This window comes from Crinia signifera, chromosome 2, assembly GCF_055691185.1.
Source record: "Crinia signifera chromosome 2, ASM5569118v1, whole genome shotgun sequence".
Classification (NCBI taxonomy): Eukaryota; Metazoa; Chordata; class Amphibia; order Anura; family Myobatrachidae; genus Crinia; species Crinia signifera.
This window is the reverse complement of record NC_139218.1, coordinates 246879262-247008428: the sequence shown is the minus strand read 5'-3', so window position 1 is coordinate 247008428 and position 129167 is coordinate 246879262. Positions and strand designations below refer to the sequence as shown.

The window sequence follows — 129167 nt, the reverse complement described above, 5'->3', positions numbered from 1 at the left end:
AAATGGAAGGAGCCAAAATTCACATAATGCCACATGGATTGAGACAAAATTCAAATAATGCCACATGGATTGTGTCAAAATTCACATAATGCCTCACGGATTGAGCCAAAATTTACATAATGCCAAATGGAATGAGCAAAAATTCACATAATGCCACACGGATTGAGACAGAATTCACATAATGCCACACAGATTAAGCCAAAATTCACAATACACTTCATAAACAGGGACATTGTCCACCAAAGGCGCGCATTAAACATTTACACCATAATGTCCATTACATGTTAAGTTACACGCCATTATGTCCATTATGTATTATGCCAAACACCATAATGCCTATTAAAAATTATGCTACATAAGTGCTGCTTATCTACATGCTCATTGCCAAGGGTTCCATGCTCATTGCCAGAGGTTCCATGCTCGGTGCCATGTGGGATTACATGCTCATTGCCAAGGGGGATACATGCTCGCGGTAAATGGGGGACAGCCGCCGCCATGCAGAAGTGATAGCCACTGACAGTGGCAGAGCCTTGCTGTATTCAGAGCACTGCAGGTCCCAGTAATACCACTTTTACACCAGAATACCGGATAGGACCCGGGAAATCGAACACGGGATATTGCCAGGGCATGCCCTGCCTCAGACCCCATTTACACTGCACTTCAATCCGGGTTATTCCCGGGTAAGGCCCTTTCACACTGAAAACGGATCAGCCCTGTCTTTCCTTGCTGGTGTCATTAAAAATGGACCTTTGGGCTGTTTGAGATGAGGTCACAAGAAAGGGAAAAGGGAGGGGGTGGGTTCTGCTCCCAGCATTGCAGCAAAGATGGCAGACGGAGTAGCTGTGTTGCAGTTGCAGACATGATGGTGCAGATCAGGTTTGGGGTCAGCCAAAGTGGAACACACTGCGTGACAGCCAGTGTGTGCTGCAGCAGATGAGGCTGTAAACACAGTGTGAAATGTGCTTGCAGCACAGAGCATGGTAACGCTGCTGCTGCGCTGCTACATGCGCCCTGTGCGGGTCTCCAGCAGATTACATCATCTGCCAGAGCTGCAGAAGCACCAATCAGCTCTTCGCGCCCCTCTACCCTCCAAATAACCCGGATAATGACCATTTACACCACCCTGAGCCCCGGATAAGCCCCGTGTCCGACCCTGAACATTTGCCGGGTCAGATTCCCGGGGAACAGTACCCGTGTTATTTTTTTTCAGCCCATTTACACCATGCCCTGCCCCGGACTGGAGAGGCAATATCCCGGGTCCAACCTCTGGTGTAAAAGGGGTATAAATTGAAATAATACCCCTTTCACACCAGAAAATGCATTCCCAGGTTGGCCCCTTTTACACCAGCCTAGTCCCTGCATTTTCTGGTGTGAGGGGGAGAGAAAACCACCCCTCCCCTTTAACCAGTTATCTCATTTAACCGGCTATATCTTCAGAACCAACTGACCCATTTACATGAGACAAGTATCATATTGAAGAACTTTTGAGTGGGCTTTGAATGATTTTGGTCCAGTGAAACTGGAACGTTTGGTTCCAGAGTAATCTGCCCTCAAAGAACATGAACAGCCATGAAATTACATTCCAAAAATAAAAATATAGGTTTACATGCAATATCTCTGGAACCTATTGACCGATATGGACCAGTCTGGTATCATATTGAAGGCCCAGCGATTTGGAATTAGATTTGGATCAACCACAAACTTCTATGATGTCAGGGGGGGGGACTGGCAGCCATCGGAACTGGGTGGGGGTCGGAATTGACGGGTCCCATATTATCCTATGGGGAAAAAACGTTACAGATTTGCAAGGCGATATCTCCGGTTCCCGGGGGCTAGAGATGCGGGGCTAGGCTCGTTGGAAAGCCCTGGCCCTCAGCTACAAAATAAAATGACAGGGGGGGCACGTGCCCGGGTGCCCCCCCCCCTTAAATCCGCCACTGATGAGGACACACGCACACACACACACACACACACACACTCTTAAAAAAGAGTATTACCAAATAAATACCATTTGTAATATGATTATATTATTCATTTTTCATCATCATTATTATTATTATATGAGAGTATGTTATTAAATAAATACAGTATATTTAACTTAGGAATTTCCCTACATATTTTGTTTCTTCAAATAAAAGTTTGCTGAAAATTGGAGGTCAGACTAGATGCAAAACATGAAATGCAGGTTACCAGATTTGTTTAGCCTACCATTAAAATAATAAAAATGCTGCTTAATCTAGGCTAATTATTGCAAATAATGAATGTATGTATATACAGTATATATGTAAATGGAATAATGTGGAACAAACAGTAGTGTTCTTTTGAAAAGTTGTGTGTGCTTTAGCTTTGTTCCAGATTTAACCCCTTGCAAGTATTTCCTGTTTTGATGCTTCCCGGATGCTTGCGGTTGAGTCTAAATTTAAAGCTGCTTGTGGTGAAGTGATCTTTATTTAACCACATTTCCTTGCCTCATGAGAAATAATGTTATGTTATATTTAAGCTTACAGAAGCATACTTGTTATCTTGTTCAAATGGCGTGGCAATATGGAATTGCAAGTGCATACCTCCCAACTTTAGGAGCTCAGCAGCCGGGACATGCTCCTGCGCGCCGGAGGCGCGCCGAAATTTTCGGGGGGCGTGGGCTAATTTGGGGGCGTGGCCTATACTCGCGACTCTTCCGCTAGGCCACGCCCCCATTTTGCCGCTATGGGGGCATGACCCAGAGGCTCTGTGAGCCTCTAGCCATGCCCCCAACCCCCTGGCTACGGGAATAGACGCTGTGCGCATGCGCACAGCGTTTATTCCCCGCTGCTTAGCAGCTGACAGGGGGGACTCCCAACAGCCCCCCCCCCACACCGCGGGACACTGCCGCCCACGGGTGGGACATCGGGACAGGCCCTGACAATCGGGACTGTCCCGATAAAATCGGGACTGTTGGGAGGTATGCAAGTGTGTGGACCAGACAATGGGCCAGATGCATACCTCCCAACAGTCCCGATTTCAGCGGGACAGTCCCGATTATCAGGGCCTGTCCCGCTGTCCCTCCCGCGGCCGGCAGTGTCCCGCGGTGAGGGGGGCTGTTGGGAGTCCCCCCTGTCGGCTGATAAGCAGCGGGGAATAAACGCTGGGCACATGCGCACAGCACCTCTGGGTCATGCCCCCATTGCGGCAAAATGGGGGGGGGTGGCCTCGCGGGAAGCCGCGAGTATGGGCCACGCCACGCCCCGAAATTTCCGGCGCAGCTGCGTCCCGCATCCGACTCCTCCAAAGTTGGGAGGTATGCAGATGCATTCAACTTTAAAAGTGATAAAATGGAGAGTGATGTACAACCAACCAATCAGATCCTGCTTGACATTTTTCAAACACAGTCTGTGACATGACAGGTAGGAGCTGATTGCCTGGCTGTTTATCACTATCCAAATTCTACTATTGTAAAACGCAACGGAATCTGCTGCGCTATATAAGAAACTGTAAGTAAATAAATACATTTTATGACTTGTTTAAAGCTTAATGCATCCTGCCCAATGTGGGAGTGTCTGCAGAGTTTGGGGATGCAACCCAAAACATGTCTATCTGTAACATGCTATATATAGCAAAATGCTCAAATAATGCTGATGCAGTTGCAATATTTTGTGATTGCATCGCATGGTGGGACCCGGCATGCTGCTGATAACAGTTGTAGTTTTGGTAAATTACAACTGATGCTGAATCAAGCCTAATTCACTGTACACAACAGAACAGAAAAACAAGATAGCAGGAATGTAAAATAAGTTGTGTTTGGATTCGGTATGTAATCCCGGCGGTCGGAATACCGGTCGTTCAAAATCCCGACGCTAGAATCCCGACCGCCGAAATCCCGACAAGGGGGGGACGTGGCTCGCTGCGTTCTCCACGCAGCGGGCCCGGCAGGGACGGTGCTAGGGTGTTCGGCGCCCTCCTGCAAACTATAAATTTGCGCCCTCCGATACTTTACAAAGGGAAAGTGCACACCAGGGGCGCACGCTGAAAAAAGGGTGTAGTCTCACAAGACATAAATGTAGACACACAATAGTATCCCCATTACAAGTTACGCCACACGGTAGCACAATCTTATTCACATTACACAACACGTAGTGCCCCTGATTCTGATGACACCGCAGTGCAGCATGGTTTTGCAAATTAACCAGAATCAGGCCCAATGTCCGCAGGAGCAGCACTGCTTACAAACCATGCCCCTAGTAGCATCGGTGTCACTAACACAAATTGTCTGCAGTAGCAGCACCGTTTAAACGCATAATGCCCATAGTAGCAGTACCGTTTACATGCTTAATATCCCAAGTAGCAGCGCCATTTACACACTTAATGCCCTCAGTAGCAGTGCCATTTACACACATATTGGTCCTTGTATCAGTGCCGTTTGCATGCATAATTTCCTCAGTAGCAGCGAAGTTTACATACATAATGCTCATAAAAGCAGCACCATTTGCACGCATAATTCCCTCAGTATCAGCGCCATATACAAGCACAATGCCCATATCAGCCGCTCCATTTACACCCATTATGTCAATAGTAGCAGCACTGTTTACACGCATAATGAGGGTAATTCTAGTTGAATCGCTCCACTGCGTGTTCGCACTGGGGTGCGATTTTTAGAGACTGCGTACGCATATAAGTATTTATGTGCATGTGCAGCCTCTGTGAGCGAGCGGGCACGGCAAATTGATTATTCTCTGGCCACTCACACACATAGGGGGGGGGGGGGGTGGCAGGCCATCGTCGTGCCCATGGGAACGCCCTGCGTTTCATGGGCGTTCCCATGGAAATTCACCTGTGACGCGGGTGCGGGGAGTGGGCAGCTGATGTCAGCCGCCCACCCACTTCCCGAACAGGGCGCTCGCAGACGTAAGACACCAGAGAGGTGTCTTACATCTGCAAGCACCTGCAAAATCATTCGATGGTCAGCGACCATCGAAAGATTTTGCTCCCACACACACAAGGTTGCGAATGGATGTTTATGCAAAGCATCCATTCGCATGCCGGCAAGGAAATTTGGCGTGCGAGGGCGGTCAGACGTTCGTGCGGGTTCCGGGCAGGGCTTAGAGTATCCACAAAGCCCAGAATCAGGCCCAATGTTCCCAATAGCTGCACCACTTCTACAAATAATGCCCCCCACCCCACAAACACACACACACACACAACACACACAACACACACTCATTCTCTCACTGATTGTCCCCACTTACTGGCTGCCAGTTTGACACAGGAAACGCTCTCCAGCGTAGCTCCTCCCATTTCCCTGATTAGCCACGCCCCTATGTCCCGTGAAGCTCCGCCCCTTTTCGGGACCAGCTGCGCTGACTTTAATGCTTTTAAACGGGAGTGGGACTGGTGGTGGTGGGAGGTTTTTCTAGCTGCCGGCGCTGCTACCTGCCTGTCCTGCGCTTTCACAGGCAGCAGCAGCACAACTGAGCAGAGCAGTGATCAGCGGGGATGCAGCGGGGGAGGGGGAGCGCCTCTTTAGCCTGGCGCCTCCCTGCTTTGCATCCCTCGCTGAGTGGGTAGCGCTGGCCCTGGGGCCCGGTGCCTTGCTACGCTTGGCATGATAATTTATTCTCCCTCTATGGGTGTCGTGGGCACCCACGGAGGCAGAACGTTTTGGGATTTGGGCGGTCGGGATTCCAGCGTCGGGATTCTGAACGCCGGTAATCCGACCGCCGGGAAATTGACTGCATACCTTGTGTTCAATTATATAGTAGATTGTATTCTTAAATGTGTCCTTTTTGATCCGGCCATTAAATGCATATGAGCCCTGGTGAATGTACAGTCCATAGACTAATTGCAGCTTTGCCACTGCTCACATATATTCATTAGACAGGTTTAGGAAAGTTGCTCTTCTGAGACCAGATTCTGAACCTAAGCAAGCAATTGCCAAAAAAGAACAGGTGTTTATTGCTCAATAAACAGGCACTGGTTCGGTCAATGTAGGGTGAGGCGATATGAGAGAACAGGATCCTAGTGTAGGTAGCTAGGTAACTTACATTGCAGAAAAACCACCACTTTCCTGGACTTGTGGGCAGGTGTATTATTGTGATGGAAAAGGGTTCCATGACCACAAGTTCTTGGATGGCTCATGGAAGTGGCCTCTGACACTTCCTCTGGCACAGTGATGGTGTGCTGCTTTACAAGTGGTACAGTAGCTAGATGACCAGTCTTGGCCACAGAAATACCCACACTGTGCATTCATCAGAACTTCTGTACTGCCACAACTCCAACTGGGGTTCACAGGGTCCACTGTTGTTTGGCCATGAGGTCAAAACTGTAGATCAAAGATTTATCACCAGCATTCTGCACAGAAACAAAACTCTGCAAACCACTTAAATACAGTGGTTTGCAATGCTACTTGCTCTTCAAAAGCAGCCTGGAGCAGGACAAAACTCTTCTGCTGCCTAAACAACTTTTGTAGTTATAGAAGTTCATGGCTCTCCAGTGACCTCTGTTGAGCTTCATAACAAGTACAGTATGTGAAGGAAATTGCACATCTAGAGACTTATGTAGGGTACACACCAGGACGACCCGCTCACGATGCACATCGTGAGCGGGTCGTCAGTGTCTCGTCCGACCCGCTCACGGTGACGCGGGGGGGCACGACCCGCTCACGATGTGCACCGTGAGCGGGCCCGATCCAATGGCGACCCGCACCCGGCTGTATGGTCGTCATTGAGATCCTACCTGCAGCAGGTAGGATCTCAATAACGACCGACCGACCCGCGGGACCGCGCATCGGATCGGTATCGGTCCACACCAGGACAGAAAAGGGCCCAATCACCACACAATCTACATCCAATTGGTCGGAATTGGATCTAGATTGAGGGGATCGGGCCCTAGTCGTCCTGGTGTGTACCCAGCATTAGGACTTTATTCTAAATGATTCGCAAGTCTGTGAATTTCGCAGCCATGCAAATCCATCCATCATCCATGCCCCCCGCACCTGCATCACTTAGCCCGAGAATGCCCAGAGTTTTCATGGGAACGCCCATGAAACGCTGGGCATTACCATATGCTAATGGGGCTGCCTGGCGCCCCCTGCTCTTCTCCACCTTCCGCCCACAGTGTAGGGTGCGTGGCACCACCAGTTACACTGCTTTCACATCGCAAAACCTGATTAGACCCAGTATTTGAAACATTTTTTTTAAACGGGTCAGAGCAAGTTAAACCCCTTTCACATCGCATGTTGTAAACAGTATATTATCGTTTAATTACTGTTTTTGTACCTTTCACATTGAACCTGTTTCACCCATAGAAAACAGTTGTGGTTGCGGGCAGTGACATCATGCAGGGATCCAGTCTATCACCTTCTGTGGCTTCAGTGGCGTAAGCTCTCCCAAGCCGGCCAGAGGCAAGAAATATTTTGGTGCACCCCCGCCCCCCCAAAAAATTACATATATGTTTTGTAAATATATAGGGCAAGGGGGTCCCGGCACTCGACCTTTGGGGTGCAAATACTTGTGGTGCCTCTCAATTTCAAGAGAAAAATGTAACCAGAAAGTCGCAGATGGCACTCACAAGATTGAACAATGACTGCGCGGCGGCAGCAATACCAGAACAAAATGAATCAACACAGGCTTGTGTGTCTATATATATATATATATATATATATATATATATACACGGAAGGGGGGGTGTCCAGAGTGCGCTCAAGTGATACCACTTAGCCACAAAACTAAACTAAAAGTCCCAATTCGATGTGATCCTGGAGTCACTTATATTCAAACGGAGTATTCAAGAACTTCATAAATGAAACCGAAGACCTCGAGTATAAAAACCAATTCTTTATTGGAAGCCCAACGCGTTTCGTCTACACGACTTCATCAGGGGCATGGCATGGCCTAGTACGGGCCAGAAATCCAGAGAGTAATGGCAGTAATGGACAGTTTTCCTTTTACACGTATAGTCAATTAAAATCAGAATAGGTAGGAACGAAAAATGATAACCAAGGATGAAAGTCCAAGACCAGGTATCCAAAAGACACTTCCTTCAAAGGTCAATACAAGAAAAGCTGTATGTAGCCCAGAGCATGAGATCCAGAGATATGGAAAAGACCTACAAGTTTGGAGGTAGGGACTTCCGTTCTCACAATCAATTAAAAATAATGGTAAAATCCGCAGTAGAGGAGTGTAGATGCTTACTCCACTGCAGCTAGGAGTAAGCATCTACACTCCTCTACTGCGGATTTTACCATTATTTTTAATTGATTGTGAGAACGGAAGTCCCTACCTCCAAACTTGTAGGTCTTTTCCATATCTCTGGATCTCATGCTCTGGGCTACATACAGCTTTTCTTGTATTAACCTTTGAAGGAAGTGTCTTTTGGATACCTGGTCTTGGACTTTCATCCTTGGTTATCATTTTTTGTTCCTACCTATTCTGATTTTAATTGACTATACGTGTAAAAGGAAAACTGTCCATTACTGCCATTACTCTCTGGATTTCTGGCCCGTACTAGGCCATGCCATGCCCCTGATGAAGTCGTGTAGACGAAACGCGTTGGGCTTCCAATAACGAATTGTTTTTTATACTCGAGGTCTTCGGTTTCATTTATGAAGTTCTTGAATACTCCGTTTGAATATAAGTGACTCCAGGATCACATCGAATTGGGACTTTTAGTTTAGTTTTGTGGCTAAGTGGTATCACTTGAGCGCACTCTGGACACCCCCCCTTCCGTGCATTCTACTTTTGTCTCTCACTAACAGGAGAGTCGCTCCAGAGGTGCAGCTGGTTGAAAGACCGTATCTAGCGCAATTCCTGACCATTTTGTGTGTTATATATATATATATATATATATATATATATATATATATATATATACACATAAGTCCGTGGTGAGCAGCACATCCTCATCCAAAGTTAAAGGTTGCGGTGCCATCCAAGTCCCCTCAGGGTTACAAACAATTCTCCAGAGGGCGGCACTCGTCCAATAATACGTGGAACATCAGGATGTAATTCAACGTTTCAAACTCTTTATTAGTTCATCATCAGGATATAACAAACATTACATACAGTCAAATATTTATACATACCACCCTGTTAAGTGCACCAAATCATGTCCCTTGCTCCAAACGCCGCCGCGGGTGGAGTAACGTCAGCACGTCCGGTGCACACTAGGCGCGTCAGCACGCAGACTCACGTGATACCGGCGCTCGTCAGGAGGGACGAGTATATCCATGGAGACACACAATAACAACAGTTCTGACAGTTTGCCGTGGGCATATTGCTGCCCATCGGCAACAATCACACTGCATGTGTGTGTCCCGGCTGCACAATACATCAATATCAAAAATGAATATGTAAAAAACAGAAACAGAAAAAAATAAAAACATACCCACACCAAAAGAGAATATTAATGCTAAAAACAGTAATTGGACAATGCTGAGGACATAATTTGCATCACATTTAAGGCGTTTCAGAGAACGGGGTAATCCTTCTCTGAAACTCTTTAAATGTGAGGCAAATTGGATACAACACCTAAATACTGTGGCCCCTAAAGGCCTTAACGAGTTTAGGGGGTTTCACTTTGTTTTTTGTAATTGCTTGTTTATGCCATTAGTATAATTTTTGCTTTGGCAGGCGTCTAGTAGTTTTGACCCTTAGTGGTTTTTCTTTTTTCTTATGCTTTAGTACTCTGTACTCTGCAAGAAATGCTTTACGCAAAAATGCTCTATGCAATAGTTCTATTATAGCCAGTCCCGTAGTATCTTTATGTCCTCAGCATTGTCCGATTGCTGATTTTAGTATTAATATTCTTTTTTGGCATGGGTATGTTTGAACTAATAAAGAGTTTGAAACATTGATTTACATCCTGCTGTTCCGCGTATTATTGGATGAGTGCTGCCGTCTGGAGAATTATATATATATATACATATATATCCATGCAGGTAGGACAGCACACTCCTTACATACAGCCAGCTGCCAGGGTGCCACAAAACCAGAAAGTCCCAAATTATTCAGGCACTTCCACAGAATATCCACAAAAAAAAATGGGTGCACTCACCGGTCTCTTTCCAAATGCAGGTGTTTATTTACATACCACAGCAGATGATTTCAGGTGACAGTGGGCATGGTCAACGTTTCGGTCTAAACATAGACCTTTGTCAAGACCCCCTTACTCCTGCCTCCACCAGTGCACAACCAACAATACCATAGTAGACCTTTTATGCTAACACACAGGTGCTAAGGCAACTCCCCTTTTCCTCCTTCCGGAAGTGCCAACTATTCCAATAGCCTAATACAATTAGATGTTTACAGTGTCAAACCACATATGTATTTACCCATAATATTAAAACATATAATGCTGCTCACCCATACACATTAAGGGAACATGAAGCGGGCTAGTGTCTACCTTTACATCGCTGTATTCAGCGCTGGCCGCGGCGTGCGTTCCAACGCCCGGCATGCGTTCCACCCGCCGGAAGCTGTCATTCCCACGTCATATCCGCCTATTCTGTTAGGGCTGTATTCAGCGCTAGCCGTGGCGTGCGTTCCAACGCCCGGCATGCGCTCCAACAACCGGAAGGCATCACTGCCACATCGCTTCCTCCTCTTGGTTATGGGGCATTACTCATGTCAATCAAAATTTCGGTGGAACGCAGATCTAACTGCGTTCCATATATACTAATAAATAGTACCCTGTGCCAGCATCAAAAGTCCACATAAGTAACCCATATGATTTAAAACAGTTCCATTTTTATATATTTTTATGTTTTACTAAAAAACAAATTTTGCAAAAAAATGTTATCTTATTTTTTTAAAAAGATTTATCACCAGGCGCACAAATACACTATTTGTGAACTACAGACTGTTATGATGACGAAAATTGAAAAAATGAAAAAAGTGAAAAAAGTTGGGGCACTTTTATAGGAATACACTCAATGAATTGTACTCGTTAAGCCCTCTAGGGGAGATGGTGTCCAATCTTTGTATCCATCTGGCCTCTTTGCGCAATAATAGAAGACCACGGTCCCCTCCTCTCTCCAACGGTGGGACACAGTCAATAATCATATATGACATTGAAGCTATTTGATGGTTCGATTTGAGGAAATGCGCTGCCACTGGTTTGTCGGTTGTCTTTGTGGCATAGGCTAACCGTATTGAGGAGCGTTGCTGGTTCATCCTCTCACGGAAAGTCCTAATAGTCTTGCCCACGTAAATGAGCCCACATGGGCATTTTAGAATGTATACAACGTGATCAGTTGTGCAGACCAAATGATGCTGAATTTTGATCTTTTGCCCAGAATGTGGGTGACAAAACGTTGTTCCAGTTATGAGGGCTCTGCAGGTGGTGCATTTTAGACATTTAAAGCATCCCATTTTTCTTTGTAACCATCCTCCTCCACCAGTGGAGGGTCGCATGTCTGGGCAAAACAGTACGTCTTTCAAGTTTCTGCCTCGCTTAGCTCCAATCATAGGGGGGGCATTTGCAATGCTGGAGAATGCAGGGTCTGTGTTCAATAGTGGCCAATTTTTGTTAATGGCTTTGTTAACCTGTTTAAACCCACTGTCACACTTCATGACCAATGTCATCCTTCTGCTGTCGATCTTTTTCTTACTCTCAGTGCCAGAATTGGCATGGATTCTTCTTGCTTTCAACATGCAATTCTGTATGTCACCGATGGAATATCCCCGTGCTCTGAATCTATCGGCACATTCCTCCAATTGTACCTCAGCCTGTGGAACCTCAGAATTGTTCCGGAGCACTCGCAGGAATTGCGACACTGGCAGGTTTGATTTTAACTTATCAGGATGATGACTAGTGGCCCAAAGCAGTGCATTCCTGTCGGTCGACTTTCTGAAGAAGGTATACTCCAGATGCGAATCTTTTAACATCACCGAAACATCCAGGAAGTCAATTGTGGTGTTATCCACTTTGGCAGTGAATCTAGTAGGGCTATCCAATGAATTTAGCTCCTGCACCATCAACAAAAAAGAGTCCTCGGTGCCTCTCCACACTAGAAACAGGTCATCTATAAACCTTCTATAGTGGACAATGTTGGTGGCATACCTTTCTAGAATGTGAATCTGCTCATACTCAGCCATGAATAGATTGGCAAACCCCGGCGCCAGGTTCGAGCCCATGGCTGTCCCGGAGATCTGCATAAAGTACCCACCCTGATACTGGAAATGGTTAAGTTTTAGTACCATACTAATCAAATCGCAGATGAACTCAATAGGAGGTCCATCATATGGCCCACGTGTCAATGCTGTGCGGACCGCTTGGATCCCCTCCATATGTGGAATCACCGTATATAACGATGAGACATCAAGCGTGGCTAAAACACAGTTTTCAGATAGACCCACAATATCTCAAAGGCCCCCCAGGAAGTCCCCAGTGTCCCTCAAGTAACTTGGGCCAGCTTGAACACATGGCTGTAGATAAAAATCTACATATTGAGCCAATGGCTGCAATATGGACCCACAGGCCGAGATGATGGGCCTTCCTGGGGGGTTAATCAGAGTCTTGTGGATCTTTGGCAATGTGTACATCAAAGGGCACCTTGGATGCTCAACCACAAGGAACCCAAATTTTTTTTCATCAATCCACCCCATATTGAGGGCTATTTTTAGAAGCTGATCAACCTCTCTTTTTACCCTGGGCATAGGGTTGTAATCAATCTTTTCATATGTACCAACATCGCTTAATTGTCTTTTGATCTCTTTATCGTAACTATCAAAATCTTGCAGGACAATTGCTCCCCCCTTGTCCGCGCTTCTTATCACCACGGATGTGTCATTTTTTAGGTCATTCAGAGCTCGTCGCTCAGCTACATAAATATAAATATGGTGGGCGCTGCTGACAGGCGTCAGTGGGTGCTGAGCTGGTCCCGTTCCGTGCATATTTAATACCTGGGGACCCAGCGCAGTGCATATTTAATGAGGAGGTCTGCGCCCCGTGCATATGTAATGAGCGGGTCCTGCTCATTACATATGCACTGCGCTTGGTCCCGCTCATTACTTATGCACGGGGTGGGGCCCGCTCATTAAATATGCACTGCGCTGGGTCCCCGCTCATTAGATATGCACAGAGAGGGACCAGCTCAGCGCTCACTACTGCCTTCATACTAAATACCGGTTCTGAGCTATTCACATAAACGGCATGTATGATCCTTCTTTCTAACCATTTTGAAGTCGATTTAGAACAAACAGAGGGCTTGATGAAAAAGTCAACATTTTTGTGGAAAAAATGTATCCAACATTTCGGGATTCACAAACCCTGAGATGACTAGATGGTTATACTTACCATTAATGATCTAAGGTCGACTGGTCTTAGGTTGACACATGAAAATATTGGAAAGGTCAACAGTCATAAGGTTAACATGGGTTTTTCAGATTCTTTTTGGAGCCGACATGTGACGACAGGCAGTATTTCATGCCTTACCATCCACTAGGGCAGGGATGGGGAACCTTTGGCCTTCCAGATGTTGCTGAACTACACATCTCAGCATACACTGCTACAGTTTTGCTATGTGGCCATGCTAAAATTGTAGCAAAGCATTCTGGGATGTGTAGTTCAACAGCTGGAGGGCCGAAGGTTCCCCATCCCTGCACTAAAGCATGGAGGGAGAATATAATAGTGTGCCAAGCGTAGCAAGGCACTGTGCCCGAACCATGTTGACCTTATGACTGTCAACCTTCCTAATGTTTTCATGTGTTGACCGAAGGCCAGTTGACCTTCAGTTGTCGACCAAATGTATGGCGACCTTAATAGTGTGAACCTAATGACTGTATATGTATAATGTATATACTGTATAATGGCGGGAAGGTCCCGCAAATCGGGTCCCCCTCCCGGCCCTCCGGGAAGGTGGGTAAGTCCCCGTGGTATAAAATGGCAAATTTCGGCTGGGCTAAAATGACAAAAATGACATAATTTAACATTATTTTAGCCCCTCCCCCCATCTACAGACTCGCAAATTAATGCAGATGTCTGTCGTGGGGGCAGGGCTTGGTGACATCAGCCTTGCCCCGCCTCCAAAACTTAGCCTTGTCCCGCCCCCCTCTCACTTGAGAGGAGTTTTTAAAAGTTGGCAGGTATATCCTGTAGAAGACTAGTTGTTAGCTTCCTGCTGTGTCGGGTATTCCCTTAATGTCGGTGTATGGCTATGTAGAGATTCCCTGTATCATTGCTGTCCGTAGCCCTTTAATGTTATCTGCGAAAACTAACAATTTATTTATTTTTATTTATTTACAGTGTCTTATATAGCGCAGCAGATTCCGTTGCGCTTTACAATAGATGCAAATGTTCTAAATATAATACAAATGCCCATACAAAACCTCTAAAGAAAATCAATTACAAATAAGCTGTAATTGTGAATAGGGTATGAGATGAAATGGCACACTGTAACACACACATACGTCCTAAGAAACATAACAACTATAGGGAATGATTCTGAATTTTTTACGCAGGTGCATTTTGAATTTTATATATCCAACTGAGTTGTCTGATAAACCTTAATCAGAACAGACCACGAATCAATAGCAATATCCGAGGGCTGTATCTGAGACACAACAAGTGAAAAATGGCTGTATGGGCAGATAACTGCCAGACTTATTAAGGATTCCAATTGACAGTGATTAGGTTGACACCTAAAATGGTAGACATACACTAGGTCAACATAGGCAGAAGGTCAACATAAGCAAAAGGTCATGTTATAGACACTTTAACAAGATGATCATATCAATACTATGGGCACGAGCAGTATTCAATGCTCCTGATTCACTGTTGTTTTTTTTTGGAGAATCGGGCTGTTTTCACTCCTTGCGGCGAATCTTTTTCACTGAAAGTCTGATTCACCCTATTCAGTGTTCACTGTTCGCTAAAAGCAAACAGTGAATGCCGGCCAGTTCTCCGTTTCCTGCTCGCTGCAATTTGCTGGGGGGGGGGGGGGAGATTCTGGGATTCGCCGTGTATTCAATGCTAGGATGGAGAACTGCTTTCAGCACGATTTTCGCCATGATTCACCGTTTTGAATTCAACATCTTTTTAAGGTGAACTGGAATGTGATCTGTTACAATAAAGGTTTTTTTTTTCTGTGAAGGTACATGCTATTATTATTCATGTGTTTGCAGCACATGAATATATATTATTTTTTTTTTTTTACACATTTGCCAGCCGGGGGCGGGGAGCCGCTCATTAAATATTCACTGCACACTCATTACATATGCACGAGCGGGACCAGTGCAGTGCCTCCCTCCACCGTGTCCCCTGCCAACTCTACTTTCTGCATTCTCCATCACTGTGTTGGTTCAGATGCTATTCAATTAGATCCGGCCTGATCCGGACTGGCTCGCTGCCCTCCTCCTGTGCGCTATGACAACTGACCTGCTTGTCATAGCGCTACAGCACCCTCCTACTCCCGGGCACTGCCCCTCTGACGGGCTCTCTCTCCATAATGGGCTTATTGCCCTGCTGTCTGTCCCTGTAACTTGCTTGCTGCAGCTTCTCACCCCAGCCATGCCGCACGGGGTGTCCTCTATAACAGTGGTTCCCAACTCTGGTCCTCAAGTACCCCCAACAGTGCACGTTTTCCAGGTCTCCAAACAGAATCACAGGTGACATAATTAGCTCCATTTTAAAATGTGTCTGAATAATGAGTGCACCTACTGGATGACCTGGAAAACATGCACTGTTAGGGGTACTTGAGGACCAGGGTTGGGAACCACTGCTCTATAACATTCAACCAGAGACACATAGCATGTGAGAGCTATCTCCTGCATTGCTTATGCCCATACTTTGCGTATCACTAAGGCAGGTACAATAATGGGATCCTAGGATACCACAGGGGCAAGTATAAAGGGACTACTATTGTGTTGCATGATGTGTAAAAGGGGTATATGGTGTTTGACAATACTTCAAAGACACACCCCCTTTTGAGTGACCACACCCCCTATTTCTGGAGTACGGCCCTCGAATATCTGCTGGAAGTAGTAAGTGGCCCCCAGCTGAAATAATTGCCCACCCCTGAATTAGATGAAACATTATTTGGATGGGTTTTTGCTTAAAAATGAAAAGAAAATTCTCTATTTTATTTTTCAATTTCTTGATTTGTGATGTAACTGAGTGTTTATGGAAATCTGAGTGTTACAGTAATCTGTTCTCACATTGCTGCTGCAGTAAGGTCCCTGCGATGAAAATAGTAATGATGCAAAAACAAGAGTGTTTTTTGCCCAATATGGATGAAATATAATAATAATACTTTACTTTTCCATGTCTCTGTTTCACCTGCAGTATCCTTGCCTTACTGGTTATAGTTGGGTCTTTATCATGTCAAATCTTCTTGACAATTAAAATCAGATATGGTATTGGCAAACCATGCTTATGATGCCTCTTGACCTGTTTTGTGTCACTATCTCAAGCTTTGATAAAACTGAAAAGATTTTTCTGTATAAACAATATACAAAAAAGAGTTCACGTGTTATTTTTGTGCACCTCATTTCCTGTATGAGAACTGTACACAAGGGAGATGCACCAAATAAGCATGCAGAGACTGGTTGGCTGGAGAAAGCAAAACATCACAGACTAATGTGTTCTTCCACACAGCAGACAGCATCATAAACAATGCCAGGTATGTATTATTTCTAGATCCTCTATACTGTATGTCCCAGTTTTCCCAGGACAGACCCCGTTTCCACTTTTTTAACGGGCTTATATTGCAATAAAGACCATAATACAATGTAAACTGTATTCATTCTTTTGAGAACACTAATGTTAAGGCCCCCATACACTAGTCTGATTTGGGGCGATTTCACGCAATCCGTCGGACTGAACTGAGAAATTGGCACAAATCGGATGTGTGGCCCCATGCACATCGGACCAGAGACAGAAAACAGTCCTGCATTCAGGTCTGACCTTCGACTTGGACCCCCTCCCGGAGGCAGGGAACGGGGTCCCATGGGATACATCACTGCATATGATATATTGCATGCGATCCTGCCACCCGGGAAGGGGGATCGGATGGCCAATACACTTCTGCGAGACATCGCGTTAGTGTGTGGCCACCTTAAGTCTGTGGTGGACAACATGGAATATGTAAGCTATCTTCATTTAAAAACAATGGGAGCCTTAATAATTAAATGTATTTTTGTGTATTATCCTTGTTTGCTACTAAATAACTATTTCCAACTATAGTGTTCTTCATAAGTTATTGCAGCGGTTCCCAAACTTTTTTGAATCACGGTGCAACTGAGTAAAAGAATTTGTTTGTGGGCCAAATGTTTCTCATTGAAAAAATCTGAAAAAATCCTGAAATTAAGTAAATGGTGTTTATAGCTCATCCTTAGGGTCAGTTATGTGGTAATGGACCGGCTTCCCTTCTGTTTGTCCACAATTTTCCTATTACATTGGTCATAAATTATTTTAATTGGTCAGGAATCACCAATCCAGGGAACCCCTGCAAGTTCCCCAAGGCACCCCAGGGTGCCACGGCACACAGTTTGGGAACACCTGAGGTATAGCATTTTACATGAATTCATTTATACTTTCCTTTGTCCCTTATATGTTTTGTAACTGTGCTCTGTAGAAAGAGAACATAGAATATGAGGGAAGTACTGTATTTTAGTTCAATCACCATAGCCTCTTTCAAATTGCTTTCACATTGCTTTTGGGTAAGTTAGTGGGACAATTCAATTTCAATTTCCCCACAAAAAAACATGAACGATCACTTACTATAGTATTTACCAATATTTCTATTTTAAAAAACTGACAATTTCATTGTTCAAATTTTTGGTTTGATGTATCTCACTGCAGTAATAACACTGTTACATATTTAGTTAATGTTATAATTATACTAGAGTATTTTGAAATTAAATGACAAAATGTAAGCTTTATAGCATAAGCATAGCATAAACTATTTTGTTTGCTTCCAAATGTATCTGAAAATCATTTCTACATTTTGCAATCTATTTAAAGCACAATGCTATTTAAACCTATCTGTACTCTTTTTTTCATATTCTTTATTGATTTTTTTTATAGCAAAGACAAAATACAACATATATCCAAGCAGGGGCATCAAATTGATAGAAAGAAATCCAGATTATAATGGACTTCCACTACCTGCATTTATATATACACAGTACCACATAAACCACTATTAGACTAACATACATTACAAAAGGAAAAAATACAAAAAACATTGCTGCCCATTCTACCTCTTAGCAGTTGTGGCTTCAGATATTTTGCTACTTATTCTAACTTGTAGAAACAAAAACAGTAGTCCAGCCCCTCGATCTCACCACCCAGTCGACCCCAAAAGACACATGTGATAATTTAAACACACGGCATTGGGACAAACAGGGAAGGAAAGAAGAGAGGGCTGGAGAATCGGGCGCACAGAAAAATAACAACATATATACCTGCAATTCAGAATAAGTGACTCTTGATGCTCTCAATAAGGCTCTCTGTGGTCCTTAAATAGCTACAACTGTACACAAAACTTAAGAATTAGAGAGCGCAAGACTCTAAACACTAAAGCTTTAAAAGTATTGTATTTAATTATAATATATTGCACGCAATAGCACATGAAAAATATACACAAAAATAAGTATACACAAATACAAACATGTAATAATCCTAAAACATCCAATTTAATAGCAATGAATATCAGAAGGCCAGTGACACTTAACCAATTCCTGCCAGTTGGTAAATTGCAATATACTCTAAGATGATGAGCTCCAATAAACAGCTGCTTTATGATGGAAATTCAAAAAGTCTCCAGTCCACATATATAAGATGTTTCCAATTTTTAGTAGTAGAATGCGAACTGTCCAATCAGCCGTTTTTTAATGGAGGGAGACAGTATTGGCTGCCACCTTAGGGCTACACATGAGGAGATAATTGCGGGCAATCTTAGAGGGCACAAATTGGAAAGGCACATGTGATACTTTTAAAGTTTTAGTGTTTCTTGCACTCTCTAATTCTTACGTTTTGTGTACAGTTATTGTAACTTGTACCCTGTCCTGTATTTACCTAACCGAGCATAAGGAGTGGTTTCCCCAAGGCTCTTTGATTATTTACTAATAATTATGACTAATTCAGTCTTTGTTATCTTCAACATGTAATATAAATTTTTAATTCAGTGCTTCCATATTGGTGCGCTTAAAAATTTCCTTCCTTGTGCCAAGGTTATTCATTCTCCTGTGCTATTATATCACAATTTCAATTCTATCCACCGTGAGAAGGAAAAAAAAAAAAAAAAAAGGAAAGAAAAAAGTGACAACTTTTACCCCAATCTATCCAAATCTATCCATTTCTTCCAAATTCTGGATTTTTAATGTAGAAAAACCGTGTAGTCCACCAATGCCTTCCACTGCTTGAAATCTGGCCCAGTCTTAGCCATCCATGTCCTGGCTATCACGACCTTGGCTAAGGTACAGAGGTTTATGATCAATGCGCTATCTGCTATTTTTCCCAGGTTGCCCTTGAGTATATTTAAAAGACAACATTTTAGAGAAAGTATTCAGCCATTTATCCCCATGTTAATCAATGTTTGTTTAACTGTCTCCCAAAACCCTTGTACTGTACCTACTTGCTCTTCCATACAAGGTGGTAAAAAGTTCCTGGTGCGCTGTTGCATTTAACACATTTATCTGAAGTTTTCTTGCCAAATCTCACCAGATTACTCATGGTGATAAATGATCCATGTAATATAAATAGCTGTATTTGCTGTACTACCATAGAGTTAGTTGCTGTTGGTATTGGTGTTAATGCCTTATCCCAATCCTCTACCTCGATCTGTCCAATATCTTTTTCCCAATTCTCCATCAGAGAGTATGGACCCACTTTGTTATTCGCTGATAATAATTTATTATAAAATTTGGAGACCTTTTTGATCTTATTATCCTCCTTTAAAAAGTGTCTTATCGGGGTAACTCCAAATTTAGGGATTTCCTATTTGAATTGCGTGGACAGTGTATTTCTTAATTGCAGGTATCTAAAGAAATATGATGTACTGTAGGTATTGAAAATTCCCCTTGCAACTGGGCAAAGGATTTCAATACCTCATCTCTATATAACTGCCTTAACAGCTTTACCCCATACAGGCCCCAGACATTATTTAGTTGAAGATTGTTCAGTTCTTTCAAGCATTTTGGGTCATTTAGTGGGTGTTCCGAATTCCAGTCCTGAAATGTCCTTAATTTATTTATTTCCTTCCGAATTCTGACTGCTTGAATTGCTAAAGGGGGATCATTTTTAGACATCTGTCCCCTCAGCAACTTTTGTAATGTGCCTATATTTACATCCTTCTGTTCTAGGAGCTCCTTTATCCCATCGTTACCCACTGTATCCTCCATCCACTCCCCCATTTAAAAATTTTGGCTGGCCATATAATACACCTTAAAGTTCGGTAGGGACATTCCACCTTCTCCCCTCCCTCTTGTTGTAGCACATAAAGAAATTTTCGGAGGATCATCATTTTCAACAGATTGACTCTTCCCATTGCAGTTACGGGAAGTCTACTCCATATTTTTATTTTAGAATTTAAAAAGACTAATAATGGTTCCAGATTCAACTTTATAAAGTAATTTGGGGTCCGTAATATCCATATTCCCAGATATTTAAATGTTTCTACACACTCAAGAGGGGAATCTATTTGCGAAGACAACAGAGCCTGGGGCCTGACTGAAAGTATACTCAATTTCTTTCAGTTGACCCTAAATCCGGAGTAGTCTCCAAATTTCTCTATTTCTTTTAATACAATTGGAACAGCTTTGGCACCATCCGCCAAATAGATCAAAAGACCTTGACCCCTCTTAAAACCAGTAATTTCTAGATGATTTAGAAGGATACAGGCCAATGGCTCAATTGCTAATGCAAACAGACTAGGTGACAGGGGGCACCTATGTCTGGTTCCCCTAAAAATGGGGAAGGGCTGGGATATACCTGCATTTATGGCTATCCTGGCACTAGGGGCTGTATACAATAATTTCACCGATTTTATAAATTTAGCACTGATTCCAAATAATCTCATTACTTCCCAGAGAAAATGCCACTCCGCGGTGACAAACGCTTTCACTGTATCCAGCGTCATTATCACTGGACATTGGTCATTCTCTCTGTGACTCTGTAAATGAGTATGTAATTTACGCAGATCTATTGATGTAGCTTTACCAGGCATAAAGCCGGACTGATCTGTGTGGATTATCCTACCTGTATGTCTGTTTAGTCTCTTGGCCAAAATTGTTGCTAATATCTTCACTTCAGTTGATATTAAAGAATTTGGCCTGTATGATGCTAATAGCAGGGTTTTTTTTCTGTTTTTAACAGGGCAATTATTTTTGCCTCTAATATGGATCTAGGTACAGTACTTTCTTCAAAACTGGATCTAAATGTTTCTAGTAACATAGGTGCTAATTCCTCACTATATATTTTATACATTTCACTTGGTAACCCATCTAACTACGGTGTTTTCCCATAGGGAAGGGAGTTTATTGCCACCTTTATTTCTTGTAACTAAAACGGTGCATCCAAATCTTCCCTACTTTCTTCCGGAAGTGAGGGGAGTCTTATCTCTTTGAGAAAGTCCAGATTCTCCACTTGTTTATATACCGATCTAGACTCATACATTTTAGAAATATATGTTCTAAATGTATTTGAATTTTCCCTATTTGTACAGATTATTTTCCCCGACATATCTGTTATTTTAGTGATAACATTAGATGGTTTGTCAGCCTGAGCATGTGAGCCAGAAAACTTGCATAGCTTGTAAAGGAGTTATGTCGCATCATTTAAGAGTTCTCTCGACCCACATGGTCCAGCCAACATTTTTGCGCCTCTACCCATTCTATCCTAATGGCTTCGGACTTGTCCTCCAAATATTTTTGCTCGCACCTTTTACATTTGTTTTCCAACTCCAGTATTTTACTTTTACTCCTGTTTTTATAATCGCTAACTCCTTTTTTTTAGTACACCCCTCATAAATGCCTTGAATGCATTCCATACCACGGTGTGTGATGCAGTCCCTCTATTTGTACCTCAAAATTCCTCCCATTGCTTCTTTAGCTTCTCTGTTTCTTCCATTTTATCTAACCATCTGTTATCAAATTTCAAAAGGCGGGCTTTTTATCCTCGGAATCCATAATTTCCATAACAACTGGAGAGTGGTCCTATATTCCTCTCATTTTATACTTTATATTTACTACTCTTGGCAAAATTCCCCTGGATACCAACATTAGGTCAATCCCTGAAAATGAGTGATATGAAGAGGAGAAACACGAAAACTGTTTTATCTTTGTTTGTTTTTTTCCCCTCCACGGATCTACCATCCCAGTTCCTGTATGAAGTCATCAAACCCCTTATTCCCCCTTTTAATATCAGGGGTGATGTTACTCCATCTATCCAAATGACAATCTAATACATTATTTAAGTCACTGATGCATATCATCAGGGAACATACCGATAAATTCTAACGCCCTTGTTAACACTTCAAAGGAGGTGGGATATAGACTGCTAAAATAAGCATTTATTCAGAGTTAATGGTGCAATTTATAAACACTTAGCATCCTGCTATATCTATTTTCACCTTATAACATACAAAAGGAAGAGACCTCCTACCCAAAATTGAGACCGTCTCAATTTTGTCTGGCCTACCCATGATTTCTTAAGGGCCTTTAATCTATTCCCCACTAAATGTGTCTCGACCAGGCAAGTAATATCAGTATTGTGATTTTTCAGCTGTTTCATAAGCAAGGACCTCTTAACTATAATATTTATGCCCCTGACATTCCATTACATGATTCTTAACATCTTACATGGTGCTATAATATAACAAATATGACCTTCGCGCTATATCTGACCACATTCTGCTATCGCCGTCTGTTTGTACTTCCTGGGCAGCAATGGACATATACAGACATACAACAAACCTAGACTTACATACAAACAATTCCCTTCCCCCATCCCTAACCCCAGCCCCGCCTGTACCCCATCCCATTTATCCCATGACCTTTTGAGGCTTTAACACTAAGGGACGACCAAAGTGCAGTGAGCTCCCTGGAATTAAACAATTAAATGCCGTTTTCTATGTCTCGCCGTTCGCCAGCTGGGACCTTCCTGAGGCCTACTTCTCAATACATCTGACATTCATTTGATGACTCTATAGTTGTGAAATTAACTGGTACCTAAGGCAACAGTAAATTCACAGTACCTGGCACTTTAATACTAAATTTTTAAATTAATAAACAGTTTGACCATCTAAATTCACCAGCTGCTGCTTGCGTTCAGTGAGCTAGCCTTTGCTCACACAAAAAGAAGAAACACAGAAAGAATTTGGTAACACTAGGCATTGCTTGGTGAATGTTGATCTCTGAGTAACTTTATGATGACCAAAATAATACTGGACACGCTTAATAAAAATAAATATTTTATAGAAAATAAAAGAAAAAACTACAAACTTTATATAAAACAAGGATAATGACAAAGCTAAAAGCACCTTCTAGCACATACATACAGAAATGAGCTAGAAAATTGTAAATATCTCGGTCTCCAGGCAATAGTTGTACTCTCCAGTAATAATTAATTGCCCTCTCCAGTAAGAATCAATTGTACTTGTATGGTCAGCAGCCACAAGATATAGCAGATGGGTTAATATCAGTGGGTTAAATCAAAAGTTAGATAATGATCCTCCAGAAAAATACAGTTCAGACACATATGCAACACCTATATTTTGTAAGCCGATGATAGTTAATTAAGCCAATTTAGCATGTAAGTGAAACATGCACTGAAACAGTAAGGCTAAAAGTTCATCAAGGGCGACAATAGTAGCGAATAACGTGGTGGTTCAAAGAAATAGTGATCTCTCACCCACAAATGTTCCAGGTGAAGGGGAGCCTGTTTATTGCGGCTCAACCCCTTATTCCGTGATGGCTGCAATGCTGTCCAGTTTCTGCTCCGGCGGGAGAGGCGTTAGATCTTAGCCACCGCAATTAGTCGAAGGGCTAGTGACTGGCAGGCGGTGGTTGTATTTGCGGCTGGGAGAGAGTGGACAAGTTGATCTGGAGACAACAGGTGAAGACCTTGGAGAAACAATGAAAGGCTATGGGTGTGATGTCGATGCGTTTCGTTCCCGCAGTGTTTGGGAACTTTTTCAAGACAGATTCTCACTACCTCCATATCTCCCCTCAATATCTGTCATTTTTTATTTAATCTCACGGATTTGCTCAGACAGGGAATCAACTTTTGTACCTAGGAGGTTACCCTTATCCTCTAAATTTGAGACCCAGATTTCTGCTTCTTTTTGCTTTATTTATATCCTGTCTCATAGAGGCCACCTAAGCCTGTACCTCAATGATTTCTTTCTGTAAGCCATTGTTCACTGCCCTTTTTTGCTTCTAGTTGTAGTGTGATCTCTGGCGGATTTGACGTATTACTGTATTTCCCTTAACAGGAGTGGTAGCAGGGGTGGTAGATGGCGTTTGATTATTACTGCCAGTCTGTGAGCGGGCACATCTCTCCAGGTACCTTCTTCTTAGCTAACACAGGGGTGTCTGGGTCCTATGCACAACTATGGTAGTAGCAGTGGGGGCTGGGTAGGGCCTGTGTCACAGTCACTGAAGCAATTTTACCAATAATTATTAGTAATTACTGTCATTTATGCTATTAACTCATGGGACCTCCATTGCACCAATCTCATTTTATTCCTTATCGGCTGTCAGAAGTTTTTACCATTGCTGGGAATACTGATCCAAGCTCCCACATTCACTTTTAGACGGCCACTGCTTTCAATGCCCTGATGGACCCGGCTGGGTTCTCACATGGGGTTCATTGTCTTAGGTCTGCTTCTGCCGCCTCAGCCTCCCTGCCGACTTCCTCCCTGGCAGCATAGGTCTCAGGGAATGCCACTCACTTTCAGTCGCATGTCACTGTGCTGCGACTCTTCCAACTCTTTGACGTTGCTCTCAGCCCATCCAGAGAAGCCGCCTCCTCTCCCACACCATACACGGCCCCAGCTCGGTACCGATATCAAACAGAGCTTCCTGCCTTCCGGACACAGCTCCAAGTGGGACCCCACTGCTATGGCTCCAGGTATTCTATGATTTGATTCGGCATACCTTGCATCAGTATATGTTGTTGCACGCCGCCGTACGGGTATCCCTGCACCCGGACGGCGAGTGCAGCGTCATCTGACACTGCGGATGCAGCGTCATCTGACGCGGCGGGGGACGTTGCCGGGCAGCGTCCCAAGCTTCACTCTGAGGCTAAGCGTCGGGGCGTTGCTAGGCAACGTCCCCGAGCTTCCGCCCGGCGGCCAGGAACGCGAGCGCCTGACGTTAGTCAGGCGGCGCAAAATTTGAATAAATAGCCGGCGTCTGCTGGGCACAGACGCCGGTTATAGCTTTATTGCTTTTAAGCATTCTGCTCTGCTCCCCGGTCCCCTGGGTCCTTGGTCCCAGTATCCCTCGCTGTGGTTCTTCTCTGCAGCCCTCCTGGTCTCCCAGCCTGTCAGCTGGTGTCTGCCTGTGGATCCCAGTGTTCCTGCATTTCCCAGGACTCCTCTGCTTAATTCCATCCTCAGCCTGTGAGCCTGCAGCGGACCCACTGTCTCCATCTTCCGTGGGTTACGTAAGTGCTCCAGTGGAGCCCTGGTCTTTACCTTCTTTGGTTCCCCGGCCCTCCGTGGCTAAACCCCTCCGTGGGATTATCCTTGGTTATCCTCTTTTGCCTCATTGTCCCCGTCTTTCTGTATTTGTTCCCTTGCCCCGTCTGCCATTAGTGTTCTGTTTAGGCAGGAGTGTCGTCTTTCGATCCAGATCCCTGCTTTGGGAGTCACGGTCCCTCTGGTATGTTTTTGGGGACTCCCGTCTAGCCGCTGGTGTCGGCGACTTGGTCGCACTCCCCGTCTTGGCCTGGTGCCAGCAGTTAGGGGCCTATTACCAGTTAGGTCCATTAGTCAGCTTATCCCCTTGAGATTCCCCATGGCGATCGCTTACCCCTTGTCATCACATAAGACCTGGCTGCATCGGGGTCGGAGCGGGCTTAACTCGCTCCTTCGAACGCGGCGGCCACAGGTGAAGCCTAGCTCCGCAGGGGTTTGCCATCTGCCTCGGGGACTCAACGGAGAGAGTGTAGGACCCGCTGTGGCCGTCCTAACTGGCGGTCCCGGCTGTGGGCTCACGCCTGATTACCTCACCGTCTGGAACCCGTATAGTCCCTGGTGCCCAGGCCAGGGCATCGTAACATATGTTGTGCAACTTGCAGGATAAAGTCCAGGGAGCTCACACATGAGCTACCTTACTCCCACCATGCCGTGGCTCCGCCTCCTCCCAACCTATCTGTACTCTTGATTTATTCATTCCAATATTATTGTGGTAACTGGTGAAGGAATAAAGAGGTCAGACATGGAGAACTTAGCATATGTACACTTTTCTAGTGCCAGACTGTTATGCAGTGTCCACTTGTAAATACTGTACAATTATAAGGGCTTACCCAACCTTTTATGTATTAATTCTGATTTCTAACCATTTGAAAACAGGTATATTGAAAAATAATATAAATAATAGCAGGAACAAGTACATGAATATACTTTTGGATATCATGTAGGTTTTTATTATGTCCATTCCAGGTAAAGTTCCTATAGAGTTATACGTTCCTGCTAGATAGTTAAACCTATATCTTCCGATTGCATTATGAGAGGGCTATTACTGAGCAGAGATCATGTTGTGACCACCGATCACATGACCTGCAATGCATACAAGTCACTACAAGACATTGTTATCTGTACATGTTTTTTTCATAAAAGACAGTTAACTGTTATAAAGCTTAGTTTACAAAGATATATACCGGTTACTGAAGTTTGACATCAAAAGTTGTATGGGGCGGTCTATGACTTGTAACCACCTGCATTGTGACCCAGTTTTATGCTGTGCTTTATCTAGATCAGAGTTCAGTATCAGTATGGAAAAAAATACATATTTAGCAACATTGTATATAATAAACCTCCTAAATGCTAGCTGGCCAATCTACACCCCTGTTTGTGGTTTGTTTTACTATTAGAAAAATGCACTTGTGGCAAAGTGTGAGCATAGCTATGAGCATTGTTGATTTATAAACACTGATAATAATAACAACATTGTTTTCATACATGGCTTTGTACACTTTTGAAGGGTGTACACATGGTGCAATTGCCCTGCTATTCGATTCAATCGGGATCGAAATGCAGGGGCATCACAGATGGTGTAATGGTTAGCATTATGGCCTCACAGCACTGAGATCATGGGTTCGATACCCACCATGGCCCTAACTGTGCGGAGTTTGTATATTCTCCGTGTGCTTGTGTGGGATTTCCTCTGGGTGCTCCGGTTTCCTCACACAATCCAAAAATATACTGGTAGGTCAATCGGCTTCCAACAAAATTAACCCTAGAATGTCTGTGTGTGCGTGTACATGTGGTAGGGAATATAGATTGTAAGCTCCACTGGGGCAGGGACTGATGTGAATGTTCAACTATACTTTGTAAAGCGCTGCGCAATGTGTGCACTATATAAGAAACTGTTAATAAATAAATAAATAAAACCTATCCATTATCTAAACCCCCAGACCAGTCATCCGTAAGTGCGGCAGCTAGCCCTGAGATTCAGTGCGCAGGTACAACCCCCTTACAAATAAATAAATAAGGCAAGGCAAATGCATTCGATTTTGACTATATAGTACAGATCCGTACTATATAGTATTGCCTGCACAGTTTATTTTTATATTCGATTTTGATGCCAGGGATGCAAATGGCAAAATTGAATGTGTTCGATTTTGGTTTGATTTCTAAACAATTCTGCTTATATAAGGTAGACCACATCAAATGGTGTGTACGGTTCATTAGAAAGATAATAAATAAGTATTGATTGCAAAGAAACAGATATAATTATAGATATTGAATATACAGAACCCCATCATTACATCATATATGCTACTAGTGTTTGCTTGTGGCTTCTCTCCAGTGGATGTCTGTTATTACTCAGCGGAAATAACATACGCATCTTTTTTTCCTTTATTGAGCCTCTCCTTGATGTGAAATCAAGATAATACATACCTCAGTTTCTTTCTTGGTTACTAAGCTATACAGCAGTGAAAACACCATCCAAATGTATCTAGTTGTTTTTGCATGATGCCAGGACAGACAGACAAATATCCAGAAACAAAAAATTGTGTGGTCAAATTTAATAGGATGAGAGATTCAGAAGGTGAGAGATTTGGTAAGAAATGCCAATCATTTACACTGCAAAAACCAGTTTGATTTTGCAGTGTAAATGATTGCCACTTTAAAATAACTGCAGATTTCTTACCAAATCTCTCACTTTCTGAATCTCTCATCCTATTACATTTCACCCTTTGGGGGGTATTCAATGTCAGGGGCCGTGCCCCTGTCCCGTTCTCGTTTTGCTCCCCTGGAGCTCGGCAGTCGGTATTCAATGTCCCGGCCGCTGAGCGGCGAGAAGGGGGCGTGGCCGCGAGTTGATGACGAAAATAGACGAGCTCCGGCCGGGAGCTCGCCTATTTCCGGCTTTTCTTGGCAGAACGAGCCCGACAGCTTGTGCTGTCGGGCTCGTTCTGCGCAAAACCCCTGTTCAATGCTGTTGGGGAAGACAGCATTGAATAGGGCCCCGCAGCCATCTCCCCCGTCGGGAGATGGCTGCGGGTGCACGACAAAGATTGAATACCCCCCTTTGTCTCCATAGTTCATAAGCAGTTCCTAAAAGTATACTGTAATTCTCAAAGAAAATTCTGTGTACAGCCACAACCTTTACAGTTGTATTAGATAATAAGCAATACCACTTGGAAATAGAAGTTAATCAATATACATTATTCTATTTCTACTGGTATCAGCTTGGAATACTAGTCTCCAATAATTAAAGAAAATATAAGCTTTTATTATTATGGACAATTTCAAATGCAGCATGGCCCCCACCATTGATCTGTTGCTGCCGGCATAGGCAAGTGTGAATTGTCTAATGTGTACCCCACTTTAGTCAAGTTTCAATGAAAAGTCTACTATATAAATATAGAATCATTTACATAAGCTTAAGTAACAAGTTGGTAAATACATTGTATTATTTCTGCAAACTTAAAAGGTGTCCATACACTATACAATTATTGTATACAATATCGCATCTCATCGCATCTGGGTTTTCTGATGAGATGAGATCTAATACAAAAAGTATGTGCTCAGCAGCAGGTCAGTTATGCCTGTATTTACCGCAGCCGCCAAGTAAGTCCTGGGCTACACAATGGCTGTGATGAGTTGTGGCCAGTGTAAATCATGAAATGGTGATCCATTTTTACTCGGGTGCGAACGTATGTGTAGCCGTACACATTCATTTGCACAGCGTATGCATTTATTTGCAAGGTGGGTTTCCACTGGAGTGGATCACTAAACTGATCACTAGCCTTGCAAATTTGCACCCGTGTGATCAGGTCTGAATCAGGGCCATAGACCACTCATGCAAGTCTGGAGCTTGTTCACAGAAATGACTGGGAAACAGGAAAAATAAATGAAATCTACTGTGTTTTAGATGTGTTTTAGTGATTATTTATTGTGTTTTATTTTGTTTGTTTTTTTTTATTGTGTTTTTATTGTGTTTTCTAGTCACTTTTACCAATACAATCTAATGTACTAGTAATATATATTAGTGCATTAAATTATGTTTCTTATCCAAGCTTTTAGAGAGATAAAATTTTAAGAGATAAAATGCTTCCAATTTAAAGTTACAGACTATGGGCCAGATGCACTAAGCTTCAAAAGTGATAAAATGGAGGGTGATAAACAGCCAGCCAATCAGCTCCTGTCTGACATTTTTTCAAATACAGTCTGTGACATGGCAGGTAGGAGCTGATTGGCTAGCTGTTTATCACTCTCTATTTTATCACGTTTGAAGCCTAGAGCATCTGGCCAACTGATGAAAAATTACAGCTGTTTATCTTTTGCCAAGCTTTGATAATATCCCCCTTAAGTTTTAAATGTAGCACTACTATTTAGAATGCAATGGGACCTACACATGGGGCAATTTCAGCCCATTTTCTAAGCGATCGCTCAGAAAATGACCCTACATTGTTCTGTGCATAGGGGTCACAGAAATAGCGATGCATGGCCCCACGCGTCGCTATCACCGGGTGATTAATATCCAGCATGCTCAATAAATCTAATCAGATCAACCTTCAGGGCCAGTGTTCTCCTTGGAGAACACTGGTCCTGACAGATCACTCAGCACACATCACTGACACATGGCTGTGCATCACTCAGATCTCTCAGCACAGTCGCCCCCTCTGTAGACCCTATTACAGTTGACCCAGAAAATACTCATCCTATTTGTAAGGTGCTTTAATAGCCATAGCAGCTTAACTCCTAATTGGCAAGGAAGAACCATGAAGATCAAAACTGTGAGTGTGAGAGCACCAATAAATTGAAGTCTCTGGCAGGGATGTGTTTCTGCCACCGATGCTACAAGTTCTGTTCATGTGAAATGACAGATATAGTACATGGGCAGATAGAGGTTACTTTGGGTAAAAGCTGGATACATTTTTCAAAAAACACTTTTCTATTGCAAACTACTAATGAAATTCCTTATTTAGCTCTACCGTTTCTTTAAATTACATTTCTACCCTCAGAACAAATAATTGATATATATCACATATTTATCAGCCCAAAAATAATCATTTCCTTTTTATTCATTCCTATAGAAAAATGCTTGGATTTATTGGTGCCGTTAGTGATTATTTCACTGGCTTTCCTAATATCGCTGACTATTAACATTGTACACTGTGTCATGAAACATAGAAAAGGTAAGTGCTACAATAAATACATTCATTGACAATTTTATTTTACATATACAATGATTTCTTCTGTAAAATTTAGTATGACAATATGATATTTATTGTGGTCAGTAAATATGGCTTGATGATAATACTCTACTTACGGTGTAATGGTTAGCATTACTGCCTCACAGCACTGAGGTCATGGGTTCAATTCCCACCATGGCTCTACCTGTGCGCAGTTTGTATATTCTCCCCGTACTTGCACGTGGGTTTCCTCCGGATACTCTGGTTTCCTCCCACAATCCAAAAATATACTGGTAGGTTAATTGGCTGCCAACAAAATTAACCCTAGAATGTCTGTGTGTGCATGTACATGTGGTAGGGAACATAGATTGTAAGCTCCACTGGGGCAGGGACTGATGTGAATGTTCAAATATTCTCTGCGCTATATAAGAAAAAGGGATTTTTGTAAAATGCACCTTGACAAAGGGGGACCACCCCCGAAACGTTGGTCGTTTTTGCTGTGAATATAGCACTTTATTTCAAGTCCCCAGAGTGCCTGCCTTTCATTTACTCTCTCTCTCTCTCTCTCTCTCTATATATATATAATGTATTTTGGCAGGGGAGGCACAAAATTTCTAGTTATGCAGCTGGTGGGAGTGGTCATGCTCTCAAATATATATATATATGATATGTAACAATAACAAGCTGCAAAAGGGACATGTGCTGGTGCCGCAAAAGCCAGGATCCGGGTGAGCTGGGCCCCCCTGACATGCCCGGGCTGGGTAAACTGTACCCGCCCCCCCCCCCACCACCTCTCGGCAGCACACGGCATAGGAAGCTGCCGCCCCTAGGCATAGGCTGATGCCCTAGGCAATTGCCTAGTATGCCTATGCCTAGGGCCGGCTCTGACGGTGCTACTTGGGATACAGTCTTTTACATTCACTATGACAAACATGAGAACGCCTGCACCTTGATCCTAACATGGTTAAAAAGCATTCTGACTAGCGGGCAGAAGACCAGGGTGCCAGTATCCTGACATCAGCATAATGATGCTGGAATCCCTATCGTAAGCATGTAGAGTGAGTAAACATTAGGCAAGTTTCTCAATTTCAGAGCGGTTTTGGTTGTTTACCAGCAGGATTGTATCTCTCTGATAATCTAAAGTCCAAACTACTGGAAATACCCCTGATAATCTAGAGACTTTAGAATACAATACCACACCATAAATGTTGTTTTTCCTATTTGGAGCATAGAAACCCTAAAGTCCGTACACAAGGGTCAGATGGAGCAGTGCTGAGTGATGTGCTTAAGCCATACTTGCCTACTTTAAAAACTACTTTCAGGGAGATTATAGTTGGTAATAGAAATTACCACAGTGCCTCATTGAGGGGGCGTGTCATGCTCCTCCCAAAGGGCGTGTCTAGTTCCATATATGGAGAGATTGTGAAAAGAGATTGTGAACGTGGCACCTAGAAGCGTGGGTGTGTACTGCTACATCTGAGAGGAATCTTTTAAAGTGACTTAAGCTGGACATACATCCGAAAGATCGATCTTAAGATCGATTGCGCTCATGATTGTGTACAATTTCCCTTGAAATCCCGGCAGTCCTTGGTGGTTTTTGGACACACAATCTGCATACAATCCATCATACAATCAGTCATACAATCATAGGCGTGCGCACGGGGAATGCCGGGGGTGCACAGGCACCTCCTAATGACCGTCCGCCGCCAAACTCTGACTCTGATTGACAGCCCCGCACCGCTGCCGCCGCCCAAATCACGCTGACGCAGCGGCGCGGGACTGTCACTCAGAGTTGGTAGGAGAGCGGCTGAATGGTCGAGGTCCATGTCGGGTGGGTGCCTTCCTCCTCCAGGAGCCGAGGAGGAGAGCGGGCGCACCACCGGCTCCATCTTCTCCCCCCTCCACTGCGCCTCATTGCCACTGTGTCTGCATCAATGTCCCCCGACTAAGCATTCCCCAAGCAGAGGTGGAAGAGCGATCAGCTCGGCACTCCCCTCTGTGACCTACATCAGCTCTGCGCTCTTCTCAGCAGGCTGTGCTCTAACTGACTGAGGAGCTGGTCTGGGAAATGCAGGGAGGAGGCAGATGCGCTGTCACACTCAGCGCACACAAAGGAGGGAGTCCAGAGAGCAGCCAGCAGAACAGTGGGCACTGGCAGTCCCTGCTAAACGGTATGTGACATCCAACCATAATCACTCACACAGCAGAAGGTCAGGGCTGACACAAGGGGAAAGGGACATGGTAGTGTCTAGATCCCCTTCATTTTTGACAATTGGAGGGGGACATGGCTGACACAGGGGGGGGAGGGGACAGGGCTGACACAGGGGGGGAAGGGGACAGGGCTGACACAGGGGGGGAAGGGGACAGGGCTGACACAGGGGGGGAAGGGGACAGGGCTGACACAGGGGGGGGAAGGGGACAGGGCTGACACAGGGGGGGGGGGAAGGGGACAGGGCTGACACAGGGGGGGGGAAGGGGACAGGGCTGACACAGGGGGGGGGAAGGGGACAGGGCTGACACAGGGGGGGGGAAGGGGACAGGGCTGACACGGGGGGGAAGGGGACAGGGCTGACACGGGGGACGGGCATTATAGTGTATGGCATAAAATGTATTGAGCATTATGGCATGTGGTATACTATGTAATTGGTGTGTGACGTGTAATAGGCTTTACGTGTAATAGGCATTTTGGCGTGCGCTTTCGGCATGCACTGTCCCTGTTCTCCATATTTTACAAAAATTTGTCAAGCCCTGGCATAATATGTAATGGACATGCATTATGTGTGTGGCATTATGTGTAATGGGCATTGCAGTATGTGGCATTATACGGCACGCACTGTTCCTATTTCTGATATGTGTGTGTGGGGGAGAATGGTTCATTTTGAAGTGTATATATAAATAAGTCACCTTCTATTTAGTTTGCATTGATGCCCAATAGGCATTGATGGACACGCCCAGTAGGCGGTGCAGGATACACCCCTCCAATCGTGCACCCCCTAACAAAATGGGCTGCGCACGCCTATGCATACAATCCATCTGCAGCATGATTGTGTATACAAGATGTGCATACAATCCATCATACAATCAGTCATACAATCCATCTGCTGATAGATTGTATGATTGTGTACATAAGATGTGCACACAATCCGCATACAATCCATCTTACAATCAGTTGAGATTGTATGATTGGGTACAATATCTTTCTGATGTATGGCCACCTTTAGATCCAAATGTAGATGAGCCTCAAAGCAGTTAGTAAGAGCTACTGTACTTGGTAAAGTGCTGGGAAATGGTGCTGATGATTCAATATAAATGTATCTGTCTCTCATTCCTCCCCAAAGTGTAAGAGTGTAATGTGGGTTAGGTGAAATGAGGGAGATTGCTAGACTAATGAGGGAGAGAGGGAGATTGCTGCTATTTCAGGGAGTCTCCTGCAGAATGCAGGAGGGGAGGTAACTATGGCTTAAGCACAGACTGCTCAGCACACATCGCTGGCACACATGTGGTTCACCAGTGATGTATGCTGAGCAATCTGTGAGTGTCAGTGTTCTCTATTGAGAGAACACTGGCAGGGCCGGTACAATGGTGCCCAGCGCCCTCCTGCAAACTGAAAAATTAGCGCCCTCTTACAAATACAGATGTTGTCAGTCTGATTCTGCATCATGCTTGTGCCTAGCCATGGCCCGTTCATGGGAGTACCATGCAATCTTATGAATTGTGTGAATATGGCACAGCAGCAGTCCAGAATGTTGGGGGGGGGCACAGATTTTTTTGGCTGGGGGACGCAAAATTTCATGTTACGCCACTGACAGGAGAGAGGTGATGGGAAGAGGGAGAGAGTCACTGGGAGACAGGAGAAAGATGTAACAGGGAGAGAGAGTCAGTGGGAGACAGGAGAGAGAAGTGACAGCCAGGGAGAGTCACTGGGTGACAGACAGTGCATTGAACCCCCCCCCCCAAATAAATAAATAAATAAATAAAGCAATGTAACATTGTTAACACAGCACACATTGTTGATTTGACATTACATGGTACATGTCATAGTGACATGTCACTAACACTTCAACCCATTGTTAGAGGCATTACCCTCCTTCTTCCCACCTTTTTTTATCTGCAACAGAACTTACCTGAGGCATTGTTGAGTAGCTGCTCCTCTGTGTGAAGGTGGTGGGTGGCTTGAGTGCTGCTGCAGGCTTCTAGTACACAAGCTGAAGAGAAAAAGACTCGCATAAGGCGAGTTAAGCAGCGCTTGTATCAATGAATGAAACTCAATGGTTTGGAAAAGGTAACAAATTTTACTGATATAAAATGGTATACACAGTACAGCATTACATAAATGAAGCAATAAAAACAATGAAATATAGTAACTCAATATAATAGATAGGTGGGTAATAAAAGTAAATTGGAATTAACAAAATAAAATTAAAAATGTCCCCGCCTCAATGGACATATCTGGAGGTATTATTTGTGATCACTTATTTAGGGGGGCAGGTAAGTGCACGTTACCAATGGAAGACTCTGGATCCTTTGGAAGATGTATGGAGCTGGAAAGTCCTCACGATGTGTGCGGTTGGTGGATAGTTACCGCTGGAGGTACAAAGGGTCGCTTGATATATTACAGTCCTCTGTTGGGGGTGTGAGAGCAGATGTTGGTTGTCTCAATCACCGGAGGTAGTTCTGAAGTGATGCGCCCAAATGGGGATTCCAGCAATGGGATCGAGTATGGCTTCCATGCCCAGGAATGGAACCTCACTGGTGTGGATGGTGTTACCAGGGGTTTCTAGAGCACGGTGTCCGCCAGCGAGTCGTGTCCAAACAAGGAGAAATGAATGAATGTCCACAATGGATATGGTATCACAGCAGTGTCCAGAGGCAGGGAGGATTCACCTAACGCGTTTCACTGCGTCCTGCAGCTTTATCAAAGGTGTGGGGAACTGTGTACCTGGTTCAGGTATATATACCTTTCTTAATGAGAGGATTGGTACACCTGTGAGATGCAATTAGCAATTCCAATTCATGAATCATACAGAAAAACTGACACAGGACTAGGAAGGCAGACATATATCAAGCTAGTAAGTGTATACAAATAATGTGCAATAAAAATTCATATTAGAAATGAGCAAAAGTAATGTTTATTAGTAATCCCATATCCGGTCACGTGACCTAAATAAGTCACGTGATCGCGATAAATAGTATAACATATAAGGAGATACATATATTTCCTGGGTATCGCTATAAGATTCTCATGATATTAGTGTAGTTCAACCATCGATTTATATATATGGGAGAAAAGCCAGAAGAAAGGTGTAATATAAAAGAAGTATATGTTAAATACGTGAATGGAACGCAAATGCGTTCCACTCGTCATGAAGCCAAATAACTTCCGCCTTCAACCCGGAAGTGCATCGGCGGCTGTAATCTATGAACGTCATAAGTTTAAGCACGTGATCGGAGGACTGGGTTCCTGTCTATCTATGTATGGAACGCATATGTGTTCCAAAGGTGTAAGAATAGAGAGAAGGGAGACTAGAATTTCTTTCCATTCTAGTCTCCCTTCTCTCTATCCTTACACCAGTTTAAGAATTTTCATATAAGTTTTAAAATTTGGTCTGTTTTTAACAAAATATTTTTTGTATTATATGACTAATGATACATGTACAAACACTCCGATCATGTGACTTGGCACCTTTGGAACACATATGCGTTCCATACATAGATAGACAGGAACCCAGTCCTCCGATCACGTGCTTAAACTTATGACGTTGAAAGTGGGATATACACATAACAAGCCGCACCCACAGGTGACGCGTGCTTGTCCATCTCCCACGTGACCCTCTAGTCCTACGGCTTCACTAAGATAGCCGCATACCCGTCTCATGCTTCATAGATTACAGCCGCCGATGCACTTCGGGGTTGAAGGCGGAAGTTATTTGGCTTCATGACGAGTGGAACGCATTTGCGTTCCATTCACGTATTTAACATATACTGTACTTCTTTTATATTACACCTTTCTTCTGGCTTTTCTCCCATATATATAAATCGATGGTTGAACTACACTAATATCATGAGAATCTTATAGCGATACCCAGGAAATATATGTATCTCCTTATATGTTATACTATTTATCGCGATCACGTGACTTATTTAGGTCACGTGACCGGATATGGGATTACTAATAAACATTACTTTTGCTCATTTCTAATATGAATTTTTATTGCACATTATTTGTATACACTTACTAGCTTGATATATGTCTGCCTTCCTAGTCCTGTGTCAGTTTTTCTGTATGATTCATGAATTGGAATTGCTAATTGCATCTCACAGGTGTACCAATCCTCTCATTAAGAAAGGTATATATACCTGAACCAGGTACACAGTTCCCCACACCTTTGATAAAGCTGCAGGACGCAGTGAAACACGTTAGGTGAATCCTTCCTGCCTCTGGACACTGCTGTGATACCATATCCATTGTGGACATTCATTAATTTCTCCTTGTTTGGACACGACTCGCTGGCGGACACCGTGCTCTAGAAACCCCTGGTAACACCATCCACACCAGTGAGGTTCCATTCCTGGGCATGGAAGCCATACTCGATCCCATTGTTGGAATCCCCATTTGGGCGCATCACTTCAGAACTACCTCCGGTGATTGAGACAACCAACATCTGCTCTCACACCCCCAACAGAGGACTGTAATATATCAAGCGACCCTTTGTACCTCCAGCGGTAACTATCCACCAACCGCACACATTGTGAGGACTTTCCAGCTCCATACATCTTCCAAAGGATCCAGAGTCTTCCATTGGTAACGTGCACTTACCTGCCCCCCTAAACAAGTGATCACAAATAATACCTCCAGATATGTCCATTGAGGCGGGGACATTTTTTATTTTATTTTGTTAATTCCAATTTACTTTTATTACCCACCTATCTATTATATTGAGCTACTAAATTTCATTGTTTTTATTGCTTCATTTATGTAATGCTGTACTGTGTATACCATTTTATATCAGTAAAATTTGTTACCTTTTCCAAACCATTGAGTTTCATTCATTGATACAAGCGCTGCTTAACTCGCCTTGTGCGAGTCTTTTTCTCTTTTTCTTGAGTGGGGAGTGACTGCCCCCACATTAAAGCAGCAGCTTATATTGTAGAAACAGCTTACTGTTAAGCGCCTGATTATTCCTAGCGAATACTTTTTCTAGTACACAAGCTGGGCTGCTCCTCTCCTCTCTCATGCCTGCTGGGCCGGCTCCTCCAGTGTGTACAGTCATGTGACGACTTCCTGATCGTGCCTCAACAGGAAGCAGCACACAGACTCAGTACAGCATTAGGGACGGGATAAGCTGCCCGGCATCTGCTGTTAGAGGCTGAGCATATACAGCTGCATAGCGCTGCAGAACAGAAGTCACAGTCCCCCTACACCCCTATATGCCACTGGTGGGGGGGAGGGGGGAGTCTGCGGTGCTGCTGCCTGTGTTATGCTGTTTGACAGGTCAGCAGGAGGAGTATGGAGCATAGGGAAGGGGAGGACATAGAGGCGTTTTCACGATGCCGGCGTTGATGCTGTCCTGGCACAGCAGCCATCAGCAGGGATCAGAAGGGAGAGCGCCTCTAGAGCCTGGCACCTCCCTTCTTTGCAGGTCTTGCTGAGCGGGTAGCGCCGGCCCTGAACACAGGCAATGACTACTCCAGTGAAAACCCGATAATGATTGGCTGGTGGGTGGGCCTAACTCCTGGTCTGTGGGTGGTGTCCAAGATGTAAACAAACGTCCCTATGTGTATTCAGCGATAGCGGAGACCCAGAGAAGCTGAGAAGACGGCTGGTGAGTATGTTTCATTTCCCCAAATGGATTCTTCTGGACAAGGGGACTGAACTACTATCAACATAGGTAAGTATCTGTATGAATGGGCTATGTATGTAATAAAGTTTTATTTCTCTGGTGTGTGTGTGCGATTGCACCATATCGCACTTTTTTTGCCGCAAATTCACTTCTCATTAAAAATGTGAATTCAGACAAAAAATGCGATTTTCAAAAGTGCGATATGGTGCGATTTCGGAAAATGCAATAAAATCGCATCCTATTAAATGTCACCCAGGGTATATTGAAACCTTCAGCAACTGTTTGGGTTATGCCTTCATGTGTCATTCATGTGCCCAGAGCAGGAAATGTATATGAAGATTAACATGATTTTTCAATTCATAAAATAACATTGAAATATTCGCACACCCTAAAAAATCGCATCGCACATCGCATGGCACTAAAATGGCCCATGCGATGCGATGTGCGATGCGATTTCCCTACGCAGAATAGCCCACTAAGCAATTTGCTTAGTGGGCGCCGTTCTAGGAAACAAGTACCAAATATTCCTATCTGATAAAATGATAAAACAAAGATTTTGCCAAATTACTGTCACAATAACATGAAAATAATTTTATTGCTACAAAATTATCTATATATTATACTTATAAAAATTATCTAATTTATATTATTGCAGAGAAAGAAATTAAATATTACAGCCCATGCAACATAAGGTATGTATTACATTTATATGTTTAGTCCATAGTTGCCTACCCTCCTGCAATCTGCAGGAGACTCCCTGAAATAGAATCAATCTCCCCCTCTTCCTGATTTTTCTATCAACCTCCCTCATTTCACCTAGTCCACATTATGGGGGAAATTTACTAATATGGTTTCGTAAAAAATAGGTGTATTCGTAGGCAGAAATACACCTATTTTTTACACATTTGTATTTTCGGGATTTACTATCCCAAAAATACAGCAATTCGTATTCCTAATGATGGGACATTCGTATTTGTATTTACAAATACGAATGTCTACACCATCGATAGAATACGACAGGAATCACCATTCAAAATAATGGTGGTTCCTGATTTACTATGCAGCCGTATTGATAATACGGCTGCTAATTGGTGTAAAGGTGGCCATACACACGCAGATTTATCTTCAGATCTTGCTGGTTGGAACAAAAACATGGTTATGGATGAGAGCAAATGACAGTTGACCAATTGCTTGAAAATGCTGGAAAACTGACAAACTGTCACTCATCCATAACCATGTTTTTGTTCCAACCAGCCAGATCTGAAGATAAATCTTACTAGTGTATGGGCACCTTAAAACAGGCACGAAAATACGACAGGAAAATACACCTTGATTGTCCTGTCGTATTTGGCTTAAGCCTGCACGGATCAGTCAGATCTGTGCAGGCTTTAGTGTAAAAAAAATAGAAAAATAAATAAATAATAAAAAAAAAACAGCGTGGGGTCCCCCCCACAGCTGTAACCAGCACCAGGCTGAAAGAGCCGGGGCCGGTAATAAAAAGTCAGGGAACCCGACAAATAGGGGTTCCCTGATTTTTAACAACCAGCCCCAGGCTCCAGGTCCGGGGCTGGTTCCCAAAATACGGGGGACAAAATGAGTAGGGGTCCCCCGTATTTTAAGAACCAGCCCCAGGCCAAACCAGCCAGCAGGGTAATGTCACAGCCGGGGGACACTTATTATATAAGATCCCGCGGCCAAAACATTAACCCTACCGACCAGTCAGCATGGCCAGGGGCCCTGGAGGGGTGGGGACCCCCCCCCCAATAAAGGCTTCCCCCCCCTCCAGGATTTACCTGACCAGGCTGAAGCCTGGTGCTGTCCCCGGTGGCCCTGTGCGGTGGCCACCGGGCTAATTCTGTGTAAAAGAATAGATGAAATCATTCTGAGGAGAGGCGCAGAGTATAAAATATCTCTGCATCTCTCCTCAGTGCGATGCGGACAGTGCGGGGACCGGCGACAGCTTGAAGATTACCTAGACTACGTCGGACCAAGAGAAGACATCTTCAGCACAGGACCAGGTGAGTAGGATTTCCTTCCACAGCTCCAACATGGATTTTTTCGGACCCGGACACCGCCATGGACCTGGAGGACGACACGGACCACCGACATGGACCTGGAGGATGACACAGGACACCGGACACCAGGACAGAGGGCTACCTACGGGATCAAGATAGGTAAGTATCAGTATGTGTGTAATGTATGTATTAAACTTTTATTTTCATTGTGTCAGTGTGTGTTTATTGTACTATTTTTATTACTGTGGAACTACAAGTGCCAGCGGGCCCTTTAATGCCCCGCAGGCTGGAACTTGTGGTTCTCCAAGTCCCAGCTTGCGGAGGAGGCTTGCTGGGACTCATAGTTCCACAGTTTTAAACAATAGGTTTTCATCTATTCTTTTACACAGAATCAGCCCGGTGGCCACCGCACAGGGCCACCGGGGACAGCACCAGGCTTCAGCCTGGTCAGGTAAATCCTGGAGGGGGGGACCCCTTTATTGGGGGGGTCCCCACTCCCCCCAGGGCCCCTGGCCAGGCTGACTGGTCGGTAGGGTTAATGTTTTGGCCGCGGGACCTTATGTAATAAGTGTCCCCCAGCTGTGACATTACCCTGCTGGCTGGTTTGGCCTGGGGCTGGTTCTTAAAATACGGGGGACCCCTACTCATTTTGTCCCCTGTATTTTGGGAACCAGCCCCGGACCTGGAGCCTGGGGCTGGTTGTTAAAAATCACGGAACCCCTATTTGTCGGGTTCTCTGATTTTTAATTACCGGCGCCGGCTCTTTCAGCCTGGTGCTGGTTACAGCTGTGGGGGGGACCCCACGCCGTTTTTTTTTTATTATTTATTTTTCTATTTTTTTTACACCTTGCAGCCTGCACGGATCTGACTAGCAGCTAATACGAATGAATACACCATCGGAGGGTTACAAAGCAGTCGTATATGACTGCTTTGTAAATTCCCCTCCGGAACACGACTTTGCATACGACTGAAACAGTCGTATGCAGTCGTAGGGGAAATACTAATACGAAAAACTAGGTTTTTCATATTAGTAAATTTCCCCCTATGTAGCTGTTAAATTTTTTGGGAAAAAAGAATGAGAGATAGATACATTTACACTGAATCATCAGGGCCATTTCCCAGCATTGGTGATAAAACACAATGATCCCTATGGCTACATGCGTGTCTTGTGGCCATTTATATGGAACCACGTGTAATATACAATAGATGAACACTCCCTGACAAGTGTCAGTGACTTTTCCTAAACAAGTATAGTATCTCTTTCTAACTACTTTGGGGCTCATCTACATTTGGATATAAGTAATTTTAAAAGATTCCTCTCAGATGTAGCAGTACACACCCACACTTCTAGGTGCCACGTTCACAATCTCTTTTGACAATCTCTCCATATATGGAATTAGACACACCCTTTGGGTGGAGCATGACACGCCCCCTCAATGGGTGCTGTGCAAAATTCTACTACCAACTATAATCTTCCTGAAAGTAGGCAAGTATGGTTGCCTCCCATATCCAAATTGCTACGGACCAAAAGTATTTTGGAATTCAGATTTATTGTATTTTGGAATATAAGCAGATCATAATGCAATATCTTGGGGATGGGACCCAAGTATAAACAAAGAGGAGGAAATTTACTAAAATGGGAGTACTAATTCAGATGTGATGTTGCTATGGACAACTTTTGAGCATGAGCCATAGTTTGTGTACATTAAGCCATTAAGCAAAGTATCATTATTTCAGTTATATGCTCAACCCTCCCCATATTTTGGAATATTCCATATTTTGGAATTGTGTATATGGGAATTTAATAAACCTGTATAATATTTTAATTTTGCTAATAAATATTTTCTCATTTAGCCTGCTTAAACCATGTTATGATCCACAAATATATGAGGGAATACAATACAGAATATATTAGATTACCCTTATTAGTGTGAATATGGCATACAGGTTAATCAATAGAAGCCTTTAAGTACTGTACAAGGTAGAAAGTGTGAACAGCCTTATAATAAAGGCATGATTATCCTGATAAAGATTAAGTAGCAGATATATTATGTTGCATGAGGCCGTCCGGGAGTCCCTGCACCCGGACGGACGGCGGATGTGGCACCTAGTGACGTGGCGGGGAACGTTGCTGGGCAGCGTCCCAAGCCTCACTCTGAGGCTAGGCGTCGGGGTGTTGCCAGGCAACGTCCCCGAACTTCCGCCCGGCGGCCGGGAGCGCGCGCTTGACGTCAGTCAGGCGGCACGGATTTCAAATAAATAGCCGGCGTCTGCTGGGCACAGATGCCGGTTATAGCTCATTGCACGGCTGCAGTAGCTTTATTCTTTCCGGTCCCCGTGGCATCTTGTCCTCGGTCCTTAGCCTGGCAGATCTGTTCCAGTGTTCAAGTCTCTCCCAGCCTTCTGTGGAAAGTTTCCTTCTGAGGTCCTGCTTCTGCCTGAGCCTGCGTCTGGCCCACAGCCTTCATCTTCCCATGGGTCACGTAAGTGCTCCAGTGGAGTCTCGGTCTTATCTTGTCTTCTCCCATGGCCCTCCGTGGCTTTGCCCCTCCGTGGGCTTATTGTTATCCTCTTTCTGTCTTTTGTACCCCTCTTTTCCCTCCGGGATCTTTTCTCTCTTTTTTTGTCTTTTTTAGAGTCTTTTAGGCAGGAATTGTCACCTTCCTCCATTTCCCTGTTTTGGGGAGTCGCCGTCCCTGTGGCGTACTTAGCTGGGGACTCCTCCTGGTCAGGTTGTGTCTGCGACTGGGTCGCAATCCCGTTTTGGCCAGGTGCCGGCAGTCAGGGGTCATTTCCCAGTTAGGCCCGGTAGTTAGTCTGTCCTCTTGGGCTACCCCTTGGTGATCGTTTACCCCTTGTCCACACCTAAGACCTAGCTGCATCGGGGTCGGAGCGGGCCTAACTCGCTCCTTCGGACGCGGCGGCCACAGACGAAGCCTAGCTCTGCAGGGGTTTACCATCTACCTCGGGGACTCAACAGAGTTAGTGTAGTGTAACCGGCGGTCCTGGCTACGGGCTCACGCCTGACTTCCAGCCTACAATAGCCGTCAGGTGATCCCTGTGCCCTAGCAGGCAGCGTAACATATTAAGCCTGGTAAAATGATAAAGTGGAAGGTGATAATGTGCAGCAGCTAATTGGCTCATAACTGACATATTTTGAACACAGCATCTAACATGGCAGTTGGGGGCTGATTGGCTGCTGCGTTATCACCGGCCACTTTATCACTTCCCCAGGCTTAATATATATGCCGATAAACCCTTCGGGATACTCAGTGGTCTTTTTTATCAATTTCATTTATATAACCATGTAGTTAATGAAATAGACCGTCAGTGCCTGATGAAAAGCCACACACAATTTCCACACAATACCAATGTTCACATAGTTAACTGAATTTTTTCTAAATGCACTAATGTGAAAATTTCTACAAACTCCTACATAACCTCCAACTGTACCAATTTAGCCAGTACGGTACCGTTTTTTAGTAGTCTGTACCTGCTAAATCTCCCTGTACCGATTGTACCGATTTTTCTCTCTATCCCCGTCCACACACTACAACAATATGGCCACTGCCCATACAGTGTATATCTCTGGCCTCTTAGCAGCCACACGCCTGCGGCTACAGCTTTCCTACACCTCTTTTTGCGAGCCCTGACTGGCTAAGCCGCAATCAATCACTTGTGCAAGATCGCTGATTGGCCGTGCCGCCGCCGCGTCCTTGATTCAGGCAGCGCTTGCAGTCCCTCTCTGCAGGCGGCTGCATGTGTTAAAGCAGCAGCAGCCAGAGAGTCTGTAGCATGGAGAAGCGGTACTGCAGCATGGAGAAGCGGTAGAGAGGGGAGCAGCATCAGGTAGGGACCGCACCATGATCAGAGAGGATTATTCTAAATCGGCAAAACTGTCCATCAAAATGATAAGAAAGGGGATGTGGCCACGCCCCTTCACTCATGACCACGCCTCTTTTCTGAAGTTCTACCGATTTCTACATTTGAAATGTTGGAGGGTATGCTGCTCCTATAGTACATGTGTTACACAGAGTGCAGGTGTGGTATTAGTAATGTTGTGGATAGTGATGGCCGCTCCTGGGCAATGACGGGGAGGTGGCTAGAAAAGCAGGCAAATATTGTCCGTTCAGAGAGTATATTATGGGAGTGTTGCAGTTGTGTCAATGCTAGTGGCTACGTTCCCAGACCCACAGCTGTAAGCATAGTAGACTTGTCAGATGGGGACACTGCAGTTACCATTGGGCTAATGCAAGTGGTGATGGTGCAAATGATTGTATTGTATAAGGATGCACCAATCGGTATTACAGCATGCATGCAAGTGGGCATCTCTGCCTTGCACATTCAGCTGCATGGAGGTACACAAAGAAGGTGTTTGTATCACATCTAGATGGCCACCGCTATATGGACACTTCTGCATGCATTTGTCCATCTTGCTCCGATTTAGGCTCCCTATGTGATATGTAGAAATATCTGGTCCTCTGTCAAGGAAAAATATTTCATTCACCAACTGAGCAGGGATCGGTGTGCATTCACGACAAGCATTACCCCATAGTGAGAATGTGCAGACTGGATAGGCTGTGTATACAGTGTGTAATAAGACAATTTCAGAGCCAGCTGATGGGCTATTTATCTGATCTACCGAGCCACAAAGCTTCCATCATTTCCAAGTTGATTAATTATATACCGACTTACCTCAAAATGGACAGAGCACAGCGCAGACCCCGAACACGGACACAATGCTCAGGGCAAAATGTACGCACATGCATGCTCATCATGGAAATGGCTAGCTGCATCAGACTGTAACTATTCACACCCCTGATTCAGCAATGTCATGTGAAATGATTGCGGGTGTGAATATACTATTATGCACACTAGTTTGGCACGCACTGCAAAAATTTGATCACAGGTGCAAATAGTCACAGTCATAGACATATCTGACGGTAAAACTGTGGGGGTTATTCTAGTTCATTCTTTCTGACAAAATCCTTCTTAGATGGACAAAACCATGTGCACTGTGGGTGGGGCAGATGTAACTTGTGCAGAGAGAGTTAGATTTGGGTGGGGTTTTACTTCTAAGTGAGATCTATATTGCAGTGTAAAAATAAAGCAGCCAGTGTTTTCCCTGCACAGAAACAAAATAACTCACCCAAATCTAATTCTATCTGCACATGTTACATCTGCCCCCCTGCAGTGCACATGGTTTTGTCCATCTAAGAAGGATTTTGTCAGAAAGAATGAACTAGAATAAACCCCTGTGTTCTACAGTATGGTTACATAAGTTTACAGTAATTCCCTGAAGATCATTCTGATACATGCTTTTTGAAAACTTACAATATATTAAATCTCTGTATCTGTAGTTATGACCAGCAGTACATTGAAACGAACCCAATTTATGGAAACTTGAATCAGTCAATGCTTGGTAAGTGGATATCAATCTGTTTCCTAATAGCGATTAACTGCATATACAAAATGATACAAAATGAGCTCTGAGCACTGCACTACTGTATATTTTTGATTTTACGGGCAAACTAGTGATTTTCAGAAATGGCTAGAGTAGCTTTACCATGTCACCTTTTCACTAATGTTATTAAGTTTAAAAACTAGCCCAAACTGCATTTATTTCCATTCTCATGGAAATGTGTTTCCTGCGCAATAAGATAAATTAAAAATAATAAATAATGTTTTTTTCACGTATTTTTATTAAGTAACAAAAGTATTCACTGGAAGATTTTTATGTTTGGAGTCACAGCAGCTTCTACAAACACGATCTCCTGTAATGCACAGAAATGCAGAAAATGGCTCAATACCCATTCCTGCACTTCTGCCAAAGGAACAAATCAGATTATATTGATCATGTATCTTATGCCTGGTCAGTGTCGGACTGGGGCATGAAGGGCCCACCAGGGAAATCACTCACAGGGGCCCACCAAGGGGCCCGTTTTTTGGGGGGTGTGGCCTATTTCAATGAGACCACGCCCCCATTTTTGGCGCTGTGGGGCATGGCTAGTGGCTCTGAGCTGCTGGCTATGTCCCCGGCAAGGACAGAGAGAGTGACAGCAGACAGAGGGTGACAGCAAGGACACAGAGAGCGCCACATATGTATATTGAGCATCATTGTGTGTGGCAAATGTATAATGGGCATCACGGTGTGTGGCCTATGTATAATGAGTCCATTATACAGTGCAAATGCACTGTGGGCAAGGCACAACTGGCACACAGATAGTTACGTCCCTGTGTGGGACACAGATCAGGCTGCTTCTGCCTCCACCCATACACATTATTATGTTTTTCACTAGTGTTTAATGACAGGTGTTGGTGCACTGCCCTACCCTAAAACAACCACTGTCTGCCAAGATAATGATCTTTCTTTTACTTACCATGTTCTTGGTCTTCTTTCTTCTCCTTCTGTCTTTCTCTTTTCTTCTCCTTCTGTCTTTCTTCTCTTTTCTTCTCCTTCTGTCTTCTAGGGCTCCTCGCTGTATGCTCCTCACTGAATGATGCAAAATGTTATGAGGTGGGAGGGGGTCTTTTTTCAAGTGTAAAGGCCCCCCTCCACTAGTGCACTTTGGAATGTTTAATCCGATGCAGAGCAATCAAATCAAATTAAAATGTAAAATGGAGGTAGAATCTACCTTCATTTTACATTCCCTCTCCCCTAGGACCCAATAGCAGCATCTTCTACCAGGTACCAGCATCTTCTACATTCATACATACTACACCCACTGCCGCTCTCATTCATACATACTCCACACACTGCCGGCCTCATTCATCCATTCTACACACACTGCCACCATCATTTATACATACTCCACACAATGCCGCCCTCATTCATACATACTACACACACTGCCGCCGTCATTTATACAAACTACACACACTGACGCCGTCATACATACATACATACTACACACACTGCCACCCTCATTCATACATCCTACACACACTGTCGCCCTTATTCATACATACATACTACACCCACTGCCTCTCTCATTCATACATACTACACTCACTGACGCTCTCATTCATACATACTACACACACTGTCGTTCTCATTCATACATACTACACACACTGCCGCTCTCATTCATACATACTACACACACTGTCGCCCTCATTCATACATACATACATACTACACCCACTGCCGCTTCATTCATACATACTACACACACTGACGCTCTCATTCATACATACTACACTCACTGCCGCTCTCATTCATACATACTACACACACTGTCGCTCTCATTCATACATACTACACACACTGTCGCTCTCATTCATACATACTACACACACTGTCGTTCTCATTCATACATACTACACACACTGTCGCCCTCATTCATACATACATACTACACCCACTGCCGCTCTCATTCATACATACTACACACACTGACGCTCTCATTCATACATACTGCACTCACTGCCGCTCTCATTCATACATACTACACACACTGTCGCCCTCATTCATACTATACACACTGCCACCGTCATTTATACAAACTCCACACACTGCCACCCTCATTCATACATACTACACACACTGGGCACCTTCTTCATCTTGCACCTTTGCTGCCCGCTGAGGTGTACAGAGACACTGGGCACTTTGCTAGTTGAGCCTGTACCCAGCTGCCTGCTTCAGAGTAAAGCTCAGAACTTGGGCCAAAGGAGGAAGGGAAGCGGGACCACAGCACTGGGAGCGCTGCTTGTGCAGCCTGTGACTGTACCCAGCCGCCCGCAGCAGGAGAGGAGGAAGACGGGACTCCGGTGCTGGGCACTTTACTTGTTCAGCAGCCCGGTACCCAGCTGCCTGTGCACAGTTCAGATGCCACGGCAGAGGAGGGGGGTGGCGGACCCCAGCACTGGGTACGCTGCTTGTGCAGCCTGCCCGCAGCAGGAGAGGAGGGGGGACGGGACTGCGGCGCCGTGCTGGGCACTTTACTTGTTCAGCTGCCCTGTACCCAGCTGCTTGTGCAGCTCAGATGCCGGGGCAGAGGAGGGGGGTGGTGGGACCGCAGTGCTGGGTGCATTGCTTGTGAAACCTGTGACTGAATACTGCTGCCGGCAGCAGTGCACAGCTCAGATTCACGTGGCACATGAATAGGTGCAAGGGGGGTTTGGGAAGGGTCCCCTGACAAATTAAGGTCTGTGGGTCCCTGGGAGGCAGGTGGTAACCTGGGAAGCGGGGTCCAGGAAGCGCAGGCGGGCTTGAGTTCCCTGCAGCGTATGGACAATCAACGGCGGCGTCCCTGCGGTGGATGGGAACTGAACTAGTTCCCATATGCCGTAGGGACCCCGCCACTGATTGTCCATACACCACAGGGACCTCGCCGAGATTGTCTATACGCCGCAGGCACCCCCATGCCCGGACCCTGCTGCCCAGGTACCACCTGCCTCCCAGGGACCCACAGACCTTACTTTGTCAGCGGCAGATATTTACTGTGCAGGGCGCAGGGCGGCAAAAGCCGGGCAGGGCGAAAGTCGGTGGCTTTCAAAGGGGCAGGGCGCAGCGCCCTGTGAAAGAAGCCTAGCGGGAACACTATATATGATACATTTAGGGAAGCCAATCCTGGGGCATTTTTTCAATCCCGGGATTCGGGATTGAAAAATGCTCAATCCCGGGATTGGCTTTCCTAATAAAAAGACTGCCCCACAATTACTGCCCCAGTAATTACAATGTAATTTCTTACATTTGATGGTTGCCTGGTGGGGGTCTGGTCGTCCATGCCGCTGGCATGCTGGCTGGGTGAGCGGGTGGGCGCGCAGGCTGGCTCGGTGGACGCTTGTGCTGGGCGGGTGGGCACGCTGGCTGGGCGGCGCGGCATTACAATGCCGGGCGTGACCTCTGCCTGCACAGCGTGACCTCATCTCACGCTGAGAGGTCACGCTGCACACAGTGCTGCGATGCTCAGACGCTGCCCGGCATTAGACTGCGCGCATGCGCAGTCTAATCCCGAAATCCCGGGATTGGAAACTCCAATCCCGGGATTGAAATCCAGGCGTTTTGGGGGCCAAATCCCGGGATCCCGCCGATCCCGGGATTGGCCACCCTAGATACATTACATAGGCCCCCCCACTCATAATACCGCACATACAGTATGTACCCCCACATATAATACTTTACATAGGTCCTCCACAAACAGATATTAGTACAGCACGTAGGTCCCCCCACATATAATACAGCACATAGGTCCTCCCACTCAAATAGTACAGCACATAGCCCCCCCCCCACACTCATAATACCGCACAGATGTACCCCCACATATAATATATCCCATAGATCCTCTCTACCCAGATAGTATGGCACATAGGTCCCTCCCCCCCCCCCCCCCCCCCCACACACACACACACACACACACACAAAGAATATAAAAAAAAAAGTTAATGCAGCACATGGTTACCTACCAGTTTGCAGAGGGGGTCCAAAAGCAGCTTCCTCGCCACCAGCCAGGACATCTACCCCCGCAGCCCCAGAGTGTTATCCTGCAGCCGGTGACCATGCAGGCGGGTTTTCCATTTCAGTGCTGAGGCACCAGAATCCCGCCTCCTTCCCTGCAGCCTGCGCGCTCAGCTTCAGCCAATCCCTGAGCCGCAGGCCCGGCAGGCTGCATCTTCTTAAACCACTGATGCGGGCGGGGCGGCTGCGGAGTGTGGACGTCTGGGGGCTGGGCGGCGTGGCGTCGGCCGGCGTGTGACGTCAACACGCAGTCACGTGACGCACTGTCTGTGCGCTACTCCGCCGGCGCCGTCCGCCGATGATGCCCAGCGAGCGGCAGCAGCTGCCGCCTGCTGTGACGTGACCTGGCTGTCAATCACCGCAGGGCAGGCTCAGCCCGCCCTGCGCCTCAGCGCCACCCACAACATGCCGCGCATCAGTAGCTTCAAGTTCTGCCCGGCGGCCCGGCCACAGCAGCAGACGGCAGGCGGCCCCTCCCCCTTTGAAAAGTGGGAGGGGTTACGATTGAATAGGGCCCACCGGGGAATCTCCCGGTGCCCCGCCAGGCCAGTCCGAGCCTGTGCCTGGTACACACCAGAATGATCCTGCTTGTTAGCAGATTGTGCGATTGTCGCACGATCTGTTGGAGCACACAATCTGCTAACAAGCTGCTAACAATCTCCATCCGATCCGTTCCCAATCTGATCTGAGTCTGTATTCAGTTAAAAGGATCTTTTACAGATCCTACCTGCAACAAATAGGATCTGTAAAATGACCAAACGACAGCGAGGACGCGTATTGGATTGGAATCGGATCTAAACATGCAAAAACATGGCCAATCTACATACAATCTACATCCAATTGGTCGGAATTGGATCCAGATTGAGGGGATTGAGCCTTAATTGTTCTGGTGTGTACCCTACTTAACACCACCATCTAGATGATAGAATCTGATAGGTTGCCATGGGAAACATCTCCATTCTAGAAATCCACACTATAGTCAGGGCCGCCAATAGGGGGGTACTGTGGGTACAGCTGTCCCGGGCCCCGATCTCTTGAAGGGCCCGGGCAGCTAATTTTTCCCACGCAACCCCCCTGACTGCCTCCGCTGCGCTGAACAAAGCAGGTTCCGGAATGCAAGCTTTTTCAACCCAGGACACCGGCGGCCAATTAAAATACTGCACCGGCTTTTGAGCCAATCAGAGCTCGCATACCGGCAGCCAATCAGAGCAGCTGCAGGTACGTAAGCTCTGATTGGCTCACCAGCTGGTGCTGCATTTTAATTGGTTGCCAGCATCCCGAGTTGAAGAAGACTGCGCTCCAGGACCTCCGGGCTGCAGCTCAGCGGAAGAGGAGATGGGGGAGCAGGAGCCGGGTTACTGTAAGTCAAGTGAGAAGGGGGGCCCGGACTAGAAATGAGTTCCAGGCCCCAAAATTCCTGATGGTGGGTCTGACTATAGCAATTATACCCATCAGGATTTCAGAGAGATGTCTCCCAGAGTAGACAAGTGTGGGTATAAGATTGTTTTGAAGTGAGGTAGATAAACAACATACTGTATATAAGTCATAAAAATGGAATCTGGAAGTTATGTTGCCTTTGTTCACAACACCATCTTTTTCCCAACCTATAGATCATATTGACGAATGTTGTTATGAACCAATGGTAACTCCACAAGAAAGAAACAAGCAGGAAACCCAGGTGCTGTTTCCATTATCTAATATCTCTACAGATAAAGTGGTATTTTTAGTACTAGATCGCATCGTATCTAGTCCAAAAAGAAATATAGTACAAAACTACAGAGTTGTTGTTTCCTGTGTGTAGTACTCCAATTCCTTACATTGCACTACTTTTTTACTTTGGATAATACAGTATTATTAGTACCCTTACTGTAAGATCATATTCAGCGGACACCACTCATACACTTGAGGTTTCTATACACATCCATTTTTCCACATCACATTATTAACCAACAGGGGCTGGCTGGTAACTTTCAGCCTGGGGGGCAAAAACAAGCAAGTGGCCCCGGCTTCTCTACTAGCACACATATATATACATAGGTAGAAGTGAAAATTTTAAAGTGGGTCTTTCCTGTATACTGTATATAACTCTCTTAGGGGCCCATTTATTTGCGGCTTATGGTTAGCTACAAATATTAAGGTTTCCTAGGGGGATGCGATGCTGCCTGTATAAATATCAGGCAGCATCGCATCAGGTCCCTGGGCTACCGCTAGTCTAACAGGTCAGTAGCCCATTGTAGCCTATAGGCTACATACCGCACTACCGCCAGGGCAGCATGGTGAGCGCTAACAGTGGCACCAGGCTGAGCGCATCGCAGGGGCCGCATGCAGGAACGTACATGGCGCCGATAGGATTGCATATTAAAGTGCATTCCTGGGCAGTAAGCTATCACCCATATTGCATTCTAAATGCAATCCTTGTTAAATTGGCATCTAAAGCACACAGCACACAGACACTGACAACAACACACTGATATGGACACAAAATGCTAACATGCTGACACACCGACCTTCATACACTGATATGCAGACAGATGCTGACACAGACAGTTCCTGACACACTGACAGGCAGACAGAAGTGGATAGATGGACACTGACAAACTGACAAATGCTGGCACATTGTCACAGCCACTGGGTGGGAAGAGTGGCTTTAAATGAATCTTACCATGGGCAGTATGGGTACAGCTACAGTCCCCTCTTCTCAAGGTAGCAGCAGCATTAAATCAGCTCCTCAGTGTCTTGGGGGGCAGAGCTTATCTCGGCAGACAACTAAGTTGACAGGAAATGGAGGAAGGGGAAGTGACTTGTGGGAAGGCTACTGGATGCACCCAGTAGTAAGGCAGGCAGTGCTCAATACATGCTGAGCAGCCCCTCTCCCCCTATAAACACCTGTATTTGCTAAGCCCCGCCTCTGTTCTAGATGCCGGCCACAGCTTTACCCTGACAGCCGGGATGCAGAACTTTTGCGGCTGCCAGCAGTGCCAGGTAAATACAATCAGTGCAGCAGTGGCCCCAATGCTGCATAACTGCACTGGCCTGGGGGGCACTTGGCATCCTGCCCCCTGGCCCAGCCCGCCTCTGTTAACCAATTCCCTTTGTGACCTGTCTTCACCAGTCTCCAAGTCTTACTCCATCATCTTCATTACACTTGGCTTCCTAATGCCTTTTTTTATTTCCTAGTTATCATATATATTCTCTGAAATATAGGAAACTGAGGAATCATCCCTTCCCCTCTTCACATACTGTAGACTGTTGTTTGTGGAATACACCTTGCATGCTTTTACAAAGCAATAATTAGCCAACATGCTAATGATTATGGTACCCAGTGGTAGATGGATGAAGCATTGATGAGGGAGGAGAAGTGATAAAGTGCCTGGTACTTTATCACCGACCAATCAGCTCCTGACTGTTAAGTTACAGGCTGGGTTTTAAAGGGACAGTTAGGAGCTGATTGGCCCATGCTAAAGTTTCATAAATCTACCCCTCCGGTAAGCTAGTCATTTCCAACCTGGATCCACAGGGCACTTTTTATAATGTTTAGATGAAGTACTGTAATATGGGGTACACACCAGGACGATATGGCCCAAAACGAGCCAATTTAGATACAATCTCGACCGATTGTATGTAAATCGGCCATGTTTTGGGACATTTCGCTGCCCTTTTGAATCGATCCCGATCCGATGCGCAGCTCCGCGGGTCGGTTGGTCTTTTCTGAGATCCTACCTGCTCTAAGTAAGATCTCAGAAGCGACCATTGTAGTGGGTGGGAGTCGCGATCGGATCGCAATAACATCAGGGGCATTTTTAGTGGCGGGTCGGGGGCACCGTCAACTCTTGAGCGGGTTGTGCATTTCTGTGATGACCCAATCACGAGCACCATCGTCCTGGTGTGTACCGGGCATAAGTTAACAGAACATAACACTCTAACTTTCTGTTCAAAATTTTAGATAAACAAATGTATTTTAAAATCCCCCAGAATCCGGGAGGGTTGCCCACCTTTCCGGGGGGGCCGGCAGGGTGACCCGATTTTCAGGAGCCTCCTGGCCATTCCGGGAGGGTAGGCAACCCTGCATTCGTGTCTATCCATATTCCTCCAAACTTATTGCCTAACCCCTCCCTCTCCACAGTCTAATCCTAAACCCCCATAATATCAGTCTGAAACAACTGAAACCAGGACTCATTTGACCATACCACATGTGACCATTCCATTAGTGACATCTTGAGCCCAGATGGGATGCTGTGGTCCTCTTAATGTGCCGTGAGGACCGAGGTTGGGAATGCCTTGTGTAGGGATTAAGGTTGCAGAACAGGATTTAAATTAAATAAATCTTATGCATCTGTGCAAGCACAACAATCGAGGTGGTTAAGTAAGAAGGGGTTGCCCAAAAGTGGAAAACTCATTTAAGATTTCCTACAGTTAAATGTAAAAAAAAGGCTTTCAAAAAGCGCCAAGCGTGTCTGCATACATACATTATTATTTGCTACCTGCTTAGAAGGTTCCTACTCACTAAACTTGATTCAGGCATGTATAATAAAAAATATAGAATAAACTATAGTGATAAAGCCAATCCATGTTAGCTTTGCTTGTTTATACATTTAGCTTATGGTAGGTCCACATAATACTTATTTTACTCCTGCCAGAAATACCAGGTCAATTAGTAAAATCATAATATATGCACTTATTTAGATCAAATATGTTCTAACATCTTTACAATCTTTATCAGGTGGAACCTGAAACCCCAATGTTTTATGCAGCACTTAATCTCAGTCCTAAAAGACCAGGGAAAAAACGAAAGAAGAAAACAAGGCCAGTCAGTAACCCAAGTTGTGCAGAAGACAAATCAGCCAGCACAAATGATAACGTTTTATCAATGTCCAGTATATACTTGAATAGTGAACAGCTGACAGCTGAATTCACAGTTGGAAACGATGTGGTGCATGATGACCCAGTCCGAGTTTACCACTTGTTAAAGAAGACAAGAAATAACATGACTATGTAAAATATAAATCAAGTTTGAAGGTCAAATGAAGATAAACAATTTCCTACTGGAACATTCTATGTTAGAACAAAATGTGAAAAACAAATTTATATTTGTAATGTCAATTGTGAGTAAATTGTTTGGTGGATCCTGCATATGTATAGAAATGTTGCGTGCACACCAACATTGTCACATTGGAAAAAGAAAATGTTTTTAACCATATACTAAAATATATTTCATGTACTATTTATAAATCTACAATTGTACAGTTTAGGGCTGATATTCCCTGAATCTGAAGATGAGGGAACAGGTACATTCTTGGGTTTCATTTACCGTATATACTCGAGTATAAGTCGACCCGAATATAAGCCGAGGCACCCGATTTCACACCAAAAAATCTGGGAAAACTTATTGACTCAAGTGGGACACTCACTTGATTATAAGCCGAGGGGGGCTTGTTCAGCATAAAAAAAATGTTCTGAAAAAGTAGGCTTATACTCGATAGCCTTTGGCGCTTCCCTGTGTCAGAAGCAAATAGTATGGGGTTAATTACAATTTGGTACCAGGTTGTGATCTAAAGAATATTAAGATATGACCGGGTAGATGAGAACACTTAAGTGCTGCCAGTCCAAATGGAATTGTCAACTGTAATATACAATTATGAGATATAGAGGAGTACAGCACAGATAAGTGAGTCAAACCACTATATCCAATGTCAGTCGCACATTAGCATCAGACTATCAGTGATTGACATTATGTTGCTGTTTAAGAGTGGGGAGATAGTTTTGACGGCCTCCATTTCTCCAGAGACCTGTCACTGCCATTGCAGTGGAGGGACGAACTATGGATCTCCATCAGAAGATAGACATTGCCTGGTCTCTTGGTAGGACTTGAGGCAGTCTTGCTGTGCAACCCTATGGGTCCCTCAGCTGGCCGATGGTGTTGGAGATCATCCCATACTGCGCCCCCTTGAATGCAGTTCAGAACAGTAATGCAGGAGGCTGCTGCACTCCCATATTATAGTTCCTCCAACCACACCTGATTGAGAGCACATTTGTATACTGACTGTGCTGGTTAGTAAATTGATATGACACTATTATTTGTAGATATAACCATACTTTATTATATTAAAGCAGTACTGGTGGTATAAAAACAATAGAATACAAAATGAAGATGTGGATGAAACTTACCATTCCTAAGTGTATGTTCAGTATGGGCTCGATGAGAAGGTCCAGTTTGCTTCAACATGTATATGATGTTATTGTCTGTTTTAAGAAATGTTGTTCTTTGTATGAGTTACGGAGTCAAAAGGATGCTCCTAGTACTGTACGACAATCGCAAGGATGCTCCTAGTACTATACGACAGTCACAAGGGTGCTCCCAGTACCATAAAACAGTCAAAAGGATGCTCCCAGTATCATACAGCAGTCACAAGGAAGCTCCCATTGTTGTATGACAGTCACAAGGATGCCCTCAGATTTGTACCATATGGCAGTTACAATGACTCACTTAATATTGTACGAATGTCACAAGGGTGCTCACAGTAATCATGCAGCAGTCCCAAGGTTGCTCCAAATGTTGTAGGACAGACACAATGATGCTCTGAGTGTTGGGAAGCAGAAATATGGTGCTCTCAATAACCATAGACTGTTATCAGGCAGAAAAACAATTCACAAAGGGCATACACACAGTGCAATATGAATTCCTAATATGGACTATATCGTCCATATTGGTAAAAAAAAACATTTGGGCCGATTCAGGCCTGTTTGCACATGGTGGTGATTGTGGAGGCACTCACAGCCTGACTGACAGGCAGGGAGTGTTCCCGGATGAAGCCCCGGCGTTTCATAGAAACGTTGGACGAGCACCATCGAATGCAGGCGTTTCCCTGCCTGCTCGGGGTGGGTGCATGACGTTGGTGCCCACCCTGAATTTGCACCCATATGTGCAGCCACAGGAGGAGACATCATTTGATGAGTAACAATCGAATGATTTCTCCTGTTTGGCCGCATGCAAACGGATGTGTACTGTTAGCAGCCGCAGGGTAGGCGTGCGGCTGTGTTAACCTGCTCTCTAGGCTGCAAAAACACTCAGCCTAGTAAGCATGTCTGAATCAGGTGCAGTCCAAATTGTACATAGCCAAAATCATACCATGTGTATGCACCTTTACAGTAATGTGTGTGTATAATTAGTTTATAATAATTAGCTTATGGATTAGTTTAAATTGGTGAAAGGTGATTTTCCTGTAGTGCCTGCTCCTGGAGTTGTGGGCCCTCTTTCAGCATGGATCGTTATTTGTGCATGCGTCAGTGCGTGATCTCTTAAACTGCCGTCCCAGTATAAGGCATAGCAGGGGGTGGCAATGAGCATTATCGGGTGGCGAGGCAGAGTTCTTGGGGTGCATTTTGGACAATGGAAATGTGTCTGGACCATTTGGGTAGGGGGGGGCTTGTAGCGGCTGCAAGCAAAAAGATGGCTGCCCCACTGTGCAGCCAGTGGGCTACCCTTAACGTGCAAAGGCTTTGCTATACTCGGACAATAGCAATGTACTGTAAGCACCAAATTTTGCCTTTGCATCACAGGGAGGGACCCATAGTTGCAAATATTATTTGATAAATGGCCCACTCGGTCACCACTGGCCATATTCTGTGCACATTAACTGTTATAAAGGATACATAGATACCAGAAACAAATTTTAGTAAATACACATTTATATCTAACTTTTATTTCATTTTAATGTTATAATACTTTACATTTAAAGCTTCTATCAAAGTAGGTTTCTCCAAGTAGAGGTGAGCCCCACGTGGAAAATCTTGGTTCTTCTTCCTCTCCATAATAATAAATGATACAATCATATGTGGCAAACTGAATTATATTATATTATGTCTTCATCTTTATGGGAGAGAAGTGATATCAGAATATGATACTGTATGTGTGATGACACGGATTCTAAGCAAGGGCCTAGTTCAGCATGGATCGTTAATCTGAGACATAGCAGTTGACTGCGAGCAGAAAGCAGCCACCTAGCACAAAGAAAAAAAACGTCCCATGTAAAATTGCACATCGCTATGCAGTTCCAGATCCATTCGCAAATCCCAAAAAGTACCTGCCATCTCTGCAAAGTCTGAGGATATCACTAATCTGAGACGGGCTGAAAGTGGTCAGCGTTGACGCCAGAGACCCTCCCCAAGTATGCCACACATCTAACACAACACCAGGTTTTTGCACCCAAACGCCAGCTTCCTGTCAAACTGTGACTAGCTAAGCGGTCATTTTTTTCAGTCTCTAATATAATTTGCACATTCTTTGTGAATTCTCTAATTAGCAATCCTTGCTGTATTAAGCCCCATTTATGCTGGTGTGTGGTAAATGACAGGAGCACTGCTGTCTAAAAGATAGTACGTCCACATGCAGGGGCAGCGCTGTCCCTGGCTGTGGCAGATGCCGACTCCGGGCTATGCAGGAGATCTTGTGCTGAGTAGCAACATCTCACACATGCCCTGTGTATCCATCCAGGCAGGTAAGCTGGTGCACTGTGTGCTCTAGTGGGGATCACCAGAGGGGGAAGTTTACACCCCCTCCCTCTGTGAGGGTCTAAAAACTTTTGCCCTCACATAACGTTACAGCCTGGTCAAAAAAAAAAAAAAGAAGGGGATCTAGACACAACTGGGGCTTGTGAGTGATATCATTCACAATACTGTTTAGAGTGTACACTCAATATAGTTAATGATAATTGAGGTCTTCTGAACATGCAGTTCAATTTGACTATATAGCCAAACAACCTGCCTCTTCAGCGGCCGATATTGTACTGTACACGCAATATTGGGACCCGCCGCAGCCAATATTGTTAATTATATCAGCCTCCGTCATTTAAGCCCCATACACACTAGGGCAGTGGTTCCCAAACTGTGTGCCGTGGCTCCCTGGGGTGCCTCAGGACACTTGCAGGGGTGCCACGGGTTGGTGGTCCTGGACCAATTCAAATGATTTATGATCAATTATTTATGGACAAAACCAGTGCTGGTGGCTGCCAATCATACAATATGTGTACAATCAGAACCAAATCCTGCCCTTTACCATATAACTGATCCTAAGAATCACATATACACACAATCTACTTAATTGTATATATATATTTTTTGGCCTACGGGTGCCGTGCAAAAATTCTGATATAGGGTGCCGTGATTCCAAAAAGATTGGGAACCCCTGCACTAGGGGCTTCTGAGCAATATTGTTCACAATATTCTCTAGTGTGGACACAACGCTCCTGTGCATTGTTGAGGATGATTGATATCTACTGAATATGCAGGTCAATTTGGCAATATACAGTAGTCAATAACCCACATGTTTGGCGGGACCCGGTGACTTCACTGAATGGTATCTGCGGCCGATACCGTTCTGTGTGTTCCAACATTGGTTAATTATATCGGTGCTTTACTGTGTATGGGGCAATAGCCCCCAATACTAGCTACGGTCCTGAACGATTAGCCACAGCAGCTGGTATCCCCTGGCCTGAGAGCAGGGCATTTGAACTGGGCAGCTCATCATGTTCCCACGAATCGTGTCCCTCTCAGCCCCGTCGCGCCCGTCCTCCTCCCTCCTGCTGCCACCACACAGTGGCCGGGGTCGGGACCCAGGTCTCATAAATTGTATCTCTTGCCTCTCACTTGTCATTAGTAGCGTCTCACACATTGTTTCTCCCCGCGGGCCGCCGCCATATTTCCGGAGACCAATACATAGCACGTTCCGAACACGCAGAAGAGACACATAGTAACACACGTTCTAAATAATACACCATCCCTATAAGATCGGCAGCGCTCTGAGAAGGGCCTGCAGCAACACTTGAATCGTTTCCCACAAGTATAAACCTCGGCCTGTACCGCCGTACATATATCGTACGGGAGAAAATGTCGCCGTCTGCTTACATATGATGGCACATTTGTTTCTGAAGGGCGTCCCAAAGTCCCCTCTATGGCTCGGTGATTGGATAGTCTTGCCCGTCCACACAATGACAGAGGAATTAACAGTTCCTCCATCTTGGTGTCTGGAAGCTGTTCGGTAGTAGACTCATGCAATACTGATGTTTTGTGTTATCCTACAGGAATACATACATACGGCAGGAATGTGTTTTAATACATCTTTATTATTATTTTCTCCTTTCGCCACAAGCTGGTTATACAATCATTGCGGCTTTATTGATCTGTTCTTTACAGGATCAAAGATGGCTGCCGTCGGGGACGCCGGTCTAGGACCGAACTCCTAAGTGACAGGCCAGAGTAATCCATAACAGCAGCATGGCTGGCAGCAGGCTGGAGAAACTGGGCACTGTGTTCACCAGGTATGTACCTCTAATCCCCTGTTATGGGATCACTTGCTGGGCTTCAGAAGTTGCCAAATAACAACCTTGTTATATCTACCTTAGGTAGTTCTCTGTGTATTACCTGACTACCTATAGATCCTATACTAGTGATTACAGCGGGATCTGCTGGATATAATATAGTGATGTGCTGAGGTCAGAGCTATAACTATTTTGGTGCCATTAAGAGTATTGTTAACTCGACTTGTTTTAAATAGGGACAGCATGCACACTCCAAAAAGTGTATTGTGGGGTTGGGACAAGGCTGTGCAAAAGTGCCTCCAATTCACATTATGCTACACCGTAAAAGTGCCCCTGATACAGTACCCCTTTCACAGTCGCAAAAATATCCTGGGCTTGATGCACATGAACGTGCATCATCCCGGGATTTTGCGCAGTGTGAAAGGGTCTAGAAAGAGTATTCCGGGATGAGCATTCTGGGATTTCTACCCAGGTCCTGGGTAGATTCCGGGATCAACATGGGATGCTCAAAAACCCAGGATATTCTTGCGAGTGTGAAAGGGGTATTATTCACATTATGGCACACAGTAATCATGCCCCTCATTCATATTATGCCACACAGTAATAATGCCCTTTTATAACACTGTATTCTGCACAATAGTAGTGTCCCTTAATTATGTACCACACCATATACCACTTCTACACATTATGCAACAAAATAGTTGACCCCATTATACTTGCTCCTTACACATAATGGCAAAAGGAATGAGCCAAAATTCACAGAATACCACAGGGATTGAGCCAAAATTGACAATAAATTAAAAAATTTACACCGTAATGCCCATTACACGTTAAGCCACACACCATAATGTCCATTACGTATTATGCCAAATACCGTACTACTACTGCCTATTACAAATTATGCTACATAAGTTCTGCTTACCTACATGTTTGTTGCCAGGGGTTCCATGCTCATTGCCATGTGGTATTACATGTTCATTGCCATGTGGGATGACATGCTCGTTGCCAGGGGTTCCATGCTCATTGCCATGTGGTATTACATGTTCATTGCCATGTGGGATGACATGCTCGTTGCCAGGGGTTCTATGCTCATCGCCATGTGGTAATACATGCTTGTTGCCATGGGGGAATACATGCTCATTGCCAAGGGTGATTACATGTTTATTGCCATAGGGGTTACATGGTCGTTACTGTGTGTGAATACATGCTCGTTGCCAAGGGGGAATACATACTTGTTGCCATGTGGGATTACATAGTGGTTGCCATGGGGGTTAGTTCAAATTGCATCTAGTGTTAATCGCACTGTGTTTATTTTGCCTTTAGTATGTATTAGGCAGGTAATTTTGTGCTACATTATGTCTAGTTCAAATTGCACCCTGTGTAGGTAATCGCATGCAACATGTACTTTACATATTGTAGTCTAGTCCAAATCTTATGTAGTTCCAATAGCACAGTGTGGAAAGTTCAAATTGCATAGCACACATTGTATAGCTCATCGCATCTAGCACACATCTCACCATGGCATAGATTTATCAAACAGCACTATGGGGCATATGTCTAGTTCAAATTGCACCCTGTGTAGGTAATCGCATGCAACATGTACTTTACATATTGTAGTCTAGTCCAAATCTTATGTAGTTCCAATAGCACAGTGTGGAAAGTTCAAATTGCATAGCACACATTGTATAGCTCATCGCATCTAGCACACATCTCACCATGGCATAGATTTATCAAACAGCACTATGGGGCATATGCGCTATCTCCGTGAGCTAAAGCAGGGGATAGCGCTTCCCCTCATCTATCAAACCCACTGTGCGGGTGCTGTAACGGGGGCGCTATGGGGAAGGAGGGATAACGTTATATAAGTTATCTAACTGGGCGCCTGCCTAATATACCTTATTTATTACGATGCTGGATGGCCGCGCGCTCCTCTGTTTTTCGCATGGGTATATCGCCAGAATTATCTGGTGCTGCGGGGCTCTCCTGCTTTCTTCTTCGCTGCTTGCTGGTCTCCGGCGTCTGCAAATTCAAACTGCGCATGCGCCGGGTACACAGCATCCCCGGCGACCATTACCCGGCGCATGCGCAGTTTGAATTTGCAGACGACGGAGACCAGCAAGCGGAGAACTGCGCCGGGTACACAACGTGAGACCAAGGTATCCGGCGCATGCGCAGAAGACGCCGCCGGACGCCAACGCATCATTCGTTATGGGAGGGAGCATATCCCCGGCAGGAGGGGATAACGTGCGGCCACACAATAATAAATTTGGGCCACTAATAATAAATTTGGGCGACTGTCACCTGGTCCTCCTCTGTGCTCCTGCACTGCCTCAACTCCTGCATCCAGACGCACTACTGGCAACATTCATTGCAGCAGATGCCCAGCAAACAGAAGTCATAATTAATATTAGTAGACAGACAGACAGACAAAAGTGATAAGATGACACTGCTCATAGGCTTACATTCTATAGGATAGTAGTATAAAATATGTGAATTAGCACAGTATATTGATCCAGCCAGGTTGCAATTATAACTAGTTCAAGGTGGGGTATACAGTATGATCCAGTAACACAGCAATGCTAGTCTGGGGTCAGAGGTTTGTGTGACTATAAAATATGTCTTGTGTGCAGTGATTTGGGTAGAATAGGTTATGGAGGTTATCTGGATTTCAGGAACTGATAAGCATGCCTTAAGAGGTGAGATTGCAAGGAATATGTTGGGGGCTTACATAGAATGCATTCCACAGAGTGGCTGCAGTCTGAAATAAGTATTTTAGGCACAAATTGATGCAGGAAATAAAGGCCCATACACACTGGGCGATTTTGAGCTGAAAGCAGCTCAGTTTTGTCATTTGAGCTGCTTTCAGTGTGTACAGGACAGATGCGTGCTCCTGCATTATCTCTGGCAATGAAGAAGGCAAGTCAGATGCTTCGTTGCATAGGGAGAGGAATCGGCAGTACAAAAAAATAAGTATTAATGCCACTGTGTAGGTCTGTGGTTCCCAAACTGTGCGCCGTGGCTCCCTGGGGTGCCTTGGGACACATACAGGGGTGCCCTTGGTTGGTGGTCCAGGACCAACTCAAATTATTAATGTTTAATTATTTATAAGCAAAACCAGTGCTGGTTGCTGCCAATCATAAAATGTGTACAAACAAAAGCAAATCCTGCAATTTACCACATAACTGACCCTAATAATCGCATATAAACCCTATCTCATTTAAAAATAATTGGCCTAGGGGTGCCGTGAAAAAATTCTTATACTTATAGGGTGCCGTGATTCAAAAAAGATTGGGAACCCCTGGTGTAGGTCATTGGTACGACCTCACCTAGAGTATTGTGTTCAGTTCTGGAGGCCATATCTCCAGAAGGATATAAATACATTAGAGACTGTACAAAGGACAACTAAAATGGTGCATGGCCTACATCACAACACTTACCAGGAAAGACTAAAGATCTAAATATGTATAGTTTAGAGCAGAGAAGGGAAAGGGGGGACATGATAGAAACTTTCAAATATATCAAGGGTTTTAACAAGGTACAGGTGGGAGACATTCTTCACAGGAAGAGGAGCAACAGAACACGAGGACATGCACTGAAACTAGAGGGAGGATGATTCAGGGGAAATCTGAGGAAAAATTACACAGAAAGGTTAGTGGATAAGTGGAATAGCCTCCCATCAGAGGTGGTAGAGGCAAATAAGGTAGAGCAATTTAAACATGCTTGGGATTGATATCCTTACAAAGAAATAAGGATCAAATATGGTTTGAGGTAACATGTTTAACCCCTATATCCGGGCATACCACAAATATGAAATAGGTGTGCGCCAGTGTTGTCCAGGTGTGCACCGCTGGCGCAGCACCTCTAGAGCCCCCCCCCCCCCAGTTATTCCCCCAACCCTGTGCTCCTGCGATCGCACGCCGGAGCTCTTCTAACCCCGCTCCCCCAGCCACCTGCCACCATACTTTTAGTAGCAATGACGTAGGTGTCAGGCTCGGGGATGTTCGGGGCGGCTCGGGGGGACTGCCGCGAATATCCCCCTGCCTGCCACCAACGCCACTGCTGAATGGGCAGGCTGGCGACTAAGGCAGCGGGGACAGCGGCGGCAGGGAAGCTAAGGCGTACTAATGCCAGAGCACAGGTGAGGGAAGGGGGTCTTCCAACTGTGTTGGGTTTTGCTGGGGCAGGACAAACCGGCCCTGGTAGGTTTGTCCTGCCCCAGCAAAACCTACCACTCAAGGGGTTAAAAAAAGGGGCAGACTAGATGGGCCAAATGGTTCTTATCTGCCATCAAATTCTATGCTTCTATGTATGTTGCACTCGCAGTGGAATTCCGTTAAAAGCGGGAAATATAAGACCCATGCAGAATAAAGTTTTCCTTTCCAATTAGAGGGAAGAAAACAAGACACAGTGATTTCTGACTCCTGTAGCCGTTCCTGACTGTAGCGGGTGCTGGAACAGTGCTGTGCAAGAGATTTGGCGTTAGTAGCGAGATCTCGCGCATGCACAGTGGAGCTGGCCTGAGAGGGAGACAGTGCTTCAGCAGGAAGTGTTATAGTGCCCCAATACATTCTGCTGTATTACATTTCCACCCGTGTTTGAGAATTGGCATTTAGGTGCTGATTGGTTGGTACATTTATCTCTCTCTACTCTGCACTGTACAAGGTTTAGTGCATCTGTCCAATTGTCTGGTACACCGATTTGTGCTCATGTTTCCATTTCTAGTATCACTTATTACTGTAAAATTTGTAAAGCACGCCATTATGTTAAGTTATGATTTCCTTCTAGAACACGAGATCTGATGCGTGCAGGTGTGATAAACGAAAAAGCAAAGCCTATTTGGTATGATGTGTATGCTGCCTTTCCACCAAAAAGAGAGCCTATCGTTGAAAAGCCTTTAAGACGCCAGCGCAATCTTCCTGACAATGTGCCTGCAATTCTGTACAGTGAGGATGTCATACGCGCGTGAGTTTCTAAGCTGTTCTTACCTGCTTCCTACATACTGTAGATTGGTGCTATTCCGTTTCATTGTTTGTAAAATATTTGGGTTTTTAAAAAATATATATTTTTTTAAATACCAGCTCTGCTTATGTCTTAGCTATATTATATTTGATATATTATAATTTGGAATATAAATATTAATATTGATTTAAGGTTGTATGCTTAACATAAAACTCCTGATATGAAACAATGTACAAAATCTGCACATAAGGTTATTTAAATTGTTGTAGGTGTTTGCTTTATACAACTGAAGTATAAATAGCTGTATGGATTGAAATATTTTGTGTACATTATTTACACTCACATGATATTACTTTTTTGTTTATTTTGAAATAACTGTTTTTTTCTTTTTCTCTCTACAGCAAATTTTATGAAACGTACGGTAGTGCTGGAATATTCCACCTGTACCGGAAGGATTACCAATCTGTTTGCCAAAGGTAAAAATTACCTGACTTTTCAATAGTGGAAATATGAGCGGATAGAAATAAGTATTAAAAAATAAGTGTGTTAAAGTTTTGTAACCTGTGGTGTCTTTTGGGTGCCCGCCTAGATGATCAACAACTTGATGTGCTTAGTATCGTAGGTTTGACAAAGGTGTGAATCGCAAGGAATTCAATGGCCTCTCAATTTTGGGTCTTTAATGAATGGGCTATTCTGGTTAATAACACTGTAGTCCTTGAGAAATGAATATATACAAGTCGAAATTCTCCATTAAATTTTGAGCGCACTTGGACTCATTGGTAAATTGCCGCATATACCTCTGATGTGCCTGCAGACACTTACCTTATAAATCCCCATCCACTCCTGGTTCCCTAATGTGGTCCTTTCATAGTGTTCCTTCTAGGAACTGGGCAGGACAACGCGGGTGGTGCTGCATGGGGGCAGCATGAAGGGGCCGGACCAGGCCCACCGCTGTCACCATTGTGGGTGGGCACGGGCCTCTGCCGTCACCAAAGGGGGCGGGCCTGGCCTTGCTGAAGTCACTGCTGGGAAAATGCCGGGCAACTACGGCGGTGCTTGACTTCCCCGTGCGCACCGGCAGGGACAGGCAGCAGGCTGTTCTAGCAGGGTGCTGCTAGAGGGACAGGGCGATCAGGGCACAGCACCCCTCTAAAAAAAAAGCCTAGCATTAACACTACTTTTACACTAATGCTATTTCAGTTCTTTACGTAGGCCTGCTGTATATTCTAATTCTCTACATTGCTAATGTAGAAATTCTCTTATTTTTTCATCATGTGCCTTGTAATAGTAACTTCTCATATTCTGTATATTCTCTTTGGTTTTCTTTTTTTTTATGTTTCTTTCTTGCTTTATGTAACTAATCTCAATAACCATTCTTTTTATTTAAAAAATAAATAATAGCACTGTGACTATTTTTGCATTGATATTAGTATTTCACAAGCTTTACCTGTATAAAACATATATGCACCAACAGTATTTTATGTAAGGTGACATCATTTTATATTTCTACTGTATTTTCCCATTTCAGCTTTGTGGATGCATTTGTAGAACTTCAAAAAGCAGGAGTAAGTGAAGATAAATTATTTGAAGAGGCTTCAAAAGCTTTACTTGCGAAAGGCATCAGTTTGAGGAGGTCAGCTGGCATGCGGGTAAGTAGACATTGCATTTTTGTTTTATGATGAGCACCAGATCTCCAATGTCTTTAGAACTCTGCTAAGTACATAGACATACTGCACAGTGCAATACTGGGACATGAAGAAACCACTCCTATCAGTTAAAATATGTAGATACAGTGAATCATTAGCATTTGCGTATAAATATGTATATTATGGCTCAGGTAACAGACGTGACACAAGAGGACAGCGAACAGGGGCAGGAATAATGGGATCGGAGGGGACAAAGTGGCTTTAGTGACCAGGCATGTATGTATGTACGTACATACATATGATAAGAGAGTTGAGTGCCGGGCCATCACACAGAGATCCATCTAACACAGCGGCTGCGTGCCACAGCCTAGCCATGTAGCAAGATTTGGATGACTGTCATCCAGTCTGCATCTTACTCTGCTTATGTCTGTGGTATGGCCATCAGAAAAGAAATCAGAGTATTCTTCTGAGTACTGCCAATATACACTAGACGGATCAGCTTTACCTTTAAGTGGACCCCCTCCCCATCCATATTACTTGTGCTCTTCTGATCAGTAAACGGAATTGTAATAAAGCTTCTTTTTTCTTCTATTCTAGGTACCAAACTGGCAGATGTCAGAAAACGAGTCCGAGTCACAAGTGAGATCTACAACTGAAGAAACTAAAGCATCTGATTGACAAGCTGCCACCATGTAGCATTTGTTACAACATGGATGTTTTTGGTTATATTTGCTGCAGTAAAAAACCTGAGGACATTGTTTGATCCCTTTTTAATGTGCTAACAGACATTGGATATTAATATGCCTCACTGTAACAAATGTTGCAGTTTCCACAGTGGCTCATTTCCTATACTAAATCCGCCTGGCCATGGACAACCACTTTTTTTTTCTTCTCTCAAATAAACAACTTAATTCTACCCTGATTCGTGTTTGCATTGATTAGTAGTGCTGCTGCTGCTGCTTCCAGTATTGATGAAAAGAGGAAGATGCTAAAGCCTCACAGCTGCTAGCCTGTCTATGTAGCTGGCTTATATCAGGTTGACATTAGATATTTGTGTATCCCTATAAACTGCCCTTATGTTCACCCCTTGCCTGTTACCAGTGGCTGGGTCATGCAGTGAATGCTGCAGCTCGAAGTCTAGTGCTACAAATCACCCAGTCCTACTTAATAGATAAGTATTATCTTTTATGTAGAAAGCACAAATATACTAAACATTGAGTGGATCATGATACTAATGACATGAAACAGGAGGTGGATATGGTCCTGCCTAAATAGATGGAGCTTTAGAAAAGAGGACTGGGCAGATTGTGTATTCCAGTGTAGCTGACCTCCAGAAGAAGGGATTATTCCTGGGCGATACCCATCTCTTTGTGTTATGGGGAGATGAAAATGAAATATGAAAGGCATAGTCCGTATCTGTATTTCCTCTACCTCCCCATGGCAGCATACTTCTGGGTTTCCGCCCCCTTGGGTAGATATCTGAAAGGAACAAAAAAGACACTGCCCCCTATATAAGGGACCGCCCCCCTAGGCTCTGTGTCTTTTTTTTCCTTTCAGGGTAGATGGATGGCTTACCCTGCAGGGATCAGGAGAGCTGGTTCCTCTGCCCAGTGCAGCTGTGAACTTAGCATATCGTGTATGGGACCCCCGCCACCGAGTGTGGTCTGGGACGTCCATCTGCTGTTGCACTCTGCCGCCCAGTGCGTCCAGAGGAGAAGGTGCCCGGCGAGGTGTTCGGCGTCTGAAGCCGCAGGCTGAAGCGGTAAGCGCGGCGTGTATACGGGGCGCGTCATCAGGCGGCGCCCGGAAACGGAGGTGGCGTCTGACGTCACAGGGAAACACGCACGCCGGGCATGGAGTTTAAAAAAAACAGTCTGCAAGCCCAGGAGGTCGCTGCAGACGTACTCCAACACCAGCAGACGAGGTAAGGCCCTGTGGAAGCAGCAGCGCTGCTAGGGCAATGGCTGTTATGACGGAATTATTACTAAACTGAAGGTGTATTAATTTCTCTATTAGAGCACAGCGTACTGTGACAGTTTATTATGGAGGAGGACAGGAAGCAGCCTGCGGATGCAGGGTAAGCCAGGCATTATTGGAGAATTGGTTTGTCTTTATTGTTGGGCATATAGTTAGTGACTTGGCGTTTACTTGTACAGGGCAGGACCCAGTAAAGAGAAAGCAGAAGGGAAAGCCAAGTTTAAAAAATTACATACAGCAAAGTGTGTACTGTGCAAAAGGATTCTACCAGAGAAATGTTCAGGTTCTACATGTAGCAAATGTGAGGGGACACAACAGATGGGATTACCCCAAATGACGGAGCTGGTCTCACTATTAAAAACAGCATTAGCTGATACGTTTATGGCAAAAAAGGAAAGTACTAAGGCTTCTACAAAAAGAAGAAGAATAGTGCTTTCTGATTCGGATGACCCAGAGGAAGGGCCTGCAGCCAGACCAGAGGAGGAAGCAGAAGAGAGGGAAGTGTTTCAAGAGAAGGAAGAAATTGACTTCAACCCAGATCTGTTAGAAAGTCTGTTGTGTCTCATTAATAAATCCCTCAATATTGAGGATACGCAGGAAGAAGGAAAACTTCAAGATTTACTGTTCAAGGATAAAAAGAAAAAGGGGAAGCAGTTTCCTTTATCATTAACTCTGAAAGAGATAGCGGAGGAAGAATGGCTTCATCCCGATAAGAAAGTTCCTGTACCTATAAGAGTACAGAAAATGTACCCGTTTAACCCTGAGGAGGTTAAGACATGGGAGGAGCCACCAAAAGTGGATGCAGCAATTGCCCGCATATCAAGGAAGACAACACTGCCGTTAGAGGACGCTAATGTATTTAAGGATTCCATGGAACGCAAAATAGAAATGAACCTGAGGAAGCAGCACGTGACGTCTGGTGCAGCAATCAAAGCATCATCAGCCATGGCCATTACGTCCAGGGTCCTAAGGTCATGGGTCCAGGACCTTGAGTCGGATATGCTAGATGGAATTAAAAGGGCGGAACTGATGAAAATGGTGCAGAACATTCAGATGGCGGTAGAGTTCCTGTGCGATGCCTCCCTAGATGGGGTACGGCTGGCAGCAAGGTCCAGTGCAAATAACATAGTGACAAGGAGAGCGCTCTGGCTGAAGCCATGGGCGGCGGATAATCAATCAAAAAATAAACTATTATCTATTCCCTTCCAAGGCAAATACTTATTCGGACAGCAATTGGACGAAATAATTACAAAAATATCCGGCGGTAAGTCCGTATGGCTACCCCAAGATAAGGCGGTAAGAAGAGGGCAGTTTAACAAAAACTTCCGGTACTCTACAACAGATTATAAAGAAGCCAAGACGTATAGACCAGGTCGTAGTTTCAGGAGGCCATGGTTTGGGAATAGAACTACTTTTCGTGGTCAAAGGGGCAGAGAAGGCCGCTTTGCCTTTCGTCAGACACAATGACGCCAGAGAAAGGGTTGGCGGCAGACTGATACATTACGAACAAGTCTGGTGCCAATCAACCCAGGACAGGTGGGTATTAGAAGTCGTTTCTTCAGGCTACAAAATAGAGTTTATCAAACTGCCGGGAGACTGGATGGAAGAATCACCTGTCCCAAGAAACTGGGAAGAAAGATCAGCGTTGCTAAGCAGTCTACAGGTCATGATAGACCAAGGTGTGGTAAAAATAGTACCAAAACATCAAGAAAACCAGGGATGGCACTCAAGGTTTTTTGTGGTGAAGAAGTCGTCAGGGGGCTTCAGGACAATACTGGACCTGAGAAGGTTGAACACTTTTGTCCACACAAGAAAATTCAAAATGGAATCGATCAGGAGCATTCTTCCAGACATAGAAAAAGGAGCCTATCTAACAACGATAGACCTAAAGGATGCTTACCTGCATATTCCGATATTTTTGGGACACCAAAAATACCTGAGATTCAGATTAAAAGGAAGAACTTATCAGTTCACGTCTCTGCCATTCGGCCTATCAACGTCACCCAGAACCTTCACAAAGGTATTAGTGGTGCTGGTAGCCAACCTAAGAATTCAGGGGGTGTCGATATGGCCATACCTCGACGATCTCCTCATTATGGCAAGATCAGAGGTTCTGTCAGCTCAGCACACAAAATTGGTGCTAGAGTATCTCAAAAAGCATGGCTGGTTGATAAATTATCAAAAAAGCCACCTCGAACCCTCACAAAAGGTAACATACTTAGGAATGGTTTTAGATACGCAATCCATGCGTTTGAAGCTGACAGAAGACAGACGTCAGAAACTGATCAAGGAAGTAAGGAAAATGTTAAAAGAAAACCTAAGTCATACAGAGGAGTGTATGCGGGTGCTAGGCCTTATGTCGGCAGCAATAGAGGCTATACCATGGGCAAGGTTCCACATGCGGGCATTACAAGGATGCTTCCTACAACAATGGAATGGAGACGAAAAAGACAAGAGGCAAAAAATCTTACTATCAAAGGGGGCAAGGACAGACCTCAGATGGTGGAACAACATGGAGAGATTAAATCTAGGGAAGTCGTTCGCAACTCAGACACAGATCATAGTAACCACGGATGCCAGCAAGCAAGGCTGGGGGGCCGTGTGCGAACAACATATGGCACAGGGAGAATGGAATATGGAAGCAAGCCAGAACCATTCCAATATAAGAGAGATGATGGCGGTACTGATGGCATGCAAAAAATTTCAGAGGTTACTGATCAACAAGGAGGTTGTGATAAGATCGGACAATCAGTCTGTTGTGACATACTTGAACAGACAGGGGGGAACGAGGAGCAAAGCCCTGATGACGGAGGCAGCAAAGGTACTGCAATGGGCAGAAAGTCATGTGGTGAACCTCAAGGCTGTATTCATTGCAGGGAAGGAGAACCGGTTAGCCGATACCTTAAGCAGAAGCAGGATAGCCCCAGGAGAATGGGAGCTGTCACCAAAGGTGTTCGATGCAATTGTGAGGAAATGGGGCCTACCACAAGTAGATCTTATGGCGACAGAAAAGAATGCGAAGGTGCCTTGTTACATTTCCAGACACTGGGAACCAGGATCATGGAAGGTAGATGCCCTGACAGAAAGGTGGGAAGTGAAACTAGCATATGTCTTCCCACCATTTCCGGTTATTCACAGACTAATCAACAAGATAAGCAGAGAAAAATCCAGGGTAATCGCGATTCTACCATATTGGCCGAGGAGATCGTGGTTTGCAAAACTAACTCAAATGGCGATAGAAGAACCATGGATACTGCCAGATTACAAAGACCTAATACAGCAGGGCCGGTATTATCAAAGACAGCCAGAAAATTGGAGGCTAACGGCCTGGTTGTTGAAACCAGGACATTGAGAAGGAAAGGATTTTCGGAAAAAGTGGTAAATACACTTTTAAAAGCAAGAAAATATTCAACATCCAGTGTGTATTACAGGACATGGAGGAAGTATATATACTTCTGCAAATCAGGGGGCAAAGATGAAAGGAGGATAAATACAATTCTTGAATTCCTACAAACCGGATTGGAAAAAAACCTATCAGCGAGCTCTCTGAGAGTACAGATATCGGCACTAAGTGCTATTCTAGATTTAAAAATTGCAGACAACAGATATATCCAAAGATTCGTGCAGGCAATAAAAAGGATCCGACCAGTGTTCCATAACCCGCTGGCACCCTGGGACCTTAACATGGTCCTGAACGTACTGACGGAGGCACCCTTTGAGCCTTTAGAAGAAGTGTCCTTGAAGATGCTCACCATCAAGGTGGTCTTCCTTGTCGCAATCACCTCGGCTAGGAGAGTCTCGGAGTTGCAGGCGCTATGGGTGGAGGAGCCGTTCCTCAACTTTTTCGAAGATAAAGCAGTATTAAGGACGAACCCGCATTTTTTACCAAAGGTCGTTTCAAAGTTTCATATGAATCAGGAAATAATATTACCGTCCTTCTGTAAGAACCCAGCAAACTCCAAAGAGGCAAGACTGCATAATTTGGACGTAAGTAGGGCATTAAAAATATATCTGAAAAGATCAGAAGCCTGGAGGAAGTCAAAGAGATTGTTTGTACTTACAGAAGGAATAAAAAAGGGCCTAGGAGCGACAAAGATGACGATATCCAGATGGATTAGGGCATGCATATGTGAAGCCTACAAGATTAGGAAGTTAGATCCCCCAGTAGGACTAAAAGCCCATTCTACGAGAGCACTAGCAGCATCATGGGCAGAAAAAGGGGCGGCGTCACTGGAAGAAGTGTGTAAGGCAGCATGCTGGTCCTCGTCACACACGTTCACCAAGCACTATAGGGTGGACGTGGCGGCTACTGAAGACACAAAACTAGGAAGAAGAATTCTTAGTGCAGTAATTAAAAAAAAAAAAAAAAGGAGTGGAAGAGAAGAGAGGTAATAGTCAGAAGAAAGACTTGAAGCCGCACTTTTAGATATGGTGAAAGAAACCAGTATCCTTTTCTGTTTTGCATTATGGTATTATGCCCTCCCAGTGAAGAAAACTGCTAGGGTAGACCCAGAAGTATGCTGCCATGGGGAGGTAGAGGAAAGTACAGATTATTACCTGTTAATAGGCTTTCCTCTACTCCACCATGGCAGCCGTTTTCCCAGCCCTGAATTAAAGGGTTGAGTGTGTTATTTAATACGAATAATTGTATGAGTTAAGCTTGTAAAATGAAAGACACAGAGCCTAGGGGGGCGGTCCCTTATATAGGGGGCAGTGTCTTTTTTGTTCCTTTCAGATATCTACCCAAGGGGGCGGAAACCCAGAAGTATGCTGCCATGGTGGAGTAGAGGAAAGCCTATTAACAGGTAATAATCTGTACTTTATTAAATATATTTTCTCACTAGTAAGTTTATTTTTTTAAATCTGTTTTATTGTAACAAATGTAATACAGAATTACAACAGATAGGGAAGGCAGAAAGTGGTGTTCTAGTACAATCACAATGTGGCATTAAGTTAACAAATGGGGTAAATGTTATAGAAGCACTTGTTACAGTAATTGTATGTAGGTTTTGTATTTAAAACACATAATAAGTTATGTTAATAGTCTTATACGACTTTTTATGATGTCATACACCGCTGCATAAAGCCCTGTACACACACACACATCGATTTGCTGTTGATTTGGTGTTAGATTAGATTTTCTATTAGATCTGGCATTAGATATTTCCATTCGATTTGGCATTAGATCTGTACTTTTGCATTAGATATCGAATTCGATATACATTTATGGTACATTGTACACATTCGATTTACTAGATCGAATTCGATATTTCCCTGGCTGCACAGTAGATTTTTCGGTACTTGTTTCCTAGCATGGCGCCCAATTTCAGTATGTACGGTACCATACTGAAATCGCATCGCATGTCATGTTGCAATTTCAGTACCGCTCCCGTTTCCGCTTCATGTCATTCCCGCCCCCGGTCAGATCCTCTCAGAATCATTCTGAGGTGATTTTCTGACCGGACTTGGAAGCATCCCTCAGAGCTGCTGGTGAACTATCGCAGAACTATAGCAAGTTTCGCAAATGGCTGCATCGATTTAACATGTTCAGCTTGCCTTAGATGGAGGAGGAGGCTATCCACTTCTTCCAACAGCATGAACTCCTTCCGCTGACGCAGAATTGCGCGAATGGGCGCGCAATGTGCCTGCCAGTGAAGGAGTGTATGTGGCGATGTCATGTTAAAGCGTGCCGGCTCAAGGTGAGCCTCAGAGCGGCCCACTGGTCTCCAGGGTGCCGCTTATCATTTGTGACTATGATTCACTTCATGTATTCCTGGGCCCAGGAGCTCACTCCCATCGAATATTGTGGGCATTAGCTTGAAATATCGGAAAAAAACTGCGGCCCTGTATAACCGCTGGATGCGGGAGCCTTGCGCCATGGACATTATGGCACTGCCCCAGCGGCGTATCAGTAGACCTGGCCACATTGTGGAGGTGGATGAAACCTTGTTTGTAAAGCGCAAAAGTAACGTTGGACGGACTTTACCACAGCAGTGGATTTTTGGTGGAATCTGTCGGGAAACTGGACATAGTTTCCTTAAAATGGTGCCCAGACCTGATACCACCACTTTGATGGAGTCTATAACTGAAAATATTGAGCCAGGCACCACTATTTATACGGACTGCTGGAGAGCGTACAGCACTGAACAGCTGGAACTGGCTGGTTATCAGCATTTTCAAGTCAACCGTAGGTTCAATTTCATTGAACCCGGCCACAAGGGTTTATACCCAGAATACTGCGAGCACTTAAACTCCTCCCTAACGATGATTGAGTGTTTTTTCATTTTTGCTTTCATGATTTTTAGTAATTAATGTTCTACTGTTTTAAATTGATATATTGTTATTATCATTATTGTAATCAATGTGATTAATTAATTATGCTTCTTTAATCTAATTATTTAAGTAAACTACAGTTATTTGTTAACGCATGTCGTCATTACTGTGTCAGCTGTATGATATTGCAGGTGTGAATGTGTTCCTAAAACACCACTATCCACGCCACCCCGAAGCGTGGCGAGCGGTGGCGGAACGCGTCCTCCAACCTTTTCATACCCCCACTATCCACGTCGGCGTGGAGTTGATTTTATAAAGTGTGGAGAGGACGCGGGGCTCGCCACACTTCGGGGTGGCGTGGATAGTGCTGGTGATGACAAAGAATGGCATAGGTGCTTTCAATAGTAAGCACCCACCACATCTCATTACATGGGTGCTTCTACAATGAAATATCGCATCGGATCACACCCTGTCTATGTTTCCATCCGATCCCATGCGCTATTTCATTGTATAAGCACTCCTGTGCACTTACAATGGACATCGCATCGCATGGCACCATACACGCTGTGCGATCCGATGCGATGTCACTACGGAGAATAGCCCAGTATGCTAAAAGCGTACTGGGCGCCGTGATAGGAAACAAGTACCGAATTTTCTGTTCGATTTTGTGAAAACGGGAGCGCGCATCGAATTGAATGTAGCTCGAAAGTGACACAAAAACCATTCGATTTTGCTTCTATAAGCAAAATCGAATCAAAAATCGGGAAAAATCGATGCATGTGTACAGGGCTTTAGTGGTACTCCTGGCTATTCCTTCCTGCCCCCTCCCCCAATGAGTAACTTCAATGGTAATTTGTCAGGGAGTCATTGTAGCCAGTAAGGTATTTTATCATAATAAGGCTGTATTGTTAAAACCTGAAGTTGATATCCAGAAATGTCTAAAAAGAGCAGTAAGCACATGCATTCTTCACTCATGAATAATAGTCGATATACCATGCAGTCAAAATTTTTAGGTTATTGATCCATTTTGCTTCAATCTTGACTGTGACTATGGCCCTTATTCAGGCTGGCTCAGTAAGCTGCAAACATTGTAGATGCACCTGAGGTGCCGCCCGACCAAATATATGCCCCCCCCCCCCCCCGCCAAATCTCTTCAGTACCATGCAAGTGGGGATATGTATGAGAACACATCCCCTCATATGAGCCGCTAGCAGGATAATTCATTTGATGGTGGCCAACCATCGTATGATTGGTCCTGCCTTCACAAATAAAACTCTGTGTCAACTGTCTTTTATTTGCCAACGCCAGGACAACGCATATGACGTCAGCCGCTAACCCCCAGCGGGCATAGACCTGCCCGCGTACCCATGGGAATGCCCAGCGTTTTTATTGGGACGCCCATAAAACATTGAGTGTTCCCAACAGCCTGGCGAGTAATTCGCCATGGCCCTTCACTGTCGGGGTTTGCACATGTATAGAAATGCGTTAACCCCGACCATCATGGCAGGGGCTGAATTGGGATCACTGTGGGCGGTATTCGATGTGAATACCGGCGAGGTGCAGCGAATCCTGTTTAGGATTCGCTGCACATTCGCCACGTTCCGGAGCCTCGCCGGCTCCGGTATTCAACGAGTCAGGGGCTCGCTGCCCCTGACCGGCGAATATGAGCTCCTGCGGCGAACGCCGCAGGGAGCCTGAGGACGGTGGCAGGCAGGGAGATGGAAGTCTCTCTGCCTGCCCCAGAGCGTATGTGGGGGGGGAGGTGGGCTCTCCGGGTGCCAGGCAGCACAGGCTGCCCCCCGGGGGTGCCAGCAGGGGCCCGGGTATATTCACTACACCCGATCGTGCATATGTAACGATCGGGTGCAGTGAATATATGAATATCTAATAAACGGCTTGGCTCTGGCGCCCCCTGCTTGCTTCTGTGTAAAAAAAAATATATATATATTTTTTTTTAAATTAAATATATATTCATGTGCTTACAGCACATGAATATAAATAGCATGCCCCTCCTCAGAATAAAATTCCTGATTTTTTGACACCAAATGTAAAAAACAAAACACTTTATTTTAAAAGTTCACATTCCACTTCACCATAAAAAGATAGCGATTGCTACTCGGTGAATCATGGCGAAAAAAACCTTCAAATGTATTCGCCATCTGGTCATTGAATAGGGTGATTTACCGTTTTAGTCAAAAATTCGCCAAACAGCACAAATTCGCCATAAAAACATGGTGAATCAGGCTCATTGAATACCGCCCTGTGAGTGATTCTGAATTGGCCCCATATCTTCTCTCCTATGGGATGTTCTATATATGTTCTGAAATTTTGGTTTTACTTGCAAGAACTATATACAATAACAAAAAGGCTTTAAATACATACAGTATATTGTATCAGAGCATTCTAAAACCCAAGAGGGCATACACAAAATGGGATGCGGTCATTTGGGCTACACCATGATGGTCGACACCTTTATGTCGACACGGGAAAAGGTCGACATAGGAAAAGGTCAACATGATTCTAGGTCGAAAGGTCATTAGTTCGACATTGTCTAGGTCGACAGTCAAAAGGTCGACATAGGGTTTTCACTTTTTTTTTAGCTGACATGCGGTATTTCATGCCCTACCATACACTAGGGCGTGGTGGGAGAATAAAATAGTGTGCCGAGCGCAGCGAGGCACCATGCCCAACGCATCGCGAGCGCAGCGAGCGATGCAAGGGGATGTGGTGCACTTTAATCTGTGTCCATGTTGATTATGTTGACATTCAGGTCAAAAAACAGTGAAAAACCCAATGTCGACCTTTTAACTGTCGACCTAAACATTGTCAAACTAATGACCTGTCAAACTAATTACCTTTTCCCATGTCGACCTAGACCCTTGTCCACCTTTCCCCATGTCGACCGAATGGTGTCGACCTAATGACTGTCAACCATCATGCTGTAGACCAAATGATCCCAACCCCACAAAATGACCACCTATTGCGCTGTTAAGGTCAATAAACACTGGGTGACTATGCCCAGCATGTATGCCCCCTGCCCGGTGCCATTACTGGGGAGAGGACGGCTTTGCATAGTGCAGTGCTATGCAAAGCCATCCTCAAAGTCGCTCATCTACTGGTATTATTAGCAGATGAACAGCTTTCCCCGCGAAGATGCAGCAGCGCTCATTGCCAGGGCATACACACTGGGCGGCTTTGAGCTGAAGCCGCTCAAACATGCTGTATGTATGGGCCTTAAGTGCAGCTCTTAACTACTGCAGTATCCCCTACTGTGTGTTCAGTTACAGGTCTAGAGAGAGGAAGGACATTCCCTGAGTTTTGTGAAAGGTGAAATGGTACTGCTTTCCTAGCACGGCGCCCGTCTCACTGATTGTATGCCTTACTTAAGGCATACAATCAATACAATTGAAACGATTTTTTAATCGTATGGATCTCATCTTATGCATCTCATGGATCTTATGCATCCATAAGATGCATGAGATCCATGAGATCATGAGATAAAAAATCGTGAGCCCCCAATAACCACTGTAACGCCACCAGCACTATCAACGCCAACCCGAAGCGTGGCGAGCGCAGCGAGCCCGCGAGGGGCGGCGGTACGCGTCCTCCGACCTTTTCATACCCCCACTATCCACGTCGGCGTGGAGTTGATTTTATATAGTGTGGCGAGCGCAGCGAGCCACCGAGCCCGAAGCGTGGGGAGGGGGCGCGGACTACTTCACATGTATTACGCGTCCGCTCGCCACGCTTCGGGCTCGGTGGCTCGCTGCGCTCGCCACACTATATAAAATTAACTCCATGCCGACGTGGATAGTGGGGGTATGAAAAGGTCGGAGGACACTTACCGCCACCCCTCGCTGCGCTCGCCACGCTTCGGGTTGGCGTCAATAGTCGAGTGGCATTAATAATGGGGGGGCCATTTCACCCGGGGGGGGGGGGGGGTTAGCAATTAAAATTAGGGTTTTGGGGGCTTTTTACATTGGAATAAATGTAACATTGGGTCTCAGGGACCATTTCACATTGATTCCAATGTAAAAATCTCGTCGATTGCGTTAATTGCATCATCTCATGCATCTTATGCCACACAAACACATAAGATGCATGAGATGCTTGAGGTATCAGCCTCACACACACAATCTAGATCATGGGCACCGTGCTAGGAAAGCAGTACCGGTGAAATTAACATTTAACTCTGCATTGTTGTACTCTTGAGAAACTATAGAAACTATAAACTGCCTGCAACTTCTGCATATTTCTCCTTGGAAGACTGGCAACAGATTAAGGAGGTAACTCTAGTCCCTACTTACCATTGAGAATTTGCAACAGTGAGCGATGTTTGGCGACTGTGCATACACATAAACATTTATGTGCATCTGCAGCCGCTTGGTGCGAGCAACAACAGCAAATTGATTATTCATTAACCATTCGCACACAGCACTGTGTGTGGGGCGGTAGCCCTACGTCGCGCCCATGGAAACGCCTAGCGTTTCATGGGTGTTCCCATGGTAATATGTCGGTGACATGGGGCGTGCAGCTGATGTCAGCAGATGTCAGCTGCCCGCCCTCTTCCCGTAGAGGGAGCCCGCAGATCTAAGACACCAGAGAGTGTCTTAGATCTGCGTGCGCTGTAGAAACCATTCAATGGTCGGTGACCATCTAAGGATTTCTTACCCACATGCAATCTGCGAATGGATGTTTATGCAAAACATACATTCCCATGCGTGCAGGGACATTCGGCGGGCGCTGTTTAAAGGTCACGCAAAGCTGTGAATTTTGCAGCTTTGTGTATCAACCAGAATGAGGGCCTAATAGCGATTTTAAGACCTTCTTATAAGACATAAAGATTAAGGAACAGCAGGCATTTGCTATTTCTTTGTAGTTTTCTCTTCACAGTTTCTTTAGCAACTAACAAACATAAAGAAAAAGGAGTACAAGCTGCTAACCCTAAGGTTCCATGAGATTACAGAGACTAGAATAGATATGATGTTAAAAAGGAATTATCCAAACTTGACTAGAACAATGAGAAAAGCAAACAGTCAAAACCGTTATACTGTAAATATGATGGCAACAAAAGACACAACAGTTATTAGATTACAACCTATTTATTTGTGGAAGTGGGACCTTTGCTGTATGGTACTTTATTTTTGGTGTATAATTTTTGTGTCCACTGATATGTTACAGTATGTAGGTTATTGCATACAAGGTACTTGGGTACTTATGTAATATCTGGACTCCCGTTTTTCTTATGAGACCGTGTCCCCTCGCGGGGCTCGCTGCGCTCACCACGCATCGGGCGCGGTGGCTCGCTGCGCTCGCCACACTATATAAAATCAACTCCATGCGTAGTTGGATAGTGGGGGTATGAAAAAATGGGGTGCATTTAACATGGGAGTCCAGATAATACATAAGTACCCATTTTTATTGTTTAATGCGGCTATTTCCTGCTTTTATACCATGTACTGTCGCCCCACTGTATGCGATGCAAATTTTTCAGTAGGCTCAATATGGCTGCCTCACCTAGTACCACTACTTCATACATCTCCCCCATTGTTATTAATACACAAAAGTGCTATCCTTGATACAAGTACCGGTACTTATGTAGTATCTGGGCTGCCGATTTTTTGATTGTATGCCTTAAGTTAAGGCATACAATCAGATGCGATGCGATGCGATATCGCATCGCATCGCATGCGACCATCGGATGCGATGACCCGATTTTTCCATAGGAATCAATGTTAAAATGGACTGAGTCCATTTTAACATGGAATTCAATGGGAAAAAGGGGTCCTTTTCATACCCCTACTATCCAAGTGGGCATGGAGTTGGATATAAACCTGTGGCGAGCGTAGCGAGCCACCGAGCCCGAAGCGTGGCGAGCGGACAGTATTCTGTGTCCCCTCGCGGGGCTCGCTACGCTCGCCACGCTTCGGGCTCGGTGGCTCGCTACGCTCGCCACAGGTTTATATCCAACTCCATGCCCACTTGGATAGTAGGGGTATGAAAAGGACCCCTTTTTCCCATTGAATTCCATGTTAAAATGGACTCAGTCCATTTTAACATTGATTCCTATGGAAAAATCGGGTCATCGCATCGCATCGCATCCGATGGTCGCATGCGATGCGATGCGATGTACCCGATTTAGAAATCGGCAGCCCAGATACTACATAAGTACCAAATAATTTAAGCAAAATTTATATAATTTAATACTTTTTACGTATAAATTATATGTCATCCTTAGGTTCTTCTGTGTTATTGGTCAGGGAACTCGGTCCTCATTACCCCACACAGTGCATGTTTTGCTGGTAACCCAGCAGGTGCACAGGTGTACTAATTACTCACAGACATATTTTATAAGGTCCGCAGGTGTAGTTCATTATTTCACTTGTGATTCTGTGAGGAGAACTGCAAAACATGCACTGCGTGGGGTAATGAGGACCGAGTTCCCTGACCACTGTTCTATGTGGAGAAGAACAGAATTTGCATCTCTTTGTCCACATATTTTATGATTGGCAGCTACAAGCACTGGATTTGCCAATTACATTGACTACATCATTTGATTGGTCCTACTGCAGGACACCACTGCAATTGCCTTAAGGCACCTCAGGGTGCCACAACACACAGTTTGGGACCACTGCTTTAAGCAATGCACTTATTAAACTGACCTTGACTGAAATACAAAGCTAGTATAAACTCTTTCCTATCTTGGCCAAGCTAACCTCCTTAAAATAATTTGCTTCCCCAAACTATTCTATCAATTTCAGATGTTGCACAAAGTCCTGACACAATAAGATACATTTCAAAATAGTAGATAGCCTACGGTGCTAACTTTAATATGGATGTGGCTTTGCATAAACACCTTAATGTGGATAAATAGTATCCTGCATCACTAGATCTTTGTCTGTCTTTTTTTATGAAAAGGAGAATTGTCCACTACAGTAGTTTAGGGGCAAAGGAAATGTTATTTATTTAAAATGATTCATTGTATAAAACACAAATGTGCCTTAGAAAGGTCTTAGAAAGGCCCCCATACATCCATGATACATTGGAACAATTTACCTTTTGAATTTGATTGTCTCAGTAAATTGTGGATGTCTGGGTTCTCAATATTGGCGATTCCAATCAAAAAGTGTTCGGGATCATCAAATCAGATATTTAAAAATCATAATTTAACGGGGTTATGTATTGTAATGTATGGTGAAAATAGGCCGATTGGCCAATCTTTCTGCAGAAACAATTCAAGGAAAGATCTTGTGGAGGCGCTGTATCGGAACAAGCAAATCCGCATTAGGATGTCTGCCAAGTGTTGATATCGCGCTTGGCAAGGGGTGTGTGGCTGGTGTTAGTGGAAGGGTGTATGGCATGTGTCAGCATGGGAGGGGGCAGCGGAGACCTCAGAAACCTTGAAAGTGAGTGCCCATTTAAATAATATCATGAAGAGTAGTCATTGGCTTGATAACAGTGCCATTTTTAAAATGCAAGATGGTCGCTGGTAAGTTCTCCTGGAGACTCTGGAGTCCTGGGTGGGTGATGGCCAGTGCAAAAGACCTCAAATGGACCCCACTCCCTGTGAGAATATCAAAAAAGAAGATGCAGGAGAAAACCCTGGGCAGGCGGCAGACACTCAAAAGAGATTAAAGGCCACCCTGTGTTGTGTGTTTAATGTAATATTTCCTTTATAACTGAACTATACTGTAGGTACCAGTGGGTCCTTAATGCTCCTCATTCTAGTACTTCTGCTTCTTCAAGTACTGGCATCTGGGGTTGGCTTGCTGAGACCTGTAGTCCTCCCCTTTGCTTTTTAGGCTTTACCAATTTGTATCTTTTTATTTTAGTTAAATCTACAAAGCAAAGGATTTTACCCTTGGACTTCATGAAAGGCATTCGCATTTGGTAGCAAGGCCACCAAATTTGTATCGAACATTGACCACAGAGTTTATGAAATAAAAGACAAAAATGTGATAGAAACAAGTGATGTATTACAAAAATATTTAATTGTCTATATAAATATTAGTAAGATGTCATCAGGCGTTACATGATCAAATGCCTAGGTGAATTCTGATTGTATTGTATGGAACTGTAAAATTGCTATGTAAGTCATCATTTTGTAATCTATTATACTGTAAGTGACTTACAAACCAAGCGTTCCAAGTGGAATATGACATTTGTTCAGCTATTACGGTATCATTGATAGGGTTACCAAGGAGAGCAATCCCTTACATAGTTGCAAATTAATTAAGCAGCCTGAAAGTCTGTTATTGTTGGTTTATGGTTTTATGGTGACCACCATTTTGTCCGTTCTTTAAAATCAGACATTATACAATTCGAACAGAACTTTGAGTATAAAGGAAAAATGCCATTGTAAATGTTGGTGAATTTCTGCTATCTTATAGTATATATACATATTTTAAACAAAATAAGTAAGGCATAAATATAATAAAGGAAGATTGCAACAAAGTCTTATTATACAGTTAAAAATGTTTGCGTTCTATTTTTATATACAGTAGTTCACCGTACTATGTATAGACGATTAGAAGTGTAGTATATGTCAATGTCAGCCTTAGGAAAATGGCTCAAAATGCTTCTGCTGTGCTCTTTTATGTGCCCAAATCTGGTTTTAGCACTTGGCTATGTCTTTTTAATGCACACTGAAAACCTATTACAGCTCAGTGGAAAACCAAGTGGTAAAATGTACAGTACATTTTGTTTTTGCTTACAAATTGACCTATGTTGATGCCCCCGTAGTCTCTGGTGTTGACAGCTGTAATTTTGTCTCAATTTTCTATTTGTAACTTACAAGTCTGCACTTTTTACTATTCTGTAAAAGCATGCAATTTAAGCTTTGTTAAATTTGCAATCTAAAGAGATCAGAAAATAAATTTGTACTGTGCTGAAAACATATTTTTATGTTCTTTTTATTAATGTTATGCTACTGTAAATTAGGGGTACAATTTCCTAGTCCTTTTATATCAATTATATACTACCAATAATAGGCAATCATTTTTTAAATAATAATAATAATAATAATAATTAATAATAATAATAATAAAACGGGATTGGCTATTACAGGTTGTATATAACTGATAATATATACTACTTGTATTGCCTAAGGATAAGGGTTTGTACTCCTAAAGCTGTATACACATGGGGGCCAATTCAGACCTCGCGGACGGGCTGCAAATTCGCAGCACGTCCGATTATCTAATGTGCGCGGTACGTTGTGTGCATACGTGAGCTGTCTGCCTGAAGGCTAGCCTTTGCTCACTGCTTGCTGGGTGATTGACTGGAGTTCCCAAGACAATGCAGGAGGGAGGGCTGCTTGGCCTTCACAGCGCAGAGTCCTGTGCAAGCAGGGGGAAAATCATTAGATGGTGAATGATTTCCCCCTTGTGTGCACAGCTGCATACGCATTCGCAGCTGTGCACAGAGGAGGGGAAATGCGGGTAGAGGGGGGGCATGCATCTATGGTACTTGTGGAGTTTCACGGCGCCACCACGCGCACAGTCTGTTTCAGAAACTTGGCAGCCTGCCAGAGTCTCTATTTAAACTGTGCGCGTGCCGCTCTAGCTGTTATCCTAGTTGTTCTCAGCGCTACGTTACCAGCGTAGCGTGTGCGCGTGCCACTCTAGCTGTTCTCATTGCAGCGCTACGCTATCAGCGTAGCGTAATGTACACGCTACAATTGAGACGCTTTAGCGTCTGAATCCCAAGTCCTTGCAAGCCGCTAAGAAGGGGGTTATCTGGATTCAGACGGTAATGCGTCTGAATTTGGTAGGGTGTAGGGGTACATAGGGGTGCAGGCTTCGGGCTCGGTGGCTCGCTGTGCTCACCACACTTTCTATTCTCGACTCCACGCTGACGTGGATAGTGGGGGTATGAAAAGGTCGTAGGACGCGTACCGCTGCCGCTCGCCACGCTTCGGGTTGATGTGGGTAGTGGAATTCACAAGGCTGACAGCTGTTATGTCGACTAGTGTCATTGTGAACAGGTTTAGGAGTGTTTCGCACTGTGCACCCCTGTGTACCCCTACACCCTACCAAATTCAGAAGCATTAGCGTCTGAATCCAGATAACCCCCTTCTTAGCGTCTTGCAAGGGCTCGGGATTCAGACGCTAAAGCGTCTCAATTGTAGCGTGTACATTACACTACGCTGATAGCGTAGTGCTGCAATGAGAACAGCTAGAGTGGCACGCGTACACGCTACGCTGGTAACCTAGTGCTGAGAACAGCTAGGATAACAGCTAGAGCGCGGTGGCGCCGTGAAACTACACAAGTACCCAATTTATTTTTCTATTTGATTTCAATGATACCGGACGCACATCGGGATTGAATGCAGCTGAAAAGAAAACTCTCGATTTCCATTCAATTTTGCTTAAATAAGCAAAATCGAATAGAAAACTAGACAGAATCTAACCGTTGTTATACCACATACAGTCCCTCTTTCCCCACATATGATATCGTGCTCAGGCAGCGACGGTAATTGGGAATCCCCCATAATTTTGTAATTAGTATAATTTTATGTGGGTAATGCTGTTATATATTTATCGATGTAATGGATGCATGCTAGGATTGTCAAACACTGATATTCTGAGAACAGCAGGCTGGGTAAATCAGTATGTAGACTTTTAGTAAATGTCTGACAAAGCCATACACATTATGGTAACCCCTGCACCCAGAATGCAATGTGTTACACTGGCATGTTTCAGTGGTGTCAGTGATGACATCAATAAAAGGAATTCTGCTAGGGACAACCAATGGGAGTAATAACTTTACTTTTCCATCCATATTTTAGAAATATGCTTGATTTTTTCTGAGGTATGTGAGAACTTTTAAATACTCTGTTCCACTCATTTATTCATCATCTAAAAATAACTATAACATAATTAAGTGATATAGCAGTCACATCAGTGAGTGCTAAATGAGCTGGCAGGGGACAGGGCACACTGCTGATGAGACAGGATGCATACACTATAGGGGGCAAGAGGAGAAATCAATTTGTTGTGCTCATTATAGAAAAAATGATTTCTAATCTAAAACTGCTCATCCAGTGAAGCAGGCTCCAGCTGTGAGGCTCAGGACCTGGGCAGAGACCTTCCACAGGATGCGTTGGTGAATTCAATGAGAAGCACTTCTGATTAATAAAGTTTAAAAGAAGAGAAATAAAAGAAAACAGACTTCATAGGTTAAAAACGAAAGGACAATCTCTGCAGTATATCGTAGTTTTATTTGTTAAATGTAGTCAATATGCATAACACCGGACATAAACCATGGCAGATTCAAGTTGACTGAATATGTAATTTGTTCAAATTAAATCATCCTTGCCTAGTTTTGAAAAATGTATTTAATCTAATCGAGACTGTGAAAGCAATGCCTATAAGCCTGGAAGTGTACTGGTCTGCTACGTTATAAAAATGACTTGCATCCAAATGTTAATGAGTCACAAAGCAGTTGATGAAAATATGCTGACACTTTTCTGGGCTTGCGAATACGCACGGGAGCGTAATGTTTTTGTTTTGTGCATGTGCATTTCTGCACATGAGCATGCACTGTGTGCGAGTGGCCACGGCGATCAGAATGTTCGGCAGTTGTCATACGCAACAGTGCGGACGGGGACGTGGGACGAGGGAATCACCCATGGGAATGCCCAGCCTTTCGTGGGCGTTACCATGAAAACACTGGACATTCTCATGCTAATGCCCCGATGACGCAGGTGCCGGAGCGGGCAGCTGACATCACCTTCCTGTCCTCACACAGGACACACGCAAACTAAGACACCTGAGAGTGTCTTAGTTTTGCGTGTACTCACCACATCAATCGACGACCATCGAATGATGTGGGTGGCGCCCCATAGGCTGCAAATGGATGCTTATGCAAAACATCCATTTGCAGCCGTACAGGCGAATTCACCCTGTCAGGGGGGGTGTGTGTGGCGAAAAAAGACATGCAGCACTGCGTGTCAACCAGAATAAGGTCCTATGTCCCTAATGTTGATCCCTGTGCAGTATTATGTTTATAAATGTCTTTATCTCCTATATATGCAATGTCGCATAGATTAGCCCTTTTTATAGGATAATAAGTTTTAACCTGTTGGTTAGGGCCAGGTCCCTAAAGAAATGGGGACCACCCTGTTCTCTGCACTTATTCATCCACCATTGCTCAAAATGGTCTGAGGGAAAGCCATTGCTGGCTTGGGCAGCAGTGGGCTCCATAGTCCTCAGGGACCCCGGTGCACCAATGGTGGTTCCACCTCTGATTGGAAGAGAGGTGTAATCATAGGGATTGAGGAATGGGCAGGGGTGGGGGGTAGAAAACTGAAACTTGCCTCCGGTAACTGGGTTTAACTTATGCCTCTGGTATGATGTAGCAAATTAAACTGCAGTCTGTCTATCTATCTCATATCCAGGCCTGCCAAGAGGTTTGCCGGGCCCGGTAAAATGTTGGGTGTGTGGCCTAATCGCAGGAGGCTTGGCCCATGCCCCCTTAGCTGGAAAAAAGGGAAAATCCTCTAAAGAGTCGAGAGGGGGGTGTTATCATATCCCCCCTGCTCAGCAGCACAGCACACACCTACAGCATTACCGGGCCCTGGTAATTAGTACCCCCTCTTGGCGGCCCTGCTAATATCTAATATTAATTATTTTAAAACTCTTAAGGGTAAATTTTCTAAAGCTTCTAAAAATTAAAAGAGGAGATGTTGCCAATAGCAACCAATCAAATCCTGTCTATAATTTTCTAGGAATGGATGCAATAGATAAATTATAGATTCTGATTGGTTGCTATGGGCACCACCTCTTTTCATTTCTAGAAGCTCTAAGGCCCCCAACCACTAGTGCGAGGTATCACACTAGTGGAAAACCCCGCCAACTTACCCGGCGGCAGGATCACATACGATACATCATATGCGGCCCTTTTGCATACGATGTATCGTATGTGATCCAAGTCGTGGCTGCTGGATGTGAGAAATAATCATAGCAGTGCCTAGCTTTTACTATCCAGCATGCTGGATAAATCTAGTTAGAATGCCAGTCAGGGCCAGTGTTCTCACCGGAGAACATTGGCCCTCACAGATCGCTCGGCACACATTACTGACACATCATGTGCTGAGCGATCATGCTGAGTGGTCTGAGCGATCTAGCATTACGCAGATTGCTCAGCAAAATCTCCCCATTTGTAGGCCATTTACACAATTTAAAGAGGTATGAAATAAGTAATGAGAGCTATGAAGGTGAAGCCTTGAAATATATATATATCTTTCATATTTTGTATAAGGCGTGTGTGGGATTATTAGTAGGAATTCTTTTTTTTTCTAACTAGGACTACATTAAACCTCTTGCACTATGAGACTTTCACATAACTATTAATTTTTTAAGAATCCAGTGCCGCTTACTATGTCTTGTCTCAATATTCACTCCTTCATGTTTATCACTTATTGCAGACTGTTTATCTTTCTGCCACAAGATGGTGCTGTAAGATTTTTGGTGAAATGTTTGCAATGACAATGTACGGACTAAATTTAACAAATGACTGATGTAGTCACTGGACCAGTACTAACAGTTCTTCCCTATCTTAATTGAGATTCATAACTAGGATCTCTTCCACTTTATCAGTGCTGCATCTAAAGTCACTAATATTAATTTTCACATTTCAGATCACATCACCCAGAATAAGAGTGCAATACTTGGCTCACACAATGCAAAATAAGGTTAACTTATTGGTCTGTCATGATTACTACTGATTAACATTTTATTTTTAATCTGACCAAATTTTAAATGAAATGTCACGCAATTGTCCAAGACAATTTACATTCTTGGCTATTAACTGTCAGTACTGTTTACAGCATCTATTTTAAGAAGGTCAAGAACAAAAACCTATTTCTATTATCTGAACAGTTCACCTGGGTTACAGCGAGCCAATATGCATTTTACCATCTTTCTAGTGTGGCACATTCTGCACTTGGGCCCTTATTCAGATCTGATCGCAGTATATATATGTTCTCAAAATGGGCAAAACCATGTGCACTGCAGGTGGGGCAAATGTAACATGTATAGAAAGCAATGGCGGTTTTTACCTATGGGCTGCAGGGCCGCAGCCCCACCAGGTAAAATTTGCCACTGTAGTGAAGCCAGATGCAGTCTGTAAGACTGCACTAGCTTCACTGTGACTGGCAGTAACTTCCTATTGGAAGTCCGACCTGCCAGTCACAAAGGCAGTCCCATTGGGAGGTGTACCTCCCCTCCCTCTGGGATGCCTTTCTGCGAGCTGCCGGGCAAAATCGCTCACGCACTGGTCCCGGTGCCTGCCATTTATATTATACAGGCGCCGGGACCAAGATTTCTTCTATGGGCTGTTGCCGAAGCAGCCCATAGAAGTGGGCCGCATGTGCAGTACATATGTTTGTACTGCGCATGTGTAATAACCTGCTATACAATGTATTGTGTGTCATGATAAAGCACACTATAGTGAATTTGTTTACAGTGGTGAATAATTCCCAGCAGCCTTTGCATCTGCACAGAAAGTCAGTAGCATGTCACATGACCTGTGTCAGAAGGAGGGTAAGCAGTTGGGCAGTGCAGTCTGTGAGGAGAGGTTCAGAGAGAGTGCTGCAGACAAAGGACCATATTATCTAAGCTTCAAAAGTGATAAAATGGAGAGTGATAAGCAGCCAGCCAATCAGCTCCTACTTGCCATGTCACAGACTGGGTTTGAAAAAATGTCAGACAGGAGCTGATTGGCTGGCTGTTTATCACTCTCTATTTTATCACTTTTAAAGCTTAGAGAATCTGGCCCAAAGGGAGCATGGAGGATGCTTATACTTACTGGGGGTATGCAAAGATGGCTCATCAGTTGCTGGGATTCCCTCTCAAGCAGGGACGTGCAGTCAGGGGAGGCAGAGGAGGCAGAGCCTCACCTGTCATAACTGATTAAAAAAAATACAAAGATGATATTTATAACATAATAACACATATGCTGTTGTTATAAATATCTTATTTGATTTTTTCTTTAATTAGTCATGAGGTGGGACACTGTGGGGAGGCTGGGCGGCAGCGGGAGCTGTGCCTCCCGCTGACAATTGAAAACTGTCAGGCAGCTGGGGGCAGGCATAACCCGCAGTGAGTAAAGAGGCTGAGAAGCACATTGAATTTGTATGGGGAAGCGGCATCTACTCCTCTGCCTCAATGACAGGGACGGATGCCCCTGTCACTGAGACAGATGTGATAGGACAGCGGAGCAGGCTGTCACTCACTGACAGCCTGTGTCCGCTGCCCATGAGCTGCGCAGTCAGTGTCTGCACTGCAGTGCAGAGTGCAGACAGGGACCTGGGCAGCAGCATTAGCATGTAAGTGCTAAGTTAACACTGTCACTAACTGCACTTAAACACGTAGACAATATTATATTTACAATATTATATTAAAACATTGCATTCGGACCCCCTCCGAAGCCCCCCCACACACATACAGTGATTTATATTTATTTTGTCACAAACAACTATATTTTTATTTAATTTCAAATTTAATGAAGAGCCGGGCAGCAGCGGCACTGACAGGTGTAGGGACAGTAGCGGTGCCAGCTAGGAGAAGCGGGCATCGGCAGTAGCAACTACTGCCGATACCCAAGACAGCGGGGCTGCAGCTGTAATCTGTAACCCCCCGCTCTGCCCCCCGCAGCCCGGCGCGGCTGCTGTAGCGCGCATCCCATCGGCGACAGCGGGGGCTGTAGCGTTAATCTGCGGGGCAGAAGCGGTGGGTATCTCATCTACCCACCTGCACCAGGCTGCTGCCCCCCCCCTCTGCCCCCGACTGCTGTGTTAATAAAATTTTACTTTACACGGTGTGGGTGTTTTTATTGGTGTATTGGTTCTGCTGTGGAACTTTAAGTCCCAGCGGGCCCATTATTGCCCTGTATGCTGGGACTTGTGGTTTCCCAAGTTCCTGCATTCAGGGGAAGGTTTGCTGTGATTTGTTGTTCCGCAGCAGAACCCAATACCTTTACACTTATTTTTATCAGCCCGGTGTCCACCGCCCTGGGACACTGGGGACAGCCCCGGGCTTCAGCCCAGGATGGGTAAAGCCTGGGGGTGGGGGACCCCTTTATTGATCATGCTATGGCTGGGGGACCTTGCATAAAAAGTGTCCCCCAGCTGTGGCATGACACTGCTGGCTGTTGGAGCCCGGTGCTGGTTCCAAGATATGGGGGACCCCCAATTTTTTGTCCCCTGTATTTTTTGGAACCAGGACCGGTCTAAGAGCCTGGTGCTGGTTTCTTAAATATGGGGGAACCCCACAATTCCCCCCCCCCCCCCCCCCCCTATTTGAGAAACCAGGACTGGCTCGATGAGCCCGGGGCTGGTTATGTTCAGGAGACAGAACCATGCACAGATCTCACTGAAATCATGGTTCTGTCAAACTCGCCAGGCTGGACCTGGTCTATTTTGCGTTATTGTTCAATTTCAATTAAATGGTAAACGTATCCGGTCTATACTGTATGTGTGTTTGTGTGTAAATCTGGTTCTGATACTAGCCAGTGCCTCACCAGTCACTGACCTCACCGCACGTCACTGCTCTCAAGTTATTGCTGTGACCTGTCAGACTGTAAATGATAAAAGGAGAGGTGTTGTGAGTCCAGCCCCAAAATACATACATACCTGTACCAGCCCAGGAAAGGGGTTTTCTCATATTTACCTACACAGCTTTATACAGTTTAAAGACATTTTACCTCAGAAAAGGACATTTTACCGCAGAAAGGCCACAGTAAGCTATAATTATATACAGCTGCAGACAGAAAAGAGACATTTTGGGGAACATTTACCAAAATGGATTCGTAGAAAAAAGGTGTATTCGTAGGGAGAAATACACCTTTTTTTTACGAATTTGTATTTTCGGGATTTACAATCCCAAAAATACAACAATTCGTAGTCCTAAAGATGGAACATTCGTATTTGTATTTACAAATCCGAATGTCCTACACCATCGATAGAATACGACAGAAATCACCATTCAAAAGAATGGTGGTTTCTGATGTACTAAGCAGCCGTACTGATAATACGGCTGCTAAGTGGTGTGAAACACCCACGCAAATACGACAGGAAAATAGAACACCATTTTCCTGTTCTATTTGCTTTAAGCCTGCACGGATCAGTCAGATCTGTGCAGGCTTCAGTGTAAAAAAATAGAAAAATTAAATAAAAAAAATAAAAAAAACGGCGTGGGGTCCCCCCACAGCCGAAACCAGCACCAGGCTGAAGGAGCCGGGGCCGGTAATTAAAAATCAGGGAACCCGACAAATAGGGTCCGGGGCTGGTTCCCAAAATACGGGGGACAAAATGACTAGGGGTCCCCCGTATTTCAAGAACTAGCCCCAGGCACAACCAGCCAGCAGGGTAATGTCACAGCCGGGGGACACTTATGATATAAGGTCCCGCGGCCAAAACATTAACCCCCTGACCGGTCAGCCTGGCCAGGGGCCCTGGGGGAGTGGGGACCCCCCCAATGAAGGGGTCCCCCCCCTCCAGGACTTACCTGACCAGGCTGAAGCCTGGTACTGTCCCCGATGCCCCTGGGCGGTGGGCATCGGGCTGATTCAGGTGTAAAAAATAGAATAATCTATTGTTTTTTACTGTGGCACTACAAGTGCCAGCAAGCCTCCCCAGCAAGCTGGGACTTGGAGAACCACAAGTCCCAGCCTGCTGGGTATTAAAGGGCCCGCTGGCACTTGTAGTTCCACAGTTAAAAAAATAGTACACAAAACACACTGACACACATTTAAAATAAAACTTTAATACATACAAAGCCCACACATACTGATACTTACCTATCTTCTTTCCGTAGGTAGCCCTGGTCCTGATGTCCTGTGTCGTCTTCGGGATCCATGTCGACGTCCTTCTTCATGTCGACGTCGCTGTCGGCGATGGCGTCCCCGTCCGGATCCGACGAAATCCATGGTGGAAGCTGTGGAAGGAAACCATACTCACCTGTCCCAGGGCGACGTAGTCCAGGTAAGTGTCTTGGCAAAAAAACAAACCGAACACCCCGAAACCAGCCGAACAGCTGAGCCGCACGGTACTCTGTGTACATCGTGCGGCTCCGCCTCCCGAATGCCGCTATTGGCTGCCTTGCGGCCTAGCGGCTCCTGATTGGCCGCTAGGCCGCAAGGCGGCCAATAGCGGCATTCGGGAGGCGGAGCCGCACGATGTAAACAAACACCGTGCGGCTCTCTGTCCGGCTGGATTCGGGCTGTCGGTTTGTTTTTTTGCCAAGACACTTACCTGGACTACGTCGCGCTGGGACAGGTGAGTATGGTTTCCTTCCATAGGTTCCTCCATGGATTTCGTCGGATCCGGACGGGGACGTCATCGCCGACAGCGACGTCGACATGAAGAAGGACGTTGACATGGATCCCGAAGACGACACAGGACCAGGGCTACCTACGGAAAGAAGATAGGTAAGTATTAGTATGTGTGGGCTTTGTATGTATTAAAGTTTTATTTTAAAAGTGTGTCAGTGTGTTTTGTGTACTATTTTTTTAACTGTGGAACTACAAGTGCCAGCGGGCCCTTTAATGCCCAGCAGGCTGGGACTTGTGGTTCTCCAAGTCCCAGCTTGCTGGCACTTGTAGTGCCACAGTAAAAAACAATAGATTATTCTTTTTTTTACACCATAATCAGCCCGATGCCCACCGCCCAGGGGCATCGGGGACAGTACCAGGCTTCAGCCTGGTCAGGTAAGTCCTGGAGGGGGGGGACCCCTTCATTGGGGGGGTCCCCACTCCCCCAGGGCCCCTGGCCAGGCTGACCGGTCAGGGGGTTAATGTTTTGGCCAGGGGGACTTGTATAAAAAGTCTCCCCCCGGCTGTGACATTACCCTGCTGGCTGGTTGTGCCTGGGACTGGTTCTTGAAATACGGGGGACCCCTAGTCATTTTGTCCCCCGTATTTTGGGAACCAGCCCCGGACCTGGAGCCTGGGGCTGGTTGTTAAAAATCAGGGAACCCCTATTTGTCGGGTTCCCTGATTTTTAATTACCGGCCCCGGCTCCTTCAGCCTGGTGCTGGTTACAGCTGTGGGGGGGGGGGACCCCACGCCGATTTTTTTATTTATTTATTTATTTTTCTATTTTTTTTTACACCTTGCAGCCTGCACGGATCTGACTGATCCGTGCAGACTGCTAGAAATAATTCGTATTAGCAGCCGTATATATGGCCAGCTAATACGAATTCCTACGACATCGGTGGGTTACAAAGCAGTTGTATACGACTGCTTTGTAATTTCCCCTCCGGAACACGACTTTGCATACGACTCAAACAGTCGTATGCAGTCGTAGGGGAAATACCAATACGAAAAACTAGGTTTTTCATATTGGTAAATTTCCCCCTTTACCTCAGAAAGGCTGTAATACGCTCTTCTCTCGCCTAGATGTATATATTGAAATAAATATAAATTACCAGCGGTGTATTACCACTAGTCTACTATAGGGGGGTTAAAAGAACCTAATAACCTAAGGCAGGGTTAACAAAAAGATGGTGTTTACCTCAGATGATAACTGTACAATAGGCAGACATTTATTTGATTCCTCATCAGGAGGAGAAAATAAGAATCTTTCCCTGACTAATATTATTTGATGGAGAAATAGTGACTGTAACAAGCAATAAGGTGTAAAGACTTTAGGTACTTATGTAGTATCTGGGCGTCCGATTTAGAAATCGGATCGGATCGCATCGCATCGCATGCGACCAAATCGTATGCGATGCGATGGTCAAGATTTTTCCATAGGATTCAATGTTAAAATGGTCTGAGTCCATTTTAACATAGAATTCAATGGGAAAAAGGGGTCCTTTTCCTTTCCCCACTATCCAAGTGGGCATGGAGGTGGATATAAACCTGTGGCGAGCGTAGCGAGCCACCGAGCCCGAAGCGTGGCGAGCGTAGCGAGCCCCGCGAGGGGACACAGAATACTTTTTAAGAAATATGCGTCCCCTCGCGGGGCACGCTTCGCTCGCCACGCTTCGGGCTCGGTGGCTCGCTGTGCTCGCCACGCTATATAAAATCAACTCTATGCCCACTTGGATAGTGGGGAAATGAACAGGACCTTCTTAACATTGAATCCTATGCAAAATCGCATTGAATCGCATCGCATCGCATCTGATTGTATGCCTTAAGGTAAGGCATACAATCACAAAATCGGCAGCACAGATACTACATAAGTACCAGACTTTATACAGTGAGTTACACGTTTAGGCAAAGGATATGAAGAAAAAGTGCAGATAGGATATTATATACTGTGTTGTTACTGTGTTGTTACAAAGTGAGAACGCCAGCAATTATTACCTGATTTAATTTCACTTGTGGATTACAAATAAGCCGACTGTCAGGATACTCAGTGCGGGACTCCAATCTACAAAACAAAAATAGCCGCATTGGTTATAAGTGACTACCTAATAGAAAAAGACTGAGTAATAGTTTACAGCTGCAGCAGGTATATTATTGCGCAATAATAAAGTAGTATTTTAGCATATAATACTGATAATATTGTCATTTTGATGTCATGTGAAAATGGTAACAGTAGATCTATGTTGAATATATATAAATATCTTGTTCAGTATTAGATAAGCTACAAGTTTGCAAGTAAATTCAGATTTGTTACAGGCAGCCTGAAGAAAGAAACTTTCTTTTGGATGAGTTGTTTCATTCCAGTTCCTGTTAAATAAAACATGAAATGTAGTGATCCATTTATTTACACAATGTTTTGTGTGTGATGAATTGAATTATATGATTGCTATGCAAATAAATTGTTAAACTTTTATATTGAACAACTATACTATACCCACTGTGAGGAGAGAAAGGTACCTGTAAAGAAAGTATACTTACCTACTGAACCTAGTGAAGTACCACACATGCGCCAGTCCGGGCACCTGCATTCATAGGACAGGTGCCGGGGATGGGAGGATAGCAGCAGTGGTGGCGACAGGGGGGTGCCTGCAGCCAGAGGCAGCCCCCCTCCCCAAAAAGGTAGGAGCCGCCACTGATAGAGAGATTTAGATTTGTGTGAGTTATTTTGTTTCTGTGCAGGGCAAATACTGGCTGCATTATTTTTACACTACAATTTAGATTTCAGTTTCAACACACCCCACCCAAATGTAACTCTCTCTGCACATGTTACATCTGCTCCAACTGCAGTGCCCATTTTGAGAACAAATTTGTACTGTGATCAGATCTGAATAAGGCCCTTGGGCTGAGTATATTTGATTTTGGTCTTGTGTGCTTCACAGCCATAAATTAAATGATATTTACCTTTGCACTATACCATATACTGCTCTGTGCAATAGTGTGTACATGCAGTAAAATTTGGTGGCCGCCTATATCAAGCCGATATCGGCGGACAGTGGGGCAGTGGAGCAGTGGGGTGCCGGCATCATTTGGCAGGGAGGGAGGGATGGCGAATGGGGGGGGGTTGGGGGGGGGGGGTTGGGGGGGTTCGAGCATAGTGCAGCATGGCCCTCCTTTTGATCTAGTAGAAATAGACTGTACTGCACAGTCTGTTTCTACTTTCGATTCCGACGGGATCGAATCAGGCTCGAATTAGGATCAGATGTTGCCAAAATTGTTGTGATTTTGACTATTTAGTCAACATCGATAGCCAAAATCGCACCGTGTGTACACACCTTATGCCACACTAATACTACTTTCACATCACAAAATGCAGGCTCGCATTGGTACTTGAAACAGTTCTGTTCCGGCATGACCCTGCATTTTGGGATGTTCACATCCCCTCAGCGAACCGTCATTATTGCTGGTCCGCTGATGTAATTCCGGGTGCGGCGGGAGTCGGTACCTCATCGGGGGCGGGGGAGGAGGCAACACTCCTCCATAGTGTGAATGGGAAACGGGTCGCTTGACCCGTTTAACCTGTTCACACTGCACAGCAACACGGCAACGAACCGTTAAGAACTCTGCTTTTTTACCGGTTCTTATTGCCGTGTTGCTATCCGTTTGCGGGACCCAGTAACCCTTTCACATCGCACCGGGTAGAGCCAGCAAGAAACCGGCTTCTACCCGGTAATTAGTTGCAATGTGAAAGGGGTATTAAAATATTTTATGTTGCAGAAATTAAATCATTTTTATATTTAACAATGCAAGTCAACTGCAGATCAACAGACATCTTTGCAAGAGGGATACTATTGTTATTCAAGTTTGCTGACTAGCATCTACAAATGAATGTATGCAGAAAACAATCATAAGGCTACCAATATTAATAATAAGCTTGCAGAACAAAACCAAATCCCCTTCCCCAACATCATTATAAGGCCACAAATCTATTAAAATCTTACAAAAGCAACATACATTTCTAATTATAATAAGCCCAGCATCTCAGAAATGTAATTTAAATACTGTAAATCAAAATTAATTAAAAGAAATTACAAATTTAGTCTAATCCCACACCGCAAATTAGTATTTAATGCTTCCCTAGGGAATCTCATATTTTAATCTGAGTAGTCAGAGAATGATCTATGATTTGTTCAAGTAGAAAACACACAAACAGGACAATACCCAGATACTATCGTGTCTAAAGGTCCACACACACTGGACGACTTTGCCCAGCGTGTATGGACATCGGTGGCTGTTGTCATTGCTGGGGGGAAAGCCACTCAGTGCATACACACTGAGCAGCTTTCCCCCTACCCGGCACTGTCAGCGCGGGGGGGTGGACGGCTTTGCATAGCGCAGATGAGCGGCAGCCGATGCTCACCGCTCATCGCTGCCCTGTACACATTGGGCTGCTTTCATGCTGAAAGCTGCTCAGACGAGAAAACTGAGCGTCTTTCACATGAAAGTCACCCAGTGTGTATAGGCCTTTAGGCTGACCGACGTCACCCTACTCCGTTTTTTTTAACAAGCCTAAGCAACTCCCAATCCCCACACCAGTTTCCTGTCATCTCAGAATTTTCTCTGCTTTTTTCAGTCTTGTTCTTCTAATCTTTCTTCTAACTTTGTCTTGTATTAACTGATGGATTGTGGCTCCTGTTGACTCCTCTTCACTTTGTTGTTGACTTCTGCTTACTCACAGCTCCATGATGTCATGGCATTAAGTGTGCTGTTTATGGCTACATCATTCCCTATCTGCTACCTGCCTATATCCAGACAGTAAATATCTGTCAGCCTGAATGAACTGATGACTGAACCTATCCACCAATTGGGGTGCTGGCAGCCATTCACTGTATGAAAGTATGTGGAGAGGTGGTGTGGAACCGCACTAGGAGGATTTTTTCGATTGGATCCCATTAATGATTGTGTAGTGTCCAGTGCATTGTTTGGCTCAGATCTCTATGTTGTTAAGACAGCCCTGGGCATGCCCTTCTCACATATAAATCTCCCTCAGCACATTTTAAATCTGCCCCATCTGCAGTGCAACATGGTTTTGGCAAGATGCGATGTAGCTTGCTGCTTTTGCTTTGTTTCCAATTCAGAATCAGGCCCTCTATATGTTTAGTATCAACATCTCTAAAATGTACAGTACAGTACCTATCCTAATACACAGTGGAATGAACTTAACTAAACAACCTGAACTTAAATTCCTATTTTGCTGACTTATTGGGCAGTATTCAATGAGCATTTTGGCTATGTGCAGCGAATCCTGTTTAGGATTCGCTGCACATTTGCCACTGCCCGCCGCGTTCCAGAGCCTCGCCGGCTCCAGTATTCAATGAGTCAGGGGCTCGCTGCCCCTGACCGGCGAATTTTAACTCCTGCGGCGGACGCCGCAGGGAGCCTGAGGACGGCGGCAGGCAGGGAGATGGAAGTCTCCCTGCCTGCCCCAGAACGTTTGTGGGGGGGGAGGTGGGCTCCCCGGGTGCCAGGCAGCACAGGCTGCCCCCCGGGGGTGCCAGCAGGGGACCGGGTATATTCACTACACCCGATCATGCATATGTAATGATCGGGTGAAGTGAATATATGAACATCTAATGAGCGGCTCCGCTCATTTTTTTATTTGTTTTTACACAGACCAGCCAGCAGGGGGCTGGCTGGTCTGTGTAAAAAAAAAATATATATATATATATATATTTTTTTTTATTAAATATATATTCATGTGCTTACAGCACATGAATAAAAATAGCATGCCCCTCCTCAGAATAAAATTCCTGATTTTTTTACACCAAATGTAAAAAACAAAACACTTTATTTTAAAAGTTCACATTTCACTTCACCATAAAAAGATAGCGATTGCTACCTGGTGAATCATGGTGAAAAAAACCTTGAAATGTATTCGCCATCTGGTCATTGAATAGGGTGATTCACCGTTTTAGTCAGAAATTCGCCTTACAGCACAAAATCGCCATAAAAATCTGGCGAATCAGCCTCATTGAATACCGCCCATTGTCTGCCCCTTTAGAAATTAAAGCTACAAGCATATTTTGCAGCCATTTCAAATACTCTATGTAGAAAGAGGAGTAATAGGAACAAATTTGGGGATTGCTGTTGTAATTAAGAGTTGTGACCTTTATTGTCCATATTTTCCAGCTGGGTACAAGAAAACTGTACAGTATATTTTATATATAAAAAAATATCAATAAGGCAAGTACAAACCATTAAAAAAAGATACAGTATGTAGTCTATTATAAGTATAAAACATCAAAACAACCTTAAATTGCCTATGCCTGCTCTCAGTTTAGTTTCATGTTTTGGACAACATTGACTAAATGGACTCACAACACGGGTGGTATATCTACAGAGTGGCTAGACTGCCAAATATCCAGGGGTCCCCAAGGTGAAGGGGACCCACTGTGCTCTGACATCCGAGACCCAGTGTCTGGATAGGCCTCTAGCTGTAGAATTTTTAAGCCTTCATTATAACCTTATTGCTTTGTTCATGTGTATGTTGCAGCCAGAGAAATTAGAAAATAAGAATAAAATAGTGCTACACTTAATTTGCTTGAAGCCATAGTGTCACCATCACAGCAAGTGTACAATATAAAAAATACAAATGTTTTTAAGCATGTATGTGACATTCACAGACCAAGGTCAATTCCTACGGCTCCAGGTTTCAAATACTCTTTAAAGGCTCTTAATTAAGATGGACTTAGGTTAAAATTAACACAAGCCTTTAATGTTGTTGCCAGTTCCTTAAACCTACAATGTTCACTTGCTTCTGATCGACTGGCTTCCTGTAGATATAGTCTGAGCTGTATTCTGTCTCATCCTTAGATCAGAGAACCAAAAGATTTACTTTTCATTAGATTTAGTGAAAGTTATTCAGTGTGCATGTCTCTGTCTGTCATCCTAACCACACACTGCATCTTAGGAAAGATTATGCAGTGAGTTTCTGTTAGCAATCCATCAAATATATATTTTTTATCATTCTGTTTTTTCATGAATTCTTTATAAAAATGTTTCTGTAGAAAATTTTAAAATGTATATTGTTAAAATGTCAAAAAAGGTGCTTTGTTATTAGTCTGACCTGATTTCTAATAAAGAAGGAGAAATGCTCTCATTTGGATATCTTGTAAAGGTGCCCATACACGGTACAATTGCTGGGTGCGATGAGATGTGCGCTCCCGTCACACATCTCATCCCACAGCTGCTCAAAAAGTATGTGCTGCACATACTTTCTGTACTAGATCTCAGCTCATCTCATTGCATTGCAAAACCTATGCAATGAAATGAGATGAGATGCAATGTTGTATACAATAATTGTACCGTGTATGGGCACCTTTAGGAAGACAATTGTATAACCTCACTGAGGGGTAGATTTATTAAGCTCGGTGAAGTGATAAAGTGTCTGATACTTTATCCCCGGCCAATCAGCTCCTACATTTTTCAAACCAAGCCTGTAACTTCACAGTTAGGAACTGATTGGCCGGTGATAAAAACCAGACACTTTATCACTTCACCGAGCTTAATAAATCTGCCCCTCAAGGGTATATTTATTAAGCTTGGTGAAGTGATTAAGTTTCTGTTTTTTATCAGCAGCCAATCATCTCCAACCTGTGATTTTTCAAACTAAGCCTGTAACTTCACAGTTAGGAGCTGATTGGTCGGTGATAAAAATCAGACAATTTATCACTTCACCGAGCTTAATAAATCTGCCCCTCAGACTCCTTTAGTTGGTGATTCCAGTTTAGCCAATCAGGCAGACTTGCCATATCACTATGTTAGTTCATGCAATTGCTGGATGAGTAGGATAATTATTATTGTCTTTTATTTTTATTTAGTTATATTTTGATCGCAGAAATTCATTTTCAATTGATCCCCTCACTGCATATGTTGTATGTTTTACAGGGGCTATAACTTATATTTGAGGTTAGGTTGTGATAAGCAGTGGTACTAAGAGGGGGAGAGTGTTTTACTTATGCCCGGGAATGTGGAAGAGACCAGTGGTGTCCCGGGTTCTGCTGCCCTTTACCACCTTTTCCATTGCAGAGAGAGCTGCACTTCATGCAGAGAGACTTAGCTACTGCTGCAGCAGCTTCTCTTCCATGTCCAGAAAAGGCAACAGGGTAGCGCCTAAGTCCCATTCACTAAAGGGTCCTTTCCCATCATGTACTGGGTCCACGTCATCTTCCATTGGGAATAGTAACCTACTGCAAGGGCACAAAGCAGCCTACAACAAACTCAGATTGAATAAAATCTAAATGCTGTAGGGGCATAAAAAATTTTTTCCACCCACACTGGGTCCTCTCCATGAAGGAAATGTAGATTCTACCAAGGTAGTCAGTCCTCTCTCTCCCTGTGCGGGGGTGGTGACTACATCCACACATGACACACCACCCACTGGATCAGGCATAAGCACCCCTCTGTGCAGCTTCGCGGTGGCAAGTAATATCCAGTTCTTTTTTATATTTTAAGGAGAAGCTTAAACCATACCTTGCCCATTAGCCACGACCTCACCCTGTACCGGAACCCAGCAAAGATATTGGCACACCTGGTGATTAGAGAAGATCATTGATTTATATACTCTCCGTAATCCCATAGAAAGGCTTTGCAGTTAGACTTACCGATATTTGCACAAAAGTGCTGTTGACAGGCATCAATGGTTTTTGCTCACTGATACACAAGATGTACAATTTATGAATGTGATTAACAGATCTTATATAAACTATGTTTTACCAAACTAGTATTTTTTAAGTAAATCTAACAATTTGGCATGATTAGGGTTATGTGCCTTACTCTGTCTAGTCACTAACCTAGCCTCAAACTAGTAAGAATGTCTTATATTTAACACTTCCATTGTACAGTATGTCCCTTCTTTCAGTGCCTGCCATTCTGAGCTCTGCCTCTAGCCAGAACTTAACCTGCCTGTCTTTATCAGCTAAACCGTACACATCCAGTACCTGCTGAAATTCATTCAATGTGATTCATCCACTGCCTCTGAGTCTGATGTTCTCCTAAATCTGGTCAAGGCTCTGCCCTCTTTATGTCAACCTTGGGTATGTTGACAATTTCAAGGTGTCGACCTAGTCACTGTCAACCTTTAGTGGTCAACCTAGTGACTGTCAACCTAGACATTGTCTACCATTTATACCATAACCTGGGAATTGGGATGGATCCGAATGATGCAGAGATGTGCTACTGTCTGCGAGGCAGGGATGTGCTCAGTAGTGTATCTATAATGTTCCCGGGGGCCCACACTTACCCCTCCAGAGTCCTCCAGCAGCAGCACTGCCAAAATCAAAGAAAAAATGGAACTGTGGCCATTTTTCCAGCGATCTGCGCATGCGCAGTAGGATCTGAGCACTCTAATGCTCCAACCCTACTACACAGCGCTTCCTCCGGTAGAGAAGAGGGGGCACGGCTGGAGGAGGCTTTACACGGGCCTCCTCCTCTCTTAAGATGTCCCTGGATGTGCTGCTGTACGCGAGGCAGTGATGTGTTGCAATCAGTGAGGCAGGACTCCCCGGGCCTGAACTCAGAAGTACTTCTATCACAAAGGACAGCTCTTATCATGAATGCTGTCCTTCTGTAATTTATTGATGCCAGTTTGCATCTGATAAATGGTGGGCTGTATCGCATCAAGGATGCAATGTAAAGGTCTTGGTCGCAGGACAGAAAACAGAGAGTTGTAGTAAATGTAGTGCAGTCACAGGAGGGAAAGGTTACAAGTAAAGTACCCCAAGGATCTGTGCTTGGATCAGTGCTTTTTAATATATTTATTGGTGATATTACAAATGGAATTGAGGGTAAAATGTGCCTTTTGCAGATGACACAAATGTATGCAACAGGGTAGACACATTAGGAGGGGTAAAAAAAAATGATTGATGATCTAGGTAGATTAGAGCAGCGGTTCTCAAATTGTGGGTCCAGACCCCAAAGTGGGTCCCGACCTTCTCAGCATGGGGTCGCGGCCCCATGTTGCTGACCATCAAGCTGATGATCTTTCTAATCTCAGTCAAAGAAACGGGTCTGATAGATCTGTTGCATTGTCTGTAAGTTTAGACTCCTCCCATCAGTTTGTGCCCCACAATGCTGCCATGCATGTGCTGTCTGCTGACTACACATGTGATGTGTTGACCTTCTGCAGTCACTTGCTGGGTTCCCGTAATTATTTTTATTGTCTGATGGGGTCCCAGAGCAAAATAGTTTGAGGACCCCTGGATTAGAGGAATGGTCAAGAGCATGGCAACTACAGATTAATGCCAAAAAATGCTAGATCATGCACTAAATCAAATATCCAAAGACTAAATAAAGCATAAATGGCACTATAATGAGGAGGAGAGGGATCTTGATGTTACTATTTCTGGTGACTTAAAGGCAGGTAGGCAATGTAACAAAGCAATGAAGAAGGCAAGTCAGATGCTTGGTTGCATAGGGAGAGGCATCAGCAGTAAAAAGAAAGAAGAAATAATGCCACTGTATAGGTCATTGGTACAACCTGTGTTCAGTTCTGGAGGCCATATTTCCAGAAGGATATAAATACATTAGAGACTGTACAAAGAAGGGCAACTAAAATGGTGCATGGCCTACATCACAAAACGTACCAGGAAAGACTAAAAAATCTTAATATGTATAGGTTACAGCAGAGAAGGGAAAGGGGGGACAAGATAGAAAATTTCAAATATATCAAGGGTTTTAACAAGGTACAGGTGGAAGACATTCTTCACAGGAAGAGGAGCAACAGAACACGAGGACATGCACTGAAACTAGAGGGAGGAAGATTCAGGGGAAATGTGAGGATAAATTACTTCACAGAAAGAGTAGTGGATAAGTGGAATAGCCTCCCATCAGAGGTGGTAGAGTTAAATACAGTAGAGCAATTTAAACATGCTTGGGATAGGCAAGCATGTTTAAATAGATTGTAAGCTTGCAGCAGGACCTCCAACCTCTATGTCTGTCTGTTTTACCCAGTTTGATCTTTCAGTGTTGTCAACATTTGTGAAGCGTAATGGAATCTGCTGCGCTATATAAGAAACTGTAAATAAATAAATAGGCATATTGATATCCTTACAAAAAAATAAGGATCATATATGGTTTGAGGTAACATGTTTAAAAAAGGGGCAGACTAGATGGGCCAAGTGGTTCTTATCTGCTGTCAAATTCTATTTCTATGTTTACATCCCACCCAACGTGACGGGTGGAAGTAGTTCAAGTGTGCATGATTGTGAAATAATGTATGAACATGTGTCCTTTTCTTTTCAATCACATTAAAGAGCATTCAGTCATCATACCACATGGCTCTTATGCCTATACTGCTGCATCCAGTCTGCGCAGCCATACTCAGTCCCCGGTTATTGTGTATAGGCTGCGAATGTTTAAGCAATTTTTTCATTCATGGGTGGCAGCTTCACTTGCTAGCATTAGCAATTTCATAGCCAAGAAAAATTGGCCCATAAAGGCATTCCGTGTTAGGACTTGGGACCCATCCCCAAGATATCTGATTATGGTATGGAAATATTTGAAAAGACAGAAAAATCCCACATTCAAAATCCTTCTGGTCCCAAGCATTTTGGGTATGGGAGACTCAACCTGTAGTATAGCCCACCAAAATCAGGAATTCAGTTGACACAGATTTGAAAAAGCAAACAAAACAACAAACTTTTTTTTTTTTTTACTGTAATAACTATAAATTATTTCATTTCATATTTTATTTGATTAAATACATCAATTGGTGTTCAGTGAAATTATAATTTAAAGATATGTAAATCTTGTGCAATACAGGAATAGCATGCTGTATAGTTTTAATAAACCAAATTAGTTGCTTATCTGTGATTATAAATCTGCAATCTTCTGAAGCGTGTGGCTTCCTCTCCCTGTGACAGACTATAAATATGGATGAAGGAATACCTGGGGCCATATTCGCTTACATGTGCATGATCATTTGTGATAAGATATAAGACTTCGGGTTATGATGTTACCAATACGGTCTCTAGAGAAGAGTGACAAAGATAACTGAGATTATATAACATTTACAGGGACATAAACTAGATTGCTGTGATTATATGTGTGTCTAGAAATACATCTTTGTGCTGGCATATATACTGTATATGTACAAAGTTAATAAATAAGGGTTAGAATGCTTTTAAGTTGGGGGGCAGGATATCATTTTGGTGCCCCTAAATTTGTGAACGCCCCCTTAATTTGTGAACGTTTGTATTGTGTGAAATATGGTTAGAATTGTATGAAAAATGCCCTGTATTGCAACTTGAGATATAGGTGAAATGTGTTAAATATAGAGCATATGATTTGGAAGGGGGTGTGTATTGTTTTGTTTAATTAAAAAGCGGTTACAGAGTAAGATGTACATTGATAGTGTGGAGGGTACAGTGACATTTATGGGTGTGTGGGGGGTGTCTGTGCGTGTTGTTTAGGTGTGTGTTTGTGGGGGCAATAGTATAGTAGGGTGTTTTTGAGTCAGCGGCGGAGGTCACGACACAGGAAAACAGGAGGCTGGGTAGTGATAGGGGTGTGTGGGCATAAGGGGGACTAAAGAGGAGGTTGGGGGACACTGTGCAGCTTCTGCCAGTGGGTGAGGGTCCAGCCTGGCAGCACAGGAGTACAGGACGGTGCCCCTGAGTCAGTGTCTCCTCCTACTGGGTGGGAGTTAGGGTGCATGAGAGCAGGAGGCTGGGCGATAAAGCATGATAGGGGAATGTGGGCAACACAGGGTGAGCGGGTCCCCACTGGCGGAAGTTACGGGGCAGGAGAACAGGAGGCAGGGCAGTGATAGAGGTGTGTGGGCATGAGGGGTAGTAAAGGTTTTTTGGTGTTGCTGAGTAGGGATAGGCATTGGTGCAGACGCCATCGATGGTTGGCATTGATGGCGATTTTGCACCCTGCCATCGATAGTAGTAACATATTACTTGGATAACCATCGATTGTTGTAGCTATCGATAGTCATCCATTATATCTGACTGAATAGGCCGTGGGTCAATCAGAACTTGGTGGCGGGACTTCTGGGTGTGGGGGGCGGAGCCATGCTCCGTGTCCCGGCACCTTAAAAAATTTAAAACTTGATCGGTTCTGCTTTGCCATCGATGTAGGGAAACCATCTGATCCTCCCACATCGATGGCAAAAGTATTCAACATCGGCCATAAACCATCGATTATTTGAAATCATTGATGGTCGATGGGCATCCCTAGAACTGGAGGAGGGTGGGGGACAGTATGCAGCTCCCGGCAGTGGGTGAGCGTCTCCTCCCTGTCACAAACCGTGGGTCTCAGCCCCGTCTGAGACCACGTCCATTACCTTCCCGGTGGTCAGTGTTGAGAGTAAGGCCTCTGGTCGCTGTCAGTGTCTGGCAGGATGTCCCATGTGTGGCTGGTGCTGACCCGTGTAATCGACATGCCGGCACGCTGGACTCTGCGCGTCATGGGCGCCGCCATGACACTTGCGCTCAGCTGACCAGAGGATCCAATCCCGCTGTTCAGCCAGGGTAACCTCTGACCCACACACCTGCATACCTCTCAGGTGTGCTCACTCTTTCCCTGTACTGATTGGTGCTGCTGCAGCTAGCCAATCAGTACTCAGCGAGGGGGATATATTCCGGCCTCTAACTTTCAGTCATCGCCTTGAATTTGTGTTCATCTGACCTCAGTACCTCCTGTGTTCAGCTGTTTCCAAAGGCTCCTGGTTATCCGGTCTCCCCGTGTACCTCTCGCAGATTCTGCCGTTACTACCTGGTTTGTCATCTCCAGAAGACTCCTGCCATTCCACTCTGCAGTCGAGTAATTACTCCTGTTTCCATCCTCACCTGGCATACCATCTCCAGAAGCCTCCTGCAATTACCACCGTGCAGTTGAGTGATCCCATCGACCCTGCTGTCGACATCAGTGTTGACACTTTCACACTGAGCCTCCCAGAGACTATTCCACCTACCCGTGTCTCCAGTATCATTACTACTCACAGCCTACGTCCAGAGGGCCAGGGCAGAGGGCCGCGACCTGCCTGTCAGACGCAGCGAAGTCCATATCCCCTTGCGGGGGTCCCTGGTGAATACCGCTGGCAGGTTAGACTCCGCGCTTCTGTTTACGGTCTCCGCCAACACTATGGTACGCAAGGCCTTGCCTCTGTGCATGTCATTCATCAGGCCTCCAGCCTTCCGATACACAGCGCCCTCCACTGGTCCACCACGGTCAGGGCCGGGAACACAACAGACCCCAGACCTGACACTCCCACTGGGAGGGAGTGAGCAGGCAGGAGGCTGTATAATAGTGGTATGTGGGCAAGACATTGATAAAAGTTGTGGAGCTGGTGCAGAGGACTGTGGGGTCACTTCTGGCAGTAGGGGAACCTGCAGCGCGGCAGCCAGGGCCAGATTTCCCACCTGGGGCAGCACCTGCTTGAGGCGGTACAGGATCCCCCATTGTCACGGGGGTACGTGAAATGCGGGAGCGGGGTTGTGGGGGTCCGCTGGGGGGAGGAATTGCCGGAAGGGGTCAGGGGGGTCTGCAAATTGCGGGAGAGGGGGAGTGTGCGGGGATCCACGATTAGCGGGAGGGGGCGGGGGTCTGCAAATCATCGGAGGTGGCACTGGGGGGGGAGCTTGAATCTCGGGAAGGGGGGTCCGCAAATTGCGGGAGTAGGGTTGTCGGGGTCAGTGAATTGCGGGAGGGGGGGTTGTGGAGGTCCCTCAATCGCGGGAGGGGCGCGGGGGGGGGTGCCATGAATCAAGGGAGGGGGGGCGCAGGGGGGGAGGGGTCGCGGGGGCCCCGCGAATCGCGGGAGGGGGGGGTGTGGTGCTGGCAGAGGGGGGGGGGGCAGGATTAATGGTGGATGGTGGCTGTGGAGTAATGGTGGATGGTGGGCGTGTACTGTAGCCCTGGCTGGGCGGGGGGAGGTGATGTCAAGGGGGTGGAACGTTATAAACATGAAAACGTTATACACACTGAGCGGGAACGTTAGCTATACGGGGATGAGTGACAGATCTGGCTAAATATATAAGAGATTCGAGGCTTAAAGTTTTCTTGGGCTTATTTCGGGATTTAGACACTTTTTCTTAAACAGGTTTCTTGGGAAACAAAGACATCTGGTTGGCCTTCCTGATTTCAAGCTGTTTTTTATTGACCTTAAAGTATCTATAAGTACAGATGCTTTTCACCTGCTATGCCTTTCACCACCAGAGTTGGGCGATTCTTAACATTGTCTGGGCATTCAAGGACTAGCAGCAGATCCTACCAATACCCAAGTGAACCAGTGCAATTCTGAGTATGATCCTGTTGCTCCACATAGAATAACAGCATTATGCTGCTTTCAGACCGCAAAATGGCTTTGACCCTGTATTTTAAAACGTTTAAAAAAACGAGTCTGCCAGGTAACAACCCCTTTTACACTGCATCTATTAAACTGTATATTTCCAATTAAATGCCGTTTCTTGTACATAATCTCGTTTCAGTGTGTAGTGTAGGGAACCCATGCAGGAGCGTATGTATATGGGGTTCCCCACCCCCTGCAGGGGAAGACCTGTGGGACAGAGCAGACACTGCTACACTCCGGGTCAGCGCAGCACTTGCTTTTGGAGAACCTGTGGTCCTGGGCTGTGCTGCTGGGGGATAGATGGGACAGGAGCAGCAAGAGGTAGGTTTCCCCGGCGGCTCCTTAGTCTAAGGCCGGACCAGAATCACGCCTCTGCAGCCTGCGTGCTCAGCCACTCCCTGAGCCGCAGGCTGCATTAACTAAAACCATTGGACAGCTGAGCCATCGCTCAGCCGTCCTGTACTTGTACTTGCGGACACCGGGATCCTGGAGAGCAGCAGATCGGAGCACCGATCTGATCTATTGCTCTAGACAGCAGTGGATTGCGGGTAAGAGCAATCCGATCGGGGGCGGGGAACAGGGGATGGGGGGCCCTATCAGAAAGGGGGACCCAGGGGGTACTGACCCCTTGTGCCCCTGCTATAATCCGGCTCTGCCCCTAACCCCATCCAGGCCGCCTAGCTCACCAAGTACTAGTGTTCGCGCTTGCGGGCAGGGAGTCCCTGCATGTTAGATCAGTGGTGGGGTCCCTGCAACGCTGCAAAGACCCCGGCACTGATATAACATACACTGCAGGGACCCCCTGACCCCAGCATGATCATTCCCTTCCCTGCGCTGCCCGATGGGGGGGGGGGGGGATACCGTTCCAGACCCGTTGAGACACCAAAAAAAAAAGGGTCTGAAATGGATAGGACACGTTTTTTTGGAAACGGTAAGATCACTCTGGACCTTTTAGACCACACAGATTACTGTTTTAAAATGGTTAAAAATCAGCAAAATACGTTTTTTTAGTGCGGTCTGAAAGGAGCAGGAGAGACCTATTTGGCTATACAGATAAGTGGGTCAATTTTAAAAGCTGTAGTTGTTTAACATTAGGGCTTAGCAACTGCATCTCTGTGAGTGTCATTGTGGCCTGCTAGGTCGCTCAGATAATGGCTGATAAGCTGATAATAGCCATTTGCAGTTACTGATTTTTCCATCATGGCTGATAGATCAGATAAATGATTCTATTAATATCAGACAGAAGGTCAAATAGACTACATTCTGACACATCCAAACCACTTCAGACTTGCCCTAGATTTGCACCATTTTGGTTTGTACCATGGATTCTTTCTGGGAGTCCATGTCTCTTCTGAATTGTCAAATAAAAATCAGGACTTTTTGGTGGGTTTTAATTAACTTGCCAAATAATTATGTGCTGCAGTATCAAATATGTAATTATCTTTATAGCAAAAGCTGGGCAATATTCATAGATTTTCTTTCGGAGAGAAATGATTAAGTATTCATAGCAACATTATGGAAAACATATTTTTACAGACTACAGGCAGCTGTGTATCTAGCCCTATAAAGCAGTAATTGAAAAAGGATCACCCTGGGGCTTCATGCAGCCCTCCAAGTGTCCAATAGCAACCATCTCCTTACTGCTCTGGTGATATAACTGTTTGTTAAGAAGCCTAAGGTACTTGCATTCTGGGGGCCATGCTGGTGAGATCCTTTGTTTATGGAGTGTGTAGTGATGTCCTTACCATTTGAAAAATCTGATTCAGACCTGATACCATGGCTGAGAATTCTCGCAGCGGCCGATCATCAATACACTGCATTTGCATACAGCCTGTAGTATGCATGCGCAAGGCCATCCTGCAATGATGTCATGCAATATTTTCTATATGCACATCGTACACAAGGTGATTGACAGGAAGTACTGTAGATGTCTGGGGGTGGAAAGAGGCTGTTTAGTGGGAGTGCTAAGAAAAACGCAGGATTGCCTAGGAAAATGCTGGGAGTGTCCGGAAAGGCCACTAGGTGTTCCTGAGTGTTTTATGGCAGGGTGTGTGACGTCAGTTCAAGACCAGATGTGCCTTTTTTCCAATGCACAGCCTAGTAAGTCCAGGGATATGCGGCGCCTGTGATGAGTTGTGCCCAGTGATTCGATGGGTTTAGATCACCATGGAAATGATTCGATGGTGAACATGTTATGATGGGTTTAGATCATATTTGCATGGCTGCGAATGCATGTGTTGCTGTACAAGTTAATTCGCACAATGTGCACATTGATTCGCAATAAATTTTATAAAAAATACATATGAATTCTATTACATTTACTTATTTGGACACATTATTATCTATATGATGTTTGTATATGGTTTTCTAAATTTGGGACACTAATTTAAACACCGTTGGAATAAATTCTTTATGCTTTTGAAGAGTATATAAGAAAAACTGTCATTTTTATACAATTTACATTCTATTTAATTTTCACAGTAAAAATCTTTTCCAATCTTGGCTGTTATAATTGGTTTATGTGTTAACTACTTTAACCCCTTCCTGACAGAGCCAGTTTTTGCGTTCCTGACAGAGCCATTTTTTTCAAATCTGACATGTTTCACTTAAGTGGGGATAACTTTTTTTTGCTTTTACTTATCCCAGTGATTTTGAGATTGTTTTCTCGTGACACATTGTCCTTCAAGTTAGTGGTAAATTTGGGTCGATACAGTCTGTGTTTTTTTGTGAAAAATACCAAAATGTCGTGAAAAAATGGAAAATTTTGCAATTTGCAAAATTTCACATTTTCTGCTTGTGAGACAAATAAACATACCACTCAAAATAGTTAATAACTAACAAAGACCATATGTCTACTTTATGTTGCAATCATTATTTCAACCTCCTTTTCATTTTTTTGGACACTAGGAGGCTTCAAATATGAATAGCAAATTCTCAAATTTTCAAGAAAATTTCAAACACTGATTTTTTTAGGGACCAGTTCAGTTCTGATGTGACTTTGAGGGACTTGTATGTGAGACACCCCCATAAATGATGCCATTTCAAAAACTGCACCCCTCACAGTATTCAAAACAGCATTTTGGAAGTTTGTTAATGTCACACCTCTGGGGTGGACTGCCACATTAACCCTTTAGGTGTTTCACAGGAATTAAAACAAAGTGTAGGTGAAATTTCAAAATTTCTTTTTTTTTGCAGAGTTTCAATTTTAATACGTTTTTCTAACGAACACAGTAGATTTTACTAGAGAAATGTGACTAAAAATTGATTCCCCCAATTCTTTTGTTTTCATAAATATCCTATATGTGGCCCTAGTGTGCACGTTGACCAAACCACAGGCTTCATAATAGAAGGAGCACCTACTTGATTTTGGAGCCTCCTTTTTATGAGATTTTTTTTTAGGCACCATGTAGGTTTCTAGGCACCATAAGTGCTAAAAGTTAGGAACCTCCCCCACAAGTCACCCCATTTTGCAAACTACACCCTTCAGGGAATTCATTTAGGGGTATAGTGTACATTTCAAACCCCCAGGGGTTTCACCAATTTTGATACAACTGGGCTGTGAAAATGAAAAAATTAAATTTTTCATTTTCACAGCTCAGTTGTATCAAAATTGGTGAAACCCCTGGGGGTTTGAAATGTACACTATACCCCCTGATGAATTCCCTGAAGGGTGTAGTTTGCAAAATGGGGTCACTTGTGGGGGGGTTCCACTGTATGGGTGCTTCAGGGGTCATTCAACCAGAATCTGTGCTGCAAAATCCAAAAATCACTCCTTCCCTTCTGAGTCCTGCCATGCACCCAACTGGTATTTTTTGGTCACATGTGAGGCATTGCCATACTCGGGAGAAATTGGGGCACAGATTTTGGGGTGCTTTGTCTCCTTCATTCCTTGTGAAAATGAAAAATTTTGAGCCAGATCTGCATTTTTGTGTAAAAAAATGTAATTTTTTACACAAAAATGCAGTTCTGGCTCAAAATTTTTCATTTTCGCAAGGAATGAAGGAGACAAAGCACCCCAAAATCTGTGCCCCAATTTCTCCCCAGTACGGCAATGCCTCATATGTGACCCAAAAATACCATTTGGGTGCATGGCAGGACTCAGAAGGGAAGGAGTGATTTTTGGTGGTGGAATGAATGGTGGGTGCTATGTCGCATTAGCAAGAACCCCGAAGCACCAATACAGTGGAACCCCCCCACATGTGACCCCATTTTGGTCACCAGCTTTGGGAGGGGGGCTGGCGCTGCGGCTGGTGGGGGGTTGGGAGGGGTGCTGGCGCTGCGGCAGCCGGGTGGGTGGGAGGGAGGGGGGCTGCCGGGTGGGAGGGGGGGTGGGCTGGCGATCGGTGGTGATCGGTGCTGTACTTAACAGCACCGGTCACCACCGATCACTGTGTTACCGAGCGGCTTAGCCGCCGGTAACACAGAAAACGCTGCAATTGGCTGTTCACATTTGAACAGCCAATCGCAGCGATCGCCGCAAGGGGGGATGTCTGCTGTCAGGGACAGCAGACATCTCCAAACTGTCACCGCGTCTATAGACGCGGTGACAGTTTATAAAACCATGACGTATATATACGTCTTCGGTCGGGAAGTACCTCCCGACCATGACGTATATATACGTCATATGTCGGGAATATCTGTCTGGAAGCGCATATATATATATATATATATATATATATATATATATACATACATACATATACATACATATATATATATATATATATATAAAAAAGAACAAAGGTACCCAAAGGTCCGCGCCCCAATACAAAATAGCAGCAGCTCTGAGAGTCCCCCGTTAGCTGAGACCCAAAACAGATAGAGATACAGAAACAAGAACAGAGTGCGCTAAAAGGTGAAAGTACACAACTTTTTACACAATAAAAAATTTTAATAAAAGCCCATAACACGGCTTATAGAAATACAGTGATGATATAATCATCTATAGAAATCAATATGACAAAATCTGTGACAATTCAGTATAACAGCAGGCCCAACGCGTTTCGTCAACCACGTGACTTCATCAGGGGCATTAGACGACTTGATTATCACAGCTGCAATTGCTCTTCTCGCAGTATCTCAAATAGACTGAACACAAACAATTTAAGTGGACATGATATTACACCTACTGACAGAGCTCATGTCAGTTCTCTGTGGTGCACTTTTCAAAGATCCCACTCCTATTATAGGTGTCAGCAATATAGTTCAGAAATCCAATAGACCTGGATGACAGGATACTTGCTACACTGTATCAAAACAGCCGAGTCCTGACTGAATTGTCACAGATTTTGTCATATTGATTTCTATAGATGATTATATCATCACTGTATTTCTATAAGCCGTGTTATGGGCTTTTATTAAAAAATTTTATTGTGTAAAAAGTTGTGTACTTTCACCTTTTAGCGCACTCTGTTCTTGTTTCTGTATATATATATGTCACGGACCCACCGGTCGCCTGCTCGTTACAATATATATATACATATATATACACATATATATGTACACATATATATATACACATATATATATGTGTATATATATATATATATACATATATATGTGTGTATATATATATATATACATATATACACATACATATATGTGTATATATATATATACACATACACACACATATATATATATATATATATATATATTTATATATATATATATATTTCACTGCAACACATTTTATTATTTACTGCTGCTGCTGCAGCTTGCGGGGGGGGGGTGGGAGGGGGGAAGCGCTGCGTGCGCTGGGGGAGCCGGGTGAGCCTGCTGTTCCGGGCGGCGGAGCTGCCGGGTGAGTGCCGGTGGGTGGGAGGGGGGTGCTGCCGCTCGGTGGTGATCGGTGCTGCACCGATCACCACCGTTTTCTGTGTTACCGAGCGGCTTAGCCGCCGGTAACACAGGAAACGCTGTGATTGGCTGTTCAGATTTGAACAGCCAATCACAGCGATCGCCGACCGGGGGGGGGGCACCCCTGCCCCCCCCTGGGCGGCGAGGGGGGATGTCTGCTGTCAGGGACAGCAGACATCTCTTAACTGTCACCGCGTCTATAGACGCAGTGACAGTTAGAAGCCATGACGTACATGTACGTCAAATGTCGGGAAGTACTTCCCGACCATGACGTACATGTACGTCAAATGTCGGGAAGGGGTTAATGTTATTTCATTTGTTCAACTTTTTGAATTGCTAAATTAAGCATGTTCTATATTATATTATACAAAAACTATATTTTGGCCGTGACTGACTAGAAATAAATGTACATTTTACTATGCAGCTAAGTATTCAACCAGGTAGAAAATTGATGACAAAACTGGAAAATAATGAAAATTAATTGCAGCTGTGGAAAATCTGCATTTATTATCTCAATCAGACTAGCAGGGATTAAACAATGTTCTATTTTGAATTCATTCTTACAAATGTGATTACGGAACCTGGTAAATTCTGCAAAGTATAATTTTTATGACTTGAGCACACCCATATCGATAAAAGAATATCAAATCAAAGTTAAACAATAGGTGACATTAGAATTCATGTCTTTCAAATGCCACAATTATCTAATGACTTAATGGCTTTTAGATCTTTTTTTTTAACTGTCAAGGGGATTTGAATTGACAGTCTTTATTTATTTTTTTCATGCTTCTATAAAAGTCTTACCTAGGTCATATGTAAAGGGAATATCAGTATCCCAAATTCTCCTAAAATTCACATCCATGCTAATTAATTGGGATGCGAAGAATTTGAACACTTTGGAGTTTATTTACGAAGTTCTGCTGAAGATGTAGGGTGACATTCTATGGGTTGTGATAAATAGACTTTTGCGATTTTTTTCGCAAAAACGGCCGAAATCGCATTTTTTTCCATTTTCGCATATTTAATGAGCTCCGAAAATGTGAAAAAAGTGCGATTTTTGCCAACAAGTTGGACACACTGGAAATGCGATGGCTGCTTTTCGCAGCACATCGCATCCAGATGTTTTCACATGAAAAAGTATACAAATCGCATATTTAATGGTATGCGATTTGTATAAAGTGTGTCTATAATTCGCCCAAAAATCAGACCAGGTTCTGATAGGTGAATTAGCCAGAACCCTGCACAGATCGCAATGTTCTCTGCAGGGTTCTGGTGTAAAAAAAATAAAATAAACAGTAAAAAAAAAAAAAAAAAAAAAACTAGAGCGGAGTCCCCCGCCCGAGCATAACCAGCCCCGGGCTCATTGAGCCGGTGCTGGTGACATAAAATCAGGGTCCCCGACAAATAGGGGTCCCCTTGATTTATTGAAACCAGCACCAGGCTCAAGGTCCCAAAATACGGGGGACAAAATGACTAGGGGAAACCCGTATTTTAAGAACCAGCACCGGACCCAACCAGCCAGCAGGGTAATGCCACAGCCGGGGGACACTTATTATATAAGGTCCCTGTGACCGGACGCCTGCCCTTAGCTCTGGCTACGCCCTTCGGGTCCACAGATAGCGGTTCCTGGTCTCACGGGACCTGGCCAATAGGGGATTCCCTGTTACCGTCAGTAACCGCCTGTTACTGACTCCGCCCACTACGCAGTGGGCGGGGTTATCGCTGCCACCACCAGACTCCTCCTACGTGGCATCTGGAACCACGGATACCTCCTCAGGTCCAATCGTTGGCACCTGAGTACTACCTGCGTCGACACGCTGCTGGTGTCGACTGGTCCCCCACTGGTCACGGACCAGACCTCTGCTTTGGTAGCTGGCAGAGCGGAGACTCGGAGACGCTGGATGCTATACCCAGAACAGCCGGAGAACGGAATTATTGCATTAATTCTGTTGGTCGCAGATGAAGCAGACTTCTTGGGCAAAAGATGGTTTATTGCCAATGGATCTGAAAAGATCCCTTCTCCTTTCAGAGGTATACAGCATACAGATGTTGTTACAGCATTCAGATACAGGCAGAAGTACAACTTTGGGCTCACAGAGCACTGCTTATATAGGCAGAAAACTCTTTGACATTGTCAGATCCTCCCCCATACATTTACAATTTGCATCTCAATCTGATACGTTACTTCCCGTGCATAACGAACCAAGATTACATACTACAAAGGATAAATCCAATTTCCTTAGAATATATAACTTTCAGGAACAGGGGAGATATTTATCTCCTGGTAGCATGTTTACATAACGAAACACAAATGTCTGTGCCTCATCAACACCTCACACACAGGATGTCCTGGGCTCAGGGACCCATCACATATGGTACACAAATTTCCTTATCACCTTTTACACAGGGCTTCAGACACAGAGCCTACTCCCTGCTGTGTTTTGGACACTCACAGACCTTCTGACAAGAGGGTCAGATTAGCATTTAATTTCCCCATCACCAAGATTTGCTAAATTCCTTCCTCCAGAAATGTACAAAGTGCATTGTAAGTCCAGAATGCATTCCTCAGTATTCAATACAATATACACAATATATGATGCAGTCCAAGCTCAGTGCCAAACATATATTACATAAATACATATGATATGTGTGCCGGGTACCCAGCTCAGTGCTATAACGTACATCAGCACTGCAGCAGGAGTCCTGTCCCAGCTCAGTGCTACTCATACAGTTTAAAACAGGGCAAGTGCCCTTGTTCTGAATAACGGCCAAGCACGGATAGTTAACCCCTTCAGTGCTGTAGCCGCCATTAACCCCGTGTGCCGGGCTCTCCGGCCACACTTCTTCCCCCCCCTTCAAGCGGGAAACCAGAGGGCCATGTCCCAACGACTTGGCTCCTGGTCCCGCAGCCCATTTGGGGGTTACTGGGAGTGCCTGGGGGTGTTGGCCCCCAGCCTAGACAGTTCCTCCAGACTGCAGTGGGCCATATCCGGTTGGTGCTGAAAGTCCACACAGTCACCACAGTGTCCAAGTCCAAGGCCCCACAACAACAGTCTGTCTGTTTCCCCCAATGAAGGGGGCAAACCTTCATCAGGTGGGTGTTCCTTCACCCCTGTGGGGTGCCAGTGGCACCATCTGTGCCAAAGCTGGTCTGCTGCATACACAATTGCCACCCAGTGTGTCCAAATTGTGGCATACCCCACCTCCCACCATAGCAGTATTCTGCTCACACAAGCCACAGGGTGCTCCTGCCCACATGGCTCCTCCTGGCTCAGTACTGCTCCCAGTCCGTGCAGTGACGCAATAGTCCGTACCACAATGTCCTGGTAATAAATATGCGTCATCAGCACTGGAGCTGGTACCAGAGCCTCCTTTAGCGACTGAAATGCCAACTCACAAGCAGGTGTACAGTCCACTGTCTTGGGAGGACCCTTCCTAGTCACTACTGTAAGGGACGTCACTACCAAACTAGAGTCAGGGACAACTGGTCTGTAGGGCCTTACAGTTTCTAAGGTCAGTACCTGTCTGGGGGTTGTGGGCCGGGGACAGCCTCTGGTCGCCTCTACCTTCCCTGGTCTGGGCCTACCCCTGTCTCCTCCCACACTCTCCTCCAGGCACTGCACCCCTGTCACTTCTCCCGGGCACCCGTCTGCAACAACTGTCAGACCTGCCCTCCTGTCCTCCTCAAAGGACCTACGTCTTGGGGAACCCACTCTCTCTGGTGTATCCCCTTCTACCTTCCTGACTACCCTGGGCCTGAACCCTTCCTGCCCAGGTACACTCCCTACCCCCACCCCATCAAGGCCGCTGCGAGCTTGGCACCGTATGCCTGTCAGGGATGGGTCAGAGAGTGGAGCCTCCTGAACCCCCTGCCAGTGCCCCTCACTTTCTCCTAAAGGGGGACACTCTACAGGGGCATCTAGGTTGGGATGTCTAGGGTCATTCTGGTTTGGGTCAGTCATGTCAAGGTCAGTGTGGTCACTCATACTCACCGCCGGAGTTGGCAAACCACTAGGAACCGGAGCATCGCTGGGCACCCTCACAGGATACAACAAGCTGGCACACACATCCTCTGCGTTGCTAGGGGATGTAGGCACACCAGAGGCAAAAGTAATGCTGGGGAGATGCGCTGATCTAGCCGCTGAAGTCTTTTCCTCTGGGCTGGTTGATGCTGTGGTTGGCTGTGCTGGCAGTTGTCTGGCCGCTGTGGTCTTTTCCTCTGGGCTGGGCTGTGCTGGTGTCGATGGTAAGGACTGTAGTCTGGCAGCTTGACTCCAGGCGATGGCGTTAGCAAATGTAGTAACGATTCCACCCCCAAGATCATTCCCCAGGACTACATCTGTTGGGAGGCCATCCATGACGGCAACATCTCGCAACTCTGGTCCAGCCCCCCAATCCAGGTAGACTCTGGCCATGGGTACCTCTCGCTCCGCTCCATCTGCCATTGTAACTTTGGCAGTGCGACCCTGCAAGATTGCAGCAGGATCAATCAGTCTGGGGCTCACCACAGTGATTGAGGCCCCAGAGTCTCTCAGGCCTTCCCCCTGCAGGGGCCCCACTTGGACCGCCTGCAGGTGCCGCCACATATTCTGTAGAGGCCGCGTGGCCATGCAGGTGACCCTCTCCTCTGAGTTCACCTGTTTCCCGCCACACTCCATCGGACTGACTGGAGGGGGTACAGTCTCTGTGGACTCATCTCCACGGGTTAAGCAAGCAAGCTGGGCTCCAGCACTCGGAATTGTAGCGCGAATCTGGGGTGCCGGCAGTGTGGGACAGTTCATCCTCAGATGTCCGATTTTCCCACAGCTGTAGCACTTCTTGACCAGTCGGGGCTCCGATGATCCCTGATTACTCGCAGGGACGCTGCGGGGCGATTGCTGGCCAAGAGCACCCGGGTTGGAAGATGCTTGCTTTGGGGGGCGATGAGCTGAAGAGGGGTGTCCCCCTGGTGGTACAGTCCTTTGTAGTGGGCTGCTACTTGGGCGTTTCAGCCCCTGTGACCGAATTTCCACATACTTGTCCGCTAGCTGGGCAGCCATCTTTACGCTCGGTGGCTCCCGATCTAGCACCCACTCCTTCACTTCCTGGGCACACCTGCGGTAGAACTGCTCCCTGCAGATCACATCAATCAGGGTGTCCCAGGTTGTGGCCTTTGATTCCTGCACCCACTTCACCAAGTACTGCCGCAGCTGGGTGGCAAACTGCTCGTGGGTGCTGCCCGGATTCTTTGGCAAGTCCCGAAACTTTTTCCTGTAGGACTCAGGAGTTACAAAAAACCGTTGGAGGAGGGCCTTGGCGACAACATCATAGTCCCCACAGTCCTCATTGGCCACTCCTCGATAGGCCTCCAAGGCCTCTCCATGCAGGGTGGGCACAAGGTGTCTTACCCACTCCTGTTTGGGCAAATCATGGAGTTTACAAGTCCTCTCAAAAACTTGCAAATGTCCATCAATGTCCCCATCGCTGTCAGCAAACTTAGCAAACTGAATCCGTCTCCCACTCGGGGGGTAGCAGCTGACAACGGCGCCCGGGGTACCACAGCCTGTGGTGCCCGCTCCGCATGCCACATCCGAATGATGAGCATGCGTTCTTGTTCCGTTGCCCTCTCCCCTAATTCCGCTAGCCGATCCGCTAGGCTATCCGCGCCGCCCACCCTGGGACACACGGATCCTGGCCCTGCTAGGGAGTGTTGGGAAACATGGCTGCTGCTAGAGGGGGCGGGGCTTGTGAGTCTCACCGGGTCCAGATGAAGGTCCTCTGTGTGGCTGTCCTCCTGGACACTGTCACCATCAGCGTGCTGCACCTCCTCCCGACTCGACTCCTCCAAGCGCTTGAGCGCCGCCCTCATTTCGTTTACAGTTGCTTTGGAAGGGATATCCACACCCTTCCCCCGACACACGATCTCCAGGTCATCCTTCGACATTCCATTGAAGTCCGCCATCTTGCGCGTTCTCCTGGCTGCCGTTACTCTTCCCTGAGTAACGCGGCTTCTCCAATCGGGTGACTGAAGAGCCGCCTGGGTTATCCCACTGCTGCCACCAATTTCTGTGACCGGACGCCTGCCCTTAGCTCTGGCTACGCCCTTCGGGTCCACAGATAGCGGTTCCTGGTCTCACGGGACCTGGCCAATAGGGGATTCCCTGTTACCGTCAGTAACCGCCTGTTACTGACTCCGCCCACTACGCAGTGGGCGGGGTTATCGCTGCCACCACCAGACTCCTCCTACGTGGCATCTGGAACCACGGATACCTCCTCAGGTCCAATCGTTGGCACCTGAGTACTACCTGCGTCGACACGCTGCTGGTGTCGACTGGTCCCCCACTGGTCACGGACCAGACCTCTGCTTTGGTAGCTGGCAGAGCGGAGACTCGGAGACGCTGGATGCTATACCCAGAACAGCCGGAGAACGGAATTATTGCATTAATTCTGTTGGTCGCAGATGAAGCAGACTTCTTGGGCAAAAGATGGTTTATTGCCAATGGATCTGAAAAGATCCCTTCTCCTTTCAGAGGTATACAGCATACAGATGTTGTTACAGCATTCAGATACAGGCAGAAGTACAACTTTGGGCTCACAGAGCACTGCTTATATAGGCAGAAAACTCTTTGACATTGTCAGATCCTCCCCCATACATTTACAATTTGCATCTCAATCTGATACGTTACTTCCCGTGCATAACGAACCAAGATTACATACTACAAAGGATAAATCCAATTTCCTTAGAATATATAACTTTCAGGAACAGGGGAGATATTTATCTCCTGGTAGCATGTTTACATAACGAAACACAAATGTCTGTGCCTCATCAACACCTCACACACAGGATGTCCTGGGCTCAGGGACCCATCACATATGGTACACAAATTTCCTTATCACCTTTTACACAGGGCTTCAGACACAGAGCCTACTCCCTGCTGTGTTTTGGACACTCACAGACCTTCTGACAAGAGGGTCAGATTAGCATTTAATTTCCCCATCACCAAGATTTGCTAAATTCCTTCCTCCAGAAATGTACAAAGTGCATTGTAAGTCCAGAATGCATTCCTCAGTATTCAATACAATATACACAATATATGATGCAGTCCAAGCTCAGTGCCAAACATATATTACATAAATACATATGATATGTGTGCCGGGTACCCAGCTCAGTGCTATAACGTACATCAGCACTGCAGCAGGAGTCCTGTCCCAGCTCAGTGCTACTCATACAGTTTAAAACAGGGCAAGTGCCCTTGTTCTGAATAACGGCCAAGCACGGATAGTTAACCCCTTCAGTGCTGTAGCCGCCATTAACCCCGTGTGCCGGGCTCTCCGGCCACAGTCCCGCGGCCAAAGCATTAACCCCCTGGCTGGTCAGCATGGGCAGGGGTCCTGGGGAATTGGGGACCCCCCCAATGAAGGGGTCCCCCCCTCCAGGACTTACTAGCCCATGCTGAAAGTCCGGGGCTGTCCCCGATGCCCCTGGGCGGTGGGCATCGGGCTGATGAAAAGTGTAAAAAAAAGAAGATAAACTATTGTCTTATGCTGAAGAACTATGAGTCCCAGCAAGCCTACCCCACATGCTGGGACTCGGAGAACCACAAGTCCCAGCATGCGGGTCATTAAAGGGCCCGCTGGTACTTGTAGTTCCATAGTACAAGAAATAGTTAAATAAAACACACTGACACCCTGAAAAATAAAAGTTTAATACATACACAGCCCACACACACTGATACTTACCTACCTTGAGCCCGTAGGTCGGTCCCTGGATCCTGGGTCCGGGCTCCAGGGCTGAAGAGTCCGGTTCCGGGGCCTTGGTCCTGGTTCCGGGGCTGGTCCTGGGGCTCCGGGGCTCCAGGGCTGAAGAGTCCGGTTCCGGGGCCTTGGTCCTGGTTCCGGGGCTGGTCCTGGGGCTCCGGGGCTCCAGGGCTGAAGAGTCCGGTTCCGGGGCCTTGGTCCTGGTTCCGGGGCTGGTCCGGGGTCCAGGATCCGATGAAGTCCACAGGGGTACCTGAGGAAGGAAATCCTACTCACCTGGTCCCCGGCGACGACATTGGCATCCTCTCCGGCAGACGCGCTGCTCCCGGCTGCTGTGGTACCCGCTCTCGGACTGAAGAGGCGCAGAGATGTTTCATCTTCCGCGCCTCTTCTCAGAATGATTCCATTGGCCGGCTAGCGGCCAATCAGGAGCCGAGAAAGTCGGCTCCTGATTGGCCGCTAGGCGGCCAATAGAATCATCCGGAGGAAAGGCGCGGAAGCAGGGCAGCCGAGAGGAATGCTGGGCCCCGGTAAAAATTTTGAGGCGTGGCCTAAGTGTGGGAGGTGTGGGCACCTACCGCACTTAGGCCACGCCCCCAAAATGTTTAAAGGAGGGTGAAAGAAAACTCTAAAAACTGTAATTTCAGCAGCAGCACACACCTACAGCATGTGCTGTGCTGACAGCAGGCTCAGCATGACCACTCACGCTGTCAGCGAGACACTCATGCTGAGCCTGCTGTCAGCACAGCACATGCTATAGAAGTGTGTGCTGCTGTTGCTACCCGGGAGGGATGGAGGGGGAAGGGAGGGGTCGGACCAGGGCCCCTGTGGGGCCCCCCCAGCAAGCCTGGGCCCCGGTAATTTGTACCCGCTCCCCCCCTCTCTCGGCTGCCCTGCGCGGAAGATGAAAATCTCTGCGCCTCTTCAGTCCGAGAGCGGGTACCACAGCAGCCGGGAGCAGCGCGTCTGCCGGAGAGGATGTCGATGTCGTCGCCGGGGACCAGGTGAGTAGGACCTAGACCCATGTCGACCTTGCTGCCTGTTGACCTAGTGGTGTTGACCTAATGCTTGTCGACCGATCGATCCCAACCCTGTGAAACTACAAGTCCCAGCATGCTTTGACATAGTTTTAGCATACCCTAATAGCAAAACTGTGGCAAGGCATGATGGGACTTGTAGTTTCACAACAGCTGGAAGGCCATAGTTTGGACATGCCGAGACATGGTGAGAGTGACTTTGCTACTGCCATCAGTAGAATACCGGGGCCATGTTGTTTATTTCCATCAGAGAACTTTATATAAGCATGTTATTCACACCGCACGGCCCGACAGCCGTTTCAACTAAGGGGCTGACAGAAACTGCTGTCAATCCATGCGGTGTTACCAACATGTTAGAAATAAACTGATTAAATATCTAAAGGCAATGTGAAAAAAATAGAACATGTTGCCTGATTCTTTAGTCCTTTACTGTACATGCCAAATAATTGGCTATATAGTGAAGCCATTAAGGGGGAATTCTTACAGCCGAATCCTGAAGTAAAGAGTCAGTAAAAACATACAAGTCTTCCCAGCATATTAAATTATGCATGTGATTTGTGCAGCGCAGACCGTTGTTTACATTCACTTAAGAGATACACTGATCTACCAAGACTATGCCCACAACTTGGCATACTTGTTAGGTACAATTCAGATTCAGGGGGCATACTAAAAGAATGAAGGTGGCCAGAGGAGTTCCAAAGCCTCTTGTAGTCTTATATGAGTTTCCAGAATTAAGAGTTAAGAAATAATGTTGGCTTGGCTGCTATGAGAAAGCCTCCACTATCACAGTAGGTACTGGAAAATCAATGTATGAATCATCATATACTGTGTCTGCATGGACCTCCGCTGGGACTGCGAGCATGTGCAGACTTTTTTCAACCCACATTTATATTAATTACTTGCTAAAGAATTTGTATATCCTACAGGTGGGGGTGTCCAAGCCTTTTATGTTAATGTACCATACACCATCTGTTAAAAGGCCTGCCCTACACCATCTGAAGACAAATTGCTTTGACACAGTACCCTTTCCGTCAGCTCCAGCTGCCTACTGCATGATACCTGTGAAGGCTTACTAGGCTGGCAATAGGAAGTCATCACAAATGTCAGGCAGTGTCTACAGCTATGGTAATGCATTGGTCACATTCAACATGTATATATCACGTTTCCATCAAAAATTATGAGAGAAGACAGTATTCAAAATATATGATATAATGCACATAATGGATGTACAGACAGTGGGAACAGCAATATAAAGCTATTTTAGGTCATTGTATTCCCAAAATTGCAGTATTGAGACTACCAATGTCTGGGACAGTGCAGGAGTGATAAAGAACCATATTCTGCAAATAAAAGTCACTCAACTATTGATGATAGTGCCGGGGGGGGGGGGGGGGGGTGTTAGTCATTCTAAATTAATGATTGGCACTGCCATTTCTTTATCTGACAATGCTTCAAAAATATCTGTGTAGTAGTGCTTATCTGTCATATGCTTGCTGTTTTTTATTTGCCCAACTACTACTTGTGCTGACTTTTTCAGCCATTTTCTTATTTTTTCAGTTTACATTGGCAAGGTCTATAAAATAAAAGTACAGGACAAGAGTCGCGAAGGCTGTGCACCCCCTTCTATAAGCCGAATTCACTCAATGCAGCATCAAGCTGCTCTTAGTGACTTTAGCTCCTCCCGACACCTCTCATTGGATGGTGCAAAGTTTTGCTCCTCCAAAAACACTACCATTTTCCCATGCAGCTCTGCACTAAATGAGCAGCACATGGCAAAATAGATGTGCCATGTCCTCGATTTTGCCCTGAATGTTACCAATTTTGCACATTGAAAATAGTGTACAGTGTACCTAACACAAATACTGCTTTCAGGGCCTGCTTCAGAGATGGACACCATAAGCACAGTGTCTTTGGCTGTAGCAGCTGTCCAAAAATTTGCTAGTGTTGCAGGAAGTATCTCCTGTTAATAGATGCCTCATGCAAGCTTGTGTGATCCGCTGCATGTCCAAAGATCCAGCATCTGGTCACTATGAGTGAACATCAGCCATCTGAGTATCCCTCAGGTTACTCAGGATGCCCAGAGAATTATGCTGCAGAGGCCAAAAAACCCACAATAGAAGATGCAGACACAGGATCCCCCTACATTTTAGGAAATGCTTCCCATCACTGCAATCACATTTCTGCAGCCTGTTACTCAGTCTGTACCTTAAGGAGCACTGGGGCAGATGTATTAATCTGCCCCTAACGTTTTTAAAATAATGGGTCACACTTCTCTTGCATAAGGTGGAGAAGTGGGCACCCGTAGCAGCCGAATGTATTAACCCCCCCCCCAGCACTGATAAGGAGAGCTGTTATGCCCAGCATTAACGGCTCTCCATTTTGGCGCCCCCGGCATCCCTGTGCATGGGCAATAGCACTTTCCTGCCGGCTGGCTATAGTGAGCATGAGTAAGATCTCGCTATTACCATGAGATCTCCTGCGCAGCCCGGAGCCAGCGCTAGACCTGAGCTGGCGAAGCGCCCAGAGCGATTTAACGCCTAGGCGGGTGTTAATACATCGATCTGGCTGCTAAATACTGGGGGGGGGGAGCGGGAATGTGGGGTACAGGCCCCACCGAGAGTTACTCAGCGGGCTGTCCATAATGCACGTTAGGTGTGCTGTTCATACATTAAAAAAACGTAATCCCCCCCCCCTCCCCCCCAGGTAACCAGCATTAAGGGGTTTATTCTAGTTCATTCTTTCTGACAAAATTCTTCTTAGATGGACAAAACCATGTGCACTGCAGGGGGGCAGATATAACATGTGCAGAGAGAATTAGATTTGGGTGAGTAATTTTGTTTCTGTGCAGGGAAAATACTGACTGCATGATTTTACACTTCAATATAGATCTCACTTTGAAGAAAAACCCCACCCAAATCTAATTCTCTCTGCACAAGTTACATCTGCCCCACCCGCAGTGCACATGGTTTTGTCCATCTAAGAAGGATTTTGTCAGAAAGAATGGACTAGAATAACCCCCTAAGTGCAGAAATTCACTTAACGCTGGTTACTACATCTGCCCCACTGTGTCTAAAAATTCAGACCCTGTTTTTTACCTTCACAGTATATTTTACAATGGATATGCACATAAACCATGTATATCTCTGAATTACCCCCTCCCCCCCCCCCCCCCCTCCACAAAACTTGTATGTATAGCTACTCATAAGGAGTTCATTAAATGCAATCTACTGAATTTGGCTATATGTCTATTGATAAGCAAAGCGTGTGATTTATGAACTCTGGGCCATATTAGCATTTCATAGCGTCATGCGGTCTGATTGCTTTTCCTTTAGGCCAAAGGGCTCTTCTGCTTCTGTGCCACAATGCATGTCAAATGATTCATTGCATAAAATGTTACTTTCAATCTGCCACAGAGCTCTTGAGTGAAACAATATAACTTATTGAGTACTACGTAATTGCTTCAGTCACGCTGAAGTTTATAAAATACTAATATATCAAGTCACCCTTTTGCCTCCTAAATAATCGATCAATGCTGGTTAGATCTTGTAGACATGAGGTGGAATTATTCACAAAGTAATGTCACAAATCCTGTAAGTGAGAGAATCTAAGCGTGTAACCTTTACTTCTTGGCATTTTATTAACTCTGAGCCACAAACACAACGTTCTACAGTATAAGAATCATGAAACCTCATACAAAGCCATGTTTAAACATAATAGTGCAATGAGACACTAAGTACTGTGTACTAAATGTAAATAATTTTTGCCTAGTGATGTCTGGTGTCACTTACTGATTTCATTTTGGGCTTTAAAAGTTATTTAAGAAAAGAAAGCAATGTCCTGAATGCATGCAGAACAAAGGGTGACATTCTATGTGTTGCAGTAAAATCTGCATGTTTTTTATCGCACCTAATCGCACTTTTGAAAGATTGGGCCGTTTTTCGCATATTTAATGAGATGCGAAAAACGGCCCAAATAGTGCGAATAGGTGCGATTTGATGCGATTTCTTTAGTCCTGAAAATGTGCGATTTTCAGGTCTGAAAATCGCACATTTGCAGGAAATCGCAATTTAAAATAAAAAATAAAAACTGCGCGGGGTCCCCCGCCAGAGCATAATCAGCCCCGGGCTCATTGAGCCGGTGCTGGTGACATAAAATCACGGTCCCCGACAAATAGGGGTCCCCTTGATTTAATGAAACCAGGCTCATGGTCCGGCGCTGGTTCCCAAAATACGGGGGACAAAATGACTAGGGGTCCCCAGCATTTCAAGAACCAGCACCAGACCCAACCAGCCAGCAGGGTAATGCCACAGCCGGGGGGGCACTTATTATATAAGGTCCCGCGGCCAAAGCATTATCCCCCTGGCTGGACAGCATGGGCAGGGGTCCGGGGGAAGTGGGGACCCCCCCCCCAAAGAAGGGGTCCCCCCCCTCCAGGACTTACCAGCCCATGCTGAAAGTCCGGGGCTGTCCCCGATGCCCCTGGGCGGTGGGCATCGGGCTGAAAAGTGTAAAAAAAGAATAAAAACTATTGTCTTATACTGTAGAACTATGAGTCCCAGCAAGCCTACCCCGCATGCTGGGACTTGGAGAACCACAAGTCCCAGCATGCGGGGCTTTAAAGGGCCCGCTGGCACTTGTAGTTCCACAGTACAAGAAATAGTTAAATAAAACACACACTGACACCCAGAAAAATAAACGTTTAATACATCCACAGCCCACACATACTGATACTTACCTACCTTGAGCTCGTGGGTCGTCCCTGGATCTGGGGTCCGGGGTCCGGGGCTCCAGGGCCGAAGAGTCCGGTTCCGGGGCCTTGGTCCTGGTTCCGGGGCTCCAGGGCTGAAGAGTCCGGTTCCGGGGCCTTGTTCCTGGTTCCGGGGCTGGTCCGGGGTCCGGGGCTCCTGGGCTGAAGATTCCGGGGTCCTGGATCCGTAGTAATCCTAAGGGGTACCTGAGGAAGGAAATCCTACTCACCTGGTCCCCGGCGACGACCCCGGCATCTTCAGCTCCAGACGCGCTGCTCCCGGCTGGTACCCGCTCACGGACTGGAGAGACGCAGAGATTTTAATCTTCCACGCCTCTCCTCAGACTGATTCTATTGGCCGCCACCGGGAGTAAAACACGTATCACTTTTTCGTTTAACCATACCTCCCAACTGTCCTGATTACAGTGAGACAGTCCCGCTAATTGGATTATGTTTACTAAAGAACAGTTCTGATTTTTGGTCAATGATAAATCAAAATGAATGGATTTTTTTTTTTATAAAATTGTTTATTTTTATTTTAAATAAAATCTTTATTTATCTCATATTGAAGCATTCATTTTAAAAACCTTTTCAAAATACAATTGTACATTTTGTTATTTCAGTTTCATTAACAATCATTTCAGTTTTCTTTAGTGCATATCCTTAACTATATTCTATATTCCTATTTCTGTGTGTGGTCTGGTCTCCTAGCTCTCCCTTTTCCTTTCCCGTACCTTTCCTATACACTAATAGGTTCATCTTGTATTAGTGTTTGGGTTTCGCACCACTGTGTGTTTTGGAAACATTTTCTAAGTTGGGTCTTTATTGTTATAGACTGTATTTCAATAAA

The 129167-nt window shown here is 45.1% G+C and overlaps 2 protein-coding genes across 2 annotated transcripts; both read left to right on the top strand.

Moving 5' to 3' along the window:
- The first annotated feature begins 16469 nt into the window (after positions 1-16469).
- TRAT1 (T cell receptor associated transmembrane adaptor 1) lies at positions 16470-55403 on the top strand. The gene is made up of 6 exons (XM_083174196.1): positions 16470-16591; positions 30688-30789; positions 39283-39319; positions 46003-46064; positions 51713-51780; positions 54823-55403. The coding sequence occupies exons 1-6, from the start codon at positions 16585-16587 to the stop codon at positions 55096-55098; spliced, it is 552 nt and encodes a 183-aa protein (XP_083030322.1). The 5' UTR covers positions 16470-16584; the 3' UTR covers positions 55099-55403.
- A 4683-nt stretch (positions 55404-60086) lies between these two features.
- Positions 60087-67936, top strand: MRPS23 (mitochondrial ribosomal protein S23). The gene is made up of 6 exons (XM_083174195.1): positions 60087-60199; positions 60293-60415; positions 65201-65377; positions 65776-65850; positions 66903-67023; positions 67618-67936. Exons 2-6 carry the CDS (start codon positions 60372-60374, stop codon positions 67696-67698), a joined length of 498 nt encoding a protein of 165 aa, XP_083030321.1. The 5' UTR covers positions 60087-60199; positions 60293-60371; the 3' UTR covers positions 67699-67936.
- The last annotated feature ends 61231 nt before the right edge of the window (positions 67937-129167 follow it).

Excerpts from the sequence above, each read along its gene's own strand:
- MRPS23 (XM_083174195.1), top strand. The coding sequence starts at position 60,372 with ATGGCTGGCAGCAGGCTGGAGAAACTGGGCACTGTGTTCACCAG. Across the intron at positions 60,416-65,200 it reads CTGGGCACTGTGTTCACCAG|AACACGAGATCTGATGCGTG; the intron begins GTATGTACCTCT and ends ATTTCCTTCTAG. Across the intron at positions 65,378-65,775 it reads AGTGAGGATGTCATACGCGC|CAAATTTTATGAAACGTACG; the intron begins GTGAGTTTCTAA and ends TTCTCTCTACAG.
- TRAT1 (XM_083174196.1), top strand. Across the intron at positions 39,320-46,002 it reads TACAGCCCATGCAACATAAG|TTATGACCAGCAGTACATTG; the intron begins GTATGTATTACA and ends CTGTATCTGTAG. Across the intron at positions 51,781-54,822 it reads GAAACAAGCAGGAAACCCAG|GTGGAACCTGAAACCCCAAT; the intron begins GTGCTGTTTCCA and ends AATCTTTATCAG.